Raw genomic sequence first — 130,014 nt, forward strand, 5'->3', positions numbered from 1 at the left:
CCCTTTCACAGAGCTTATACAATTTGACCCCATACCGGGCGCGTTTGCTTGGGATGTATTGTTTGAAGCCAAGGCGCCCGGTAAAATGTATTAGGGACTCGTCTACGCAGATGTTTTGCTCTGGGGTATACAAATCTGCAAATTTCTGGTTGAAATAGTCTATGAGGGGCCGAATTTTGTGGAGCCGGTCAAAAGCTGGGTGGCCTCTGGGACGGGAGGCGGTGTTGTCGCTAAAGTACAGGAAACGCAGGATGGCCTCAAAACGTGCCCTGGACATAGCAGCAGAGAACATGGGCATGTGATGAATTGGGTTCGTGGACCAATATGACCGCAATTCATGCTTTTTAGTTAGACCCATGTTGAGGAGAAGGCCCAGAAAAATTTTAATTTCGGAAACTTGGACTGGTTTCCACCAGAAAGGCTGGGCATAATAGCTTCCCGGGTTGGCGGTTATAAATTGTGTGGCATTCTAGGGGGTCTACGGGCCCGTCTTTGCGGTGGCTGCGACGGGGTCACTACTGCTCGTGCCACCGTACCAGCTTCAACTGCCCTTCTGGTGCTCGCCACTTCACCAGGTTGTACGGCAGTGCTGGTACTAGGTCCAGGGAGGACTGCGCTGCTGGTGTATGCCTCACCACGTAATCCGACAGTGCCAGCCCCACTCTGCTGCCCTTGAAGCGGATCCTGTGCAACCTGTGGTCTAGCGACACGGGGCCGGGTACGCCTGGTGCTATCAGGGACCTCAGCCTCCTCGTCCGAACTTTGGGTCAGAGAGCCACTGCTTTCTACAGGTTCGTATTCTGACCCGCTAGATTCATCAGATGAGGGTTCCCATTCCTCATCCGACTGGGTCAGAAGCCTGTAGGCCTCTTCAGAAGAATACCCCCTGTTTGACATTTGGGCAACTAAATTTAGGGGTATTCCCTGAGATTACCCAAGAAAAAAAAGCAAGCCTGTCTTACAAATGGGAGGCTAACGAAGTACCGGAGGCCACTGCGGTTGATAAAAAAATATCAAAACTGATTTTTTTATCGCCGCAGCGCGTGTAAAGTGAATGTGCAGTGATCAAAAAATATATATTTTTTGTCACTGCGGTGTGGGCAAACACTGCGTTTTGGGTGGAGGGCGAACTAAAGTGACACTAATACTATTATAGATCTGACCGTGATCAGTTTTGATCACTTCCAGATACTATAAAAGTATAAATGCTGATTAGCGATACGCTAATCAGCGAATCAGTGACTGCGGTGCGGTGGGCTGGGCGCTAACCAATCCCTAAACTACCTAACCAAGGGGCCTAAACTATCCCTAAAACCTAACAGTCAATACCAGTGGAAAAAAAAAGTGACAGTTTACACTGATCACTTTTTTCCTTTCACTAGTGATTGACAGGGGCGATCAAAGGGGTGATCAAAGGGTTAATTGGGGTGCAGGGGGTGATCTGGGGCTAAAGTGTGGTGTTGGTGCTACTCACTGTGAAGCCTGCTCCTCTGCTGGATCCAACCGACAAAAAGGACCAGCAGAGGAGCAGGGCAGCCATATAACAAATCATATTTACTAATATGATCTGTTATCTGGCACTTGACGAAATGCCGTCCCGAACTGCGCATGCGCAGGCCGGCAAAGCGCGTCATCTCGCGTCTCGCGAGATGACGCGTATATGCATGACTCTGCGCAGCGCTGCCACCTCCGGACCGCAGATCAGCGTTAGGCGGTCCGGAGGTGGTTAAGCAGAGTGGCCTGTGTATACCTGATTTATAGCAATTTGTGACAAATTAATTCGGAAGAATCCAATTTCTTGGTGAACTTCGGCAGATCAGCCAAATCAAATTTTTGCAAAATTCACACATCTCTGAAGTACACATATAAAAGTTTTGTTTGTTTTTTCCCCTCTACACATGCCGCACATCCTCCCTAAAAACACAGCCTTGTATGAGGAAAAAATAAGAGAATTAAAAGAATTACATTTATTTAGTCTTGAGAAGAGACGCCTCAGGGGGGATATAATTAACCAATACAAATATATAAATAGACCATACAAAAAATATGGTGAAGAGCTATTCCATATAAAATGCCCTCTAAAGACAAGGGGGCGCTGTCTCTAACTCAAGATGAAAAAGTTCAGTCCCCAGAAGCGTCAAAGCTTCTTTAGGCTTCATGCACACGAACGTATTTTCTTTCCGTATCCGTTCCAATTTTTTTTGCAGACCGTATACGGAACCATTCATTTGAATGGGTCCACAAAAAAAAAACCTGAAGTTATTCCGTGTAAATTCTGTTTCCGTATGTCCATATTTCCGTTTTGCAAAAAAATAGAACATGTCCTATTATTATCCGCCTTACGGACAAAGATAGGACTGTTCTATTAGGGGCAAGCTGTTCCGTTCTGCAAAATACGCACACGGACATCATCAGTATTTTTTTCAGATCAGTTTTTTGGCGTACCACAAAATACATATGGTCGTGTGCATGAGGCCTTACTCTAAGGCCTCTTTCACACGGGCGAGTATTCCGCGTGGGTGCAATGCGTGATGTGAACGCATTGCACCCGCACTGAATCCGGACCCATTCATTTCTATGGGGCTGTGCACATGAGCTGTGATTTTCACGCATCACTTGTGCATTGCGTGAAAATCGCAGCATGCTCTATATTATGCGTTTTTCATGCAACACAGGCACCATAGAAGTGAATAGGGCCGCGTGAAAATCGCAAGCATCCGCAAGCAAGTGCGGATGCGATGCGATTTTCACGCACGGTTGGTAAGTGACGATCGGGCTGGGGACCCGATCTGTATTATTTTCCCTTATAACATGGTTATAAGGGAAAATAATAGCATTCTGAATACAGAATGCAAAGTAAAATAGTGATGGAGGGGTTAAAGATAAAAATAAAAACTCACCGAGTCCACTTGATCGCATAGTTGCGGATCTTTGTCTTCTTCTGTAATGTTGAGCTGCCGGCTAAGGACCTGTGGTGACATCACATCACATGGTCCAATCGCATGGTCCAGCACCATGGTGATGAACCATGTGATTGGACCATGTGATGAGCACAGTGACGTCACCACAGGTCTTTTGCCAGGTCCTAAAGAAAGAACAGAGACTGACAGCTATGGAGCAGGTAAGTTAACTTTATTTTTTATTTTTTAACCCCTCCATCCCTAATTTACTTTGCATTCTGTATTAAGAATGCTATTATTTTCCCTTATAACAATGTTATAAGGGAAAATAATAAAATCTACACAACACCGAACCCAAACCTGAACTTCAGTGATGAAGTCCGGGTTTGGGTCTGGGTACCAAACGTGGTGATTTTTCTCATGCGCGTGCAAAACGCATTAAAACGCTTTGCACTCGTGTGGAAAAATTGCGCATTTTACCGCAACGCACCCGCATCTTATCGGGCCCTCACACACCACGCTCACGTGTGAAAGAGGCCTAAGAACTGTGAATCTGTGGAATAGACTTCCTCAGGACATTGTCACAGCAGTGGACAGTTTTAAAAAGGGTTTAGATGAAAGTAAATTACATTAATGCTTATGAAAATGTTTAGAAATCAGAGTCTCAATTCCTTCTGGGATTTGAGTCCCCATCTATCCCTTGACTTAACTTGATGGACTTTTTTTTCAACCGCATTAACTATGTAACTATGTAAGGTTCCAATAGCGATAACTGTTTTATTTTTTTCATTCACATAGCCATATGACGGCTTGTTTTTTTTACGTGACAAAATGCATTTTTAACGGCACCATTTAATTTAACATTTCTGTTATTGGAAAACAGGGGGAAATAAAATTCCACTAGAGTTTTGGGGATTTTGATATCACCGCATTCACGGTACGCTAAAAATGACATGACGTTATTATTCTGCAGCTCAATACAAATCTAGCGATACCAAACTTATGTAAGGTTTTTTTTTTTTACTTTAAAAAAAAAAAAAAAACTTTGGAAAAAAATCTAACTTTGCATGGCATAATGAACTGTAGTTTTTAATGGTACCATATTTGTGGTACATACGAATTTTTGATTACCGTTATTCAATTTTTTTGTGGGGTAAAGGTGACAAAAAAATGGCGATTTGTGTGAATTACCCATGTGGTACTTGTGGTTCGCCGCGGGCATCCTCCACCGTATGCATTTTGCTGGGGATCGCCATTAGCAACGGGCCACAAGTGTAGGATTTGCTCCCCTGTATATATGCACGACTGCATGTGGGTTTGAGCACCTCCTGCTAATGCCACCCTGTCTTTTTAGTTTATTAACCTGAACACCAATATCATATATCTTCCATGTACTTTATCATTTAGCTATAATAACCTGCCTACATTCAATTTGCTGCCTGTGCTGTTCATAGCATTTCATGCACTATTGAATGGCAGGCAAATTCTAAGGCATATTGGTACACCATAGACTTTCTCCAAAGTGCGGGTGCCCACAGAGAAGGCTCTAAGTGCCGCCTCTGGCACCCGTGCCATAGGTTCGCCATCACTGCTATATTTTGTCCAAACACCACCTCTGGTACCAAAATGTATTATGGTGGGATCAGAAGTTTTGGAAAAAATAGACTTAACATGTCTTTCGTGCAAAAAGAGAGCTGTATGGGGGCTCATTCTGATTCATACAGAATTGCTCATTTCTTATGTTGGCCTGCCACCTGCTCATATCTTCAGCAAGACCGAGCATATTGAATTCAATTACCAGCATCCTCATTGGCCGCAGAGCATGCCGGTAAGAAGACCAGAAGAACGTGATCTCACTTGATCATGGCATCTAAAGGCTTTAATGACCACAATCGGCATTTAGAAACGCGTCAACCTGAACCTGTAGTGGCTCAAGTTTCTGTTTCTCTGTATTTTTAATGGATTAAATAAAATATAGATTTTTAACAGCAGTGCTGGATGATCATTCTACTTTACAGCATGTGTCAATGTTATGTTTAAATCATTGTGGTTAAGATGTTGTAAAGAAACAAATCCAATTCTGATTGAGATCCTTACAAGATAAACAGAATATCATCTATATATTGCATCCAAGATAATATCTGACCCCATGTTTTATCCATGGATACATGTACAAGATCTCTTTCCCAAAGGCCAAGGAAAATAGTTGCATAAGATGGGGCACAAGTGGTGCCCATGGCCACACCTCTCAACTTATCTTTAAACAAAAAATAATTGTAGGAAAGTACAAAATCCAGTAAATCCACCATCTCATGTTCCAAATTCCTCATTAGCAAGTAGAATTATCAGCTTTCAACTCCATGATTAATACAAGGGTAGAGGGACTCTTCCATATTGATGCCTTCAATTCGTTTGAGGACCTCGGTAGAATCACATACAAAGGAAGGTAAACTTTCCAAACAAGGTTTGAGACAATAATCCAAAAATCTGCATACTGGTTCACAGAAGCTAACACATCCGGAAACAATAGCCAGGTGGTCTTTGAAGAGATTTGTGTACCTTCGTGAGATTTGTGTAGATTGGGGGATAATGCCAGATGTAAAAGCTTGACTCAAAATTTAATCAAACTATACTTTGAAATGGGGTGTGGGAATATGGTCTATCCTCTTATAACATTTTTAATATTTTAACTGTCAATATGCTTCAGCTTTATTTATATCATTATTCATAGCTCGCACTGACAGAAACTTATCTCAAAAGTTGCCAGGAACTTAGATCAACACTATTGGTGGCACTTGGCAGTGGCATGCCACCCACAATGACATTTAGTTTAACAACATACTAAATGGTAAAACACTCGGTAACACTGACATGGAAAAGGACCTAGGAATTTTAGTGAACAGCAAACTAAGCTGCAAAAACCAGTGTCAGGCAGCTGCTGCCAAGGCCAATAAGTTAATGGGTTGCATCAAAAGGGGCATAGATGCCCGTGATGAGAACATAGTCCTACCACTTTACAAATCATTAGTCAGACCACACATGGAGTACTGTGTACAGTTCTGGGCTCCAGTGAACAAGGCAGACATAGCAGAGTTAGAGAGGATCCAGAGGAGGGCAACTAAAGTAATAACTGGAATGGGGCAACTACAGTACCCTGAAAGATTATCAAAATTAGGGTAATTCACTTTAGAAAAAAGACGACTGAGGGGAGATCTAATTACTATGTCTAAATATATCAGGGGACAATACAGAGATCTCTCCCATCATCTATTTATCCCCAGGACTGTGACTGTGACGAGGGGACATCCTCTGCGTCAGGAGGAAGGAAGGTTTGTACACAAACATAGAAAAGGATTCTTTATGGTAAGAGCAGTGAGACTATAGAACTCTCTGCCTGAGGAGGTGGTGATGGTGAGTTTTTTTTTTTCCTTCCTCTGGATCAACTTGCAGGATGACAGGCCGAACTGGATGGACAAATGTCTTTTTTCGGCCGTATGTACTATGTTACTAACATGCATCACCCAACCGGGAGCAAACTAGTGTCCATATTAGTGTGTCATATCCTCGCCAGCAAACATAAACCACCAATTATATACTAGTGGTTTGAAATTTCATTACATGCAAAAAGGATCTTTTCTTCTGGTTGTCATATGGATCAGAAGTTTGGTGTGAAAATAGACTTTGGGTTAGAAACTCACCACCAAACTGCCTTTGACAATGAATAGTAGTCTCTTCAAAGTATTTCAATTTGTTGCAGATGTAGCTAGCCATTTACAGAAACGTAGTAGTCAAGATGATAGATCAAACGCTTTAAGCAGACATTTTTGGTGAGAACTTCAGATGATCCTATAGATGGAGTAGAGTTAACACTCCTGTTTTCTGAGATTTATGAGTTGTGTTATCTAATCTAAGCAAACACCTTCAATTGCTTTTCAATGGCTTTTGTCTCAGGATAACGCAATGAGTTAAGAAATTTGAGTTAAGAGCTGGAGTGCTAACCCTGCTGCATCTGTATGTGATTTAGACCATTTTCCCCATGCAGTCTACTAGCTTACTAACGTTAAAAACAAATTTACAACTAAACAGTTTTTTTTTTTAAATGGTGGATCATGTGTTATCTATTAATAGGTGATATCTGTCATTATAATTCTGCTTATGATAGTAATGTGATAACTACTGAAAAGTTACCGTTACAGAACAGGAAGTCTCAATTATTACTCCCAGTGGCCGTGTTTCTGATGACTCATTGCCTTTAATGAACTCATCTTAAACATCATAACATGCAGAAACAGAAAATGTACAGCAATTGTATATATAAATGTTTAAATTACAATAAATCTGAAAAAAATGACACTATACTATAATATTTTTTTTCAGATCTATTGTAATTTGTATATATCTAGTTGCTGTACATTTTCTGTTTCTGCATATTTGTATTATTTTGTCACTATTGATTGTAATTTTTTTCCATGACTTTATCTTCAATGTTGTTCATCTGATTATAACCCATTTTAAATCTGCGACCTTTCCACTTGTATTCCTGCCCATTTGATGACACTTCCTGTTCCTGTCTGTATGATTAATTCATGTGTTCATTTGTATCAGACAAAGCCAGTAGATCACTGTTGAAATGTGTCATACAGTATTCTCTCTTTTTTGTTTTAATAAAAGTTTTATTCTACTGGATTGGCAGTGTTTTTGCTGTTCTTCTCAACTTTTCATTGTGTTTAACAAAGCCCAGATTCACGCGGAGGGAGCAGCAGCCTATACTGCATGTGGGATGCTGATGTTGAAAGATATCTACACATATCTTTGATGTGCATGTTTCTTCTTTGATTAATATATACAGGTTACAAAATACAAAATTCACATAGAGCTACAAATACTGTACTTAGGTAAGACCCTAAAGTAAAAAACCCACTCAGTGTACATAAATACACCTATACCGAAAATGAACTGAGACTAAACAGGTTTAACAAAAAGTGGCTACTTGTTGATATGGGGATTTAATTGATAATATGCACTTGCACTTTAGTCCTGCTGGGTGTTACATATGCGTATATATACAAACATATCAACTGTGGACACAGGTGTATGCACAGCATTGGGCCAGATAAACTTTTTTCACTTCTGTTCCCTTTGTTCCCGTCTACATGTATACTTTGTAATACCTCCTCAGGTGTAGTCCACTTTTTTATCTGATGTATCATGTTCTCTTTTTTATCTATGTAATTTGCATTTAATAAAGTACATATATATATATTTTGATGTTAAACCTGTTTAGTCTCAGTTCATTTTCGGTATAGATGTTTTTTCATTGATCTGGTGTGCACTTAGAAATTCCTAGGTAGCATCACCATTTGAGGATGGTTTACACTATGGAGCGCCGGTCTCTTCTTCTCTTATGATCTCTACAGGCAGTTCATTCCCCCTCATGGCTTGGTTTTTGTTCTGATATGCAATATAAACTGTGAGACCTTATATGGACAGTGCTGTGTCTCTCCATTTCATGTCCAATCAACTAAATTTACCAGAAGTGGACTCCAATCAAGGTGTAGAAACATCTCAAAGGTGATCAAAAGAAATGGGAGGCCCACCAGAGCTAAACTTCAGGTGTCATAGCAAAGGGTCTGAATACTTATGTCTATGCAACATTTTAGGATTTTCTTTTTAATAAATTAGCAAAAGTTTCAAAAATTCTACTTTCACTTTCTTATTATAGGACATTGAGTGCAGATTCGTGGAAGAAAACCTTTTTTTTTATTTCAGCACAAGGCTGAAAAATAAAATATGAAAAAAATTTAAGGGTCTAAAGGATTTGGTTAGGCGATAAGAATGAAGTGATTGTCTTAGTTTTTATTTCTTTATTCCGAAAGCCATAACTTTTTTACTTCGATGTTGCTGTAGTCATATGGTTTGTTTTTTGCAGGATGAGTTGTAACTTTTAATGCCATCATTTAGGGGTACATACTGTATCTAGTGTACTAAGGTTTGTTTTTTGTAGGTTGAGCTGTAGATTTATTGGAACCATTTTAGAGTATATTTGACTCGTTGATATCTTTCCATTCCCTTAATTGGGAGGTAGGTGAGCCGAACAAAAAAAAAAAACAATTCTGGTATTACTGTATTTGGTAGTTCTTGAGTTTTTCTTTTTATTACATTGTTTTTTATTTGGGATAAATAACACATGAGTTTATTAGTACATGTTGTTATGGCAATACCAATTATGTGTACTTTTTATTTTTTATACAAAATAAAGCATTTGAAAGATTATTCTTAAAAAAAAATAATATTTTATATATTAAATTTTATTTACATTAGTCCCACTAGGACTTGATTGTGTTATGGATCCACTGATTACAGATCAAGAAGTATCAGTGGTAGTGTGGAACCACTGTGCCTAGTACCCCGTTTGACATTGGGCCAAACCCCAAGGGCATTATTTTGGCGCCTCCCTGGTATTCACCCTTTAACCACTATGCAGGGATGTGGACCTCCTGGGATTGTCCTGGTGTACTTGGCAGCTGACTCTAGGACTCGATTCAAGAACACAGACTGATCAGGAAACACACAAAACCAAAATGTTATTCTTGCAACGATCCAGTTGTTAAACAGTTAGGTCCTACTGTAAGTCCCTGAGGTGTCTGCTACACGTTAAATTCAGTTCTGCAGTCTTGTGAACAACTCGGTATAGTACACTTATACAGTACACTGCAATATTTCTACATTGTAGTGTATTATACCTGTCAGCATAACACCTATCAGGTATCTTATGAGGGCATGATGCATGCAGTAGAAACAGGGACCTTCATTAAACATGACTGCCATGAAAAACCCAGCTGCATCACATGATTGCATTGCACAATGGAAGATGTAGTGTCAGAGGGAGTCCCCTGTCTCTGTCTACATGCTTAGATGTCATGGTTACTATTGACCGCAGCATCTAAGCAGTTAAACAGCTGACAATAATGATAGTGCAGGCCTAGTGCAGTGGGCTCCTGAGGAGCCGGTGCAGAGGATGGGAGTAAGGAGGAAGGCTTTCCCTAACTGGCTCACAGGCCGACAGAAAGCCTGGATGAGCCAATCAGTGCTGCAGCAGGCAGGGAGGTATCCTTGCAGAATGTCATTCTGTGTTGGGCTGGGTCTTGCAGAGTCTGACAGAAAACGATCTCAGAGACAGTGTACAGTCACAATCAAGCTTCTAGTCTACTGTCAGGGGCATCAAAGGGAAGGCTAGAAAGGGAAAGCTGTCAGCCAGGTAGTAAGAAGTGAGGAGCTGAGGCTGGGTGTGTCTGGCAGTACTTTCCAGTTGCAATTACTGCCCTATAACACAGCAGCAGCTGCTGCAGAACATCAAAAGCAACTACCTACAAGGACATTCCTTTTATAAATTTTTTTACATTTTAACAGAAATACAGGGGGTAATTTAGTATGCTGAAATACGCCTCAGTTAGTACCGGCGCTATCTGCGACTTCGCCCCGCTCCCACCAGGTCTAAAATTGTGGTCATGGCGTGGGTGGGGAGGGGCCTACCGGCCCATCTCATTCATCATTTTCTACATCTGTTTTAGGCATAGAAAATGGTCTAAATGTAAGACAGCAAGGAAGCTGTCTTACATTTAGAACTGGCGCTGGATGCGCCGAAGTTATGGAGATGCCTACGACTCTTCATACCTTCAGCGGATCCTCCCCCTTACATTTAGAACTGGCGCTGGATGCGCCGAAGTTATGGAGATGCCTACGCCTCTTCATACCTTCAGCGGATCCTCCCCCAGTGCAGGGCCTTTATTAAGACCGACGTCTAAAACATTGGTCTTAACAAATGTTCACCACAGGGTTTTTTTGTAGAGAGGGGGAATAAGCTCTAAACTGTACAACACGTCTTATATCATCCAGAGGATACATATAGCATTTGATATCTCATTGAAAACACCTGAAATACTAGTCCAAACTCTGTGTCAGGGCGTCTCTACATAAATTATTTATGTGGTTATTTATTTATTTACGTTGGCTTACGTTTAACCACTTAAGGACCCTTAGGCTGGGTCTCACAGGCAGGCTGTCAGCATAAAAGCTGACAGCCAATGCATTACAATACAGGTTGTATTGTAATGCATTAAAAAGGGAATCAGACCCCAGAAGTTGAGGTCCCAGAGTGGGACAAAAATAAAAAAATAGTTTAAAGTAAAAAAAAAATCCCAAAATACAAACCGGATTCCAAAAAAGTTGGGACACTAAACAAATTGTGAATAAAAACTGAATGCAATGATGTGGAGACGGCAAATGTCAATATTTTATTTGTAATAGAACGTAGATGACAGATCAAACGTTTAATCCGAGTAAATGTATCATTTTAAAGGAAAAATACGTTGATTTAAATTTTCACGGTGTCAACAAATCCCCAAAAAGTTGGGACAAGTAGCAATAAGAGGCTGGAAAAAGTAAATTTGAGTATAACGAAGAGCTGGAAGACCAATTAACACTAATTAGGTCAATTGGCAACATGATTGGGCATAAAAAGAGTGGCAGTGTCTCTCAGAAGCCAAGATGGGTAGAGGATCACCAATTCCCACAATGTTGCACAGAAAGATAGTGGAGCAATATCAGAAAGGTGTTACCCAGCGAAAAATTGCAAAGACTTTGCATCTATCATCATCAACTGTGCATAACATCATCCGAAGATTCAGAGAATCTGGAACAATCTCTGTGCGTAAGGGTCAAGGCCGTAAAACCATACTGGATGCCCGTGATCTCCGGGCCCTTAAACGACACTGCACCACAAACAGGAATGCTACTGTAAAGGAAATCACAGAAGGGGATCAGGAATACTTCCAGAAACCATTGTCAGTGAACACAATCCACCGTGCCATCCGCCGTTGCCAGCTGAAACTCTACAGTGCAAAGAAGAAGCCATTTCTAAGCAAGATCCACAAGCTCAGACGTTTTCACTGGGTCAGGGATCATTTAAAATGGAGTGTGGCAAAATGGAAGACTGTTCTGTGGTCAGACGAGTCACGATTCAAAGTTCTTTTTGGAAATCTGGGACGCCATGTCATCCGGACCAAAGAGGACAAGGACAACCCAAGTTGTTATCAACGCTCAGTTCAGAAGCCTGCATCTCTGATGGTATGGGGTTGCATGAGTGCGTGTGGCATGGGCAGCTTGCATGTCTGGAAAGGCACCATCAATGCAGAAAAATATATTCAGGTTCTAGAACAACATATGCTCCCATCCAGACGTCATCTCTTTCAGGGAAGACCCTGCATTTTTCAACAAGATAATGCCAGACCACATTCTGCATCAATCACAACATCATGGCTGCGTAGGAGAAGGATCCGGGTACTGAAATGGCCAGTCTGCAGTCCAGATCTTTCACCTATAGAGAACATTTGGCGCATCATAAAGAGGAAGGTGCAACAAAGAAGGCCCAAGACGATTGAACAGTTAGAGGCCTGTATTAGACAAGAATGGGAGAGCATTCCTATTTCTAAACTTGAGAAACTGGTCTCCTCGGTCCCCAGACGTCTGTTGAGTGTTGTAAGAAGAAGGGGAGATGCCACACAGTGGTGAAAATGGCCTTGTCCCAACTTTTTGGGGATTTGTTGACACCATGAAATTCTGATTCAACATATTTTTCCCTTAAAATGGTACATTTTCTCAGTTTAAACTTTTGTTCCGTGATTTACGTTCTATTCTGAATAAAATATTAGAAGTTGGCACCTCCACATCATTGCATTCAGTTTTTATTCACAATTTGTATAGTGTCCCAACTTTTTTGGAATCCGGTTTGTAAAACACAAAAATTGTAAAAAAAAAAAAAAAAAAAAAGAGAACCAGACATATTGGGTATTGCCAAGTTCATAACGACCGGATCTACAAAAATATCACATGATCTACCCCCTCACCTTAATGGCGTAGAAAAAAATAAAATAAAAACTGTGCTAACACAATCATTTTTTTGTCACCTTACATCACAAAAAGTGCAACACCAAGCGATCAAAAAGGCATATGCCCCCCAAAATAGTACCAATCAAACCATTACCTGATCCTGCAAAAAATTAGCCAATTGGGCAAAAAAAGAAAATATGGCTCTGAGAATATGGAGACACTAAAACATTATTTTTTTTGTTTTAAAAATGCTGTTATTGTGTAAAACTTTAATGAAAAAAAAAGGATACGTATTAAGTATCGCCGCATCCATAAGAACCTGCTGTATAAAAATATCGCATGAACTAACCCCTCAGGTGAACATCGTAAAACAATAAATAAAAACGGTATAAAAAAAGCAATTTTTCATCACCTTACATCACAAAAAGTATAATACCAAGCAATCAAAAAGTCATATGAATCCTATAATAGTACCAATCAAACTGTCCTCTCATACCGAAAAAAAAATGAGCCCCTACATAAGACAGTCACTAAAATACTAAAAAACCTATGGCTTTCAGAATATGGCGACACAAAAAAATAATTTTTTTTTAAAAAATGCTTTATTATGTAAAACTAAAACAAACAACCCGTAACTACCTGCTCTATAAAAATAGCACATGATCTAACCTGTCAGATGAACATTGTAAAAAACAAAAAATAAAAAGTGCCAAAACAGCTTTTTTTGTTAGCTTGCCTCACAAAAAGTTTAATATAGAGCAACCAAAAATCATACATACCCCAAAATAGTACTAAAAAACTGCCACCTTATCCTGTGGTTGCCAAAATAGGGTCACTTTTTTGGATTTTTTACTCTAGGGGTGCATTAGGGGGTCTTCAAAGTGAAATCTGCCTTCCAAAAACCATATGACGTTCCTATCCTTCTACGCCCTGCCGTGTGCCCGTACAGCAGTTTACGACCAAATATGGGATGTTTCTTTAAACTACAGAATCTGGGTAATAAATATTGAGTTTTGTTTGGCTGTTAACCCTTGCTTTGTTATCGTAAAAAAATGGATTAAAATGGAGATTCTGCCAAAAAGTGAAATTTCATCTACTTTTTCCATAAATTTTTGTGAAACACCTAAAGGGTTACCAAAGTTTCTAAAATTAGTTTTGCATACCCTGAGAGGTGTAGTTTTCAAAATAGGGTCAATTTTTTGGAGTTTCTACTCTAGGGGTGCATCAGGGGGTCTTCAAATGTGGTATGGCAACTTAAAATTATCCAAGTGAAATCTGCCTTTCAAAAACCATATGGCGTTGCTTTCCTTCTGCGCCCTGCCGTGTGCCCGTACAGCAGTTTACGACCACATATGGGGTGTTTCTGTAAAATACAGATTCAGGGTTATAAATATTGAGTTTTGTTTGGCCCTTGCTTTGTTACTGGAAAAAATGGATTAAAATGGAAAATCTGCCCAAAAAGTGAAATTCTGAAATTTAATTTACATTTTCCTTAAATTCTTGTGAAACACCTAAAGGGTTAACAAAGTTTGCAAAATCAGTTTTGAATACCTTGAGGGGTGTAGTTTATAAAATGGGGCCATTTATGGGTGGTGTCTATTATGTAAGCCCCGCAAAGTCACTTCAGACCTGAACTCGTCCTTAAAAATTGGGTTTTGGAAATTTTCTGAAAAAATTTAAGATTTGTTTCTAAACTTCTAAGCCTTCTAACGTCCCCAAAAAAGAAAATGTTGTTTACAAAATGACCTAAACATGAAGTAGACATATGGGAAATGTAAAGTAATAACTATTTTAGGAGGTATCACTTTTTTAGGAGGTATCACTATCTGTTTTGAAAGCAAAGAAATTGAAATTTAGAAAATTGCAAATTTTCCCAAATTTTGGGTAAATTTGGTATTTTTATGAATAAAAATGTAATATTTTGACTCAAATTTACCACTGTCATGAGGTACAATATGTGACGAGAAAACAATCTCAGAATGGTTTGGATAAGTAAAAGCGTTTTAAAGTTATCACCACAAAATGAGACAGGTCAGATTTGCAAATGGCCTGGTCTTTAAGGTGAAAAATGGCAAGGTCCTGAAGGGGTTAAGAAAATAGCATACGTGTGTCTTTCAATGCACAGGGTAGCAGACAATTATATGTCTGAATGATAATGTGAAATACTAGGCCAAAATCCATGCAGGTGCATCTCTACACAGTTTAATTTTTATTTTTTTTCAGTTTAGGAAAATGGCATATATGTGTCTTACATTATGCAGGGTAGTGGAAGTTTTTATATCTGAGTGATAATGTGAAATACTAGGTCAAAATCAGTGTCTGTGCGTCTCCACACAGTTCAAATTTTATTTTATTTTATTGAAGTTTGGGAAAATAGTATATACGTGTCTTACAATACACAGGGTAGTAGACAATTTAAATTTCTGAGTGATCACGGGAAAATACTAGGCTGAAATCTCTGTCTGTGCGTCTCCACATAGTTCAAATGTAATTTCTTTTTGTTGATGATTTGGGAAATAGCATATACATATCTTACAATGCACAAGGTAGCGTACGGTTTACATCTCTGAGTGATCAAGTGAAATTCTAGGCTGAAATCTCTGTCTGTGCATCTCCACACAGTTCAAATGTAATTTATTTTTGTTGACGTTTTGGAAAATAGCATATATATGTCTTACAATCCACAGGGTTCCGGACGTTTTACATCTCTGAGTGATCAAGTGAAATACTAGGCTGAAATCTGTGTCTGTGCATCTCCAACACAGTTCAAAATAAAAAATGTTGTTGAAGTTTGAGAAAATTGCTGACTTGTGCCTTACAATACACAGGGAAGTGGACGGTTTACATCTCTGAGTGATAACTTGAAATACTAGGCTAAAATCTGTGTCTGTGCATCTCCACACAGTTCAAATTAAAATTTCCGTGGTTAAAGTTTGGGAAAATAGCATATACATGTCTCAAAATACACAGAACAGCGGCCGATTTACATCTCTAAGTGATAACATGGATTTACTAGGCTGAAATCTCTGTCTCTGCATCTCCACACAGCTCTAATGTAATTTTTTTTGGGTTGAAGTTTGGGAAACAACCATATACATGTCTTACAATACACAGGGTAGTGGACAATTTACATGTACACAGGGTAGTGGATGGTTTACAGCTCTGAGTAATAACATGAAATACTAGACCAAAATCTGTGTCTGTGCATCTCCACACAGTTCAAATTACAATTTATTGGTTGAAGTTTGAGAAAAAAGCAGATATGTGTCTTACGATACACATTTTAGTGAACGGTTTACACCTATAGATGATATCGTAAAATATCACGGAAAATAATGCACTAATATAATAGATGCAAACATTATATATGGACTAAGCCCTCACTCTGATATGATAAAATCTGAGACTCTCAGCCAATATATTTTGATCAAAACACATCTGTGCCCGCCTACCAGCGCCAAAGTGGTCTCAGTCAGGCACGTCCTATTCTAAAACTATCTATGCCTATCTATGGGTATCTACATTCAACAGAGCAGACCCTGCACATATAGTGTGCTGCTCCTAGTTACCTCTGTGTGCATCAAGCAACCAATAAGAGGAGGACCCCGCACAGCTATATGTACCACCTAATCAAGATCGCCTGTGGGATAGGTTGGGCAAAAGTGCACAAAAATGCTACTCCTAAGATAAAATAGAAGGGTATTTTAAAATAGCATATATGTGTCTTACAATACACAGGGTAGTGGACAGTTTACATCTACACAGGGTAGAGGATGATTTACCTCTGCATAGGGTAGTGTACAGTTTACATCTCTGAGTGATAACATGAAATACAAGACCGAAATCTGTGTCTGTGCATCTCCACATAGTTCAAATGAAATTTTGTTTGGTTGAAGTTTGATTTAAAAAATACATATACGTGTCTTACAATACACAGCGTAGTGGACGGTTTACATCTACACAGGGCAGTGGACGGTTTACATCTCTGAGTGATAACGTGAAATACTAGTCTGGAATCTGTGTCTTTGCATCTCCACACAGTTCAAATTAAAATATTTTGGTTGAAGTTTAGGAAAATCATTTTTTCAATTGGTCTTTATTAAAAATATTGAGCCGTTCTGTCACAAATGGTTAAACCAGGTCCAGAATGTAGGTAGTGGCAGGAACAGTTATCTGTCCAGTAGTAGTAGGCCACATTTATCCCTGGCTTCGGAAAGGGCAACATTATCATTAAGGAGAAAGAGGATGAGATTGTGGATTGGATGGCTCACTCGTCCTCTCAGTCGGAGCAGGATGGTGTGGAGGTGACTTCTGAGTCTGACACTGTGCCGTGGAGACAGAGGTCACAGGATTTCTCCTGCTCCTCCTCCTTGCAATCCCAGAGAAGGCTTTCAGTGGAGTTCTCTCTGTCTTCATTGCCCCTTCCTAGTGGGGTGCTTTCCTTTTAGCTAAGAAGTGGCAAGAAAACCCCACCACACCCTACGACAAACAGTCAAGAGTGCCTCCCTGATAACAACTTATGTGAGGGCAGTCACTGTGTGGGCTACCCTGAGGAGGAGGTTCAGGAGGAGGCTGGGGACCCCATGCATAGCTGTGTTGGTAGTGTTAATAGTAGCACCCGTAGCCACGGCATTGGTGTTGGGGGCTCCTTAATATCTCACAGTTTGACAGGGATGGTGAGGATTACGATAACGATTTTGTGCTGGACAGGACCTGGGAGCCAAATAAGGGTGCTAAGGAGGACACAAGATCAGAGGAGGAGGTTGATGGTGGCAGCGGCAGCAATAAAGAGCTGAGGTCACATACTGCACAAAAAACATCCAGGGCAATGTCTGCTTCGGGATCTGGTGATGCCACTGACACTGTGGGTCGGTTAGGCCCGAAATGTGCCAGAGCTAGGACGAGCTCGGCTGCCTGTAGCTGAGTGTGAACAACTCCCATATGGCGTTTCCACAATATGGGCACATAAACCATAGCCATGTGCAAGATGTGCAGGATTAAAAAAAGCCGTGGGCATTCCAATACATTCATGGGTACCAGAACTCTATTGCAGCACATGAAGCGTCATCATCCAGTGCTTTGGGAAAATACAACTGGCATTCCCAATCAAAAGAAGTATGTTCTACTTTTCCTGGTCCTCTTTGTGGCAGCCAACCCACATCCCCAAGCAATACAGTGTCCTTGTCATCATCATCATCACCTTCTTCTCCTGCTAAGACTCCTCCTTGTCTTCCACTCCATCGTGAGACATCTATAACGGACTGTTTGGCAATGAAAAAACTATTCTCCACAAGCAAGTAGCTTGTATACAAGCTGAAACCCTCCTGTGCTTTGTACCCTGTGCGGAGAATGCAGGCCGCTCCTTGCGATTCTCGCTGTGCGGCAAGATGCACTTCACAATGGACACCTGAATCAGCTGTTATGGGCAGAGAGTACTTGTCTTTCACGGCCCAAAAGGTCAATGTTTTTTACAGTAGCGGTGAGGCATCACCCCAGCAAAATGGCGAGCTGTATAGTCACTTGTATGCTACCATGATAGGCATATAATTAATATCAAGCAGTCTGATGATTACTGGGTAGCCATTCTTTTAGACTCTCGTTATCAATGCAAAATGGGGGAATGTTTTCCTCCCTCTAAAAGGGAGGCCAAATTATGTTAGAACCAAGAAACACTGTGTAAGCAGCTTGCCGCAGCTTTCGCCTGCCGCCAGCATGTCTGAAAGGGAGGCCCATCTCTGCCTCCACAGAGTCACCCCCTTTCTTGCCACCACAAGTAGCAGAAGCCGCAGCAGTAGCAGCATCCATTTTAGTCTCCTCAACATAATGGAGCAGTTTATCCACATGCGGCACCAGTTTTTCCACGTGCGGCATTGAGGACAATCAGCAAGCCGAGAGTTCCTGCCTCAATGCCCAGGTTTAGACCTATCTACACTCTGGCCTCTCTGGCGCATACCCTGTTCCCCGACCCCATGGATTTCTGAGCAGGCAGATTGAAACAGTGGCCCAAACTGGCACATAAAGCTTTCTTTCTTGTCCAGCCTCTAGTGTCATCTGGAGGCTGGTGACACCCAAACGGACCAAATTGTCCTCCACTAGTGTCCAAAACATCACTTTTGTCAAAATGAACCAAGCCAAAAATCAGGAGTATTTTCACATTCCTCCAGCTGAGGCCAATGAATAGATCTGGCCTTGCTGATGTTGCCCCATCTTGCTATTGTTGCTGTTTGACTGTAGTCCTGCCTACCATCATGTTCCATTTGGCTGCTGTCTTCATCATACCACCGCTGCAACCAGCCTACCATCATCTTCCGTACGTCTGCTGTTGCTGCCTACATCATGCCACTGCTGCTTTTATGCTACTGCTACTGCCTGACTACCATCATGTTTTTTTTAAGGCTGCTGCTGCCAGCCAACATTTACCATATGGCTGCTGCCACCACCATCTCAGCTGCTGCTCCTCACTTCTAATCCACTACTGCTCCCAGTATTAATGCTATGTATCTGCCAATACTACTCCTACCCATAGACAGCCGACTTACTGCCTTATATGTTCCATGTTATGTTGCATCTGCTACCATAACTATTGTGGCCATGTGCCTCTTATTACTCTACCCTTTCCACATCCACGCTGCACTGCTGCTGCTTCCAATTAAAAGGGAATATTTTTATCGGCTTACTCACAATGAGATGCATTTTCTTATGACAATTAACACTTGTGCGTGTGGGCAGGCATTCTGACTCTGCCAAGGCATAACTTTTGAACTCTTGGTTCCCCGACTAGCCACAGTTTTTTTTGTTTTGTTTTTTAATCCCATAACATAGTGTGTGGTTAAACACCATCTGCCCCATATTAGGGACAATTTTTGGAATCTTCAGAATATGAAAAAGCATAACACATGTGACAGGGCGGTGTGTTTTTGAACATGTTGTTTGTTAACGCCATCAAGCAGGCGTTTACCCGTGGCTACTGTTTGTATGTCAGTGTCCCTCAAACATGATTTGCTATTGCTATAATTTTCTTCAAGAACTTGGGGAGGTTTTCCTAAAAATTTGGAGTCCAAGGAGACTAGAGGGTGTTATATATTAATTTTCATAGCAATTGGAGACAATTTGGTTTGGCCCAAACCGATTTGGGTCTGAACCAAGCTTTTTGAAAAATGTGTTGAACCTAAACCAAACCTCAAATGGCTTGCTCATCTCTTAGATATATAATTACAGACTGCAGCCTTCAGATGGACTCAATTCATGTCCAGGTTCTGGAGGTTCCTCTTTAGCCTGCTAAATGTCAAGTTGAATTTCTCTTCAGCATATCATCCTCAATCTGATGGGCATGATGTATGTATTAACCAAGTCTTGGAAAATTATCTGCCCCATTGTTGCTTCTTTTCACCATGATGTTTGAATAATTTAGGTCTACCAGCAATTTTTCATTCTACATTGTATTTGGATAAAATCTGCCGTTTCCTCTTTCTGTTTCAGTTCCCCGTTAGGTGCTAGCTGCTGATTCTGGCAGGAGACTGAATCTTCCCTGGTACCAGAGACACAGCTCACCTCTGCTCCTGCTCCTCAGTTTTTGGTCCCTTTTCAGATTTTGAAACAGATCTATCCTGCTTGCTATAAGTTATGCCTTCCATGTTCTGTTCACATTCCAAATCATTAGCCATTTCGCAAACTGCTTGTGCTCAACCGCTACTCCAGGTCTACAGTCTCTGCTCCCACTTCAGTTGGTCCTGAAGATGAGTTTGAGGTGAAGAGCATTCTTGATGTCAACATTCTATTTGGTGGAAATGAAGGGATTTCATCTGGAGGAAAGGTTTAAAGAGCCTGCCCGAGAACATCAATGCACCATCTGTTCTCAGAAGATTCCTTCTACTAAGGGTGCCTTCACATGCGGCAGATTTTGTTGCAGAAAATTCTGCGACTGAAAATCAGTTCCATTCACCTTAACGCAGTTTGCAGAAATCCATGTGCTTGCTGCCCTATTCAAATGAATGGAACTGGTTTTCAGTCGTAGAATTTTCTCCCACAAAATCTGCCACGTGTCAAGGAACCCTAATTGTACCAATGAAGAGGTGAGTCTCCCCTCTCCTGGGCACAGCAATTGAGCATTCACCCCTCCCACTGCAACATGCTACTCACAGGCTAATCCGTCCTCAATCCCTAAAGAGTGTGCCTGAGCAAAAGGTTCCTAGTTTGTCTAGTTCCTGCAAAAGTGTACATACTGTGGATTCTGACCTCCCATGTTTGACCTCTGTCTTTTCATCTTATTGACCCTGTGTTGCCCTGGCCTATTGCCTGTTTTCATTGAAGCACAAACGCTGCTTGTCCTGACCTCAGCTTGCCCTCTTACCTCTCTTCTGCCAATGCTTGGAGAAAAGCATCAGATTCTCTTTACCCACGGGGGGTCAGCAGAACAGAACCTAATCCTGTGTTAGAGACCTGGTAGCTCCTGCTGAAAAGTCCAGATCTGTTGTTAATTAGCAACTAACATCTCATATCATATAGCAAAAGGTTCCCAGTGTAATAATCGAATTATTGCCTGCAAAGAAAATAAAAAGCAACAGTCACAAGTTTACAAGGCAGACAGATTCTGTCTCTGCATTTGTTTTGCATGGTAAGACTGCACGTTGTAATCAATAATTAGAAAGCAAGCACTAAATTAGTCTAATAATGTTCATTAGTGGCTAATGAAAGTGAGACTTTATACGGGTATTTAAAAAATCTGTCATCCTCAGCTTCCTCCTGTTATCAGCAAGGCAATCCTATTGTTCAAAGGGTGATGCCTACTCTTCAATTACCAGCAGAAGACACAAGCACGGCTTATCCTCTTGGAAGCAATAGTTAATAGAAAACCAATAATGTCTTTCCTTTCAGGCACTGTTGTTCTTATCGTTTTTTCATATCCTCCTAAGTAAGAACTTTAACAGTATGCAGAAATCATAGCTGTCTTACAAATTCGCTGTAGGACTGACCTCCCTTGACAGTTCTTAAATTATTCAGCTATCAAGGGCCTGCTAAACATTAAATTAAGCATCCTCTCTCCTCTGTCCTAAGCCATTAAGTTATGCAAATGCACAGATAATGGGGCATATGACAGCTGGGGGCATTAATCAAGCAGCTCTGTCTCTGGGCTGTTGTTATGTAGAAACCACATCTGCCAACAGACAGAACAGCCACAATTAGATCTCACTTAGAGAAATGAGAAGGAACTACCTCAGTCTCTACACTTATGTTGCTTTGTATAAATAGGGCACTTGGGAGACGGCTTCACTTACACAAACAACAAGCGTACACAAACACATACTATATACTCCACAACCCTGTCTTAAATCCTGGATATATGCCCTTTCAGAAAGAATGAGGGATTGCCGGTAGCTGTCTTCTACAAGCACTGCAAGTCAAAATGAACAACCTGCTGTTTACAAACTATTAATGCTACCGGTCCCACCAGAGCTCACCTGGGACCGCTACATTTGTTGTTGTAACTGATGAGCAGCTTGCCGATGAAAAACAAACAGGCTACAGATGAGATGATGTAAGCATGCTGGAAATTGCAGGTGCCATGTTCAAGTGTGCAATCTCAAGTCTCCAATTATTTTGCTTCTTTCTAAGTGGCTCATGCTCTGCATTTTTTGCAGATCGGATGTGGACCCAATCATCTCAATGAAGCCGCATAAGATGCAGCCCAACAAAACAATAGAACATGTCCTATTCTTGTCCGTTTTGCAGAAGTAAAAAAAAAATGGTGCTTGGGATTTGCGGAATCACAATTTGCGGACCACATGAGCCCTAAGGCTGTCCTGTGTTTCATATTTAATAGATTTCCCACAGGTCCGGTCCAGTTCATAACTTTGACTATGTGGCAACTCACTATTAAAGGGAATGTCTCATATATTTACCTTTAGCTACATTAAAAGGACTGTCCCATTTCTACAACTCATCCCCTATACACAAGATAAGGGATGAGTGATCAGCAGGGATTCTACAGCTGGGATCCCCCCAATCACGAGAGTGGATGCCTGTGTTCCCCCTGTCTGAATGGAGTGGTGGACACCCATGCGTATTACCACTCCATTCAACTGTATGGGGCTGTCGTACATAGCCGAGCACTTTTACTTGGGTCACTCCAGCAGTCCCATACAACTAAATGGTCCTAACCGTGCAGCGCATGAATCACTCTTACAAGTTCTTCCTCCGGTTTTGACAATACAGACTTGAAACAGGAGCTCTGTTGCTCAGAAAAGCGTTGTCATCCTTCAAAAAAAATAGAAATTTAACCCTACATCCTCGTGGTTGTTTAGTTGCACCGAAGAAGTGTCCTCGTTATGCGTGTGAATTTCCACTAACGCCTCTCCTGTTGTAATTAGTCTACATCCCTCCTGGGGGCTGGCAATCCATTTAGCGAGGATCATATGACACTGGCAGCACTGACCACCTAATTTTACCTGTGTACACTAGGGTTGTGACTATGTTTGCACAACTACACAAAGTGAGCGTAATCATCTTAAACGATTATCTTTTATTCGTACATACTACCCTATGAGCACCTCTCCCTTTCTGTTTGCCCTATTTCGCTAGAGAACTGAATGGAGCCACGGACACACAAGCCCCTATTCTCATGATGAGTAGAGGGGCATCCGTCATTAAATGTTTAGACCGATGTTTGTCCAATGCTTAGACAGTGTAAGAGGTCCTTTAATCTTCACAGGCATGAACCAGGTAAGGGTGGGTTCACACTAACGTTAGGGATTCCGTTACGGCTCCTTTATAACATGGTTCTAACGGAAAATAACAGAATGCCCAGACAGAATGCAAAACGGAAGCCTTTAATAGGCTTAACTTTTGCTTTCTGTCCTAATAGAAGTCTATGGGAAAGCATAACGGATCTATCTGGGTCCCGTTATGCAAGACAGAAAACAAAGTCCTGTCAACAGGACTTTGTTTTCCGTATTGCATAACGGGACCCAGACGGATCCGTTTTAATTCCCATATACTTCTATTAGGACGGAAAGCAAACGGAATGCCTTTTAAAGGCTTCTGTTTTGCATTTCGTCATAATACAAGTCTATGGATTAACTAATCCGTCCTTCCGTCTTATGGATTCCGTTATTTTCCGTTATAACCATGTTATAACGGAAAGCCATAATGGAATCCTTAATGCTAGTGTGAACCCACCCTAAGTTGGAATGGGAAAGAAACATTTTTTAACTTGTGTCACTAATTGTTACACGGTAATTTAAAAGTAAATAAAAAAAACTGTATATATATATATATATATATATATATATAGCCCAGATGATAACTAACAAATTACATCAGCGTGGTCTGTGTGCTAGATGACCGGCAAGTGTACCTGACCACACCACCAGCATCTTGCATAGGAGCATCTAAGCTGGACAAGGGACCAGTGGTCCTCAGTGCTGTTTACTGATGAAAGTCAATTCACTTTGAGCAAAAATTATGACCGCCAACGATGTTGGAGACGTCAAGAAGAGCGCTATGCATGAGCCACTGTTGTCCCCAGATGAGCCTTTGGTGGTGGTGGTGTTACAGTGTGGCCAGGTGTGTCCAGCCAATACAGAACTGCCCTACACTTTGTGAACGGTACAGTGACAAGCCCATACTACTTCAATAACATCATTAATCCAGTCATTGTGCCTCTGCATGAACAACACAGGGCTAATTTCATCTTCATGGATGACAATGCACCAGTTCATCGAGGTCTCATCATTAGGGAAAGGCTGCTGGAGACTGGGATACCTCAAATGGAGTGGCCCATGACCTGAATCCCATTGAAAACCTATGAGATCAGCTGAGTCACTATGTAGAGGCTCGGAACTCTGTAACCCATAACCTCAATGACGCGAGGGCTGCCCTGCCTCAGTAGACAATAAGTCGACTTGTGAGCAGCATGAGATGTCGTTGTCAAACTGTAGTTAATGCTCATGGCCACGTTACAAGTTTTCAAGACTGACATTTTTGAGGGGGTATACCCACCACTGTTGTTGGCTTTTGTTTCAATAAATTGTTTGAGGTGAGGAAATCACCATTGCAAGCTTCTACTTAAATGTCCTACTTTCATGATATAATATCACTGTAGTGAAACTTTTTACATTTTCCATACATTTGACCTGAAATCCAAATATCCCTAACTTTTTGTGAGTAGTGTTTATGCTGACCATCTGGACGCTTATAGTCTATAGGCGTTTGGGAAGTACTGTATTTTTTGCTTTATAAGACGTACCTGATGATAAGACTCGCCTAGGTTTTTTGGGAGGAAATTAGGAAAATAAAATATAGTGTGCTTTTGGTGGGTTTTAAACTAATGGGGGGTCTGTGGATGGCGCACTGTTATGGGGGATCTGTGGATTACACTGCTATGGGGGATCTGTGGATGACACTGTAATGGGGATTTGTGGAGGAGTCTTATAGAGGTATCTGTGGAGGACGCTGTTATGGGTATCTGTGGAGGACACTGTTATGGGGATCTGTGGAGGACACTGTTATGGGGATCTGTGGAGGACACTGTTATGGGGATCTGTGGAGGAATCTTATAGAGGTATCTGTGGAGGACACTGTTATGGGGATCTGTGGAGGAGTCTTATAGAGGTATCTGTGGAGGACACTGTTATGGGGATCTGTGGAGGACACTGTTATGGGGATCTGTGGAGGACACTGTTATGGGGATCTGTGGAGGACACTGTTATGGGGATCTGTGGAGGACACTGTTATGGGGATCTGTAAAGGACAGTGTTATAGGGGGATCTGTGGAAAACACTTATAGGGGGATCTGTGGAGGACAGTGTTTTGGGGATCTGTGGATGACTCTGTTATGGGGGATCTGACCCAATTACATTGGGCCCTTGTCAAAGCAGCCATCACATATAAAGTGTATGCAGCAGCCCTTAGCAGTGCTGCCTTGTTAAACTTGCAGTAATCACTTATCTGTAAGTAGTACTCACCATGCACGCAGCGGGCAGGCAGGAAGCACATGTCATTCACCCAGTCACGCTCTGGCTCTGCTCACTTCATTAATGAAGTGAGCGGGGCTGGAGCGTGACGGCTGGAGCGTGACTGAGTGACATGCGTTGCTGCAGCATGGCCTGCGATGTGCCAGCCATGTAATACTGCTGTATTCGCTTTATAAGACATGTGACCATTTCCCCCCCACTTTTGGGGAAAAAAGTGCGTCCTATAAAGTGGAAAATACGGTAGTTAATGGGGAAGACATCTGAATGGGAATAAAGGATATGCAGCTTCAGGGACATTCTGCAGCCCATTTTCTAGTATGCCATTAGAAGTTCATCTACAAACCGATGGAAATTTTTAGATTTTTTGACATTTCCTAACAAACTAGTTGACACAATTCTATAAGTTTTCCATGCTTCTCTTTCCCTGTCCTTCAACCGGCTCTCAAATTTTCAGCTTCACTTCTTCCCTCTGAAACTTCGAAACAAGAACCAATCTTGCATTTTCATTTTTATGTTCAGCACTAGAGATGAGCGAATTTCATGTTATGGTGGTAAAAGCAAAATTGCGTTATGGATTCCGTTACCACGGACCATAACGCAATTCTATGACGGAATGCATAACTGAATGCCTTTAGAGGCATTCCGTTATTCATTCCATCATAATAGAAGTTTATGCCCTGCATAACGGATCCGTCCCATTTCCGTTATGCAGGAGAGGACTCCATAACACAATTCTGCTTTTACCACCAAATGAAGCGTGAACGAATTTCAAAATATGAAATTCGCAAATCTCTATTCAGCACCATAAAATTATGTAAAATTACTTAATCATGTCTTCGTTACAAAAAAACTCCCAATTTTTGTAGAACAGTATTATCAGGCACAATTATTGGGTTCTCCTTGAGAATACATACTGTAGCTCCAATTTCACTGGGTAGTCTTTTCTATCCTAATTAGAGATGAGCGAATTTCCGCTTATAAAATTAAGTTGCGATTCGTTTACTGGTAAAAGCAGAATTGCGTTATGGATTCCGTTACCACGGACCATAACGCAATTCTATGACGGAATTCATAACGGAATGCCTTAATAGGTATTCTGTTATTCATTCTGTCATAATAGAAGTCTATGGGCTGCATAACGGATCCGTCCCGTGTCCGTTATGCAGGAGAGGACTGCCCTGCATAATGGAGGCGGGGCGGATCTTTTATGCAGCCCATAGACTTCTATTATGATGGAATAAATTACGAAATGCCTCTAAAAGCATAACGTTATGCATTCTGTCATAAAATTGCGTTATGGTCCGTGGTAACGGAATCCATAATGCAATTCTGCTTTTACCAGTAAGCGAATCGCAAACGAATTTCAAAATATGAAATTCGCTCATCTCTAACCCTAATGACTGCTAAATAGTATAATTGCTGTAATTACTCTCGTCCCCTGTAAAGCACAAAGAAAGATGTCAGGGCTTTATAAATCAATAATGAAAAAATCTGATCCCATTTAATGAACAGAAGTTGCTCATTGCACTTTCTTTAGTGTTTGCTTCCCTCTAGTGGATAATGTGTGTATAACCGCCACTCATCTTTATGAGGATCTGACTGTGGATGCAGATTTTAGGTAGATAATAGCTCTGGTTAGTGTTTATTTTTATAGATCCATTATTGATTATATCAAATGTGATATGCATAATTCAGGAAAGACAAGCAGCAGTAAAAGAACTGTCACTCATAGATGAATGTCAGTACTTGCTCTTCTCACCTGTTGTTACCCTCTTTCAAGAATCATTACTTATTTACAGTAAATCTGTGCCCTAACATACGGATTGGTACAGAATTTCCTAAGGCTATCCCACTCTGTGACATTGATGCATACATCAAAGACGTATTAATACATGGATGCTGCTCATTTGATCTCTTGACAATATTGTTCTTTTGGACTACACTATTCTTTGCTCTGAATGCCAGGTTTAGAATAAATTACATTTTACGTGTTTAAAAATGTATTCCTGCTAGACATGTGACTGTCTTATATACATTCCTTAAACATAAAAAGATGAATCTACTGCTGGCATATCATGGCTATAGACACATGAAAGAGAAATGGTCCCAAAAGCCTCACGGTATTTATGAATTGCTTCTACCATGACCTTGGAATGCACATGGTCAGGGATACCGAACCAATCTTTTCTGCCAACCTTGTAACGTGTCAAACTGCGGCACTACGGCCTGGAGTGATACTCAGCATTCTCGATAATGACTGCTTCTCCTTATAGATGTCAATGTCTACATTGTCCTAATTGAAAGGGTCACCCTGGAAATAAATAACTTAACCTGTGATGGATGTGCTCTAATTACTGTCTAAATTATTATATTACTACATTAGTTAAAAATAAATTCCCCCATCCTTGCAGGCACAGTCCATGAACTCGGCACTTGAGGAAACTATAAGTGTCTGTGTTAGCGAGCTAGAGCACATCTAGTGTTCTATTGCTTTTAATTACATGGGCACTTCTAGGCTTTCTGAATCCTTCAAGGGAATATGTAATGAGAAAATGAGCTCTTGTTTGAATCACATTTTTACATTTTTTTATATAATTTTAGGTGTTTTTTCTTTTTTCATTTTTCTAGGTCACTATTACTGTATTTTATTTTAATTATAGAATCCTGCAAATTTCACACTGACCGCTAGGCCTAATAATAGGTCATGATTTCCTCTTCTGTACAGGAAAGTGTTCAGTTGCTATTACCATTATCACCACAAGCTGAGTTACATTGACAAGTAATATCTCTTTCCTTATCGTCTTTCAGGCAGAACACACAAAGGGTTAATGTCTTGCTCCTCCAGTCTAGGACAGATGACAAATCATTAGTAAATCAGACTAATTAACCCCCCTATAAAGAATTGCACATCCACTAGGCAGACATGTTTTCTCGGACTCATATATAATATGTCATGTCACTGTGTATTACCCTTGAGGGGGTCCTGACAATAAAATAATTTAGTCCTCTTCCTGGATGGGCCCCTTCTGATTTTGGGCCCCAAACCAGCCACGTCCCCTATAGCTATGCGCCTGTCAGGACCGCTAGGAGCACTCTAGGGAATCTGACCTCTTCGTTAGAAGCCGTAACATGGGCATTAGTGTACAGTGCAAACCAGCATAGTTTCAGGAAGAAACCAATGTTCCTCAAGTCTGGTTAGTCTTGTGGTAATCAAGCCAGAAACTTGGGAAGACCTGTCTTGATGGCTTCGTCCGAGAAATACTAAACACAGCAGATTATTCTGGCCATTCAATAATTCTGGTTAGGAAGTACACTTCCACGTTCTTTGGGTCCAAGGGAGATGGTCTCCTCAAGAGATGTATCTGTGATCCAATATCAGAGACCTGGGAGCAATACAGGTCCTTCTAAAAAAATTAGCATATTGTGATAAAGTTCATTATTTTCTGTAATGTACTGATAAACATTAGACTTTCATATATTTTAGATTCATTACACACAACTGAAGTAGTTCAAGCCTTTTATTGTTTTAATATTGATGATTTTGGCATACAGCTCATGAAAACCCCAAATTCCTATCTAAAAAAATTAGCATATTTCATCCGACCAATAAAAGAAAAGTGTTTTTAATACAAAAAAAGTCAACCTTCAAATAATTCTGTTCAGTTATGCACTCAATACTTGGTCGGGAATCCTTTTGCAGAAATGACTGCTTCAATGCGGCGTGGCATGGAGGCAATCAGCCTGTGGCACTGCTGAGGTGTTATGGAGGCCCAGGATGCTTCGATAGCGGCCTTAAGCTCATCCAGAGTGTTGGGTCTTGCGTCTCTCAACTTTCTCTTCCCAATATCCCACAGATTCTCTATGGGGTTCAGGTCAGGAGAGTTGGCAGGCCAATTGAGCACAGTAATACCATGGTCAGTAAACCATTTACCAGTGGTTTTGGCACTGTGAGCAGATGCCAGGTCGTGCTGAAAAATGAAATCTTCATCTCCATAAAGCTTTTCAGCAGATGGAAGCATGAAGTGCTCCAAAATCTCCTGATAGCTAGCTGCATTGACCCTGCCCTTGATAAAACACAGTGGACCAACACCAGCAGCTGACATGGCACCCCAGACCATCACTGACTGTGGGTACTTGACACTGGACTTCAGGCATTTTGGCATTTCCCTCTCCCCAGTCTTCCTCCAGACTCTGGCACCTTGATTTCCGAATGACATGCAAAATTTGCTTTCATCCGAAAAAAGTACTTTGGACCACTGAGCAACAGTCCAGTGCTGCTTCTCTGTAGCCCAGGTCAGGCGCTTCTGCCGCTGTTTCTGGTTCAAAAGTGGCTTGACCTGGAGAATGCAGCACCTGTAGCTCATTTCCTGCAAACGCCTGTACACGGTGGCTCTGGATGTTTCTACTCCAGACTCAGTCCACTGCTTCCGCAGGTCCCCCGAGGTCTGGAATCGGTCCTTCTCCACAATCTTCCTCAGAGTCCGGTCACCTCTTCTCGTTGTGTAGCGTTTTCTGCCACACTTTTTCCTTCCAACAGACTTCCCACTGAGGTGCCTTGATTACCCTCTTGCTTGAGGGTGTCAATGATGGCCTTCTGGACAGCAGTCAGGTCGGCAGTCTTACCCATGATTGCGGTTTTGAGTAATGAACCAGGCTGGGAGTTTTTAAAAGCAGGAATCTTTTGCAGGTGTTTAGAGTTAATTAGTTGATTCAGATGATTAGGTTAATAGCTCGTTTAGAGAACCTTTTCATGATATGCTAATTTTTTTAGATAGGAATTTTGGGTTTTCATGAGCTGTATGCCAAAATCATCAATATTAAAATAATAAAAGGCTTGAACTACTTCAGTTGGTGTGTAATGAATCTAAAATATATGAAAGTCTAATGTTTATCAGTACATTACAGAAAATAATGAACTTTATCACAATATGCTAATTTTTTTAGAAGGACCTGTATATCTAGCTCTTCATTTAGGGCAGGCTCAAGAACTAGTCAGTGGTGGAGCACTTTAAAGGTCTGTGCATGCGCAGATCGGGAAACCAAATCCGGTTTTCCAGAACACTTGGTACCGGATTCGGCATTAATACATTTCAATGGAAATTAATGCCGGATCCAGAATTCCGGCAAGTGTTCCGGAATTTTGTCCGGAGAAATGCTGCGGTATTTTCTCCGGCCAAATACCGTAAGGGTACATGCACACGTTCAGGATTCATGTGCGGCGCATCCGCACTGAAATCCGCAGGTGTTCGCAGGCAAATCTGTGCGGTCAATCCGCATCAATTCGTGCAGATTTGCATGTTGATTTGCGTGCGGATTTGGTGAGGTTTCTGTGCGGATTTTTCGCATGCGGATTTTACTAAGTGAATGAAGAAAATCCGGTCAGGAAAAATAAAATAAATTGACATGCTGCAGATTTTAAAATCCACACCGCAGGTCAAAATACTATATTGATCCATAGAATGCCTGCAAAAAATTTTTGAATGAGAGGCTTCCTAAAAAGGTAAAAACTCTACAATATGAGAAAGGGAGACCAGATCAAAATAGATATCCCCTGATGTATCCTGACTTATATTTACACTCTAATCATTTTTCCAGTGCAAGCAATGTCATAATTAAAAATGAAGCCACATGGAAACATAGTGGTGGATGGGGCCAATCATTAGAAGGACCCATGGAAACCTGCACAACATTTATATTTATATTTTTAATAATTTTTTAGAATATTATTATATATATAATTGTGATCCCACATGATTATGTGGAGATCATGTATTTTAGTATTAAGGACAAAATACAAAAGTGAAACCTGAATAGTATCCGTTTATAAAATGTTTTGATGTAAAGATTTAGACAATGTGTGATATCCTGCTGTCCTACATACACAAAATTGTGGATATAAAATGAAAAAATTCATTTAAAAAATCACATTACAATCGCAAATGAAACCTACAATGGAAGTGAAGAATATGTAATTTTGGAGATCCAGACCAGATTTTGTATATAACTGGGATCCAGAACGGATTTTCAAAAGCACCGATGATAACTATAAAATGCATAAACAATGAAATTGGGGTAATGCCACTGAGGAAGGGGACAGCGTCTCCCCGAAACGCGTTTGGTGAGGTTCCTGGTAACAATCCTGGACTAGATACCCCGAACCCTAATTGGAGAAAAAGTTCACTTTTTTATAAAGAGAAGGACTTCCTTGTTACCTATTGAAAGGATCGGATACGTAATTCCGCCAGCGCTCGGAAGTAAGCTGCCGCATACCTCACACAGGAACATCACGTGAGAAGTAGCGGTGAAGTAACACGAGGGACGCTGATACCGCAGCTGGGACGCCGGCACATAGAGCGGAGTAAAGTAAGAGCGCAGGCGGAGGTAAGCCCACACTTGTGGGGAAGTACATAGGAGAGATATTGACCTACTTTCAGCAGTGAAAGTGACTATAACAAATACCGCTGTGGTTACATGAGAAATGAACTGAGCTACCAAATTCACTCGATGGTAGCATACCCGTGTGCAACATCAAACCGTGACTCACTTGTTACTCCTCTATCAAAGATTTTGTCCGCAACATTGTCTAAATACAGTCCTATGGGAAAGTGATTGTAGAGGAAACATTGATCTTTTCAAAGCGCTGATTGTTTGCAACAGTGACAATCTACTGGGGACAGGGATATATTGCCTTATTAAAAACATTGGCATATCCAAAACACTGAACATTGGGATATTCGAGGAATCTGTGGATCCGGGACATATTTAATATACGGGACCCCAATTAGCGATTGTTGGAGTGATACCTGGAAATTGTTTAAAGGGAACACTATTCAGGGTTGCCGAAACCGACGGCACTATTGTCTATTCATACTACAACTAGGACCCTATAGGTCCAGAGACATCAAGTGCCACCGGTTCCTGCAACATTGGATAATATTGATTTTTAGGTTTTTAACGCATTGATTTAGTTTGATTGTATTGTAATTGTATGTACATTGTATTTTATTGAAAGTATATGTGTGACAGGTGATTACCTTCTTATTTTTAACTATTAAACCGTGTTCCTATTCCATATATGAGGGCCAGTCCAATATATTATAGCAAACCAGCATCGTTTCAGGAAGAAACCAATGTTCCTCAAGTCTGGTTAGTCTTGTGGTAATCAAGCCAGAAACTTGGGAAGACCTGTCTTGATGGCTTCGTCCGAGAAATACTAAACACAGCAGATTATTCTGGCCATTCAATAACTCTGGTTAGGAAGTACACTTCCACGTTCTTTGGGTTCAAGGGAGATGCTCTCCTCAAGAGATGTATCTGTGATCCAATATCAGAGACCTGGGAGCAATATATCTAGCTCTTCATTTAGGGCAGGCTCAAGAACTAGTCAGTGGTGGAGCACTTTAAAGGTCTGTGCATGCGCAGATCGGGAAACCAAATCCGGTTTTCCAGAACACTTGGTACCGGATTCGGCATTAATACATTTTAATGGAAATTAATGCCGGATCCAGAATTCCGGCAAGTGTTCCGGAATTCTGTCCGGAGAAATGCTGCAGTATTTTCTCCGGCCAAATACCGTAAGGGTACATGCACACGTTCAGGATTCATGTGCGGAGCATCCGCACTGAAATCCGCAGGTGTTCGCAGGCAAATCTGTGCGGTCAATCCGCATCAATTCGTGCAGATTTGCATGCGGATTTGCGTGCAGATTTGGTGAGGTTTCTGTGCGGATTTTCCGCATGCGGATTTTACTAAGTGAATGAAGAAAATCCGGTCAGGAAAAATAAAATAAATTGACATGCTGCAGATTTAAAAATCCACACCGCAGGTCAAAATCCGCGCTGAAAAAATCCACATTGTGTGCACTGAGAATTTCAAATTCTCATAGAATAAAATGTACATGAACTACAGTGCGGATTTTCCGCACGCAATCCTGATCGTGTGCATTTAGCCTAAGAGTGACTGAACTAAAGACATCCTGATGCATACTGAATGGATTGCTTTCCATTCAGAATGCATTAGGATAAAACTAAAGCGTCTTTTTCCGGTATTGAGCCCCTGTGACGGAACTCAATACCGGAAAACTTTAACGCAAGTTTGAAAGTACCCTTAGTGTGTTAGACTAGCTTTGTTATGTGTAAATATCTGGGGTCATTAATTGAACTGTTGTAAAGTAGAACTGGCTTAGTTGCCCGTAGCAAACATTCATATCAAACCTTTCAGTTTGGACAGCATCTTTTGAAAAAGAAAGGTGTAATCTGGTTCTTTGCTCTGGGCGACTTTACACCAGTATGATTAGTGACCTCAGTAGTGTCTGGTTAAGGCTACTTACACACTTGCGGCAGGACGGATCCGACAGGCTGTTCACCATGTCGGATCCGTCCTGCGGCTATTTCGCCGTGCCACCGCTCCGTCCCCATTGACTATAAAGGGGACGGGGCGGAGCTCCGGCGCAGCACGGCGGTGCACGGCAAAAGCCGCCGGACTAAAAAGCCTGACATGCAGTAATTTTAGTCCGGCGGCCTTTCACCGTGCACCGCCGTGTAGCCTAATATTTAATATTTCATTTTTTGTTTATTTTCCACAGGTTTCTGGCGACTGGTAATTCATTTGCTTCACTGCATTTTGAGTTCCTGCTGGGAGTCTCAACTATTTCTCGGATTGTTCGTCAAACATGTGAAGTGATTTCGCAGCGACTCCGGGAAGTGGTGATGCACGAGCCCAAAGCAGAGGATTGGATCAGACTTGCTGAGGGCTTTCATCTTGATGCACAGTTTCCGAACTGCATTGGGGCACTGGATGGCAAACACATTCGTGTTAAGAAGCCGCCTCACTCAGGATCCCGGTACTACAATTATAAGCAATACTTTTCCATTGTGCTGTAGGCTTTAGCTGACACTACATATAAGTTTATAATTGTGGATGTCGGGGCCTATGGGAGCACTGCAGATGCACGCATTTTCAGTACTTCCAGATTGAGTAAGACACTTCAAGCCAACCAACTAGCCCTCCCAGAGCCCAGAATGCTGCCAGGTTCTGTGGGTCCCCCGGCTCCATTTGTAATAGTGGCTGATGAAGGGTTTGCTTTGGCCCCACATGTCATGCGACCCTTCCCCAGACGCAATTTGGATGACAGGTGCCGTATATTTAACTATCGGCTGACTAGAGCCCGCCAGTATGTTGAGTGTGCGTTTGGAATACTTACCAACAAGTGGAGATTATTCCTGTCATCCTTAAAGATGGCGCCGGACAATGCCACCCTGGTTATTAAAGCATGTGTGATCCTGCACAACTTCCTCAGGATTTATGATGCTCCCTTAGATGCTGGTTTAGATGAGTCTGGTACCTATTCTTCATCCACAGGATTGGACCAGACTTGACATGGACAGCCTGGATCTGCAGGACTTACATTTTGAGACCTCTATGCCAATTACTTTACCAGCCCTGAGGGTGCATTACCGTGGCAGATGGATGTAGTTCTTGGCAGACAATGATGTGATCTGGACTCTGGCCAATTTAGTATTTTGTTATTTTGGAGTCATTTTTTTTTTTTTCTCCGTAATGTACATAGTGTAGGGACTCGCAAGACAAAGAGGACCCTTGACATGGGCTTGCGGGCTGGGGTGAATTGTAGTCAAAACTATTAGACCAAATGTTCTCAATATTTTTTGTATAATGAAAATGTAAATGAGTATGTTACCAGCCAAAGTGTCTGATTTTTGGACTACATAATCCTTCTAATACCTCTTTCACCATAAATTGGATAATTTTTAGGGATTTCAGTTCTTAAATGTTTATATGTGTCATGGAAAATGTTTTGATTAATTTTCCCATTATATGCCCTTGTCTTCTCTTTTACTGGATGAGAAGTCAAGATGGTGCAGAAGTTTTCTGGTTGGGATGTTGATACAATAATGAAAATGTCACCTATCTATTGATGTTTGAATATGGATTTTGCACTACATACAATCCCTTTTTAAAATAATGTGGTTTTAAATAAAATCTCACTATGTATTTTCATTTACACATGTTTGCATTAACTAATCAAATAAAATGTCATGTCATATCAAGATGTTGACAATATTTAAGAAAGAGGTCCACAACAAGATTTGATTTTATAATGTATATTTCCTAAAAATAAAACATTATTTGGGCTTAATATTCAGCCATAACATAAATTTTAAAACATCAAAATTCTAAATATCAAACAGCTCACGGGTGAATGGTCAATGCGTTTGGCCTGGATCAACACCCACATCACCAGGTGGATGGTGCTGTGGGGGAACCGAGCTTTGTCCGGGGTATTGCGGGCACCAAGCCGATTGCCGATCCTGTGAATAGAGGGGCATGGAAAATGTGGTTAGGTGGATCTGAGTTGGGGGCCATACTAGGTCTCTAGCGCACAATATAAAGGGGTGTTTTTGTACTGACGCACTATCTGTGTAGTACCAGTATTTTCAGGGGGACTGTTTCTGCAGGAAAGTATTGGGGAGCACAGTGGGCACAGTATTCGGGGTGGCAGGGTGGGGTGTTGAGAAGGTGAGGAGGAGGATGGAAAAGTAGGAAAGTAAGATGTTTGTTTGTTAAATTCTGCAGAGACGAGGCGCGGTTGAAAAAAGTCACCATGGCGGTCTGGTCTGACAGGAGAAGAAGAGGAAAGAGAATATCTACATGAGAGAAGAGAAGTCACTGGATGTAAGAGGTACATATGTGGAGCTGTATTACCCTGTATGTTCTGTAGAACTGTATGTAATGTTTTCCAAGTATGCCTTTAAAGGAGTTGTCCACTTATTATTTTTTTTTGTATGAGCACTGCCTTCTCTGCTCTGTTTACCTGCTCATCACTGCAATGGCTACAGCAAGCAGGTGAACAGAACAGAGAAAGCAGCTCTCATATGAGCGCAGACCTATCTTAAAATAATTGATCATCGGGGGTGCCAGAGGACCCCAGCTGATCTGAAATTGATGACCTATCCTGAGGATAGGTCATCAGTAGTAAAAAGAGGACAACCCCCTTAACAGTAGGACTGAAGGGAAGGTGTGCACCATTTCAATATTTGCCTTTGGCAGCAGAAAAGCTAGGTGCACCAGCGCTGAGTGAACTCTTCTAGCAGGGCCCATGAGCCTTTAGCTATGCCCCTGGGCCCTAGCCTCCCTTCTCCGCTGTCGCTGCCTTGACTGTGGTTCAGGACTGGAAGCAGGTCCTCCTCCTGCTTCAACAGCAGAAGATTTCTCCTGGCATTGGTGTGGAGTCGGCAGCTCCTGGGTGCTGAATAGCAGGTTGCTCCTCCTCAGTGGAGCTGCTGTAATTTGGGACTTCATCCTCCAAATTGTCAATGGTGCTGAGATGGAAATAAACGGAGGATGACAAAATTATTAATATTTAGGAAGCATCACACATTATCTCTTAATAAAGAAACAGTGGAATATATAATTACTTGTTAACAACAGGGCAGACTCTATAATAAGGCAGACCAAACGGCTGCTTGAGGGCGCAGAGAAGGGGGGGCGGAAATTATATATATTTTTTTATTTATTTATTTTTAAATACATAACGTGCTGACTTGCCCCGCCGGGCCCAGCCTGCAGGTGTGCCGTGCAGCCCCGACCCTCACCTCCTCACAGGGCGGCACGCAGGCTCAGCAGCAGCAGCACGGCATCGGCAACACAGACAGTCAGGGGGCCGTGACTGCCGAGTGGCATTGTGGCAGCGAGCGGCAGGCAGCAGCAACTGGTGTAGACTGGGGAGCGGAGGTCTGGAGACTTGAGGCGGAGCTGTTGGTGGTAATTGTGTGGACAAATGTCTCTGAGTAGTCTGTCTGTGGGTCCCGCAGGGAGAAATGTATGTGGCATGGGGGGGGTGAAATGGACATGATGGAGGGGGAGAAATGTGTCCACATGTATGGATGAAGGGGGTAAAAATGTGACAACATGGATGGAGGGGGAGAAATGAAATGTGGCAACATGGATGGAGGGGGAGAAATGAAATGTGGCAACATGGATGGAGGGGGAGAAATGTGACAACATGGATAGAGGGGGAAAAATGTGGCAACATGGATGGAGGGGGAGAAATGTGGCAACATGGATGGAGGGGGGAGAAATGTGACAACACAGATGGAGGGGGAGAAATGTGACAACATGGATGGAGGGGGAGAAATACGGAAACGGAATGCACACAGAGTACCTTTTTTTGCGGACCCATTGAAATGAATGGTTTTGCATATGGTCTGCAAAAAAAAATGGAACGGACACAGAAATAAATTACGTTCATGTGCATGAGCCCTAAGCCTGCTTCTAAATTTCAAGTACTTCAGTTACCATGTGCAGTTACAGCACACTCAACTTGGTCCACTTATTCGCTTGGGCAGAGAAAAGGCATTGGATCAAACATGCAGGTCCGCTACATGGTCTTCTCCGTGCATCTTTACATAACAATATAAGTTGGATGTACGTATCTGCTGTTTGTGATTCAGCCTTTGACAGACAAGTGCTCAATAAGGCTGCGATTTCGACCCCCCCCCCCCCCCTCTTTTAATACTTAACCCCTTTTTGTGTGCTGCCTCAAGGACTATAAGGAAAGTGTAAATTTGCTTAACGAAATGTATCTTTACTTTAATCCAAAGGCAGCACAGATATCCCTCCCTGGAAAAGACATTGCTTGGGTGGGAAAAAAAAACACGTCTGCCTAGTGGGTGTGCACTCCTTCTAATTTACTAATGATTTGTCTTCTATCCTAGACAGGAGGAGCAAGACATTAACCCTTTGTGTTGTGCCTCTAATGTCACCAGATGTAAGGCAGGTATCCTATAAGTCAATGTTCAGCTCTTAAAATAAGCCTTGAGACATGACTTGGATATTAAATAGGCCAGCACCTCATCTGAGCTGAACATTGACTTATAGGATAGCTGCCTTACATCTGGTGGCATTAGAGGCACAGCTTGTTAAGAGCTCATTTGCATCCCTTCCCTCCCAGAATTCCCGAGGAGCATGTATGGCCTATAAGTCTTACTGATTAAGGTGCTCTCTCCCTAAGGAGAGTTAGTTCCCCCCTTACCTGGACACAGGCCTCTCACCCAGTTAAGCCAGTACTCTCTGCTCTGCACTGAAGAGGGACAATCACACTGAAACAGCTGTCTGCAGATGAGGTGCTGGCTTATTTAATATCCAAGTTATGTCTCAAGGCTTATTTTAAGAGATGAACATTGACTTATAGGATAGTTGCCTTACATCTGGTGGCATTAGAGGCACAGCATGTTCAGAGCTCATTTGCATCCCTACCCTTTTATTATAATGTAGTTTTTATATTATTGTCTATATTGAAAAATAAGCTTGAAATCTTGCGGTTTTCACATGGACTATTGAACCTCATACCTTACTATCATCATTTTACAAGGACAAGTAACACCTCTATTATAGAGCGAGAGGCATATAACACAGAATCCAGCACTGAGAATAGATATGGCTGGTCATTAACTCTCCCTGACATCTGCACAGGTCACAGAGCATGTCTGCTACACTACTCCCATTGAAGTTGATGGAGTCAATTCCAGACACTAGTTTACAATGTCCATGTGGCTAGTGTAAAGCGTATCTCTGTACCGCCATTCACAGGTCAGAACAGCATCTCAGGCAAGATGAGAAGACTGCACCTTTATCCAGACCAGATTTCTCATAATGAATTTCAGTCTTATCATAAACTATGCATAATGGGACCATCCCTCTAGAAATTAATTTTTTTTTTCTCCAAGAGGTTTCACTTGTAAAACTAAAAATCTCTGATCAGAAAATCAAATTAGAATATGTTTCAATGTTTCAGTAGTTGGTTTTAGTTAATAAGAAAAATACTTAATGTAAACCCCACCCGTAAGTGGGCAGCCCTATGTGGGCATTACTCAGGGTGGGGCTTACATGTCCCAAATTTACCAGCTACGATGTTGGTAAGTATGGGTTTCTTCTAATAAAGAAAAAGCACAGATTCTATAACAAGGCCCTATTCACATAATGAAGAAAAATATATGCTTAACCCTGAAAATATGCTGTGTCTGTCCATTCTCTATACATTATATTGTATACACTGCTGATGAGTGCTTGCTTGTAGTTGTAAACATACAAGATAACATTTTGTCGTCTTGACTTTATGTAGGCTCAACATTTACATCACATCGTACAATTAGGCCTGCCTATCACTATACTGTATGAAAGGAATCATTCATTCTGATGGGTTTGTGTATCTGCAGTATCAATTTTGTGATAAAACCGATCATGTAATAAAGACATCTATTTTTCGCAGATAATTCACAGGGCTATAGAAAAAAAAATACTGTCAATCATCATAGGCCACCAGCAAAAAGTGGTTATGGGCTGTGTTGGATATAGATGAAATGATATGGTGTATGTCATTGATAATGATCCTATTCCATCCAGTCAAGCACACCAATAATCTGAGCACACTCATTAAATCAGCTTTATTTATTTGTAAAGTAGACAGTGTTTTCAATGATTGTCGGTTTTGCCTACGCTGGCTAATGACTCATACACTCTCATAAATAAACTTTACAGCCTGTGAACTAAATGACTTTCCCAACCGCTTCTCCAGGATGCTCGTTCAGTGTTTTTCTGACCTTATTAAGATCAAAACAGCATTTTGTTGTTTAAATGATTCAATTAGCAATTGCTTTTGTCTCGGTAAATTGGCTGTAAATTATTCAGGGTGCTCTCATTTATATGGATTTAATCTTCTACTGTAAAATGCAACTTCTAGATGAGGCACATATGTCACAACAGAAAACGGTGTTCTTCACTGCTTTATTGCTTGCTTTCATATATTATTGATATAATGCAAGTGGTTTAATTACTGTTACTCAGTTGAAAAGGGGTATAGAACCCACCATTAGCAGCAACTGGTTCCAGTCAGTCTAGAGGTGGTCATATGAGACAAAGGCCTATGTTCTGCATGTGCCGCAAACGTATCCATTGATATTAATGCGCTTTTTCATACATCCTTCTTTTTAAAAACAATAGACACATACACTACTTTGGTCAGTGGTATGGACCAAACACCCATTGTTGTAGAGAAATGGAAATCCCTTTTCAGCCTAGCAGTACGTGTACATTTCAGCTGCAACTGGCGGCAAAAAAAAGGATAGTGTTGTGCGAACTTGTGGTTTCAAGTTTGGCATACAAGGTTTGGGTTATCTAAGAATTTTGTTGAGGATTCTGTCACCACGGACCATAAGTTATGGTTCGTGGTAACGGAATCCATAACGAAATTCTTAGATAACCTGAATCCGAACCTTGTATGCCGAACTTGAAACCACAAGTTCGCTCAACACTAAAAATGAATAAACGGACATCACAGACGTTATGACAGACATGCGAATGAGGCCTAAAGTACTAATGTAGGACTCAATGGCCGACCATCATTTGAAAACAAGCATGAAAGATCGTTTACAATAGTTGACAGCACTTTCTTCGACCATGTTGGAAATGTTTGCCCACTGTTAGCCAAAACTGCATCTCAATAGCATGATCAACTGAAAAACTGACTCCCAGGTTGGCCAATTTAGTCTGGCATGTTGATGGTGGGATAATGCACGACCTACATCAAGTTACAATGACATATAAACAACACAATGTTTCTTGTCATCTTTTTCTCAGATGATCAGATACATGTTGCAAGTGGAAAAAGTTCATCGCTTTGTCAGAGATGCGCTGGATTATGTTATCTGTACAAACAGCAGATAAGGCCATTTATATTTATGGTGGACAATCCTGACTTATCTGCAAAGGGAATTTTGTACTGTAGAACAAATCTACAAAAGGAAACATTTTCTGCTTTAACCTTCACAAGTTTATGTTCAAGTAAGAATAGCACAAATCACAAAATATTGCAATGAATAAAAATGTATCTGGTATTTCAATTAGGCTCTGTTCACATGGCATCAGTACTACAGTTTTTACAGACTACAAGATGGATAATAATGGGTCTCTAAAGTTACTGGTAGATTTTGTTGACCAACAAAAAGAATGAAAGCTCTATCACAATTTATTTAAAAAAATACATGTATTGGATATTGTTATAAAATAGAACAAAACAAAATATATACTGCTGAAAAAGAAGGGGGGGGGAGCAAAACCCTATACAGAAAGCACCCTGGGGCCACCAGCACCAATAAGTACGTAATAAATAAGATGGGAAGATACCAGTTCCATACCAAAGTAGCTGAAAAAAACAACGGTATCAATGTAAAGAGTTGTTCCATTTTGACATTAATTTTTTCAGGTCACCCAAAGAAAATTATGTTACAGGCAAGGAAGCTACTAGGTGTAAGTGTTCCATTTCCCTGCATCTCCATCACAGTGAAAATAAAATATAACTGTACCTCTTTGGTGCAGTGTAAGTATATGTAGTGGGCTTAAACCCTTGAGGACAAGGGCTCATTTTCACCTTAAGGACCAGGCCATTTTTTGCAAATCTGACCAGTGTCACTTTATGTGTGAATAACTTTAACCACCTCAGCCCCCCTAGCTGAAACACCCTTAATGACCAGGCCACTTTTTACACTTCTGAACTGCACTACTTTCACCGTTTATTGCTCGGTCATGCAACTTACCACCCAAATGAATTTTACCTCCTTTTCTTCTCACTAATAGAGCTTTCATTTGGTGGTATTTCATTGCTGCTGACATTTTTACTTTTTTTGTTATTAATCGAAATTTAACGATTTTTTTGCAAAAAAATGACATTTTTCACTTTCAGTTGTAAAATTTTGCAAAAAAAAAAAAACGACATCCATATATAAATTTTGGGCTAAATTTATTGTTCTACATGTCTTTGATAAAAAAAAATGTTTAGGCAAAAAAATAAATGGTTTGGGTAAAAGTTATAGCGTTTACAAACTATGGTACAAAAATGTGAATTTCCGCTTTTTGAAGCAGCTCTGACTTTCTGAGCACCTGTCATGTTTCCTGAGGTTCTACAATGCCCAGACAGTACGAAAATCCCACAAATGACCCCATTTTGGAAAGTAGACACCCTAAGGTATTCGCTGATGGGCATAGTGAGCTCATATAACTTTTTATTTTTTGTCACAAGTTAGCGGAAAATTATGATTTTTTTTTTTTTCTTACAAAGTCTCATATTCCACTAACTTGTGACAAAAAATAAAAACTTCCATGAACTCACTATGCCCATCACAAAATACCTTGGGGTGTCTTCTTTCCAAAATGGGGTCACTTGTGAGGTAGTTATACTGCCCTGGCATTTTAGGGGCCCAGATGCGTGAGAAGAAGTTTGAAATCAAAATCTGTAAAAAATGACCGGTGAAATCCGAAAGGTGCTCTTTGGAATGTGTGCCCCCTTGCCCACCTAGGCTGCAAAAAAATGTCACACATCTGGTATCGCCGTACTCAGAAGAAGTTGGGGAATGTGTTTTGGGGTGTCATTTTACATATACCCATGTTGGGTGAGAGAAATATCTTGGCAAAAGACAACATTTCCCTTTTTTTATGCAAAGTTGGCATTTGACCAAGATATTTCTCTCACCCAGCATGGGTATATGTAAAATGACACCCCAAAACACATTCCCCAACTTCTCTTGAGTACGGCGATACCACATGTGTGACACTTTTTTGCAGCCTAGGGGCGCAAAGGGGCCCAAATTCCTTTTAGGAGGGCATTTTTAGACATTTGGATCCCAGACTTCTTCTCACGCTTTAGAGCCCCTAAAAAGCCAGGGCAGTATAAATACCCCACATGTGACCCCATTTTGGAAAGAAGACACCCCAAGGTATTCAATGAGGGGCATGCCGAGTTCATAGAAAAAAAAACATTTGGCACAAGTTAGCGGAAATTGATTATTTTTAGTTTTTTCTCACAAAATCTCCCTTTCCGCTAACTTGAGACAAAAATGTCAATCTTTCATGGACTCAATATGCCCCTCTGCGAATACCTTGGGGTGTCTTCTTTCCAAAATGGTGTTATTTGTGGGGTGTTTGTACTGCCCTGGCATTTGAGGGTCTCTGCAATCATTACATGTATGGCCAGCATTAGGAGTTTCTGCTATTCTCCTTAGGCCTCATGCACACAACAGTATTTTTTCACGGTCCGCAAAAACGGGGTCCGTAGGTCCGTGATCCTTGACCGTTTTTTCGTCCGTGGGTCTTCCTTGATTTTTGGAGGATCCACGGACATGAAAAAAAAGTCGTTTTGGTGTCCGCCTGGCCGTGCGCAGCCAAACGGATCCGTCCTGAATTACAATGCAAGTCAATGGGGACGGATCCGTTTGACGTTGACACAATATGGTGCCATTTCAAACGGATCCGTCCCCATTGACTTTCAATGTAAAGTCTGGAGTCCCTTTTATACCATCTGATCGGAGTTTTCTCCAATCCGATGGTATATTTTAACTTGAAGCGTCCCCATCACCATGGGAACGCCTCTATGTTAGAATATACTGTTGGATATGAGTTACATCGTGAAAACTCATTTCCAACAGTATATTCTAACACAGAGGCGTTCCCATGGTGATGGGGATGCTTCTAGTTAGAATATACTACAAACTGTGTACATGACTGCCCCCTGCTGCCTGGCAGCACCCGATATCTTACAGGGGGCCGTGATCAGCACAATTAACCCCTCAGGTGCCGCACCTGAAGGGGTTAATTGTACTATCATATCCCCCTGTAAGAGATCAGGGCTGCCAGGCAGCAGGGGGCAGACCCTCCCCCTCCCCAGTTTGAATATCATTGGTGGCCAGTGCGGCCCCCCTCCCTCCCTCTATTGTAATAATTTGTTGGTGGCACAGTGTGCGCCCCCCCGGCCCCCCCCTTCCTCCCTGTATTGTAATAATTATTCGTTGGTGGCACAGTGTGCGCCCCCTCATCGGCCCCCCCTTCCTCCCTGTATTGTAATAATTATTCGTTGGTGGCACAGTGTGCGCCCACCATCGCCCCCCCCTTCCTCCCTGTATTGTAATAATTATTAGTTGGTGGCACAGTGTGCGCCCCCCTTCCTCCCTGTATTGTAATAATTATTCGTTGGTGGCACAGTGTGCGCCCCCCCCCTTCCTCCCTGTATTGTAATAATTATTCGTTGGTGGCACAGTGTGCACCCCCCATCGCCCCCCCTTCCTCCCTGTATTGTAATAATTATTCGTTGGTGGCACAGTGTGTGCCCCCCATCGGCCCCCCCACCCCTTCCTCCCTGTATTGTAATAATTATTCGTTGGTGGCACAGTGTGCGCCCCCCATCGGCCCCCCCTCCCTCTACAGCATTAACAACATTGGTGGCCAGTGTGCGGCCTCCCATCTCATCCCCCCCATCATTGGTGGCAGCGGAGTTCCGATTGGAGTCCCAGTTTAATCGCTGGGGCTCCGATCGGTAACCATGGCAACCAGGACGCTACTGCAGCCCTGGTTGCCATGGTTACTTAGCAATAGTACAATAGTAAAAGATTCATACTTACCTGGGAGCTGCGATGTCTGTGTCCGGCCGGGAGCTCCTCCTACTGGTAAGTGACAGGTCTGTGCGGAGCATTGCTGTCACCTACCAGTAGGTGGAGCTCCCGGCCGGACACAGACATCGCAGCTCCCAGGTAAGTATAAATCTTTTACCTTTGTACTATTGCTAAGTAACCATGGCAACCAGGGCTGCAGTAGCGTCCTGGTTGCCATGGTTACCGATCGGAGCCCCAGCGATTAAACTGAGACTCCGATCAAAACTCCGCTGCCACCAATGATCGGGGGGGCGATGGGGGACGCACACTGTGCCACCAACGAATAATTATTACAATACAGGGAGGAAGGGGGGGTGATGGGGGGCACACACTGTGCCACCAACGAATTATTACAATACAGGGAGGAAGGGGGGGCGGGGGGGGGCGCACACTGTGCCACCAACGAATTATTACAATAGAGGGAGGGAGGGGGGGGCCACACTGGCCACCAATGATAGTCAAACTGGGGAGGGGGGAGGGGTCTGCCCCCTGCTGCCTGGCAGCCCTGATCTCTTACAGGGGGATATGATAGTACAATTAACCCCTTCAGGTGCCGCACCTGAAGGGGTTAATTGTGCTAATCACGGCCCCCTGTAAGAGATCGGGTGCTGCCAGGCAGCAGGGGGCAGTCTTGTACACAGTTTGTAGTGTATTCTAACTAGAAGCGTCCCCATCACCATGGGAACGCCTCTGTGTTAGAATATACTGTCGGAAATGAGTTTTCACGAAGTTAAAACTTAGATCTGAAAAAGCTTTTATGCAGACGGATTTTCGGATCCGTCTGTATGAAAGTAACCTACGGACACGGATCACGGACACGGATGCCAATCTTGTGTGCATCGGTGTTCTTTCACGGACCCATTGACTTGAATGGGTCCGTGAACCGTTGTCCGTCAAAAAAATAGGACAGGTCGCCACTTCACCATGTTGTACGGCAGTGCTGGTACTAGGTCCAGGATGGGCTGCGCTGCTGGTGTATGCCTCACCACATAATCAGACAGCGCCAGCCCCACTTTGCTGCCCTTGAAGCGGATCCTGCGCAACCTGTGGTCTAGCGACACGGGGCCGGGTACGCCTGGTGGTATCAGGGACCTCAACCTCCTCGTCCGAACTTTGGGTCAGACTGCAGGTTCATATTCTGACCCGCTGGATTCGTCAGATGAGGGTTCCCATTCCTCATCCGACTGGGTCAGAAGCCTGTAGGCCTCTTCAGAAGAATACCCCTTGTTTGCCATTTGGTCAACTAAATTTAGGGGGTATTCCCTGAGACTACCCAAGAAAAAAAGCAAGCCTGTATTACAAATGGGAGGCTAGCGAAGTACTGGAGGCCGCTGCGATTGATAAAAAATATCAAAACTGATTATTTTGTCACTGCGGCGGGGCGGGCGTGGGTGAACGCACGTGTGGGCGACCGATCAGGCCTGATCGGGTAAACACTGCGTTTTGGGTGGAGGGCGAACTAAGGTGACACTAATACTATTATAGATCTGACTGTGATCAGTTCTGATCACTTACAGATACTATAAAAGTACAAATGCTGATTAGCGATACGCTAATCAGCAAATCAGTGACTGCGGTGCGGTGGACTGGGCGCTAAACGATCGCTAAACTACCTAACCAAGGGGCCTAAACTATCCTAAAACTATCAGTCAATACCAGTGGGAAAAAAAAATGACAGTTTAACCCCTAAAGGACACATGACGTACCGGTACGGCATGTTTCCCGAGTCCTTAAGGACACATGACGTACCGGTACGTCATGGCTTTAAATAGCGATGCCGGCGCCGCGGGGGTTAATCGGAACGGGATGCCGGCTGAAATCATTCAGCCGGCATCCTGTAACAATGCAGGGGGGGGTCATTTGACCCCCCCGCATCGACGATCGCAGAAAACCGCAGGTCAATTCAGACCTGCGGTTTTCTGCGTTTCCGGTCCATTCGGGTGTCCTGTGACCCGATGAACCGGAAAAAGACTGCGATCGGTGGCGTAATTTTACACCACCAATCGCAGTCCGAGGATTTGCAGAGGCGGAGCTGGCCCTGGTGCTGAACGCCGCTGTCCAGGGTGCTGATTGGTGCAGGGGAGAGAGGCGCGAGATTCAAACTTCCTGCGCTCCTCTCTCCCCTCCTCTTCCTGTTCTGCACGAGCACCCGGCAGCATCGTCCAGCACCAGCTCCTGTGTCCCCCTAATCGCCATCCATCACCCTCCTGCACCCATCGCCACCCAGGTAGGTTAGGGTCAGTGAGGGAGAGGCACCTTTAGGCAGGGATAGAAGGGAAAAGTTAGAAAAAAAAAAAAAAAAAAAAAAATCACATTTATTCCAAACTTTTTTTTTTCAGCTACCAGACCCCAGACCCCCCTGCCACTTGCCCCCCCCGCATCCCCCCCACCACCAGCCCCCCCCTCACCACCAGCCCCCCCCCCCCCCCCCACCAGACCCCCCCCACCACCACTTTTTTTTTTCTGCGTGCGCTGACTGGCCGGCACTTTTTAGCGTCCGTCCACTGTTAGCGCATCGCCCGCCCCACCGCCCCACCCCCACCGACCGCTGATCAGCAAGTTTGAACTTTTTTTTTTTTTTTTTCTAACACTTGCCCATTTTTTTTGCCTGGACTTTTAGTACGTGAACACCCGTGCCCCCACACACACGCACATAGAATAAAGGTTTACACGCACGCACATACACACGCACACACACACACCCATGGCCCGCCGGGTGTTCTCGGCCGAGGAGGCATATGCCCAGATTGCCTCCGACTCTGAGAGCCCCAGTGAGGATGAGGATGACCCCACGTTCCTTTTGTCATCCGCATCCTCCTCATCATCATCGGATGACGATGAGCCACCAAGGCAGCGGAGACGCCGCCAGGCGGAGCCAGGGGCCACACATGCTAGGGATCCTGTGGCCCACCCTAGTACGAGCCGCCCTGGGGTTCGTACTGGTTTCCCGGCCCACCAAATAAGTTCACCGGAGCCCCCTGCCGATGAACTTAGCTGGTGTCCCCCAGTGGACTTTGAGCCTGAGATTCCGGATTTCGCTGGCAATCCTGGAATCCAGATTCCCACAGTGGGGTTTACTGAAATAGACTTTTTTAGTTTTTTTTTCAGTAACCCACTGGTGAATCTGATGGTGGAGCAGACGAATCTGTACGCCCAACAGTTCGTCGCTCAAAACCCGGGCTCATTTTTGGCTAGACCCGGTGGCTGGACGCCGGTCAGTGCAGCCGAGATGAGGACATTTTGGGGCCTCGTGCTGCATATGGGTCTAGTGCAAAAACCCAGTGTCAGGCTGTACTGGAGTGGGGACGTCCTATACCAGACCCCACTGTACAGTACGGCCATGACACGCTCCCGGTTTGAGGCCATCCGGAAATGTCTGCATTATTCCGATAATGCAGCATGTCCCCCCCGAAGTGATCCTGCCTATGACCGGCTGTACAAGATACGGCCGGTCATCGATCACTTTGGGGCCACATTTCAGCAGGCCTACGTACCTGGAAGGGAGGTCGCGGTTGATGAGTCTCTCGTTGCGTTCAAGGGGAGACTCAGTTTCCGCCAATACATTCCCACAAAGCGGGCGAGGTATGGCGTGAAGCTATACAAAATTTGTGAGAGTACCTCAGGGTACACTTACAAATTTCGTGTGTACGAGGGGCGAGATTCCCGGATTCAACCACCAGAATGTCCCCCCACTCTGGGTGTTACCGGGAAACTCGTGTGGGACCTTATGTACCCACTGCTGGATAAGGGTTACCACTTGTACGTGGACAACTTTTATACCAGCATTCCCTTGTTCAGGTCCCTTGCCGCCAGATCCACGTTCGCTTGTGGGACCGTGCGGAAAAATCAACGCGGCCTCCCTGCCCACCCCCTCCAGGTACCTATCCCCAGGGGTGAGACCCGTGCACTTACCAGTGGAAACCTGTTGCTGGTCAGGTATAAGGACAAGAGGGATGTCCTTATGCTGTCCACAATCCACGGTAACAGCACCACCCCAGTCTCTGTGCGAGGTACCACGGCAACGGTCCTCAAGCCCGATTGTATCGTCGCCTACAATCGGTATATGGGAGGAGTTGATCTCTCTGATCAAGTCCTCAAGCCATATAATGCCATGCGCAAAACCCGGGCATGGTACAAAAAAGTTGCGGTCTACATGGTGCAGGTTGCCATGTACAACTCTTTTGTACTATCCCGAAGCGCTGGCAGCACAGGGACATTCCTCCAATTCTATGAGGCAGTCCTCAAAGACCTGATCTTTTCGGACCGGGAAAGAGCAGGCCGGAGTACCTCGGGAACTGGAGGCGCCCGGATCGTCCCTGGCCAACACTTTCCAGGTGTGGTCCCCCATACTGGAAAGAAGGGACGAACCCAAAAAAGATGCAGAGTGTGTCACAAGAGGGGGATACGGAAGGACACCACTACTCAGTGTGACACTTGCCCCGATCATCCGGGCCTCTGCATTATCGATTGCTTCAGGGAGTATCACACTTCCATGGAGTACTAAATTTTTATAATCTCCAACAGTCCCCTAGAGAACATAAAACACTATGGCTCTCAGACTTTGGAGACACAGAAACAATTTTTTTTCCCCAAAAAAATATTAGTTTTAGTGCAGGCATCCTCAAACTGCGGCCCTCCAGATGTTGTAAAACTATAACTCCCAGCATGCCCAGACAACCTACAGCCATCAGCAGGGCATGGTGGGAATTGTAGTTTTACAACATCTGGAGGGCCGCAGTTTTAGGATGCCTGCTTAGTGTCTCCAAAGTCTGAGAGCCATACATATTGGGCATCGTCGCGTGCGTAAAAGTCGTCGCTATAAAAATAACATTTGACCAAACCCCTCGGATGAACGGTGTTAAAAATATAAAATAAAAACGGTGCCAAAACACCCATTTTTGGGCAAAATTTCCATTTGAATCCTTTTTTTCCAGTAATAAAGCAAGGGTTAACAGCCAAAAAAAACTCAATATTTATGGCCCTGATTCTGTAGTTTGCAGAAACACCCCATATGTGGTCGTAAATGGCTATATAGCCGCACGGCAGGGCATAGAACGAAGGGAACTCCATATGGTTTCTGGAAGGCAGATTTTGATGGACAGTTTTTTTTTTTGACACCACGTCCCATTAGAAGCCCCCCCTGATGTAGCCTAGACTAGAAACTCCAAAAAAGTGACCCCATCTAAGAAACTACACCCCTCAAGGTATTCAAAAGTTACTTTATAAACTTTGTTAACCCTTTAGGTGTTCCACAAAACTAAATAGCAAATGTAGAAAAATTTTAGAATTTAATTTTTTTGTTACCTTGCCTCAAAAAAGTGTAATATAGAGCAACCAAAAATCATATTTACCCCTAAAATAGTACCAAATCAACAACCACCTTATCCCGTAGTTTCCTAGATGGGGTCACTTTTATGGAGTTTCTACTCTAGGGGTGCATCAGGGGGCTTGAAAGGGTACATGGTGTAAATAAACCAGTCCAGCAAAATCTGCCTTCCAAAAACCGTATGGCGTTCCCCTTCTTCTATGTCCTGCCGTTTAGCCAAATAGTAGTTTACGACCACATTTGGGGTGTTTCTGCAAACTACAGAATCAGGGCAACCCATTTTGAGTTTTGTTTGGCTGTTAACCCATTTTTTTCAGTAATAAAGTAAGGGTTAAAATGGAAAATTTTCCAAAAAATAGAAATTTCTAAATTGTTTCTCCATCTGCCATTAACTCTTGTGGAACACCTAAAGGGTTAACAAAGTTTGTAAACCCAGTTTTGAATACCTTGAGGGGTGTACTTTCTTAGATGGAGTCACTTTTTTGAAATTTCTATTCTAGGGGTGCAACAGGGGGCTTCAAATGGGACATGGTATAAACAAAACCAGTCCTGCAAAATCTGCCTTCCAAAACCCATATGGCGTTCCCCTCTTTCTACGTGCTCCCGTTTGGCCAAACAGTAGTTTACGACCACATATGGGGTGTTTTTGCAAACTACAGAATCAGGGCAACCCATATTGAGTTTTGTTTGGCTGTTAACCCTTACTTTATTGCTGGAAAAAATGGGTTAAAATGGAAAATTTTCCAAAAAATAGAAATTTCTAAATTGTTTCTCCATCTGCCATTAACTCTTGTGGAACACCTAAAGGGTTAACAAAGTTTGTAAACCCAGTTTTGAATACCTTGAGGGGTGTACTTTCTTAGATGGAGTCACTTTTTTTGAAATTTTTATTCTAGGGGTACAACAGGGGGCTTCAAATGGGACATGGTATAAACAAAACCAGTCCTGCAAAATCTGCCTTCCAAAACCCATATGGTGTTCCCCTCCTTCTATGTCCTCCCGTTCGGCCAAACAGTAGTTTACGACCACATATGGGGTGTTTTTGCAAACTACAGAATCAGGGCAACCCATTTTGAGTTTTGTTTGGCAGTTAACCCTTGTTTTACTCCTGGAAAAAATTTATTATATTGGAAAATTTTCCAAAAAATAGAAATTTCTAAATTGTTTCTCCATCTGCCAATAACTCTTGTGGAACACCTAAAGGGTTAACAAAGTTTGTAAACCCAGTTTTGAATACCTTGAGGGGTGTACTTTCTTAGATGGAGTCACTTTTTTGAAATTTCTATTCTAGGGGTGCAACAGGGGGCTTCAAATGGGACATGGTATAAACAAAACCAGTCCTGCCAAATCTGCCTTCCAAAACCCATATGGTGTTCCCCTCCTTCTATGTCCTCCCGTTCGGCCAAACAGTAGTTTACGACCACATATGGGGTGTTTTTGCAAACTACAGAATCAGGGCAACCCATTTTGAGTTTTGTTTGGCAGTTAACCCTTGTTTTACTCCTGGAAAAAATTGATTATATTGGAAAATTTTCCAAAAAATAGAAATTTCTAAATTGTTTCTCCATCTGCCAATAACTCTTGTGGAACACCTAAAGGGTTAACAAAGTTTGTAAACCCAGTTTTGAATACCTTGAGGGGTGTACTTTCTTAGATGGAGTCACTTTTTTGAAATTTCTATTCTAGGGGTGCAACAGGGGGCTTCAAATGGGACATGGTATAAACAAAACCAGTCCTGCCAAATCTGCCTTCCAAAACCCATATGGTGTTCCCCTCCTTCTATGTCCTCCCGTTCGGCCAAACAGTAGTTTACGACCACATATGGGGTGTTTCTGCAAACTACAGAATCAGGGCAACCCATTTTGAGTTTTGTTTGGCAGTTAACCCTTGTTTTTTTCCAGGAAAAAATTGATTATATTGGAAAATTTTCCAAAAAATCTAAATTCTAAAAATGTATGTCCATTTGCCATGAAGTGTTGTGGAAGACCTAAAGGGTTAACAAAGTTTGTAAAAACAGTTTTGAATACCTTGAGGGGTGTAGTTTCTAGAATGGGGTCATTTTTGGGTGGTTTCTATTATGTAAGCCTCACAAAGTGACTTCAAACCTGAACTGGTCCATAAAAAGTGGGATTTTGAAGATTTCCGAAAATTTCAAAATTTGCTTCTAAACTTCTAAGCCTTGTAACATCCCCAAAAAATAAAATATCATTCCCAAAATGCTACAAACATGAAGTAGACATATGGGGAATGTAAAGTCATCACAATTTTTGGGGGTATTACTATGTATTGCAGAAGTAGAGAAACTGAAACTTTGAAATTTGCAAATTTTTCAAAATTTTTGGTAAATATGGTATTTTTTTATGCAAAAAAATTAACTTTTTTGACCCAATTTTAGCAGTGTCATGAAGTACAATATGCGACGAAAAAACAATCTCAGAACAGCCTGGGTAAGTCAAAGCGTTTTAAAGTTATCAGCACTTAAAGTGACAGTGGTCAGATTTGCAAAAAATGGCCTGGTCCTTAAGGTGAAATAGGGCTGTGTCCTTAAGGGGTTACACTGATCACTTTTTTCCCTTTCACTAGGTGATTGACAGGGGCGATCAAGGGGTTAATTGGGGTGATGGAGGGTGATCTAGGGGCTAAGTGTGGTGTTTGGTGTACTCACTGTGAACTGTGCTCCTCTGCTGGAACCAACCGACGAAAAGGACCAGCAGAGGAGAAGAGAAGCCATTTAACACCTTATATTTATAAATATAAAGTGTTAACTGGCTTCTGATTCGATTTTTAGAAAATCATCAGCCTGCCAGCAACAATCATTGGCTGGCAGGCTGATGATGAAATTGTGCTTTAACTTTTGCCGACCCGCGATGCGCATGCGCGAGCCGGCTTTGCCCGAAATCTCGCGTCTCGCAAGATGATGCACCGGCACGTCCACCCGGAATAACAGGGCCGCCGCAAAGACGCAATCCTGCGTACGGCGGTCCTGTAGTGGTTAAATATACCGGGTTCACACGGTGTGGCAGTCATCCCTGCAAAACTTGCGGCTATGTTGTGCCCACCAAAATCTTTGAGGATTCAGAACATATTTTGACTTTCCCCATTAAATCTTATATAAACTGCAATACCACTGGGGTAATTTATATTATTAGATGTACTCAGTGTGACCTCCTTTATATGGGAAGCACCACAAGAAAGTTGAAGAATAGAATCCTGAAACATTTAAATGATGTTACTAATTCTTCCTATGTCAATATTTCGAATGCTGCTAGGCACTTTGTTTCGATGCATGGTAGGAGCTTAAGAGCTTTTTCTGCCTTTGGAATCGAGCGAGTTTTTCCCTCTATTCGAGGGGGCGATTTCCAAAGGCAATTAATACAAAGGGAAGCCTTTTGGATTCTACGTTTAAAAACAAGATATCCGAATGGTTTGAACCTAAAAAAGGAACTCATGTATCTCTATTAGGATTTGGTCCATTCCTGGTGTGCCTTATACAGTTGCAAGAAAAAGTATATGAACCCTTTGGAATTATATGGATTTCTGCACAAATTGGTCATAAAATGTGATCTGATCTTCATCTAAGTCACAACAAGAGACAATCACAGTCTGCTTAAACTAATAACACACAAAGAACTAAATGTTACCATGTTTTTATTGAACACACCATGTAAACATTCACAGTGTAGGTGGAAAAAGTATGTGAACCCCTAGACTAATGACATCTCCAAGAGCTAATTGGAGTGAGGTGTCAGCCAACTGGAGTCCAGTCAATGAGATGAGATTGGAGGTGTTCGTTGCAGCTGCTCTGCCCTATAAAAAACACACACCAGTTCTGGATTTGCTTTTCACAAGAAGCATTGCCTGACGTGAATGATGCCTCACACAAAAGAGCTCTCAGAAGACCTACGATTAAGAATTGTTGACTTGCATAAAGCTGGAAAGGGTTATAAAAGTATCTCCAAAAGCCTTGCTGTTCATCAGTCCACGGTAAGACAAATTGTCTATAAATGGAGAAAGTTCAGCACTGCTGCTACCCTCCCTAGGAGAGGCCGTCCTGTAAAGATGACTGCAAGAGCTCAGCGCAGACTGCTCAGTGAGGTGAAGAAGAATCCTAGAGTGTCAGCTAAAGATTTACAAAAGTCTCTGGCATATGCTAACATCCCTGTTAGAGAATCTACGATACGTAAAACACTAAACAAGAATGGATTTCATGGGAGGACACCACAGAGGAAGCCACTGCTGTCCAAAAAAACATTGCTGCACGTTTACAGTTTGCACAAGTGCACCTTGATGTTCCACAGCAGTACTGGCAAAATATTCTGTGGACAGATGAAACCAAAGTATAGAAGTAAATCAACAACAGAATGGCTTAAACAGAAGAAAATCTGCCTTCTGGAGTGGCCCAGTCAGAGTCCTGACCTCAACCCGATTGAGAGGCTGTGGCATGACCTCAAGAAAGCGATTCACACCAGACATCCCAAGAATATTGCAGAACTGAAACAGTTCTGTAAAGAGGAATGGTCAAGAATTTCTCCTGACTGTTGTGCACGTCTGATCTGCAACTACAGGAAATGTTTGGTTGAAGGTATTGCTGCCAAAGGAGGTTCAACCAGTTATTAAATCCAAGGGTTCACATACTTTTTCCACCTGCACTGTGAATGTTTACATGGTGTGTTCAATAAAAACATGGTAACATTTAATTATTTGTGTGTTATTAGTTTAAGCAGACTGTGATTGTCTATTGTTGTGACTTAGATGAAGATCAGATCACATTTTATGACCAATTTGTGCAGAAATCCATATCATTCCAAAGGGTTCACATACTTTTTCTTGCAACTGTATATATTCTCATCGTGTTGTTTCATCCAGATTAGCAGCAATAATGATACTGTCGCCATGTTTGATTTGCATTTTTCTGTTTTTAACATTGTAAACTACTATTCCGACAATGCGTTTTTTTCAGGAATTCATATATATATATATATATATATATATAATTCACCAATGTCTCGCTTATCACTACATTTTTCGGGGACTGGCTTATTTTGCTATTCCTGACTTAGACACAGGAGACTGAATAGTACACATTTTATGTGCACTTATTTGGTTTTTATAGATGTTAAATTTGAACCAATGTTAATTTCAGTTGTTCCTATTGGCTGTGCCTTGGGCGTGCTGCAATCAGCTTCTTCTAGTTATTACCTGGAGGTGGGAGGAGAGGTTGCAAATAGCCTATATAGACATGGCCAATTGGATTTCTGATCGGTCACGACTAAGAACATGTTTGTTTGAAACGCGTAGACGTTCATTTGGAACACTGAAGTGATGCTTGTCACTGTATGGATCTGTACTACACCGAATAAAGGAACCCACAATATTTTCTAACTTCGATGCTGGATTCATCGCTTTATTTCTACTATTTACGGTCTTACCAAGGTCTCCATGCATCAGGGAAGTTGATACAAGGGATAGAGGCAGCAGGTGAGCTGGATATTGTTTACAACAAAAACCTAGTATATTTACTTGTTTTATTTATTTTGGTTTTACAAAATAAAATTTTTGCAAAAAAAATATAAATTTTTAGTGTCTCCAATGGCACATGGCGTTATATGGCTTGAGGACTTAATCAGAGAGATCAACTCCTCTTATATACCGATTGCAGTCGGCGATACAATCGAGCTTGAGGACCGTTGCCGCGGTACCTCGCACAGGGACAGGGGTGATGCCGTTACCGTGAATTGTGGACAGTACAAGGACATCCCTCTTGTCCTTATATCTGACCAGCAACAGGTTTCCACTGGTAAGAGCACGGGTCTCACCCCTGGGGATAGATACCTGGAGGGGGTAGGTAGAGAGGCCGAGTTGATTTTTCCACACGGTCCCACAAGCGGACGTGGATCTGGCAGCAAGGGACTGGAACAAGCGGATACTATAAGTTATCTACATTTATCTAGCAGTGGGTGCATAAGGTCCGACACAATTTTCCCACTAACACCCAGAGTGGGGGGACATTCTGGGGGTTCAATACAGGAATCTCCCCCCTCGTACACATGAAACTTGTAAGTGTACCCTGAGGTACTCTCACAAAGTTTGTACAGCTTCACGCCATACCTCGCCCGCTTAGAGGGAACATACTAGCGGAAAATGAGTCTCCCCTTGAAAGCAATGGGAGACTCATCAACAGCGACCTCCCTTCCAGGTACATAGGCCTCCAAACATTTTGGGATGCAGGCATCTCTGAATGGCCTCAAAACGGGAACGTGTCATGGCCATACAGTAGAGTGAGGTCTGGTAGAGGACGTCCCAACTCCAGTACTGCCTGACACTGTTTTTTTTTACTAGGCCCATGTGCAGCACGAGGCCCCAAAAAAGTGGGGGGGGGCAGAGGGGCAAGCTTCAGCACCCCTGGGGGGTCTAGGGTCACACAGCTTTCCTAAACTCTCCCTAATCTCCCTGCCTAATCTAAGCTGTCCCTAAACCTGTCCCTAGGTACCTGTGGTGGCTCAGATGGGGGGTGCTGGGCACAGATGAGGGGTGATGGGCACAGAGATCGACGAGGCTCCTCTCTCCACAGTTCCAGGACGCAGAATGGAGGAGGAGAGCAGAGCTGGGGGAAGTCAACCCCCCCACCCACCCATGCAGCCAATAGAAAGCGATCCTAGAGGTGATGTCACAATCACCTCTCAGGATCTAAGGATGGTGATTGGTGGTGTATTATCACACCACCGATCACCATCCTATTCCGGGTTATCGGGTCAAGAGACCCCAATAACCCGGAAACGCAGCAATCAGCAGGTCTGAATTGACCTGCGGTTTGCTGCGATCGCCGATACGGGGGGTCACAGGACCCCCCTCGGCATTGTCACAGAGTGCCTGCTGAATGATTTCAGCAGGCACTCTGTTCCGTTCACCGCCCGCCGCACAGCAGTGATCTGAAATACACAGGGCGTACCTGTACGCCCTGTGTCCTTAAGTACCGGGACATCAGGGCGTACCTGTACGCCATGTGTCCCCAAGAGGTTAAGCACGCAGCCCACTCCAGTCATTAAATTCCTCAGATGCTACAGTGAATAGTGGCCATAGCATCTGAGGGGTTAGACAGAGGGGGATGGGTTTGTCTCTGTCCTTCAATCGTAGCACAGGCTCCGATCAGTTGCTATGACAGCCTGGAGCCTAGTAAATGTTCAAAGCGCTGTCAAAGCAATCTGTTTGAAAAGCCTTGTCTAATGCGTGCCTGATGGAAAGCCTGTCAGAACCCCGTAGACTGCAATAGCATTCCACTGCAGTCTATGACATAAGTGATGAGAATATCGTATGTACAAGCCCCTAAGAATTATTAGGAACACCTGTTCTATTTCTCATTAATGCGATTATCTAGTCAACCAATCACATGGCAGTTGCTTCAATGCATGTAGGGTTGTGGTCCTGGTCAAGACAATCTCCTTAACTCCAAACTGAATGTCAAAATGGGAAAGAAAGGTGATTTAAGCAATTTTGAGCGTGGCATGGTTGTTGGTGCCAGACGGGCCGGTCTGAGTATTTCACAATCTGCTCAGTTACTGGGATTTTCACGCACAACCATTTCTAGGGTTTACAAAGAATGGTGTGAAAAGGGAAAAACATCCAGTGTGCGGCAGTCCTGTGGGCGAAAATGCCTTGTTGATGCTAGAGGTCAGAGGAGAATGGGCCGACTGATTCAAGCTGATAGAAGAGCAACGTTGACTGAAATAACCACTCTATACAACCAAGGTATGCAGCAAAGCATTTGTGAAGCCATAACACGCACAACCTTGAGGCGGATGGGCTACAACAGCAGAAGACCCCACCGGGTACCACTCATCTCCACTACAAATAGAAAAAAGAGGCTACAATTTGCATGAGCTCTTCAAAATTGGACTGTTGAAGACTGGAAAAATGTTGCCTGGTCTGATGAGTCTCCATTTCGGTTGAGACATTCAAATGGTAGAGTCCGAATTTGGCGTAAACAGAATGAGAACATGTATCCATCATGCCTTGTTACCACTGTGCAGGCTGGTGGTGGTGGTGGTGTAATGGTGTAGGGTATGTTTTCTGGGCACACTTTAGGTCCCTTAGTGCCAATTGGCCATCGTTTAAATGCCACGGGCTACCTGAGCATTGTTTCTGACCATGTCCATCCCTTCATGACCACCATGTACCCATCCTCTGATGGCTACTTCCAGCAGGATAATGCACCATGTCACAAAGCTTGAATCATTTCAAATTGGTTTCTTGAACATGACAATGAGTTCACTGTACTAAAATGGCCCCCACAGTCACCAGATAGAGCATCTTTGGGATGTGGTGGAACGGGAGCTTCGTGCCCTGGATGTGCATCCCTCAAATCTCCATCAACTACATCAACTCCATCAACTCCATCAACTACAAGATGCTATCCTATCTATATGGGTCAACATTTCCAAAGAATGCTATCAGCACCTTGTTGAATCAATGCCACGTAGAATTAAGGCAGTTCTGAAGGCAAAAGGGGGTCCAACACCGTATTAGTATGGTGTTCCTAATAATTCTTTAGGTGAGTGTAAATTACAGTTTAAAAAAAGGGTAAAAAAAAACAAACTACTAAATTAAAAATTAAAATCATCCCACTTTCCCAATTTCACATATAAAAAATCAACCATTAAAAAAATAAACTTAATTGTTATCACTGCAATAGGAAATGTCCAAAATATTAAAATGTTAAAAATATTTTACTACACAATGAATGCCGTAATTGAAAAAACAATAAAAAAATTGACAATTTGCTGATATTAGTTACCCAAAAATTGAATAAAAAGTGGTCCTGCTATAAGACAAAGCCCACACATAGCTCTGTAGACAGAAATATTTAAAAAAAAGTTTTGGGTGTCAGAATATGGCAATGCAAAGAAAACGTTTTCAATGTTTATTTTGTGAACCGAGAGCAAGGCTCCGCAACCAGAAAAGAGTGCACACGCAGTTGTTAGGTTCAAGAAAATAGTATTTACTATAGATTATTAAAGGCAAGTTAATGGTGAGATAACAGGGGCAAATACAATCGAAATACTCAGAATAATGCAAACAATTCAAGTAAAATGGTATAACAATTTTCACAGTTTCTATGTCCGTACTTGCAGTGCGAATACTCAATTAAGCAATAGTCCCACAAACTGTCCCTAACTGACCCTAATCTTCACAATTTGGTGCATACCCCCCCTTATCTCAATGGTCCAACTGGACCTCTTACAGTTTGTAGAAGTGCACGGGGGCCCGATGTCCTCGGTGGGACCCTTTTCTTCCAGTGAACGCAGGATCTGTAACAATGAAATCCTCCTCAGCAGGCTGGGAAACCAGTTGGATGCAATGGAGTTCAACAGCAGATGTCCTTTAGCACTCTGATCGTCCTGCAGAATGTATATACTGGGGTGTCATGCAATCTGGGATTTTACAGTTACTGTCCGGTACATCAACAGCACTGGGAGTCTCTTACTGTTGGTGGCAATTCACACTAAATGCACTTTTTTTTGTACTTTTTTGGTATCTCCTTACACCTTTTATACAGCACACAATCTGTTCTATCTCCAGCTAGTATGGCTGCAGTTAGGGTGCATTCACGCGTCCATTTTTGTATTCCGCCTCCGTTCTGCAAAAAAGCGGAACGTTATGCAGATCCATTCATTTTCAATGGCTTCCGCAAATATGCAGACAGCACTCATGGTCCTCTCCGCATCCGTGATTCCGTTCCGTGGGTTCTGTGCATGCGGATCCTGGAAAAAAATATACCTTGTCCTACTATTTATCCGAATTTCCGTTCCGTCATCCCATTGTAGTCAATGGATCTGCAAAAAATGCGGAAGACATGATAAAAGCATCCTCATGTCACCCAGATTTGCGGATCCGTTGACAGTAAATACAAAAAAAAGTCCAGCCCCCTGTGCCATGTGCTTTCAGTACCAAGGAAAGCTGTATCCTGTCTGCTCTGCTGGTCAAAAAAATGGCATATGAAGTGGAAAGGTTGATCATCATGATCCAGGAGCGCCCATCCTTGTGGGATACAAGAAAGGAACAATATCAAGACCGTGCTTTGAAGGACCGCTGTTGGGAGGAGATCGCAACAGAATTGATGATCTCGGCCTGGGAGTCCGCTAATATCGCCAAACGTGATAAAATTTGTGAGTATTATATATAATAATATGTAATGTGTAATTTTTATGTACAATTTCGATATTAGGTCCGTTTTTTTGTGTCCTATCTGTCCTGGAACAGCAGAGAAAGTGTACATTTGAGTGTCAAGTATATTTGGGGGCTCATTAGAACATTTTCTATGCTGCTTCTGGACATGGACAATCACAGCGATTTGTAGATCAGAGATGTTCAACCTGCGGACCTCCAGCAGTTGTAAAACTACTACTCCCACCATGCCCTTCTGTAGGCTGATAGCTGTAGGGTATCCGGCAATGATGATAGTAGTAGTTTTGCAAAAGCTGGAGGAACACAGTTGAGCATCCCTGGTTTAGATTTTATTATACAAGGCCTAGTCTTTATTGCTTGGCAAACATTGGTTTTTCCTTTTGTGCAATGCATTAAAACCTGAAGTTGCATTTTTTGTGAGCCAAAACCTGGAGTGGAGGCTACTCAGAGATTAGGAATAATAAAAATAACTGCACCTATTCTGAGTTTTTGACCCACAACTGGTTTTGGCTCAATATAGAAATAAGTGATCAAAAAACTGATATGTGAACAGGGCCACACAAGTTCAATAGCAGGGTGTCAGCAGTATATAAAAAAGCCCCTATAGCAGTCATGTCCAACCTGCGCCACTCCAACTGCAGCAAAACTACAACTCCAAGCATGCCCTAGTAGCTGTAAGCTATCTATGAAAGCTGGGAGTTGTAGTTTTACTGTAGCAGGAGGGCTGCAGGTTGGACATGACTGCCCTATAGGAAGATAACTGCTGCAGAGAGGCTGACATTTTTTCAGAATAGAGCATCACTGTTATTTACATAATTTTAAAATTTTAAATTTTAAAATTTTAAGTTTGGCTTTTTTTTTTTCAGGTTTCTTAAATTTGTTCAGATTATTTCATTGTGATTGCGCTATGCACTGTCCAGTCAAGTAGCGGTTCTACTACTGTTCAATTTTATCACGTTATTTGAAATGATTTATATGTATATTTATATAGAAATAAAAATAAAAAAATCTTTATAGAACTGTTGATAATCTTTCATTGGATTCCACTCAAAATCCGGAGGCCACAGGAAATCTTTCACAAGAGGCCTCTCAAGCACCACTAGAAGAAACCAGAGATTACAGAAAATACTAGTGAACCGATGATAACAACATCTCCTGAAATTTCGGCAAATGTGCTTACTACTCCGGTTAAAGAGCAACCTGTTCGCTCTTCTTCAAGCAGACGACGGCGCAGACACGCGGCCGATTCTGATTTAGAGGTTAGGAACTTGAATGCTGCTCGGGTTCTACAATTTCTAAATCAGAATTGGTCGGACAGTATAGAAAAGAGAACAATAAGAAGTCTGGCATCAAGTCTCGCTCGTGTGCCTGAAGAACGGCAAACACGTTGTCTCTCATGACTTTGCTTACTAATGGATCTTTATAGACACAGTGAACCTTTTGACATAGTACATCGAATGGAGCTTTTAAGAGATCAGCATCCCAATATCGAAACGCCTATATACAGGTTGAATAGGTCAGAACCCCCCGTTGATGCATACACCGGGCCCTTTTACCAGGGAACTATTTGATATATAAAAAAAAAATTTTTTTAAATCCTTTATATTTCCAGTTAATATTTTTATATTAAAATAATATATTGTTAACGTTAAATGTTAATAAAAAAAAAATTCTGATGATATTGAACGTCTTTAAAAAAAAAAATATATATATATATATATATATATATACAGTACAGACCAAAAGTTTGGACACACCTTCTCATTCAAAGAGTTTTCTTTATTTTCATGACTATGAAAATTGTAGATTCACACTGAAGGCATCAAAACTATGAAATAACACGTGGAATTATATACATAACAAAAAAGTGTGAAACAACTGGAAATATGTCATATTCTAGGTTCTTCAAAGTAGCCACCTTTTGCTTTGATTACTGCTTTGCACACTCGTGGCATTCTCTTGATGAGCTTCAAGAGGTAGTCACCTGAAATGGTTTTCACTTCACAGGTGTGCCCTGTCAGGTTTAATAAGTGGGATTTTTGCCTTATATATGGGGTTGGGACCATCAGTTGCGTTGTGGAGAAGTCAGGTGGATACACAGCTGATAGTCCTACTGAATAGACTGTTAGAATTTGTATTATGGCAAGAAAAAAGCAGCTAAGTAAAGAAAAAACGAGTGGCCATCATTACTTTAAGAAATGAAGGTCAGTCAGTCCGAAAAATTGGGAAAACTTTGAAAGTGTCCCAAGTGCAGTCACAAAAACCATCAAGCGCTACAAAGAAACTGGCTCACATGCGGACCGCCCCATGAAAGGAAGACCAAGAGTCACCTCTGCTGCGGAGGATAAGTTCATCCGAGTCACCAGCCTCAGAAATCGCAGATTAACAGCAGCTCAGATTAGAGACCAGGTCAATGCCACACAGCGTTCTAGCAGCAGACACATCTCTAGAACAACTGTTAAGAGGAGACTGTGTGAATCAGGCCTTCATGGTAGAATATCTGCTAGGAAACCACTGCTAAGGACAGGCAACAAGCAGAAGAGACTTGTTTGGGCTAAAGAACACAAGGAATGGACATTAGACCAGTGGAAATCTATGCTTTGGTCTGATGAATCCAAATTTGAGATCTTTGGTTCCAACCACCGTGTCTTTGTGCGACGCAGAAAAGGTGAACGGATGGACTCTACATGCCTGGTTCCCACCGTAAAGCATGGAGGAGAAGGTGTGATGGTGTGGGGGAGCTTTGCTGGTGACACTGTTGGGGATTTATTCAAAATTGAAGGCATACTGAACCAGCATGGCTACCACAGCATCTTGCAGCTGCATGCTATTCCATCCGGTTTGCGTTTAGTTGGACTATCATTTATTTTTCAACAGGACAATGACCCCAAACACACCTCCAGGCTGTGTAAGGGCTATTCGACCATGAAGGAGAGTGATGAGGTGCTGCGCCAGATGACCTGGCCTCCACAGTCACTGGACCTGAACCCAATTGAGATGGTTTGGGGTGAGCTGGACCGCAGAGTGAAGGCAAAAGGGCCAACAAGTTCTAAGCATCTCTGGGAACTCCTTCAAGACTGTTGGAAGACCATTTCAGATGACTACCTCTTGAAGCTCATCAAGAGAATGCCAAGAGTGTGCAAAGCAGTAATCAAAGCAAAAGGTGGCTACTTTGAAGAACCTAGAATATGACATATTTTCAGTTGTTTCACACGTTTCTGTTATGTATATAATTCCACATGTGTTAATTCATAGTTTTGATGCCTTCAGCGTGAATCTACAATTTTCATAGTCATGAAAATAAAGAAAACTCTTTGAATGAGAAGGTGTGTCCAAACTTTTGGTCTGTACTGTATATATATATATATATATATATATATATATATATACGTAATTAGAAATTAGATATTCAAAAGGTATTTCACCAAAAATTTGGATTTTACTAAATACCTCTGCCCGCAAGCCCACGTCAAGGGTCCACATTCTCTTGCGAGTCCCTAATCTAAACTAACAACAGGGGATCTAACTAAACAAAGAAAAAAAAAAAAATATAAAAAATTTAAACCAGATTCCAGCTGAAATCGTCTACCACGGATGGCATCCAACTGCCACGACAATGCCCCCTCAGGGCTGCTGAAGTAGTTGGCATAGAGTTCCCGAACAGCTAGTCCAGCTATTCCAGGTCGTCCAGGCCGGCTCAGGTCTAAACTGACAGGAGATGTCATATTTAGGCCCAATTCTGCATCTGTGAAGGCATTGTGTATCCTGGTGAAGTTGTGTAGTAGTACACAAGCCTGTATCACCAGGGTGGCATTCTCCGGATTCATCTGTATAGATGACAAGAATACTCTCCACTTAGTGGACAGTATTCCGAAAGCGCACTCCACATACTGACGGGCGTGAGTCAATCGATAGTTGAAGATGCGCTTCCTGTCATCCAGATCACGTCGAGGGAAGGGCTGCATCATGTGGGGTGACAATGCGAATCCTTCGTCTGCCACGATCACAAATGGAGCCGGCGGAACTGCAGATCCGGGTAGTCTACTGGGCTATGGCAGGGCAAGCTTGTTTGTCTGAAGCCGTTCACCCATTCTGGAAGCACTAAAGTTGCGGGCGTCTGAAGTGCTCCCATAGGCCCAATATCCACAATTACAAACCTGTAGTACATGTCAGGCAAGTACTGCAGGTCCTACGGACGAATAAATTATATGCGAAAATTGAAAAATGTGTCTTCGCCGTTCAGGAAATACAGTTCCTGGGATATCTATTATCTGCTTCAGGTTTCCGTATGGATCATAGGAAGGTCCAGGCAATTTTAGATTGGGATCTTCCTGAGAACCTTAAAGCTCTACAACGGTTTTTGGGTTTCGCAAATTTCTATAGAAAGTTCATTAAAAATTATTCAGTGATCGTTAAACCCCTTACTGACATGACTAGGAAGGGGACTGATTTTTCTAAATGGTCTGACGCCGCTAAAATTGCATTTTCCTCTCTAAAAGAGAGATTTACCTCGGCACCTGTTCTAATTCAACCTGATGTCTCCCAGCCTTTTATTGTTGAAGTAGATGCGTCAGAGGTGGGAGTGGGGGCTGTATTGTCTCAGGGTCCGTCTCCTGGCAAATGGCGTCCTTGCGCTTTCTTTTCCAAAAAGTTATCTACTGCAGAAAAGAACTATGATATTGGAAATAGGGAACTGTTGGCGATTAAACTGGCGTTTGAAGAGTGGCGTCACTTCTTAGAGGGAGCAATCCACCCCGTCACGGTGATTACGGATCACAAAAACCTTCTGTACCTAGAATCGGCTAAGCGTCTCACCCCTAGACAAGCTAGGTGGTCGCTATTCTTTACCAGATTTAACTTTGTAATCACCTATCGTCCTGGGGCAAAAAATACCAAGGCAGACGCATTATCTCGTAGTTTCCCTGGAGGGGGTAATGTTAGTGATCCGGTACCTATTGTACAAAGAGGAGTGGTTGTCTCTGCTGTACACTCTGTTCTAGAGGGAAAGGTGTTAGAGGCCCAGGGGGACGCCCCGGCCTCTTGCCCCTCAGAGAAATTGTTTGTACCGTTAAACCTGCGTCTTGAATTATTAAAGGAACATCATAATTCGGCACTTGCTGGACACCCCGGTAGTAAAGCAACCTTGGAGCTATTGTCTCGTCGTTTTTGGTGGCCAAGGTTGCGTCAGGATGTAATGGATTTCGTGTCTACTTGTTCTACTTGTGCACGCGCGAAAGTCTCTCATACACGTCCAGCAGGGTCTTTATTGCCACTTTTCATCCCCAATAGGCCATGGACACATCTGTCAATGGATTTCATCACTGACTTACCGTTGTCTGCGGGTAAAACAGTTATCTTGGTAGTAGTAGACAGGTTTAGCAAAATGGTACACTTTATTGCGCTACCCGCACTTCTTAATGCTAAGACTCTTGCTCAGGTGTTTATCAGTGAAATCGTGAAGCTTCACGGGGTCCCTTCCGATGTGGTTTCGGATCGGGGAACCCAGTTTATTTCTAAGTTTTGGAAAGCTTTTTGTTCCCGTTTGGGGGTACACTTGTCCTTTTCCTCAGCTTTCCATCCTCAGTCGAATGGACAGACTGAGCGTACCAACCAAAACCTAGAAACATATTTAAGGTGTTTTGTGTCTGAAAACCAAGAGGTGTGGTCATCATATTTACCGTTAGCCGGGTTTGCCATAAATTATCGCTGTCAGGAATCCACTGGCAAGTCACCATTTCTTGGTGCATACGGTTTTCATCCCCAATTTTGTACTTTCAAAGAGGGGGGTCTTCTGGGGTTCCCGAAGAGGAACGGTTTTCTTCATCTCTTTCATCGGTATGGCAGAAGGTGCAAGCCAACTTGAAAAATATGAGTGGTAAATATAAATGCATGGCCGATAAGAAACGGTCGCCAGGTCCGGACCTAGGAGTGAATGACTATGTGTGGTTGTCTACTAGGAATATTAAGTTGAAGGTTCCCTCTTGGAAACTGGGCCCTAGGTTCATTGGTCCTTATAAAATAGTAGCCGTCATTAACCCTGTGGCTTTTCGCCTGGAGCTACCTCAGACTTTTAAGATCCATAACGTCTTCCATAAGTCGTTACTCAAGAAGTATGTTCCACCTATAGAACCATCACCGCTGCCACCTCCTCCTGTTATTGTGGATGGTAATCTGGAGTTTCAAATATCCAGAATTGTTGATTCTCGTCGGGTCCGCCGCTCTCTTCAGTATCTGGTGCATTGGAGGGGTTACGGTCCCGAGGAAAGAATGTGGGTTCCAGCGTCAGAGGTAAACGCCAACAGGTTAATTCAGGCTTTCCATGCCTCTCATCCTGAGAGACCTGGTCCTGAGTGTCCGGAGGCCCCTCGTGAAAGGGGGGGTACTGTCACGAGGGTGTCAAGAGCCACGTCTGACTCCGTTATACCCGGGGTCAGGAAGTCGCAGCGGGTGGCTGCGCGCTCTATGTCTAAAGATCACGTTGTTTCTTAGTGATTGTTTTCTGTGTTTGCCTTGCAATCCTTTTTGTCTCACTCAGGGATCCGTAGCTTCTCCTCCTCAGCTGTTTCTTGTCTGCCACTCCCAACCTCCTTATATTCTCCTCTCACACTTCTCTAGTTGCCAGTTATAGAGCTTCCTGCCTGGACTTCTATACTGACCCACTGGAGCTGTGAATCCTGGTTGTTGTTCCAGAGTGCTACCCTCCGGATCCCTGTTGGGCTTTTTGTTGTCTCCTGTTGTCGTCCACCTGGGATTATATGTTGAGTCTGTATTGTCTGTCCTCCCCTTGGTGTTTTCCTTTAGAGCTAGTGGTGCGGACTAGTGTTCCCACCGCTCTGTTCACTATCTAGGGCTCATCTTAGGGAAAGCCAGGGTTTTAGGCACGTGATCGGCATACGGATGAGGAACCCGTCTAGGGACGTCAGGGCAGCCAGGTGCCAGCCGCAAGGTGAGTCAGGGGTCACCACCTTCCCTCTCACTTGGGCAGGGCCTTCCTCTTTCCCTCCCTCTGTGTCACGTATGTGATAGTCACGCCGATCGTGATACTTACATAGTGGAAACCCCCATAAATGACCCCATTGTATAAACTACACACCTCAAGTTACTCAAAACTGATTTTGCTAACACTTTAAAGAATTAAAGGAAAATGGACATGAAATTTCTACATTTCACTTTTTTTGGCAGATTTTGCATTTTAATCAATTTTTTGCTTTAACACATTGAGGGTTAACAGTCAAACAAAATTCAATATTTGTGGGGGGTTCAGCCCGCACAACCTTGTATGCAGGTGCACATTGCTATGGCGAAATACAGATACAAACGCAAAAACACAAATGCAAACGCACTCTGCAAACCAGCACTCTGTCCTGCCTTTATGCGGGATGTTGAATAAGGCATTGGTGTACATTTTGGCCAAAGCGTAATAAGCCACTCACCACGTCAAGGTCGCCTTCATGAGTGGTCCCTAACACTAGTTCCTACCTGTTATGGGCCACACAAAGTCCAGGGAGCGCAGGTACAGCATGCACGCCAAGCACACTCTGCTTTTAAAATTCAATATTTATTACCCTGATTCTGTGGTTTACAGAAACACCCCACATGTGGTCGTAAACTGGTCAAACACCTTGGATTATGACTAAGAACACTACTGTTCGAAATGCGTAAATCTACTGGGAGTAAGTGGGAACCAGTGCCACTGTATGCTGTATCTACCTTGAATATTTTGGTGAATAAAGACCGGGATTGCTAAAACGTCTACCTCTGGTGCTGGAGCCTCTTTTCTTTTTATGTGGTCGTAAACTGATGTAAGGGCACATGGCAGGACACAGAAGAAAAGGAGCGCCGAATGGTTTTTGGAAGGCAGATTTTGCTTGACTGGTTTTTAGATGCCATGTCCCATTTGAAGCCCCCCTGATGCACCCTTACAGTAGAAACTCCCCAAAAGTTACCCCTATTTTGGAAACTACGGGATTAGCTGACAGTTTTATTGGTATTATTTTGGGGTACATATGATTTTTAATTGCTCTATATTACGTTTTTTATGAGGCAAGGTAACTGTCTTGGCACAGTTTTAATTTTTTATAACATTCATCTTAAAGGGTAGATCATGTGCTATTTTTATAGAGCAGGTTGTTACGGACGCAATAATATCAAATATGTCTACTTTCTTTGTTTTACAAAGAAAAATGCTCACACGGATATTAAAATGAGACTTTGACCAATATATTCTTATCTCGAGAACATACCGGAGCCCGCGCACCCTGTCAAGGTATCTCAAAGTGGCACTGGACCTAATGCTAACGTACCTGTGCCGTATGGGCAATTACAGGGGCCGTATGGGCTATTACAGGGGCATAAGGTCAGACACACAGAGAACAACTCCCAGCTACCTCCAGTGTGAAATCACATACAATGGGAGGAGGCTGTGAGTGCCTGGATTTTGATTTAATGGTAACATTCAGGTGCACCTGTGTGGCCTGCGTCACATGAGTCAGTGATAGGTGCGACTCACAGCCTCCTCCCATTGTATGTGTGATTTCACACTGGAGGTAACTGGCAGTTTGTTTGCTGTGTGTCGGACCTCATGTCCCTGTAATAGCCCATACAGCCCCTGTAATTACCCATACAGCACAGGTACGTTAGCGTTACGTCACGTTCCACTTTGAGTTACCTTGACGGGGTGCACGGGCTCCGGTATGTTCTTGATATAAGAATATATTGGCGAAAGTCTCATTTTAATATCAGTGTGAGGGATTAGCCATATATTGTCAATTGCATTTTCCATTGTAGTGCACCATTTTTTCTTTGCAAATGTTTGCTTTCTATAGCCAATTACATCCACACATTTGGCTCCTCTGTGTAGGGTGTTTCTGTGGTACATGTGGTCCGCTGCCGGCATCCTCCATTGTATGCATTATTGCTGGGGATTGCTGTTAGCATGTGATCACGTGTAGGATTTGTTCCCCCAATTATATATGCGCAAAAGCATATGGGGTTTTGAGCATCTTTCTGCCTTTTATGACCACGTTATTGTGTTATTTTTTCTTTCTTTCTTTGCTTCAATTTTACATAATAAAGTATTTTTGAAAAAAAGATTATGCTTTTGTGTCTCCATTTTCTGGAAGCCATATTGTTTTATTTTTCTGCCGATCATCTTGTGCAGGGGCTCATTTTTTACAGGAAGAGTTTACGTTTTTATTGGTACCATTTTTGGTTGTAAATTTTTGTTTTATTGAGAAATATAACAAAGGCATTACAAGCTTTATACAGTGCAAATTAGGGTATCCGTCACCATTATATTTGCCTAAGTACATAAGCGATATTGATCAATGACAAAATTATCTGAATATGATGTATTCGTCAAAAACATATGATTAGTATATCCAATGTAATTATTCGAATATTCAAATTAAAAATATAGCATGTAGAGATAGGCATTCTATATTTATGATTACAATTTAAGGAACCTGATATATAGCATTTGAAATAGGTTTGTCGAATGGTGAGAGGAGGGGTAAGGGAGGGGAAGGAAAAGGGAATGGGAGGGGAGACGTAGAAAAGAGGGTCATAATGTAATCAAAAGGAGAAAATCATATCTAAAAAAAAATGCTTTAATCAAAAAGCATTTGGATATCATGTTCGTAGATACATAGTCGTTCCATTTGGTCCAGATCCCGAAATACTTCTTGAGATTCCCTGCAATTGTCCACTTTAATTTTTCAAATCTACTAATTAACGTAACTTCCTTTAGCCATTCTTGTATGGATGGGGGCTCTACATTTGACCAGTGTCTTGGTATGATGGTCTTAAGTGCAGCAATTAGAAAGGGAAATAAACGATCTCTAAGGCAAGTGTGTTTCTTATTATAAAGTCCTAACAGAACTAGATCTTTATCCACCTCCACTTTAGTTTCATATATCTCAGAGAGTATCTGATTGAATTTAGACCATAGTGGAGTAATTTTATTGCAATCAAACCAGATGTGTGTATAAGAGCCGACTCCCCCACCGCATCTCCAGCAGTGAACTGGAATTTCTGGATTAATCTTGTTTTGGTACCATTTTTGGGTACATATTTTTTGATTATTACACTTTCTAGGGCAAGGTGACCCAAAAAATTTGTTGTTTTGGCACCGTTTTTATTTATTTATTTTTACAGCGTTATTCTGAGGGGTTAGGTCATCTGAAATTTTTATATAGCAGATTGTTATGGACGTGGCAATACCCAATATGTATACTTTTTCTTATTTATTTAAGTTTAACACAATAATAGCATTTTGGAAACATTATGTTTTGGTATCTCTATAGTCTGAGAGCCATAGCTTTTTTTTTTTTTTTTTGACCGATTGTCTTAGTTAAGATCTAATTTTTTGCGAGATGAGGTGATAGTATAATTGGTACTATTTTGGGGGGCATGCGCCTTTTTGATCGCTTGGCGTTGCACTTTATGTGATGTTAGGTGACAAAAAATAGCTTTTTTTGGCACTGTATTTTTATTTTACTGTGTTCAGCTGAGAGGTTAGGTAATGTGATATTTTTATAGAGCTGGTTGTTACGGACGGGGCGATACCTAATATGTATACTTTTTTTTTTTTTTCACTTTAACACAATAATAGCATTTTTGAAACAAAAAAATATATGTTTTAATGTCTCCATGTTTTGAGACAATTGACCAATTGAGACAATTTGACCAATTGTCTTAGGTAGGTTCTCATTTTTTGCGGGATGAGTTGACGGTTTTATCGGTAATATTTAGTGGGGTATACGCCTTTTTGTGATGTAACGTAACAAAAATGGCAAATTTTTTTATGTTTATCGGACAGGGTGGATCATGTGATAAATTTATAGAGCCGGTCGTTACAGACACTGATACCTAATATGTTTGTTTTTCCTTTTTTTTCTATTTTTTTATTTTAAAATCAGGGGAAAGGGGTGTTTTTTTTCATTTTTTTACTTGAAACTTTATTTTTTATTAAAAGCACTTTTATTTTATTTTTTTTAAAGGCAGGTCCCGATGCCGTGCAAGGCATTGGTCTGCCTGTGCATGGCATCGGGCTGCCTTGTCACCCATCGGGTCGCCGCCACAGCAGCGCGGGGACCCAATGGACTCCCTCACCCGCCGCATGCACCTTCTATACCGCGGTCTACTATGGAGGGGGCACAGAGGGCATTACAAGCACAGTGGGCATTACTACTATTAAGGGGGCACAATGGGCATTATTACTGTGAAGGGGGCACAATGGGCATTATTACTGTGAAGGGGGCACAATGGGCATTATTACTATGAAGGGGGCACAATGGGGATCATTACTATGAAGGGGCACAATGGGGATTATTACTGTGAAGGGGGACACAATGGGGATTATTACTGTGAAGGGGGACACAATGGGGATTATTACTGTGAAGGGAGCATGACTACTGTTAAGGGGGGAACAATGTGGGCATAAATACTGTGAGGGGGCACACATCTGTACAAAACTACAGTGAAGGTTGTACAATGAGGGCAATACTACTGTGAGGGGGTACAATTTTTTAAAGTATTGGGGTGGTGGGTTCCAAACACGCTAGGCACGCCACTGCCACACAGGCCTAATTTCATGTTCATGGATAACGATGCGCCAGCTCTTTGAGGTCACATCATTAGGGAACATCTGCTGGAGACTGGTGTACCTCAAATGGAGTGGTCTGCACTTCAACAGGGGCAGAATGACTACAGACCTTACAGGGAAATTTCCTGGTGGGCTAATGCCCAGGGGACCGCCAGAACCCTCCTCACGACTGTAGTATGAGGCATCTACTGGGGGCCCTAAATACTGGCACACATTATGGAGGACACTATGGAGAAGTGGAGGGAAAGGGTCACTATGGGGGCATCTACTACGGCCCTATATACTGGCACCAACTATGGGGGGCACTATGGAGAAGTGGGAGGACACTATGGAGGGCATCTACTCGGGCCCTATATACTGGCACTCATTATGGTGGGGCACAAATTATAGGGGCACTATGGGCACCTAAGCTAAACTGGGGCACTAAAAATGTGTTTTTTGTAGTGGCACACAGTACGGGTCTTTGGAACACATGAGAGCACTCTGGGTACATTGGCTCTACTGGGGGCACACAATGGGGTATTTTTTTTGTACTGGTGCACATTATAAGGGGGAGTTTTTCTAAATATACACATTATAAAGAAAAGTATTACTACCAGGGGCATTATGGTAGGCTTTATTACAACAGGGGGACTATGGAAGCATTATTACGTCTGGTAGACAATTACTGTTGGGGGGACTATTACTAAATGCACCCTGGCACAGAATTATTACTATTGTTAGGATTTTGGGGAGCACCATTACTGTGGGGGCACCCTGGCACAGTATCAGATTAGCACAGCACGGTATGTGGCGCTGTATTAGGCTACCTTCACATTTGCGTTATTGATTCTGGCAGGCTGTTCCAGCAGAGAACAGCCTGCCAGAATTCACTGGATCCGGCACTGCTGGATGCAGACAGAATGCCCGCCAGCCTCATTAACTAAAATGGGGACTGGCAGAGATCCGGCCACAATCTGGAAAAAATGCACATCAGAGGGACACAAACCGCTGCATGATGTAGTTTCTGTCCTAGCCGATTCCTTGCATTTTCAGCCAGATCAGATGGCCAGGTCGTACTGCCACAGGTGTGAAAGTAGCCTTACCCTGTATGTTTTGTATTGCTGTATGAAATGTTAGGATGAAATAGGTTAGGTTGAGAATTTGGCATGGGGTGGGAGGGACCAGGCATATTCTTTGCACAGGGGCCCCTCTGCTGTCCGTGTCCGCCCCTGACACACACCCCACATAGATACACATACATACACCACTTAGATGACACCCTATTCATAAAAGTTTAGTACCTGTGCTCTGCTTGGCTGGAGAAATGATCACAGAAGGTCCTGCCACTTCTGCTTGATGTTCATCCCGACTTGTGACTAGAATGTACAAGCATCGCCCACACTCATCTTCTGCTGGATAGCGGAGTGCCGGGAATAGCTTAGTGGATGTGTAGGAGATGGGAGCTGTATAAGTAGCTTAGGGCAAGAGGAAGGACGCTACAGGAAAATGAAGTCCCCTTAGCTTCCAGGACTTCAATATGCTGTGAACTGTGCATGCCCAAGAGCATGTGCAGCTCACATGAAAAGTTTTATAATCTAAACCTATTGGGTCAGCAGACGGTCTGCACAGTATGGCATCTGTGTGTGTCATGCTGTAACACATTACACAAATGCTTTTTACATATGGCAGCTCCCAGAAGGAGTCATTTTTCCTTTTTTTAATTAAGCAACTGGAGCGTTTTTTCTTTTTATTAAAGAGGTTTTGTTTTGTTAGTTACACATATAAAAACATAATTTCTTTAATGGATTGTTTTCCACTCATATCTCTTCTAAAGCAGAACTTGGCAGATGATAGAAGCAGATACTGGAACAAGGCTGGATGCCAAGACCAGTGCTGGCATCCATTGAGATCACACTGGGCAGAAGACATGCTGGGTAGTGACCATAATGCAGGGCTCGACAAATCCCAGGCGCCAGGTCGCCATGGCGACCAGGAATTTTGTCCTGGCGTATTTGCCCTTGCTTGGGCCCAGAACACCAGCAGCCGGGCGCAGCCACTGGAAGGTTAAGACCGCAAGCAAAATGAAACTGTTTTTTTTATCACTTGCGCCCAGGCTCGGACCAGTCAGCTTTCGGCTCCATCGTGGTTTGCCCACTCTCGCTCGCCGTCTATCGGTCGCAGCGCGTCATCTCCAGGACAGTTGAAAATGGCGAAGCCTTTACCAGAGCCCGGCCGGTACTTATGTGCTAACTGTCCGGCAGACAGACATCAGAGCAAGTGTCCCGGTGAGAGAGCCTCGGCGGGGGGAGAGGAGTTAGTGCAGGGGAGGCAGAGCGGGAGCACAGGTAGCGGCGCTGCACTTGCTTACAAGTGGAGGGAGGACAATCAGCCCATCATCCTCCTGCTGTACACAGCTGGGGACATGATGGGGCTGCGGGCAGCGTAACATCCCGGGGTACCAAGTGCTGCCAGGTCCCTGCACGGCCGGCTCTGCGGCGGTAAATGATGCGCTCTGCAAAGTTTGTAATGTCTGCCTGCTGCAGCCAAGTTGGATTATACACACAGTGACGTCACAGCGCAGGGATTATATACACACAGTGACGTCACAGCGCAGGGATTATACACACAGTGACGTCACAGCGCAGGGATTATATACACACAGTGACGTCACAGCGCAGGGATTATATACACACAGTGACGTCACAGCGCAGGGATTATATACACACAGTGACGTCACAGCGCAGGGATTATATACACACAGTGACGTCACAGCGCAGGGATTATATACACACAGTGACGTCACAGCGCAGGGATTATATACACACAGTGACGTCACAGCGCAGGGATTATACACACAGTGACGTCACAGCGCAGGGATTATACACACAGTGACGTCACAGCGCAGGGATTATACACACAGTGACGTCACAGCGCAGGGATTATACACACAGTGACGTCACAGCGCAGGGATTATACACAGTGACGTCACAGCGCAGGGATTATATACAGTGACGTCACAGCGCAGGGATAATACACACAGTGACGTCACAGCGCAGGGATTATACACACAGTGACGTCACAGCGCAGGGATTATACACACAGTGACGTCACAGCGCAGGGATTATACACACAGTGACGTCACAGCGCAGGGATTATACACACAGTGACGTCACAGCGCAGGGATTATACACACAGTGACGTCACAGCGCAGGGATTATACACACAGTGACGTCACAGCGCAGGGATTATACACACAGTGACGTCACAGCGCAGGGATTATACACACAGTGACGTCACAGCGCAGGGATTATACACACAGTGACGTCACAGCGCAGGGATTATACACACAGTGACGTCACAGCGCAGGGATTATACACACAGTGACGTCACAGCGCAGGGATTATACACACAGTGACGTCACAGCGCAGGGATTATACACACAGTGACGTCACAGCGCAGGGATTATACACACAGTGACGTCACAGCGCAGGGATTATACACACAGTGACGTCACAGCGCAGGGATTATACACACAGTGACGTCACAGCGCAGGGATTATACACACAGTGACGTCACAGCGCAGGGATTATACACACAGTGACGTCACAGCGCAGGGATTATACACACAGTGACGTCACAGCGCAGGGATTATACACACAGTGACGTCACAGCGCAGGGATTATACACACAGTGACGTCACAGCGCAGGGATTATACACACAGTGACGTCACAGCGCAGGGATTATACACACAGTGACGTCACAGCGCAGGGATTATACACACAGTGACGTCACAGCGCAGGGATTATACACACAGTGACGTCACAGCGCAGGGATTATACACACAGTGACGTCACAGCGCAGGGATTATACACACAGTGACGTCACAGCGCAGGGATTATACACACAGTGACGTCACAGCGCAGGGATTATACACACAGTGACGTCACAGCGCAGGGATTATACACACAGTGACGTCACAGCGCAGGGATTATACACACAGTGACGTCACAGCGCAGGGATTATACACACAGTGACGTCACAGCGCAGGGATTATACACACAGTGACGTCACAGCGCAGGGATTATACACACAGTGACGTCACAGCGCAGGGATTATACACACAGTGACGTCACAGTGTCACGTGTTATTTTTGTAGCTGAAAATAAGGCTTTATAAAGTAAAAAAAACGGCTCCTAACTTTTTTAGCTGGCTCCTAGATTCCAAGGAAATTTGTCAAGCCCTGCCATAATGATATGTGATAAGAAGAAGTGCTGAGGGTAGAGATGGGTAATGGTTATGTTTGGGGATTGTGGAGCCACTCCCATAATGACACATGATAATTATCTCATAATAATGTATGGGTCTGGCTAGCTGACATGCATTACAATACCAGAGAGAGGAGAACACAATAATAGGTGGCCACCTCTAGGCAGAGAATAAACCAGAGCAGATGGATACAAGAATACAGTTCTCCCGCCTATAGGTACTTTATGTGGTGGGTCCACAAAGAAGATTCATCAACTATTCACAAAATACGTGATAAATGCTTGATCGCCGAAACCCCCACAGATGTCAAGAGGAGGGGGTCTCAGAGTCCCCCATGTGACTGGTACGGTAGCGCACACGGTGACCACCACTCAATTCACTTCTACGGGACTGCTTGAAATGGCTGAGTACTGTACACAGAGTCAGACCGTGAAAGAATAGAGTGGTGGTCATGTATGCACACTACCACTCCACTACCCCACTTATCCATGAACCAACCTCTTCCTGCTCTATAATATTTTTCATAATGATGTTTGCTTTTTACATGATGAGTTTGTGTCCACAGTAGGCCAAAAAGAAAACTGTACATACCACAAACATTTTATTCTCTTTGCATAAAAATATGCAGGCACATAAATTGTCTCAGGACAATACACTGACCTCTATTTACAGACAAGATAAAATAAAGTAAGAGCAACGAGACCCAAAATATGGGATTTGTGATACTAAACTAATACTGGAAACCTCAATAACGGATGCAAGTGTTGTGGAATTCTGTGACAACCTCATCACCGAGAGCAATGAAGGGAGAGAGGGCAAATACTATTGGGTTGTCCTCTTCGTACAAAAGAAAGGGACTACCGTAGTTTACAAATCTTCTATACACTATGAAAATAGCTTATTTGTTGGGTGCCATATTTTATACAGACGTAATGAGGATGTAAAGACGTTTTGCTGCCCTGTTCCTCACTGGTGAGTCTCCTTGAAGTGTCTCATGAAATCTGCTAGTTTTTCAACATCATCCACAGTGACGGCATTGTAGAGAGAAGCTCGGATTCCTCCTACAGATCTGAACAGAACAACACAGAAGCTTAGAATATGTAAGTCACAATTTCTGTATAATATGAGTTCACATATAGGGTTTTCTGGTGATACATGGAAGCCTATGTGGAATCTAAAAAGCAGGACAAACAGGAGATGTTTTTCTAAATTGTAGTAGGCTCTGGGTCTTTTTCCCCTCATTGCCTAGGGTTTTTTCACTCACAGACCTCTTTTGTTTGCTTTTTCAGCTTAAAAAAAGAAAAAATGCATGTGCAATGTTTTTTGCCTTTTTTTTTTTTTTTACTGGTGTTTTTGCATGAATTCTTTTTAGACTTTTCCTCCACATACAGTTTTGAGGCCTTTGCGCACGACCGTATGCCCTCTGAGACATACAGTCCGTGAGCGGGCCATATGTCCCGAAGAAGCATTGATCATGCACACGGGAGCACACAGCATCATAGATTATAATGATGCCGTGCACGTCGGCCCGCCTGCGGGACTATTGTCCCACAGTCATAAGATCATACGATTACAGGACAATAGCCACACAGGCAGCCTGACGTGCACAACATCATTGTAATCTATGATGCGGTGTGCTCGATCAATGCTGCTCACGGATCGTATGTCTCAGAGGGCATCTCCCTCGGTCATGCGCCGCCTGCCTGCTTATCTCACTTTATGAATGAACAGGCAGGCGGCGCATGACAGAGGGAGCTGGGGCAGGCGGCGCATGATCGAGGGAGATGCCGGTCTGCGCCGTCTTAATGCTATACCTACAGTAAGTACCGTACAGAGCATATACAATTAGATATAGATCAGATTGAATGTTTAACAGTTGCGGGGCCCGGTGTATTAGAATAGAGTCACTGCACTGGGCCCCCGCCATGAGTGTCTCCGCCTCCTCCCTCCACACTGATGCATCTGATGGGGGATCTGTAGATGACACTTATGAAGATCTATGGATGACATACCGTAAGTGTAATGCACAGATCCCCCCATCAGTGTAATGCACAGACCCCCCCCCATCAGTGTAATGCACAGACCCCCCCCATCAGTGTCATCCACAGATCCCCCATCACAATGTCATCCACAGACCCCCCCATCACAATGTCATCCACAGATCCCCCCATAACAGTGCGTCATCCACAGATCCCCCCATAACAGTGCGTCATCCACAGATCCCCCCATAACAGTGCGTCATCCACAGATCCCCCCATAACAGTGCGTCATCCACAGATCCCCCCATAACAGTGCGTCATCCACAGATCCCCCATAACAGTGCGTCATCCACAGATCCCCCCATAACAGTGAGTCATCCACAGATCCCCCCATAACAGTGCGTCATCCACAGATCCCCCCATAACAGTGCGTCATCCACAGATCCCCATTAGTTCAAACCCTACCAAAAGCACACCTTTTGGTTCAATACGACCTTGTGGCTGCTGCCCCCATACTGTAATGTCTCCTTGTGGCTGTTGCCCCGGCAAACACTGCCATACAGTGTGACAATTAATGTCTCCTTGTGGCCCCCATTATCCTCAAAGTATAACGTCACCCTGTGGCTGCCCCCATACAGTAGAACGTCTCCCTGTGGCTGCCCCCATACAGTAGAACGTCTCCCTGTGGCTGCCCCCATACAGTAGAACGTCTCCCTGTGGCTGCCCCCATACAGTAGAACGTCTCCCTGTGGCTGCCCCCATACAGTAGAACGTCTCCCTGTGGCTGCCCCCATACAGCAGAACGTCTCCCTGTGGCTGCCCCCATACAGTAGAACGTCCCCCTGTGCCTCTCCCCATACAGTAGAACGTCCCCCTGTGGCTGCCCCCATACAGTAGAACGTCCCCCTGTGCCTCTCCCCATACAGTAGAACATCCCCCTGTGCCTCTCCCCATACAGTACAACGTCCCCTTGTGGCTGCCCCCATACAGTATAACGTCTCCTTGTGCCCCCCCCCCCCCATACAGTATAACGTCCCCTTGTGGCCCCCCCATACAGTATATAAATTTCTTAATATCGTTATCGTCTGAATATTTTTGATATCGCCCAACCCTAGGACTCTCACCTCCTTATTTCAGTCCTCATTGCACGGCGGTGGTACCTCTGCTGTGACTGATGGAGCAGGCATGAGGCGCTGAGATAATATAATCCCGCCCCTTGACTACACGTGCACACTCGTGAGGCTGCTAGACTATCTGAAACACTAGCAGTCTCAGTGGAGCAGACCCTGTAAAGATCGTGACAACCTATGGTAAGTGGTTGCCGCGAATTGGATCTTACAGGAGAATGACAGTGAGGTGGACGGGAACGGGAGCTGCTGCGCATGTGTGCGGCCCTGTGCGCGCTCACTCCATCAATTCCCGGCCACCAGAAAGGCAGTTTTTTTTTCTAGCCATTTCTGCTAATTCATCTACATTAGTAAGTTACTTATATCAATGTCATGCATATAATAAATATAACTTGATGAGTTGAGAACCCCTTTAATGCTGGAGAAGAGTAGATAAATATGTATTTATTTTATACCACTGGGGCTCAGGTTAGCAGAAGCACACGATTTTTCCTGTTGTCCCTATATACAGACCACTGAGAATTGGTTAACTGCTTCCCGACCGCCTAACGCAGGGATGTCGATTCATTCCTCCTGGATGCATCGGCGCGTCATCTCGCGAGACGCGAGATTTCCTGTGAACGCGCGCACACATGTCGATTCATTCCTCCTGGATGCATCGGCGCGTCATCTCGCTAGACGCGAGATTTCCTGTGAACGCGCGCACACATTCACAGGATCGGCCGGTAAGCGAGTGGATCTACAGCCTGCCAGCGGCGATCGTTCGCTGGCACGCTGTAGATGCGATTTTTTTAACCCCTAACAGGTATATTAGACGCTGTTTTGATAACTGCGTCTAATATAACTGCTACCTGGTCTTCTGGTGGTCCCTTTTGCTTGGATCGACCACCAGAGGACACAGGCAGCTCTGTAATAAGTAGCACCAAGCACCACACTACACCCCCCCGGTCACTTATTAACCCCTGATCACCCCATATAGACTCCCTGATCACCCCCCTGTCATTGATCACCCCCCTATCATTGATCATCCCCCTGTAAGGCTCCATTCAGAAGTCCGTATGTGTTTTACGGATCCACGGATCGGATCCGCAAAACGCATACGGACGTCTGAATGGAGCCTTACAGGGGGGTGATCAGGGAGTGTATATGGGATGATCACCCCCCTGTAAGGCTCCATTCAGACGTCCGTATGTGTTTTACGGATCCACGGATCGGATCCGCAAAACACATACGGACGTCTGAATGGAGCCTTACAGAGGGATGATCAATGACAGGGGGGTGATCACCCCATATACACTCCCTGATCACCCCCTGTCATGCTCCATTTAGACGTCCGTATGTGTTTTGCGGATCCGCAGATGAAAGCTCTATTAGTGAGAAGAAAAGGAGGTAAAATTCATTTGGGTGGTAAGTTGCATGACCGAGCAATAAACGGTGAAAGTAGTGTAGTGCAGAAGTGTAAAAAGTGGTCTGGTCATTAAGGGGGTTTAAGCTAGGGGAGCTGAAGTGGTTAAAGCACCAGCCCTGCTCTAAATGATCTAATGTATATACCTCCATTCACAGATCTGTAAACCACCAAATCATATGGTACTGCTGTCCACTGAAGATATCCCAGCAGATATTAATAAGAGGTGACAAAATAATCTTTCATTAGACAGACACTGTCAGTCGTAACGTTTACCTGTGTCCTTTCAGAGACATCATGCCAAGTGCTGCAGCTTTGTCAAGAAATTCTCTCTCTAAGGCGCTGTCACCCTTAATACTTCCGATACGGAAAGGGATATTCATTCTGCTCCTGCTTTCTTTCTCTACAGGACACCTGTAAGAAAATGGGTTTCATTTGTTAGCTAAGGCTACTTTCACACTCACGTTTTGGCTTTCCGTATGTGTGATCAGTTTAGGACCCTCACAAGCGGTCCAAAACTGATCCGTTTACAAAAGGATCCGCTCAGAATGCATCAGTTCAGTCTCCATTCTGCTTTGAAGACGGACACCAAAACACAATCTGGCACACTGAAGCAAACTGAGCCACTGACACACTAACACAATCTGGCACAATAGAAAACAGATCTTTCCTGGCACACAAAGTAAGTCAATAGGGACAGATCCATTTTCACTGACACAATAGAAAACGGATCAGTCCTCTATTGACTTTCAATGGTATTCAAGACGGATCCTTCTTGGCTATGTTAAAAATAATACAAACGGATCAGCTCTCAAAGGATGCAGAGGGTTGTATTATCTGAACGGATCCGTCCAGCTTCAACATGCAACAAGAAGAAATGGGAGTGAGACAAAACATTTTTTGAGCATTCAATTTAATGAAAACAACGAATAAACTGAAACAGGCTGTTTTTCAGCTGATCAAACGTTTAGGACCACACCTCCAAAAAAAAAACTAAACCCCCCAAAACAGAAATCCAACTTCCAAACATGAACTCCGTAATGAGTAGCTCCGCCGTTATTGTTCATCACTTCAAAAATTCATTTCGGCATGCTTGATGCAAGCGTTTCCATGAGGTGAGTGGGAACATTTCTCCAAGTGGTGAAGACTGCCGCACGAAGGCCATCTACTGTCTGGAACTGTTGTCCATTTTTGTAAACTTCCCTTGCCATCCATCCCCAAAGGTTCTCAATTGGATTTAGATCAGGGGGACACGCAGAATGGGCCAAAAGAGTGATGTTTTTCTCCTGGAAGAAGTCCCTTGTCCTGCGGGCATTGTGTACTGTTAGGTTGTCATGTTAAATAACCCAGTCGTTACCACACAGACGAGGGCCCTCAGTCATGAGGAATGCTCTCTGCAACATCTGGACATAGCCAGCGGCCGTTTGACGCCCCTGCAGTTCCTGAAGCTCCATTGTTCCACTGAAGGAAAAAGCACCCCAGACCATTATGGCGCCCCCTTCACTGTGGCGTGTAGAAAACATCTCAGGTGGGATCTGCTTGTCATGCCAGTAACGTTGGAAACCATCAAGGTAAAAAAAAATCTCAGAGAATAAAACTTTCTTCCACCTTTGAATGTCCCATGTTTGGTGCTCTCTTGCAAAGTCCAAACGAGCAGTTCTGTGGCGTTCAAGGAGACGAGGTCTTTGAAGACGTTTTTTGTTTTTGAAGCCCTTCAGTCTCAGATGCCGTCTGATGGTTATGGGGCTGCAGTCAGCACCAGTAAGGGCCTTAATTTGGGTCGAGGATCGTCCAGTGTCTTGACGGACAGCCAATTTGATCCTCCGGGTTATTGCTGATGATTTTTTTTGGGGTCTTCCACTTAACTTTTTTGTCCCATAACCCTCGGGTTCATTTGAGAAATTCCAAATAACTGTCTTACTGCATCCCACCTCAGCAGCGATGGCGCGCTGTGAGAGGCCCTGGTTATGCAGTTCAACAACCCGAACACGTTCAGAAAGGGAGAGTTTTTTTGCCTTTGCCATAACAACGTGTGACTACCTGACAGAAAATGACAATGAATCCACATCTTTGCACAGATTTGGCCTTTTAAAGGCATGTGGTCCTAAAATTAGCATCAGCTGAAAAACAGCCTGTTTCAGTTTATTCGTTGTTTTCATTAAATTGAATGCTCAAAAAGGAGATTTTTGTATAACTTACCAGTTAAATCTCTTTCTCGCTCTTCCTTGGGGGACACAGACCTTGGGTATAGCTCAGCTCCCTAGGAGGCGTGACACTAAGTAAAACTGTTAAGCCCCTCCTCCATCAGCTATACCCTCAGCCTGGAGATAGAGGCTACCAGTTGCGTGTCCAAGTAGTGAAAGGATAACAACCAATAACGGAAACAACCAGCCAGCAACCCAACGGGGCGCCAGACCATAACCCTGTAACCAAACACAGAAGGGTGGGTGCTGTGTCCCCCAAGGAAGAGCGAGAAAGAGATTTAACTGGTAAGTTATACAAAAATCTCCTTTTCTCGCCCATTTTCCTTGGGGGACACAGACCTTGGGACGTTCAAGAGCAGTCCAAGAAGGGAGGGACCACAAACCCAAGGCGGAACACCACCAGAGCATCAGGAAACCGCTGCCTGCAAAACCAGGCGGCCCAAAGCAGCATCCGCTGATGCATGCGTATGCACCCTATAGAACTTTGTGAAAGTGTGCAGAGAGGACCAAGTGGCTGCTTTGCACAACTGTTCAGCCGAGGCCCGATGCCTCTGCGCCCAGGAAGCTCCGACTGCTCTGGTGGAATGAGCAGTGACGCCGAAAGGCGGAGGTCTGCCCTTGGCTCGATAAGCCTCAGACACCGCCAGTTTAATGAAACGGGCAATAGCCACCTTGGAGACCGCCAACCCTTTGCGCGAACCCTCCGGAACCACAAACAGGGAGTCCGTGCGCCGAAAGGACCCGGTGACCTCCAAGTAAATCCTCAACGCCCTGACCACATCCAGACGGTGCAGTTCCCGTTCTCTGGGGTGGGAAGGAGAGGGACAGAGCGACGGAAGGACGATGTCCTCATTGATGTGAAAGGCGGAGACCACCTTTGGCAGGAAAGTCGGGACAGGCCGAAGCACAACCTTATCCTGGTGGAAGATCAGGAAAGGTTCGGAGCAAGAAAGAGCCGCTAACTCCGACACCCGTCGGAGAGACGTGACGGCCACAAGAAAGATGACCTTGCAGGACAGAAGGCGAAGGGAGACCTCCCGTAAAGGCTCGAAGGGGGCTGATTGGAGCGCCGAGAGCACCACATTCAGGTCCCAGGAAGGAACTGGAGGGCGGTACGGCGGAACAGAGTGAGCCACCCCTTGTAAAAAGGTCTTAATTGGCCCTAGAGGGGCCAGGGGACGCTGGAGAAGAATAGACAGCGCCGAAATCTGACCCTTCAGAGAACTGAGGCACAGCCCCAGGTCCAGACCCGACTGGAGGAAGGACAGGATTGTGGGAAGAGAAAACCGGAGAGGTAGGATGCTCCGGGACTCACAGAACCCCAGATAGGACCTCCAAACCCGATAGTAGATCCTAGAGGATACGGGCTTACGAGCCCGGATCATGGTGCGGACTACGTCCGCGGAGAAACCCTGTCGCGTTAAGACGGCGGTCTCAATAGCCACGCCGTCAAACGTAGCGAGCCTAAATGCTCGTGGAAGATCGGTCCCTGAGAGAGAAGGTCTTCCCTGGAGGGCAGTGGCCACGGTGCGTCTGCCAACAGCATCATTAGGTCGGCGTACCAAGACCGGCGGGGCCAATCCGGGGCGATTAGAATCGCGGGGACGCCCTCTGCCGCGATCCTCCGAAGAACCCGTGGCAGGAGGGGAAAAGGAGGAAAGACGTACAGAAGGGAGAATTCGCGCCACGGAAGGACGAGCGCGTCGGCGCCGTATGCCTTCGGGTCCCGTGCCCTGGCCAGGTATAGGGGGACCTTGTGGTTGAATTTGGAGGCCATGAGGTCCACGTCGGGGCGACCCCAGCGAAGACAAAGGGCTTCGAACACCTCTGGGTGCAGGGACCATTCTCCCGGGTCGATGGTGGACCGGCTGAGGAAATCCGCCGCCCAGTTGTCCACCCCCGGGATGTAAATCGCAGATAAGGCCGGCACGTGCGTCTCCGCCCAGAGGAGAATGAGGGTCACCTCTTGCATCGCTGCGAGTGCCTCCCTGATGGTTTATGTATGCCACAGCCGTGGCATTGTCCGATTGGATCCGAACAGGGTGGCCCCTCAGCAGATGGGTCCAGTGTCTGAGGGACAGAAGAATCGCCCTCAGTTCCAGAATATTGATTGGAAGTCTGGACTCCGATAGAGACCAAACGCCCTGGACGGACCGGGGAGGGAAAACCCCCCCCCACCCCCGTAAGCTGGCATCTGTGGTAATCACCAGCCAGTTCAGTGGACGGAAGGACTTCCCCCTTAGAGGGATATGCAACCACCAGCCGAGGGAAGCCCGAGCCAGGGGAGGCAGAAGAAAGGTCCTGTCCAGACTCCTCGGTGATTTGTCCCAGGCCGACAGAATTGCCCTCTGAAAGGTGCAGGATCGGAATTGTGCGAACGGCACCGCTTCGAAACAGGCAACCATCTTTCCCAACAACCGCATGCTGGATCTGAGGGAAGGGCGGTGATGACGGAGGAGACTGCGAACCGACCCGCGAAGGGCCAGACGCTTGTCCGACGGAAGGCGGACCTCCGCCAACTCTGTATCCAGGAGCATCCCCAGGAAGATCAGCCGTCTGGAGGGGGTAAGGGAAGATTTGGGGTGGTTGATAATCCAACCGAACCGCGTCAGGGTCTCCAGAGTGAGTTCCACACTGCGGGATGTCTGAGAGAAGGAGGGTGCCTTGACCAGGATGTCGTCCAAGTATGGGAGAAGAAAAACACTTCTTGAACGTAGAAGGGCCAAGACAGGGGCCAGGACCTTGGTGAACACTCGAGGAGCCGTCGCCAGACCAAAGGGAAGGGCGACGAATTGGAAGTGATCGTCCCCCACCGCGAAGCGCAGGAAGCGGTGATGACATGGAGCAACCGGAACGTGGAGGTATGCATCCTGAATGTCAATTGAGGCCATGAAATCCCCTCTTTCCAGGGAGGCCACTGCGGACCTGAGAGACTCCATCCGGAATCTCTGCAGTCGGAGAAAACGGTTCAGGCGTTTTAGGTCCAAGATCGGACGCACTGAGCCTTCCTTCTTGGGAACCACAAAGAGGTTCGAGTAGAACCCCCTGAACCTTTCCGTCGGAGGCACGGGGGCGACGACACCCTTGTCCATTAGAGAGTGAATGGCCGCGAGAGTGAATCCCGTACGGGATCTCGCGGAGGACGGGATCGGAAGAAACGGTCTGGCGGAATGGACGCAAATTCGATTTTGTATCCGCAAGATACAATCTCGAGCGCCCATGCGTCTGAGATGTGGGCCCGCCATACGTTCCTGAATAGGAGAAGGTGGGGGCGCACCTTCAGGCAGAGGGCTGCTGGCCTGTGGGAGCCCGTGCAGGCTGGGACTTGCGCCAGGTAGGTTGCGTCCGAAAAAACGGCTTCTTGCGTCTATCCTGGGCTGGGCCAGAGGAAGAAGAACTGGCCGCGGGTCTAGACCCGGTGGGCTTGCGAAAGGACCAAAAATGGGACGAACCAGCGCGACCACGGGGGGCGCCCATTGGCCTGGACTGGGGGAGGTGAGTACTCTTCCCACCCGTGGCCTCTGATATAAGTTCGTCCAGACGGGTTCCGAACAGGCGGGAACCCGTGAATGGTAGGCCGGCCAAAGAGCGTTTGGAAGCGGCGTCCGCCACCCAAACCTTCAGCCAGAGTTCCCTCCTGACAGAAACTGCCAGGGCAGAGGAACGGGCAATGAGGGCACCCGCATCAAGGGAGGCCTCACAGACGAATTTTCCGGCCTGAACAATTAGTTGGGCTAAGGAACGGAGGTCCTGAACAGGGACGTCCGACCCTAACTCCCGTTCCAGTTGCAAACCCCATTCAGAGACCGCTTTGCCAACCCAGGCGGAGGCAAAGACCGGTCTAAGGGCCGAACCAGAGGCAGTAAATATGGCCTTGGAGAGGGATTCCGTACGACGGTCCTCAACAGACTGGAGGGAAGATCCGTCCTGTACAGGAATAGTAGTGCTTTTGGACAGGCGAGCCACGGGAGGATCAACCTTAGGCGGGGATGTCCACGTGGTCACAGAATCCGCTGGAAAGGGATAACAAATGTCCAGCTTTTTGGGTGTAATAAAGCGGACGTTAGGCCGAGTCCAAGCCTTGGATACCACAGAAGAAAAATCAGCGTGTATGGGAAAAACCTTGGAGGCCTGTTTGGGGCGGAGAAAGGACACGCCGGCCTGTTCAGAGCTGGGGGGGTCATCGTGTAGCTGAAAGGTATCACGGATGCTAGTGACAAGATGCCCCACCGCGGACGCCAATTTGGACGGAAGCTCTGAGTCCATGTCCACGTCCGAATCCGCCAGTCCTCCCTCAGAAAGCGTATCCCTTTGAGAGGATAGACTTGACTGAGCTCGCACGCATGGCGGAGAGAGCGAAGCATCTGGAGAAGATGTGCGCTCAACCCTTGAACGTTTCTGAGTATGCCGGGCCCTGGAAGATTCGCTGGGAGGCAGGGAACCAGTGGGGGCGGCAGAAACGGTAGTCCCAGCGGGTGCGACAGGGATTGTGGCAGCCTGCGGGAGAGGCGGTCTATCCACGAGACGGCCCACTACGTGTGTAAGGCTTTCCACCGCCTGAGACAGAGACCTAGCCCAGTCAGGGGGTTCAGAGGCACCGGGGGGCGCAGCGGGAAGCGGGCCCTGCACCGGGGCCTGACATGCAAGGCAATGCGGCTCAGATTGCCCCCGCGGAAAAAGTTCCTTACAGGCGGTACAGGCATGGTACCAGGGTTTGGGGGCACCTGTGGGATCTGACATGCTGAAGTGTGGTTGTACTCTAATATAGAGACCACAAAGGGTTATAGCAGCTATGACCAGGAGGGTTAGGAGAGGGTTAACTGTCCTACCAGTGCCTCAGAAGAACGTCAGGAGATGGCCCAGATCAGCAGCAGCAGAGAAGCAGTGAACAGCAGTGAGCAGCAGAGAGCGCCCACAGAAGCCGAGCGATGTACACAGGAGGTTAGAGTCCCCCACCGTGTCCCAGCTTCCTGTCAGGAGTGAGGAAGCGCGGGAAACCTCAGCAGAAAGCGCGGGGAACAAGCTCCGCCCCCTCCAGCGCTTGAAATGTCTCCTGTGAAGGAGAACGTAGCTCCGCCCCCAAAATGACGCTCGCATAAGCCCCGCCCCCTGCCGGGACCGCTAAGCCCCGCCCCCCGTTCTCGGCGGGAAGGGGGAGAGAGAGAAGAGAAAAATGGAGTCAGCCCCGAATGAGGGGGAGGGGGGGGGGAGAAAGATAGCAGCGTGGGGGGGAACGGCGTGGGGGTGCTGAGGATGCTGCTGTGCTGCATTGTCCTGCAGATGAGCGCTCAGAATGAGCGACCACGGGTGCCCCCCTTACCCAGAGGGGTAGATGCTGCAGATAGGGACGGGGTATGGGCTGGAATAGCCATCTCACCGTCCGACGTCTTCACCCTCAGTCCTTTCCAGCAGGGTCGCCCCTTCAGCCACTGGCACCGCAGTGGCAGGAAGCTGGAAGAGGGGCTTGGCGTGCGGGCGACCCCCTAGCTGGCGGGATGTAGGGGAGCCATTGCTGCCCAGATCCTCCTATTGCTTCTGTGGGGGAGGCAGCAGTGCAGATAAGTTGGCACTGGCGCAGCTCAACCCCGGGAGAGCAGAGAGGTCAATGCGTCTCTGGTATCCCTAGGAAAAAATAAAATAACAAAATTAGAAGAAAAAGTAAAAATAACAAGGAGAAAACAGCCCTGCAGTAGCAGGGAGTGTCTTGCCTCCTTGGACACTAAGCTAAAACTGGTAGCCTCTATCTCCAGGCTGAGGGTATAGCTGTGGAGGAGGGGCTTAACAGTTTTACTTAGTGTCACGCCTCCTAGGGAGCTGAGCTATACCCAAGGTCTGTGTCCCCCAAGGAAAATGGGCGAGAAAAATGTTTTGTCTCACTCCCATTTCTTCTTGTTGCATGTTGAAGCTCTACTTGGAACCTTGTTAAGATCCAGCCATGCTAAATATGATTTTTTGCATTTTTCAAGTGGTCTTAAACTTTTGATCAGGACTGTATAAAATGCCTTTTCTTGTCCGCAATTGCGGACAAGAATAGGACATGTTCTATTTTTTTTTTTTGCAGATCCGCAAATGCAGACAGCACATTCCTGCCCCATTGAAAATTAATGGGTCCGCACCTGTTCCGCTAAAAATTGCGGAACGGATGCGGACCCATCTTGCAGACGTGTGAATGGACCCTAAGGCCTCTTTCAGACGGGCGTTGCGGGAAAAGGTGCGGGTGCGTTGCGGGAACATGTGCGATTTTTCCGCGCGAGTGCAAAACATTGTAATGTGTTTTGCACGCATGTGAGAAACAAACATCGGCATGTTTGGTACCCAAACCCGCTTGGGATCGGTGTTCTGTAGATTGTATTATTTTCCCTTATAACATGGTTATAAGGGAAAATAATAGCATTCTGAATACAGAATGCATAGTACAATAGGGCTGGAGGGGTTAAAAATTTTTTATTTTTTTTATTTAATTCACCTTAATCCACTTGCTCGCGCAGCCCAGCATCTCTTCTGTCTGTCTTCTGTGCTGTGTGCAGCAGGAACGGGACCTGTGGGGACGTCACTCCGGTCATCACATGATCTTTTACCATGGTGATGGATCATATGATGACCGGAGAGATGTCACCACAGGTCCTTTTCCTGCACACAGCACAGAAGACAGACAGAAGAGATGCCGGGCTGGATTAAGGCGAGTTAAATTATTATTATTATTTTTTAACCCCTCCAGCGCTATTGTACTATGCATTCTGTATTCAGAATGCTATTATTTTCCCTTATAACCATGTTATAAGGGAAAATAATAATGATCGGGTCTCCATCCCGATCGTCTCCTAGCAACCGTGCGTGAAAAATCGCACCGCATTCACTTCTATGGGGCCTTTGTTGTGTGGAAAACACACAATATAGAGGATGCTGCGATTTTCACGCAACGCACAAGTGATGCGTGAAAATCACCGCTCATGTGCACAGCCCCATAGAAATGAATGGGTCCTGATTCAGTGCGGGTGCAATGCGTTCAACTCACGCATCGCATCCGCGCGGAATACTCGCCCGTGTGAAAGGGGCCTAACACTGCTCCCCCAAACCAGCAGCAAAATGCACTGAGAAGACTCCTGAGGGGATTCAAGGAGGAGTTCTCCCAATGCATTTTACATCTCTTTTTTTGGGGAGCTCAGTGTCGAAATGCAAGTGAGTATGAAGATAAAAATGACATCATCGAACTGTGCATAAAAAAGGACATAATCAGGGGTTGTTTGGAGCCGACACATTTCCTTATAGGAACACTGTTTGGGCAGGTGGGTTTTGCCAGATCTCATTTTAGACAGCATTTTGTACTTTATAAAATTTCAACTACATGTATTTAGCAATGCACAGAATGGTTCATACAGGCAGTGTGTGGAATCCACAAGATATCAATTTTTGGAGAAGTGCCAAATTATAAATTGAAGTGATACATTCTATGTCATTTTAATTTTACTTGTAGACTATGGTAAATATGATTCTTAGGTTATTTCCAGTTTTTAGAACAGATAAATTAAGTAAAATAACGTAGTGAGCATTAAGGCAGATACTTCTTTGGACTTCTCGTCAGTGACCCTATTACAGTTAGTTTATTTTTATTCTCCCCCCCCCCCCCCCCCCCCAAGGAAATTACTTTAAAAAAAAAAAAAAGCTGAGAAAGGTGTAAAGCAGTAAATAATAAAGCAAGCAATACTCGGCAACTCGACAAGTCTCTAATTCCTGTTCCCTTTTGACACATAAGAAACAACCACTCAGATAATCACCAAGTCATGTCTGTGGCCAATGAGGAGCTGAGAGGTAATTTCCTGTGTCAAAAGACTAGGAAGCATCAAAACTGGAGAAGTGGAGGATTGGTAGTTACTTATTTTACACTGTTCTGAGCATTTAAAAAAAAAAAAAAGTCATTGGCTGGACAACCCCTTTGACTGCACAATAAACGAAGAGGAGAAACATTTTAGGTTCTGTAGAATGAAGTTTCACCAGCATGTAATCTATAAAACATCCTTCAAAAACAAGACTTACAACTTACACAAACAATCCATTGGATTGATCTATAACATTGTAAATAATTTCTGATTTGATGATGCTCAGCTTCTCCATACACGCTGCGCCTCCGTTATTCTTAATCCATTCCAGCACCAATCCCATTATGTAGATGCTGAAACAGAAGACCACCTCATGTTAAAACTACAATAAGATGCATAAAAGAAAGGATACAAAAGGAGCAGGGAACAGCAGAAATGTACACAAAAATAGTGAAACTAGTCTAAACCTCAAAACTAGACTTGACCTCAAAGGATCCCCACAGCCATTTTGTCAGTTAGAGCACTTTCAGCATAAACTGCAGGACCCGCAAGCTTGTCAACTACATTTTAGCAACCCAAATGAACTGTATTATGGCTATAAAACGGTTGGTACGTTACTCATGTTTTTTTTTTTTTTGCACAAATTTTGATAGTAGTTAAAGCTATAAAAATTTCCAACTGGTTGAAATATAGCCGATAGTTAATTTGACTATTAGGGCTGTCCTCCCTTAGTGTTCTATTGACTGACGTGTAGAAAATCATGTTGTGTTGCTACCGGGAAACCATCAACAGGTGCTTTCAAACAGACCTATTATATATATCTGTTTGGAACGGTCATTGTATGTATAATTGTATCCAGCAATGGATGGCCATATATTAACCACCTCAGCCCCCCTAGCTGAAACCCCCTTAATGACCAGACCACTTTTTACAATTCTGCACTACACTACTTTCACCGTATTTTGCTCGGTCATGCAACTTACCACCCAAATGAATTTTACCTTCTTTTCTTCTCACTAATAGAGCTTTCATTTGGTGGTATTTCATTGCTGCTGACATTTTTTTGTTATTAATCGAAATTTACCGAAGTTTTTGCAAAAAAATTACATTTTTCACTTTCAGTTGTAAAATTTAGCAAAAAAACGACATCCATATATACATTTTTCTCTAAATTTATTGTTCTACATGTCTTTGATAAAAAAAAAAAAAAAAATGTTTGGGTAAAAGTTATAGTGTTTACAAACTATGGTACAAAAATGTGAATTTCCGCTTTTTGAAGCAGCTCTGACTTTCTGAGCACCTGTCATGTTTGCTGAGGTTCTACAATGGCCAGACAGTACAAACACCCCACAAAGGACCCCATTTCGGAAAGTAGACACCCTAAGGTATTCACTGATGGGCATAGTGAGTTCATAGAACTTTTTATTTTTTGTCACAAGTTAGCGGAAAATGATGATTTATTTTTTATTTTATTTTTTTCTTACAAAGTCTTATATTCCACTAACGTGTGACAAAAAATAAAAACTTCCATGAACTCACTATGCCCATCACGAAATACCTTGGGGTGTCTTCTTTCCAAAATGGGGTCACTTGTGGGGTAGTTATACTGCCCTGGCATTTTAGGGGCCCAAATGCGTGAGAAGTAGTTTGAAATCAAAATCTGTAAAAAATGCCTGGTGAAATCCGAAAGGTGCTCTTTGGAATGTGGGCCCCTTTGCCCACCTAGGCTGCAAAAAAGTGTCACACATGTGGTATCGCCATACTCAGGAGAAGTTGGGGAATGTGTTTTGGGGTGTCTTTTTACATATACCCATGCTGGGTGAGAGAAATATCTCGGCAAAAGACAACTTTTCCCATTTTTTTATACAAAGTTGGCATTTGACCAAGATATTTATCTCACCCAGCATGGGTATATGTAAAATGACACCCCAAAACACATTGCCCAACTTCTCCTGAGTACGGCGATACCACATGTGTGACACTTTTGCAGCCTAGGTGGGCAAAGGGGCCCAAATTCCTTTTATGAGGGCATTTTTAGACATTTGGATCCCAGACTTCTTCTCACGCTTTCGGGCCCCTAAAATGCCAGGGCAGTATAAATACCCTACATGTGACCCCATTTTGGAAAGAAGACACCCCAAGGTATTCAATGAGGGGCATGGCGAGTTCATAGAATTTTTTTATTTTTTTTGGCACAAGTTAGCGGAAATTGATTTTTTTTTGTATTTTCTCACAAAGTCTCCCTTTCCGCTAACTTGGGACAAAAAAAATGTCTAAATGGAGCCTTACAGGGGGGTGATCAATGACAGGGGGGTGATCACCTATATAGACTCCCTGATCACCCCCCTGTCATTGATCACCCCCCTGCAAGGCTCCATTCAGACGTCCGCATGATTTTTACGGATCCACGGATCGGATCCGCAAAACACATACGGACGTCTGAATGGAGCCTTACAGGGGGGTGATCAATGACAGGGGGGTGATCAGGGAGTCTATATGGGGTGATCACCCCCTTGTCATTGATCACCCCCCTGTAAGGCTTCATTCAGACGTCCGTATGTGTTATGCGGATCCGATCCATGTATCCGTGGATCCGTAAAAATCATACGGATGTCTGAATGGAGCCTTACAGGGGGGTGATCAGGGAGTCTATATGGGTGATCACCCCCCTGTAAGGCTCCATTCAGACGTCCGTATGTGTTTTGCGGATCCGATCCAAGTATCCGTGGATCCGTAAAAATCATACGGATGTCTGAATGGAGCCTTACAGGGGGGTGATCAATGACAGGGGGGTGATCAGGGAGTCTATATGGGGTGATCAGGGGTTCATAAGGGGTTAATAAGTGACAGGGGGGGTGTAGTGTAGTGTAGTGGTGTTTGGTGCTACTTTACACAGCTACCTGTGTCCTCTGGTGGTCGATCCAAACAAAAGGGACCACCAGAGGACCAGGTATATTAGACGCTGTTATCAAAACAGCGTCTAATATATCTGTTAGGGGTTAAAAAAAAAAATTGCATCTCCAGCGAACGATCGCCGCTGGCAGGCTGGAGATCCACTCGCTTACCTTCCGATCCTGCGAACGCGCGCGCCTGCGTGCGCGCGTTCACAGGAAATCTCGCGTGACTGTGCGCAGAGCTGCCGCCTCCGGACCGCGATCCTGCGTTAGGCTACTTTCACACTTGCGGCAGTGTGATCCGGCGGGCAGTTCCGTCGTCGGAACTGGCCGCCGGATCCGCCGATCTGCCGCTGACTGAAAGCATTTGTGAGACGGATCCGTCTCACAAATGCATTGCAAGGACGGATCCGTCTCTCCGCTTGTCATGCGGACAGACGGATCCGTCTTGTACATTTTTTCAAATTTTTGCCGATCTGTGCATGCCGGAACGACGGATCCGGCATTCCGGTATTCTGAATGCCGGATCCGGCGCTAATACATTCCTATGGGAAAAAATGCCGGATCCGGCGTTCAGGCATGTATTTAGTTTTTTGGGCCGGAGAGAAAACCGTAGCATGCTGCGGTTTTCTCTTTTGCCTGATCAGTCAAAACGACTGAACTGAAGACATCCTGATGCAAACTGAACGGATTACTCTCCATTCAGAATGCATGGGGATAAAACTGATCAGTTGTTTTCCGGTATAGAGCCCCTGTGACGGAACTCTATGCCGGAAAAGAAAAAAGTGTGAAAGTACCCTTAGGCGGTCCAGAGGCGGTTAATAGGGGTACATCATGTAAAAGTCTGAGTCTGTCTGGCATGGAGCCACCCTTCGAAATATGTCCTAAAACTCAGAGGGGCCTGAATTAGGAAATCCTCTCTATTATAAATGTGCCTACATTCAGATGTAGGCACAATGAGAGTCAGTTGATTTTGTTTTTCTACACAACAAGAAGTCATTGAATATTGTGATAATTTTAACTAAAAGGTGGATCTTCTATTTGAGGCCAAGTTCACACGATCATAGTTCTAATGCTGTTTTTAGCCTAAAAGGAATAGAACGCATAAGTGGCCAGGGCCTAACAAAAAATAGAAATGCAGCCACGAGGCCACATGTAACAAGACTGGTAAGTTGCGTTTTTCTTTTTTGTATAGCACAAAAAGTAGTGTAGATTCTCTACTGGAATTAGTATGTAACCACTGTCACAGTGCAGCTCTCGCCTAAGTGAATAAGAATTTACATACCTGAAACATGGAGGGGTGTTATACAGAGAAGCATTTCCTGCCTGGATTTTGAAATCAAGGATAGTAGGGCATTCTTTCAATGAAAAACCCAATAAATCTTCTCTCACGATTACCACTGTCACCCCGGCACAGCCAACATTCTTTTGAGCTCCGGCAAAAATAAGTCCAAACTAGAAAGCAAAAAGAAAAAAAAAATTTTTTTTTTTTCCTTCAATGCAAATACCAGAGTGTCAAGAGATTTTCAGTTTCAAACAGAACTATACTAATAATAAGTTTGTTTTTCGATATAGGAAAAATGTAAGAGTCGTTTTTAATTCATGAAAAACCCATGAAATCATGACACAATGAGAAGCTGACACTGGCAGAACTGGTTGGTAACTGTCAGACTGCCCAACCCAACTGGTAACACCCACCTGGACCATCATTACAAAAACTTAGTAATTCATTGATAATTTCTAGAATTTACAAATAAACAATTGGCAAATTTCAGAGTCATAGGACTAGAGGCTCCAGAATTATCACATAGGGAATGCAAGTAGTTACTAAAGCAGGCATGTCTAGAGAGGTGACAGGTCAGGTTGTCTGACATGCTCAAAGTCCAAACAAAGATAATAAAGAGCATGGAAGGAAGTAGGATGTATGGGATGACTTCAAAATATTATATCCATAATACAAAAACAAAAACACATAGAATATTCACATATAGGCTGTTAAAGGGCTTTTAATATTGATAACAGGTACCAATAAGGCTGTGTTCACATGGGCATTATTTCAGTTTTTCATGTAATCTCATTAAAGGGACCCACTGGGTTGCTTTAAAGGGGTTGTCTCATCTCACCGTTACTAAGGTTAGTTAAGACAAAGTCCCGACCACCTACTGGATGGGAAACAGCAGGACGCGCCGCTGTTTCAGCAGCTCATGTATGGCAATGAGCTCTCTGCTGTTTCCTTGCCGGGAAGTGGTCGGGACTGAGAGACAGCCCCTTTAAATCTATAATGTGCCCGTCAAGTTTTTGTTATGCTTATGCTACATGCTCCACTATTCTAGCTTGGAACATAACAAAAGTACACACAAAGCCCAAAGAGATTAAAGAGTACAACAAACAGCTAAGGCTACTTTCACACTGGCGTTTTGGTTTCAGTTTGTGAGATCCGTCATGGGCTCACAAGCGGATCAGTTTTGCCCTTAAAGCATTCTGAATGGAAAAGGATCTGCTCAGAATGCATCAGTTTGGCTCCGTTCCGCTTTGTAGGCAGACACCAAAACGCTGCCAAACGCTGACGAAACTGAGCCAAACGGATCCGTCCTGATAGATAATGTAAGTCAATGGGGACGGATCCGTTTTCACTGAAACAAAAAAAAAAAAAACTGATCCGTCCTCCATTGGCTTTCAATGGTGTTCAAGACGGATCCGTTTTGTCCATAAACAGATCCGTTCTGAATGGATGCATGCGATTGTAATATGTGAACGGATACGTTTGTGCAGATCCATGACAGAGCCGCAACAAACGAGAGTGTGAAAGTAGCCTTACTGAGCAATTCATTTGGTACCAGTAAGGCCTCTTTCCGAAGAGTGATATGGAACTCGTCCAAGCCCCGATAGTGAAAAACTGATGATTATCCCTGTTTGTTTCAGAGTTATATGTGAATGCGTTCAGTTCTTGTGTTTTTTTCCCCATGATGGTGTCATCAGTATTCATGCGTTTCTCACGTGTGTGGGAAAAAAATAAAAAATAAAATAATAATTTAAAAAGGGGTTGGAATTAAGCTGAAAGGGGAGGGGACGCCGACGACGCATATAGCAGCCCCTTTGGCCATGGGCGAGATAGGGCATCTAGAATCTCTGGCTGGTCCTGTGGGGACAGAACATCATTTCTGTACCTTCCTGATCCCCCGGTTTGCAAACAAGTCCAGCATTGGAACGTCCCATTTTGCTGTGATCTGTTGGAATACATCGAGACTCAAGGCCCAATCCCCTTCCTTTATTGTCTGCCTGCTGAAGAAATCGGCCACAAGATTTTTGTTTCCTTTTAAATGGACCGCTGATAAGGAAGTCAGATGTTTTTCTGCCCATAGAAAAATCCTCTTTGTGGTTGTGGCCAGAACTCTGTTCCGAGTGCCTGCATGTCTGTTTATGTATGCAACTGTGGTTGTGTTGTCAGATAGGATTTTTACCTGGCGTAGAGGTATCTTTGAATGGAGTGCCAGAAGAACCTTGAAAACTGCCTTAAGTTTCTTTTGGTTTGACGAGGCCATGGAGTTGTTCCAAACTCCTTGAGCCATCAGGTCTGCCGCATGACGACCCCAGCCTCTGTTGCTGGCGTCTGTAGTGACTACTAGCATATCTTCCCGATGCCAGTAGACTTCTGTCTGCAAATTTCTCATTTTCCACCAGGCTAGAGACTGTAATACCCTTGATGGAAGGCCTACCCTTTTTCTAAGGAGGCTCAAGTACCGTTCCAGGAATCTAGAAGAAAGGACTGTAGAACCCTTTTATGGCTCTAAGCCCATATGACTGCGGGTATAGAGGATGTTAGGTGACCTAAAACCGTCATGATGCTTCTGATAGTGGAAGTTTTTAATTTGCAAAATTGAAAGATCTTTTGATATATAGTCAACAGATTTTTTTTCTGGGAGGGAGGACATCAGAAAGCGTGAATCCTGGAGAACAACTAAGAAGACTTTTTGTTGACTTGGGATGAAATCTGATTTTTTTGTGATTTATAATCCATCCTAAAGTAAGAAACATTTCCTTTACTTGGTCTAGATGAAATAGCAGCTCGCCTTCTGTTTTGGCTGCAATCAGGAAGTCGTCTAGATAGGGTATTATGAGAATCCCCTGTAGATGGAGGTAACTTGTCATCTCGGATATTACCTTTGAGAAGATTCTCGGAGCAGAGGATAGCCCAAAGGGAAGGGGCCTGGAACTGAAAATGACAAAGGCGGGTTCCTATGTAAACAGCAATTCTCTGGTATTTCTGGTGTTTTCTGAGGATTGACACGTGATCTGTGAATAGGCATCTTGTAAACCCAGAATTACCATATAGCAACTCTGGGGAAGGAGGTTTATGGTCGACTTGATGGTCTCCATTTTGAATTTTTTGTAAGTTAAATATTTGTTCAATTTCCTTAGATTACAGTCTGAATGAACCCTCTGGTTTCTTGTTCTGAAATAATGGAGAATAGAATACTAGTTTTTTGTTGGGTGATCTGGAATCAATACTTGCTTCTGGAGAAGAATGGATATTTCTAACTCTAGGCATAGTTGTTTCTCCTTCTGAGGCAGTGGTTTGTTGATTACGTAGGTATCGAACTCTAGGCTGAACCCTCTTGGGATGGAATTTAGAATCCAAGGGGAGGTTATTTTCTCCCACTGTGGGAATTATATATTTTTTTTTATCTTGCTCCAACCGGGCATCTGGCGTCATTGAGTGGATTTTGCTGGATTAAAGCGGAATCCTTTTTCCTCTCCCTCTTGAGGGCTTCCATTTCTCGGAGAAATTATTTTTCTTCTGGTCCGTCTTCTGTCTGTTTCTCTGGTTCCGAAAGAACCGCCACTGATGAAAAAATAATAATAATCTACTCTCTGTAGGGAATCCTTTCTTTCTATCAGAGGCCTTCACTAGGATATTATCAAGGGCTGACCCAAAGAGGAGGTCTCCTTCACAGGGGATAGATAGCACATAGGCGATTTTTAGATGCCATATCTTGTTGCACTGGAGATGGCGGCTAATCTGGCTGACAATCTCACCTAATCAGCTGAAGCATCGGCTAAAAAGTTTGTTGCTCGTTTCAATGTCGGTAGAGATGCTAAGATCTCCTCTCTAGGAGTTCCAGCTGCCAAGTTATCTTCTAATTGACTTAGCCATAGCAATAAGGACCTAGTGGTGCAGGTGGAAGAAATACTGGGTCTAAACATTGCAGCATTTGTCTCCCATGGTTTTTTAAGCAAGCTTTCACATTTTTTGTCCATGGGGTCACGTAGCAAGCCCATATCCTCAAACAGAAGGGAGGTTTTCTTTGATATTCAGACTACCGGTGCGTCAATCTTAGGAGTTTTATTCCAAAAAGTCACATCAGAATCATTAGTTGTAAACCATTAATCAACATTAAATTAAATAACCACTTGAAATAGAGCACCCTGTTTGTAATGAATCTATAGAATATGAGTTTCACTTTTTGAATTGAATTACTGAAATAAACAAACTGACAATATTCTAATATATTGAGATGCACCTGTTGTTGCAAAAGCCATTTACTCATTGATATTCTATTTATTTCTATTTAACAGAGCATCAAAACAGATACCTTGGAAATGTCAATTGGTCTGGACAGGAAGTTTGAAGACATATCACAAACTAGTAGTGCTCCCTTCACATCAGGAATTTCCTGAAACTCCACACCGTGTACGGTTTCATTGGCACAGTAGTAAACATAGGACGCTTCTGGGTTAAGATTCCAGCTGCTTGAATCTGGGATTCCTGAAAAAAAATTAAAAAAAAATATAAAATATTATATATATATCTATCGCTCGATTTTTACCAGTAATAATGACTTCTACTGCCATTTACATAAAAACATGGGAATTTTTTAAATGGTGTGATTTGGATGTGCAGTTCATAAGGTATTTGGAAACAAAAAATTATATATATATTTTTTTATGAAAACTCCTACATGTAGTAATTATTCCATTATTCTGCTCCTTTCCCTTGATCATATTGCAATTAAAACTAAGAAAGACAAAGAAATCTCCTCTGTGCCTCATGACATATGTCCTTATCCTCCTTCTCCTCAGTCCTACGTCTGACAGTAAGGCCCATTGCAGGCGAGTGTGTCCGGATTAGATCCGGATGCGTTCAGTGAAAACTGCATGATTTTGCAAGCAAGTTTATTAAATTTTTTTACAATCGCGTTCAGTTTTTATCGCACAGGTGCAATGTGATTTAATGCGTTTTGCACGCGCGTGATAAAAAAAAAACTGAATGTTTACAAACATCTCCTTGCAACCATCCGTGAAAAACATGTAGAAGTGAATGGAGCTGCGTGAAAAAAAAGGAGATTTTTGTATAACTTACCAGTTAAATCTCTTTCTCGCTCTTCCTTGGGGGACACAGACCTTGGGTATAGCTCAGCTCCCTAGGAGGCGTGACACTAAGTAAAACTGTTAAGCCCCTCCTCCATCAGCTATACCCTCAGCCTGGAGATAGAGGCTACCAGTTGCGTGTCCAAGTAGTGAAAGGATAACAAACAATAACGGAAACAACCAGCCAGCAACCCAACGGGGCGCCAGACCATAACCCTGTAACCAAACACAGAAGGGTGGGTGCTGTGTCCCCCAAGGAAGAGCGAGAAAGAGATTTAACTGGTAAGTTATACAAAAATCTCCTTTTCTCGCCCATTTTCCTTGGGGGACACAGACCTTGGGACGTTCAAGAGCAGTCCAAGAAGGGAGGGACCACAAACCCAAGGCGGAACACCACCAGAGCATCAGGAAACCGCTGCCTGCAAAACCAGGCGGCCCAAAGCAGCATCCGCTGATGCATGCGTATGCACCCTATAGAACTTTGTGAAAGTGTGCAGAGAGGACCAAGTGGCTGCTTTGCACAACTGTTCAGCCGAGGCCCGATGCCTCTGCGCCCAGGAAGCTCCGACTGCTCTGGTGGAATGAGCAGTGACGCCGAAAGGCGGAGGTCTGCCCTTGGCTCGATAAGCCTCAGACACCGCCAGTTTAATGAAACGGGCAATAGCCACCTTGGAGACCGCCAACCCTTTGCGCGAACCCTCCGGAACCACAAACAGGGAGTCCGTGCGCCGAAAGGACCCGGTGACCTCCAAGTAAATCCTCAACGCCCTGACCACATCCAGACGGTGCAGTTCCCGTTCTCTGGGGTGGGAAGGAGAGGGACAGAGCGACGGAAGGACGATGTCCTCATTGATGTGAAAGGCGGAGACCACCTTTGGCAGGAAAGTCGGGACAGGCCGAAGCACAACCTTATCCTGGTGGAAGATCAGGAAAGGTTCGGAGCAAGAAAGAGCCGCTAACTCCGACACCCGTCGGAGAGACGTGACGGCCACAAGAAAGATGACCTTGCAGGACAGAAGGCGAAGGGAGACCTCCCGTAAAGGCTCGAAGGGGGCTGATTGGAGCGACGAGAGCACCACATTCAGGTCCCAGGAAGGAACTGGAGGGCGGTACGGCGGAACAGAGTGAGCCACCCCTTGTAAAAAGGTCTTAATTGGCCCTAGAGGGGCCAGGGGACGCTGGAGAAGAATAGACAGCGCCGAAATCTGACCCTTCAGAGAACTGAGGCACAGCCCCAGGTCCAGACCCGACTGGAGGAAGGACAGGATTGTGGGAAGAGAAAACCGGAGAGGTGGGATGCTCCGGGACTCACAGAACCCCAGATAGGACCTCCAAACCCGATAGTAGATCCTAGAGGATACGGGCTTACGAGCCCGGATCATGGTGCGGACTACGTCCGCGGAGAAACCCCGTCGCGTTAAGACGGCGGTCTCAATAGCCACGCCGTCAAACGTAGCGAGCCTAAATGCTCGTGGAAGATCGGTCCCTGAGAGAGAAGGTCTTCCCTGGAGGGCAGTGGCCACGGTGCGTCTGCCAACAGCAACATTAGGTCGGCGTACCAAGACCGGCGGGGCCAATCCGGGGCGATTAGAATCGCGGGGACGCCCTCTGCCGCGATCCTCCGAAGAACCCGTGGCAGGAGGGGAAAAGGAGGAAAGACGTACAGAAGGGAGAATTCGCGCCACGGAAGGACGAGCGCGTCGGCGCCGTATGCCTTCGGGTCCCGTGCCCTGGCCAGGTATAGGGGGACCTTGTGGTTGAATTTGGAGGCCATGAGGTCCACGTCGGGGCGACCCCAGCGAAGACAAAGGGCTTCGAACACCTCTGGGTGCAGGGACCATTCTCCCGGGTCGATGGTGGACCGGCTGAGGAAATCCGCCGCCCAGTTGTCCACCCCCGGGATGTAAATCGCAGATAAGGCCGGCACGTGCGTCTCCGCCCAGAGGAGAATGAGGGTCACCTCTTGCATCGCTGCAGCGCTGCGAGTGCCTCCCTGATGGTTTATGTATGCCACAGCCGTGGCATTGTCCGATTGGATCCGAACAGGGTGGCCCCTCAGCAGATGGGTCCAGTGTCTGAGGGACAGAAGAATCGCCCTCAGTTCCAGAATATTGATTGGAAGTCTGGACTCCGATAGAGACCAAACGCCCTGGACGGACCGGGGAGGGAAAACCCCCCCCCCACCCCCGTAAGCTGGCATCTGTGGTAATCACCAGCCAGTTCAGTGGAAGGAAGGACTTCCCCCTTAGAGGGATATGCAACCACCAGCCGAGGGAAGCCCGAGCCAGGGGAGGCAGAAGAAAGGTCCTGTCCAGACTCCTCGGTGATTTGTCCCAGGCCGACAGAATTGCCCTCTGAAAGGTGCGGGATCGGAATTGTGCGAACGGCACCGCTTCGAAACAGGCAACCATCTTTCCCAACAACCGCATGCTGGATCTGAGGGAAGGGCGGTGATGACGGAGGAGACTGCGAACCGACCCGCGAAGGGCCAGACGCTTGTCCGACGGAAGGCGGACCTCCGCCAACTCTGTATCCAGGAGCATCCCCAGGAAGATCAGCCGTCTGGAGGGGGTAAGGGAAGATTTGGGGTGGTTGATAATCCAACCGAACCGCGTCAGGGTCTCCAGAGTGAGTTCCACACTGCGGGATGTCTGAGAGAAGGAGGGTGCCTTGACCAGGATGTCGTCCAAGTATGGGAGAAGAAAAACACTTCTTGAACGTAGAAGGGCCAAGACAGGGGCCAGGACCTTGGTGAACACTCGAGGAGCCGTCGCCAGACCAAAGGGAAGGGCGACGAATTGGAAGTGATCGTCCCCCACCGCGAAGCGCAGGAAGCGGTGATGACATGGAGCAACCGGAACGTGGAGGTATGCATCCTGAATGTCGATTGAGGCCATGAAATCCCCTCTTTCCAGGGAGGCCACTGCGGACCTGAGAGACTCCATCCGGAATCTCTGCAGTCGGAGAAAACGGTTCAGGCGTTTTAGGTCCAAGATCGGACGCACTGAGCCTTCCTTCTTGGGAACCACAAAGAGGTTCGAGTAGAACCCCCTGAACCTTTCCGTCGGAGGCACGGGGGCGACGACACCCTTGTCCATTAGAGAGTGAATGGCCGCGAAGAAGGCAGCCACTCGTACGGGATCTCGCGGAGGACGGGATCGGAAGAAACGGTCTGGCGGAATGGACGCAAATTCGATTTTGTATCCGCAAGATACAATCTCGAGCGCCTATGCGTCTGAGATGTGGGCCCGCCATACGTTCCTGAATAGGAGAAGGCGGCCCCCCACCCGGGTAGGTGGGGGCGCACCTTCAGGCAGAGGGCTGCTGGCCTGTGGGAGCCCGTGCAGGCTGGGACTTGCGCCAGGTAGGTTGCGTCCGAAAAAACGGCTTCTTGCGTCTATCCTGGGCTGGGCCAGAGGAAGAAGAACTGGCCGCGGGTCTAGACCCGGTGGGCTTGCGAAAGGACCGAAAACGGGACGAACCAGCGCGACCACGGGGGGCGCCCATTGGCCTGGACTGGGGGAGGTGAGTACTCTTCCCACCCGTGGCCTCTGATATAAGTTCGTCCAGACGGGTTCCGAACAGGCGGGAACCCGTGAATGGTAGGCCGGCCAAAGAGCGTTTGGAAGCGGCGTCCGCCGCCCAAACCTTCAGCCAGAGTTCCCTCCTGACAGAAACTGCCAGGGCAGAGGAACGGGCAATGAGGGCACCCGCATCAAGGGAGGCCTCACAGACGAATTTTCCGGCCTGAACAATTAGTTGGGCTAAGGAACGGAGGTCCTGAACAGGGACGTCCGACCCTAACTCCCGTTCCAGTTGCAAACCCCATTCAGAGACCGCTTTGCCAACCCAGGCGGAGGCAAAGACCGGTCTAAGGGCCGAACCAGAGGCAGTAAATATGGCCTTGGAGAGGGATTCCGTACGACGGTCCTCAACAGACTGGAGGGAAGATCCGTCCTGTACAGGAATAGTAGTGCTTTTGGACAGGCGAGCCACGGGAGGATCAACCTTAGGCGGGGATGTCCACGTGGTCACAGAATCCGCTGGAAAGGGATAACAAATGTCCAGCTTTTTGGGTGTAATAAAGCGGACGTTAGGCCGAGTCCAAGCCTTGGATACCACAGAAGAAAAATCAGCGTGTATGGGAAAAACCTTGGAGGCCTGTTTGGGGCGGAGAAAGGACACGCCAGCCTGTTCAGAGCTGGGGGGGTCATCGTGCAGCTGAAAGGTATCACGGATGCTAGTGACAAGATGCCCCACCGCGGACGCCAATTTGGACGGAAGCTCTGAGTCCATGTCCACGTCCGAATCCGCCAGTTCTCCCTCAGAAAGCGTATCCCTTTGAGAGGATAGACTTGACTGAGCTCGCACGCATGGCGGAGAGAGCGAAGCATCTGGAGAAGATGTGCGCTCAACCCTTGAACGTTTCTGAGTATGCCGGGCCCTGGAAGATTCGCTGGGAGGCAGGGAACCAGTGGGGGCGGCAGAAACGGTAGTCCCAGCGGGTGCGACAGGGATTGTGGCAGCCTGCGGGAGAGGCGGTCTATCCACGAGACGGCCCACTACGTGTGTAAGGCTTTCCACCGCCTGAGACAGAGACCTAGCCCAGTCAGGGGGTTCAGAGGCACCGGGGGGCGCAGCGGGAAGCGGGCCCTGCACCGGGGCCTGACATGCAAGGCAATGCGGCTCAGATTGCCCACGCGGAAAAAGTTCCTTACAGGCGGTACAGGCATGGTACCAGGGTTTGGGGGCACCTGTGAGATCTGTCATGCTGAAGTGTGGTTGTACTCTAATATAGAGACCACAAAGGGTTATAGCAGCTATTACCAGGAGGGTTAGGAGAGGGTTAACTGTCCTACCAGTGCCTCAGAAGAACGTCAGGAGATGGCCCAGATCAGCAGCAGCAGAGAAGCAGTGAACAGCAGTGAGCAGCAGAGAGCGCCCACAGAAGCCGAGCGATGTACACAGGAGGTTAGAGTCCCCCACCGTGTCCCAGCTTCCTGTCAGGAGTGAGGAAGCGCGGGAAACCTCAGCAGAAAGCACGGGGAACAAGCTCCGCCCCCTCCAGCGCTTGAAATGTCTCCTGTGAAGGAGAACGTAGCTCCGCCCCCAAAATGACACGCGCGTAAGCCCCGCCCCCTGTCGGGACCGCTAAGCCCCGCCCCCCGTTCTCGGCGGGAAGGGGGAGAGAGAGAAGAGAAAAATGGAGTCAGCCCCGAATGAGGGGGAGGGGGGGAGGGGGGGAGGGAGAAAGATAGCAGCGTGGGGGGGAACGGCGTGGGGGTGCTGAGGATGCTGCTGTGCTGCATTGTCCTGCAGATGAGCGCTCAGAATGAGCGACCACGGGTGCCCCCCTTACCCAGAGGGGTAGATGCTGCAGATAGAGACGGGGTATGGGCTGGAATAGCCATCTCACCGTCCGACGTCTTCACCCTCAGTCCTTTCCAGCAGGGTCGCCCCTTCAGCCACTGGCACCGCAGTGGCAGGAAGCTGGAAGAGGGGCTTGGCGTGCGGGCGACCCCCTAGCTGGCGGGATGTAGAGGAGCCATTGCTGCCCAGATCCTCCTATTGCTTCTGTGGGGGAGGCAGCAGTGCAGATAAGTTGGCACTGGCGCAGCTCAACCCCGGGAGAGCAGAGAGGTCAAATGAGTCTCTGGTATCCCTAGGAAAAAATAAAATAACAAAATTAGAAGAAAAAGTAAAAATAACAAGGAGAAAACAGCCCTGCAGTAGCAGGGAGTGTCTTGCCTCCTTGGACACTAAGCTAAAAACTGGTAGCCTCTATCTCCAGGCTGAGGGTATAGCTGATGGAGGAGGGGCTTAACAGTTTTACTTAGTGTCACGCCTCCTAGGGAGCTGAGCTATACCCAAGGTCTGTGTCCCCCAAGGAAAATGGGCGAGAAATAAAAATAAATACATAAAAATCACATCTGCAAGAAAGTGCGGATACGATGCGATTTTGACGCAGCTCCATTCACTTCTATGGGGCCAGCGTTGCACATGTACACAGCCCCAATTGAAATGAATGGGTCCGGATTCCGTGTGGGCGCAAAAGCATTCGCATCACGCATCGCACCCGCGCGGAATACTCGCTTGTGTGAAGCGGCCTAAGAGAACTGGCTGCTGTAGTTACCTCCCCCCTCTGCCCTGTCTGTATTAGGGCACAAAAATTGTTAAGCTTTGCCCTCTCAGGCCAAAAATGGAACAGATCAGCAGATTAACCCTATGTAGTATTTCTACATGGACTTTCGGAAACACACAGAAAATTCTGCAGACCAATAAAAAGGAAAGTTTAGGCCTTATTTATTAAAACAGTATGAGTCTTGTTGTGCACCGCGCTTGTGTGGCCACTGCTTCCATTCACTTCTATGGGGCTGGTGGAAATAGCCGAGCCAGCGCTCGGCTATTCTCAGTGACCTCATATAAATGAATGGAGGGCAGCCACGCAATGGTCGCCAATGCGACTTAGATTTGCAAAGTGGCGACAAGACTTTGTAGTCTTGTCGCCATTTGCGCCTAGACCCTCCGCTGCTCTGCCGCTTTCACATTAAACTGACATGGCATGCGGCACCTGACAGGTTAATAGCGGCGAATTGCAGCGCGCAGTCATAGAGGCTGGGTGCCGGGTATGGTATATGGCCGGCACTCGCAGCCTGCGTTTGTATTCAAGCATAAACTATATTCATTGTTTATAAACCCCAGTATTCTAAAGTACCATATAATCATTGGTGGTGCAGTGCGCCCCCAAACCCCCCCTAGTAGTATAACTATTCTAATCATTGGTGGCAGTGGCCACAGGGTCCCCCCCTCCCCTCCTTTATTGGAGGTGCAGTGGCAGCTTCTGATCGGAGCCCCAGCAGTGTAATCCTGGGGGCTCCGATCGGTTACCATGGAAGCCAGGACGCTACTGAAGCAGCAGAGCAGCAGGGAGAGAGTGTAAAGTCCTATTCACCCTGATAGAGCTTTATTAGGGTGAATAGGACAAGGGATGAAAAGACCCCAGGTTCTAGCCCCTAAGGGAAATAGTTAAGAAAAAAAATAAATTAAAAAAACCATACACAACCCAAAATATTGTTTAAATAAGTTTAAATCACCCCCTTTCCCAATTTTACATATAAAAAATATATAAACAATAAATAAATATTACATATCGCCACACCCCAAAAAAGTGCAAACGATTAAAATATTCAAAAATATCTCCTATGTGGTTAACGCCGTAACAGAAAAAAAATAAAAATAAAACTTGCAATTTGCCATTTTTTAGTTACCTTGTCCCGACAAAAATTAGGATCGGACTGTTCTATTATGGTCCAGACATTCCATAAAATGTGGAATGCACGCAGCTTTTTTTGGTGTTTTTATTTTTTCACATGGTATCGAGTATCGCAATACTTTTTATGGTATCGAAATGGAGTAAAAATTTTGGTATCGTGACAACTCTAGGTAAGACGTTTTTTTTTTATTATACCGTAATTATATGCATTTTAAATTTGGCTCCTAAATTTTTCAGGTTAGGAGCCAATGGCCACTTGATATTTTTTTTTGTCTGGAGCCCTGCCTCCTTCACTGGGTTTACGAGATACTCTGGCACCCGCATATCTATGTGATATGCCCCCATTGTCTGAAATTGAAAAACCCCTTTAACCCCAGGCCTGTTTGAGCCTAAAAGGGGTTTTCCGAGACTTATATACTGGATAGGTAATAAGCATCTTGGTGGGGGTCTGACAACCAGGACCCCTGCAGATCAGCTGTTCGAAAAGGCAGTGGTACTCGCAGTAGCCCCGTGGCCTTCTCGCTGATTTCCCTAGGCCAAGTGACAACACATTAATCGGTCATGTGGCCGAGGCGTAGCTCAGCCCCACAAAAGTGAATAGGGGCTGAGCTGCGATACCAAGTATAGCCACTATATAAAGTATGGCGCTGTCCTTGGCGAGCAGCAAGAAGGCCGCAGCGCTCACAGCAACGTCAGTGCATTCTCAAACAACTGATCAGTGGGGGTTCCGGGTGTCGGACCCCCACCCATCAGATACTGATGATCTAAATAGAGGATAGATAATCAGTATTCAAGTCTCTGAAAACCTTTTTAACAATTGGCTTAATGTTTTTCGTTTCTGAATCTCTAAATTTAAAGAGGACCTTTCACCTGGAAAAACATTGTGAACCAAGTATCCTGCCATATACAGCGGCGCCCAGGGACTATTATCCCTGGTCGCCGCTCCGTTCTCCAATTATGTCCTCCGGTATGTTCGGGGATTTGGTTATAGTAGGCGGAGTCTGCCCTTGTTCTGCTGGGCGTCTCCTCCTCCTAGGCTGTAGCACTGGCCAATCGCAGCGCAGAGCTCACAGCCTGGGAGAAAAAAAAACTCCCAGGCTGTGAGCTCTGCGCTGCGATTGGACAGCGCTACAGCCTAGGAGAAGGAGACGCCTAGCAGAACAAGGGCAGTCTCCACCTACCATAACTTACTGAGCGAAGATACCGGAGGACATAACGGAAGAACGGAGCGGCGCCCAGGGATAATAGTAAGTGCAGTGAGATCCCTGGGCGCCGCTGTATGTGTCAGGATACTTAGTTCACAATGTTTTTCCAGGTGAAAGGTCCTCTTTAAGCAGTCACAACTTTTGTCAATGACACAGAAGATTTATGAAAACGTATAAAAAAATAAATAAAAACTTATTGCCCACAGCAACCAATCACAGCACAGCTTTCATTATGAACAGCAGAATAAGAAATGAAAGCTGTGCTGTGACTGGCTGCTATAGGCAACAGAGGCCATTTTTGTTTTAGACAATTACATAACCCACCCCAATTGTTTCATACAGAAGAAATGGCATTCAGCACTGTTTGGAGGTGCATACAAATTATTTTTCGGCATTGTTTTTTATACCAATAAGGTTTCTCACTAAATAACAAGTTAAATGAGTTATTCAGGTTATTACGGTCATGACCTAATTGTCCAAGAGGGATGACTGCTTAACATGCGACCTTCGACCACCCGATTGAAGAGACTGGCACTCATTTATCAAAACTGTCTAATACTGGCTTTGTTGTCCACCGCAACCAATCATTGTGGAGCTTTCATTTCATTCAAGAAATGAATGCTGAGCTCTCAGTGGTGGCTATGGGCCCCAAGACCAGTTTTGCCAAATGTGCCCCTGTGTGCTGTTAGGCAGTGTATTCCTAACAACCAGTAGAGGCTTTTGTCTAACGGACGTACACAAAGAAGTTTCCTGGGTGATCAATGCAAGCCGAAGCAAAATAAAAAATGATGTTCCCTTTTAAGTCACTGAAGAACAGAACACAAGGATAGCATTGGGAGCTGAGGTTGTACCTGTGTAACTTGCAAGCTTTGGGTGGACAACGTTGACTTTTCCATATTTCTCGGCTTCCTTTGCAGCTTTTGCTGACCAGGCACCTGTAACTATGTAGTCTGCACACCTGGCTTCTTTCAGACCAATAAGATTAAGAGCCACGCCACTAAACTGTCCACTTCCACCTCCTTGAAGGAAAAGCACCTTATAATTGTCTGGAATATTTCTGTTAAAAAAAAAAGCATAAACTTTTAATTAACTATTAATTAATTATTTCCTTCAGCAGCACAGTAATTGTAAGCTGGTTGGAGGGTGTATACAAGTTAGGGCTCGTTCACACGACCGTATGTCTTTTTCCATTATTTTTTTTCAGTAGTGTTTCCTGTTCCGTTTTTCCATATGGCATATACAGTAATTACATAGAAAAAAAATTGGGCTGGGCATAACATTTTCAATAGATGGTTCCGCAAAAACGGAACGGATACGGAAGACATACGGAGTACATTCCGTATCCGAACAGTTTTTTTTTTTTTTGGGCGGACCCATTGACTTGAATGGAACGTGATTTGCAGGCAATAATAGGACAAGATCTATCTTTCAACAGAACAGAAAAACGGCAACAGAATGCATACGGAGAACATTCAGTTTTTTGGGGCAGAACCATTGAAATGAATGGTTCCGTATACGGAACACAGAAAACGTCCCATATACGGAACGCAGAAATGTTCGTGTGAACGAGCCCTTAAAGGGAACCTGTCATATTGAACATGGTGTATGAGCTGGAGGCAGCACAATATAGAGCAGGAGGAGCTGAGCAGACATATGCAAGTTTATGGGAAAAGATTCAGTAAAACATGTATTTTTATTCATTTAAATCTGGGCTTTGACGTCATGGAGGAGGTCCTATAAGTGACTGACAGCCTTCTCTCTATGATTTACAGCCATCTGTGCACAATCACTGATAGGGCTGCCTCCAAGACCAGAATGATCAGAAATTTTAATGATAAATTCTGTTATATGAGCAGAAGAACGAAAATAATGGGAGTGCCGGATTAAGCACTTAAAAAGCAAACAGAGCCTACGGACCCGACTGACTATAATGGGATTCGTTAGGTTTCCATTAAGGCTACATGCACACTACTGTTGTGTGTTTTGAGGTCCGCAAAACACGGATGGCGTCATTGTGCGTTCCACAATTTGCAGAACGGCACGGACAGCCATTCAAAACAGACAAGAATAGGACAGGTTATATTTTTTGGGGCGGGGCTACGAAACGGAGCAACGGATGCGGACAGCACATGGAGTGCTGTCCGCATTTTTGCGGGCCCATTGCAGTGAATGGGTCCGGATCCGAGCTGCAGATGTGGACCAAAACAACGGCCGTGTGCATGGGGCCTAAGGAGAAGGTTTTTGAAGCAAAGGCAGAAGTGTGGAATCCGGCACTTACGTTATTTTCGTGCTCCTATAACGGAGCAGAAGAATGAAAATGTAAGGCTGCTTTCACATCTGCGCTTTACAAGTTATACTGCATCTTTTCCCGTAGAACTATATATCAATCTGCTCAGCTTCTCCTGCTCTATAACCTTCTGCCACGTTTCCTTTAAGCAACCAATCATAGTGTGTGTGTGTGTGTGTGGGGGGGGGGGGGGGGGGGAGGACACCCACAGGACTCACTACCACCTAGTAGAGAGTTTGGATCTTAATCAAATAAGGGCGCATTCACACGACCGTATAAATGGATCCGTATCCATTCCACAATTTTGCGGAACAGGTGCGGACCCATTAATTTCAATGGGGTCGAAGATGCAGACAGCACACCTTGTGCTGTTCGCATCCGTTGTTCTGTTCCACGGCCCCGCAAAAAAATATAGAGCACATGCTTTCTTGTCCGCAACCAAGAATAGGCATTCTTTATATAGCGCTGGCCATGTGCGGGTCCGCAAAATGCGGAACGCACACAGCCGGTATCTGTGTTTTGCGGACTGCAAGACACTTACTGTTGTGTGAATGCCTCCTAGTTGACAGCTTTACCCACACTATTTGCAATTAATGGGAACCACTTATCAAGATTCATGACCTTCTATCTTTTAGCTTATTCTGCATAATGAAGAAAAATAACTTTGGCTGATGCATTCAGACAGCGGTAAAAAGTCAGGATTGTTGGAGCATCTATCCCTAGCAGTCCTGCTCCTGGCTTAGAAGGGCTGTCTCACTTCAGCTGTGTAGAGGAAGATAATACAAGGCACTTACTAATGTATTGTTATTATCCATATTGCTTCCTTTGCTGGCTAGATTCATTTTGCCATCACATTAAAGGGGTTGTTTGAGTTATTTTTTTGTTCTTTCTATGTTCCTAACTGGGCAAATATAACAGCTTTCCAATTCACTCACTTTATCTCCAGTGGCTGGTTTCTCAAATTTCACTGAGGGTCACATGACCTGTGATGTCAGCTTCTCTCCCTGCTCTGATAAAGGTTGTTTACAAGCCTGTAAACAAGAGGTCACTGTGCTGACCACGCCCCCCCCCCTTCACTGCAGGTCTGCTCTATCCTAGGACTCTTAACCCCTTCAGCTGCACATACTGGCTAGCTGCAGCAGGCAGTGAGCAGACAATTCTGGGCACAGGAGCTGACATACTAGAGAGAGCATTGCACAAGAAGGTAGGGGGAAGATCCTGTATGTATCAGCAGTGTCATTATACAGCTGGGACATGTAGTCCTACACATGCAACATGCTGCAGAGTCTCCCAGCAGGCAGACATGTCACTCAGGGCAGCTCTTGTATCCACGCCCTTAGCAGAGCAGGGGGAGGGGCAGAGATTGTTTACTTGCAATAAAAACAAAGGGCCAGAAAAGAACCAGGGAAATGAGGAAATATATTTTTTTTTTTGCATAAAACTTGCTTAGCTTAGATATATATTGCTGCCCATCAGATTTTCAGTGCTATATATATTTTTTTCATAACTCGGACAACCCCTTTAAACACTGGTTACGACCCCCCTGCAATCCATCAGTGGTGGTCGTGCTTGCACACTATAGCAAAAGCAAAAAGCACCGGTCTCTCTAGTGGCCCCCGAGGGAAAGGACATGCCCCCCAAGCTGTCAGTCTGAAATAAACCTAGCAGAGCAATTGGTGCAATGAATGGGGAGATATCTGGTTTCACGTGAGGTACAGGGCTGGTTCTAGCTTTATGTCATGTATTATAGGCTGTCCGATTTCCATTTTTAATTATGTGATAACCCCATTTAACTGCTCCGCTAAATGCTATTGGGCAGGTAAACATTACTTGGTACAGAATAATCAGAAAGGTTCCAAGGACTTACAGTAATTCTCTCATGCAAATTTCTGTACTATTTAAAATCTTTGTAAAATCGGATGATCTGTGGCTCATTTCTGTAGAAAAGAAATACAAGGAAGCAAGTTATTTTGAAAACAATTCATGTTACAAATCATGTATTTTTTAGGACAGGGTTGTCCACATTAACTCAAGTGATGGCACATTTTGGAACATCTAGATTTTGAGAAATCCTCTGTGCCTAGGTCACCAAGGAGGCCTGAATTAGTGGGAAAGCTCCATGACCTACAATGCAACATTTTGTGACAAAATTGTGCCACAATTCTGGTGTACAAATCTAAACCAGCCAATAGCTGGTATAGTCAGAGAGAAGCGTCTACCCCTGCCCCACATTTATCATCCAGCCCGAGCCCCGGTGATGAGTCTGGTGCAGGTCTAAGGCTACACCAGGTATGCAGCATGTCCTATCCCTTTCATTGTTTGCACAGAATTTTTTTCATTTTCATGTGGAGCAGTTGTGCAAATTTCAGCTGTTTATTAAAAGGATGGTTTATGCAGCCACAAGTTTAGTGTATTAGAGGCACTACAGACAAAGCTTATTTCCATGCCTTTTTGTGCTTAGCTTTTGTTTGTTTTTTGTTTCTTTACAATAGGCAGCAAGCTCCATATAGGCTATAATTCTGGCATTTACAGGCATGTCTATTGAAGTTTGGTCCACGTGTCCGTTTTTTTGGCAGAGTCTGTGTGGTTCCTAAGGACAGGCCATCACTTGTAAAATCCTGGACATCCCGTTTAACCCATCCCCAACATCTGCCGTATATGTACAGTGGATATTGGATCTTAAAGATGCCAAGCGGAGCACCATAGCTGACAGGTTTCAGCTGTTTCAAACAGAAGACACCCGGGCCTAATATCTGCGATCGGCAGTAAAGGCAATTGCAGACCTTCACCCCCTCAGAGCCCATGGTCATTTATGACCACTGCATCTGAGGCAGCTTTCTCCCAGGCCCTGAACATCTCCCCCATACGCCAATCAGGGCAGCCGTTTGATCCTTGTCGTAGCCTTGGGCTCTGAGCGATCCGAGCCTACTACAGCAGTAGTTCCTAAGAAGGTCAGAAGAGGGCAGAGCTCTGTAGGAACACGGCACAACTCCCACAGGCTGCAATGGTAATTCATGGCAGTTTATGGGGGATGCAAAAATAGCTGGTTAAAGCCACATAAGTAGATATGTGTAGAAAAAAATATATATATATAAAAAAAAATTGTAAATCATTTGCACCACTGTATCCCAAAACACCCATACTAATTAAACCTATTTATCCTGTATGGTGAATGCCGCAAAAACTAAAAATAAATACATTTTTTTTTTAAATGGCCAATTTGCAGTATTTCTGTCGCTTCACCTGCCCCAAAAATGGAATAAAAGTGATTAAAAAAAAAAAGGCATACACACTACAAAATTGTATTGCTGAAAACTACAGAATGCTCCACAAAAAATGAGCCTTTACATAGCTTAGTAGGCAAAAAATGGTTATGGGGGACGGAATATGACGAAGCAGGAAAAAAATTAAAGTGTGGCAGAATTTAGTCTTTCAGATTACCCTGATTTAGAATTTTTTTTCCATACAAACTCCGTGCAGATGTTATCCTTGGTCGGATTCAAACTCAGGACCCAGCTGTAAGGCACCAGTTCTAAGCCCTGAGCCACCATGCTGCCCATATTTACCATGTATAAAATGCCTTGGCTGAATATCCAAATTCAGGACTCTCCTGGTTTCCTTTTACTATAAGGCCTCATGCACACGACCGTTGTGTGCATCCGTGGCCGTTGTGCCGTTTTCCGTTTTTTTTCGCGGACCCATTGACTTTCAATGGGTCCGTGGAAAAATCGGAAAATGCACCGTTTTGCAGCCGAGGCCGTGATCCGTGTATCCTGTCCGTCAAAAAAATATGACCTGTCCTATTTTTTTGACGGACAACGGTTCACGGACCCATTCAAGTCAATGGGTCCGTGAAAGAACACGGATGCACACAAGATTGGCATCCGTGTCCGTGATCCGTGGCCGTAGGTTGCTTTCATACAGACGGATCCGAAGATCCGTCTGCATAAAAGCTTTTTCAGAGGTGAGTTTTCACTTTGCGAAAACTCAGATCCGACAGTATATTCTAACACAGAGGCGTTCCCATGGTGATGGGGACGCTTCAGGTTAGAATATACTGAAAAACTGTGTACATGACTGCCCCCTGCTGCCTGGCAGGTGCTGCCAGGCAGCAGGGGGCAGACCCCCCCCCCCCCCTGTTTCCGTCCGCTATAGATAACTCATTGGTGGCCAGTGGGCCCTCTCCCCTCCCACCCCCTCCTAATTAAAATCGCCCCCCTATCATTGGTGGCAGTGGTGAGTACCGATCGGAGTCCCAGTGTAATCGCTGGGGCTCCGATCGGTAACCATGGCAACCGGGACGCTACTGCAGTCCCGGTTGCCATGGTAGCTTAGCAATTTGTAGAAGCTTTATACTTACCTGAAGAGCAGCGATGTCTGTGACCGGCCGGGAGCTCCTCCTACTGGTAAGTGACAGGTCTGTGCTATAAGCAATGCGCCGCACAGACCTTTCACTTACCAGTAGGAGGAGCTCCCGGCCGGTCACAGACATCGCAGCTCTTCAGGTAAGTATGAAGCTTCTACAAATTGCTAAGCTACCATGGCAACCGGGACTGCAGTAGCGTCCAGGTTGCCATGGTTACCGATCGGAGCCCCAGCGATTACACTGGGACTCCGATCGGTACTCACCACTGCCACCAATGATAGGGGGGCGATTTTAATTAGGAGGGGGAGGGAGGGGAGAGGGCCCACTGGCCACCAACGAGTTATCTACAGCGGAGGGAGGGGGGGCCCACTGGACACCAACGAGTTTACTACAGGGGAGGGAGGGGGGGGGGGCGGCCGCACAGGGGAGGGAGGGGGGGCGGGCGGCCGCACTGGCCACCAATGAGTTAACTACAGGGGAGGGAGGGGGGGGCGGCCGCACTGGCCACCAATGAGTTAAAAACAGGGGGGGGGGGGGGGGCAGGGGGCAGTCATGTACACAGTTTTTCAGTATATTCTAACCTGAAGCGTTATGGATCCCTCACGCACATTATAGTCTATGGGTCCATGAAAACCACAGACACAACATGGATGCCTTCGCTAGGAGATGCTCTGAAAAATTAATTTGACATAGAGGGTAAAAAACGGACACGCGGATCAAACAGACTCTTCATGGATGAACTACTGACCATCTTGTCACAAAGGTCAGAGACGTGTAAAAGAGTCCTTACTCCATTTACTTCACCGAGTACTTACCAAGGACACTTATGCCAAGTCCTTTATAGTCAACCAGTTCTTTCTGAGCTTCAAGCAAAACCTGCAGTAAGAGAAAAAAGAAATAAAAAAATCACTTAAACTGTGATGTTCAGTGAGTATGTAAGCGTGCAAGCGACAATACACACCAAGGACGCAGAAAGCACTGTGGCAGCCATTAGCATTCCATCATCTCAGCACAAGCACCACACACAAAAGGAACATGTTCTCACATGAAGGGGCCTCCATGTAGCCGGGGAATGAACGCTGACTGAGCACAAGCATTGGGAGCCCGGGAGATATATTGTGGAGAAAGCCCCGCCCCCGCCGTGCTCCTCCTCTGATTGGTCAGAAGGTGACAGCTGATGCAATAGCTCCCTGCACTCTCATCTGTACCAGTAGAACAAGCCACCATTGTCTAGCCTGGCACCACCAACATTAGAACAGGCTTTCCTGGATTATCAGTACCTGCGCTGCACTCTCATGCCATGTACTCCCAGAAGGTGAGAAGTAACTCCTCCTTTTCTGCAATATCCTTCTCTTTCTAATGAAATGGCATTGCTGGTGCACGGTCACCCATAATGCAGGATTAATACTCAAGTTATTGCAGCCCAATAGGAGTAATCCTCAAGGCAGTGCAGCCCTATCAGATTAATACTCATGGTGATGCAGCCCTATCGGATTAATACTCATGGTAAGGCGGCCCTATCGGAATAATACTCATGGTGATGCGACCCTATCGGATTAAGGGCTCGTTCTTACCGTTGCCCCTCCGTTGCCGTATTCAGGCCCTTATACGGTGGATCCGCAAATCCGGAGATGGGGTGCGGAACGGAACCCCACAGAAGCACTATGGAGTGCTTCCTCGGGTTCCGTTCCTCCGCACTGTAAAAAGGATAGAACTTGCTCTATCTTTTTACGGAACGGACAGACCGCGGACCCATTCAAGTGAATGGGTCAGCGATCCGCATGCGGCTGGCCCATGGTCGGTGCCCGTGCATTGTGGACCGCAATTTTCAGTCCACAGCACGGGCACGGAGGGGCAACGGTCGTGTGAACGAGCCCTAATACTCATGGTGATGCAGCCCTATCGGATGAATACTCATGGTGATGCAGCCCTATAGGATTAATACTCATGGTGATGCAGCCCTATAGGATTAATACTCATGGTGATGCAGCCCTATAGGATTAATACTCATGGTGATGCAGCCCTATAGGATGAATACTCATGGTGATGCAGCCCTATAGGATTAATACTCATGGTGATGCAGCCCTATAAGGATGAATACTCATGGTGATGCAGCCCCCCTATAGGATGAATACTCATGGTGATGCAGCCCTATAGGATGAATACTCATGGTGATGCAGCCCTATAGGATTATTACTCATGGTGATGCAGCCCCCCTATAGGATGAATACTCATGGTGATGCAGCCCAATAGGATGAATACTCATGGTGATGCAGCCCAATAGGATGAATACTCATGGTGATGCAGCCCTATAGGATGAATACTCATGGTGATGCAGCCCCCTATAGGATGAATACTCATGGTGATGCAGCCCCCCTATAGGATGAATACGCATGGTGATGCAGCCCAATAGGATGAATACTCATGGTGATGCAGCCCTATAGGATGAATACTCATGGTGATGCAGCCCTATAGGATGAATACTCATGGTGATGCAGCCCTATAGGATGAATACTCATGGTGATGCAGCCCTATAGGATGAATACTCATGGTGATGCAGCCCTATAGGATGAATACTCATGGTGATGCAGCCCTATAGGATTAATACTCAGGGTGATGCAGCCCTATAGGATGAATACTCAGGGTGATGCAGCCCTATAGGATTAATACTCAGGGTGATGCAGCCCTATAGGATTAATACTCAGGGTAATGCAGCCTGTGATGACAATCCCATTACATTCTGACATAACCCCATTCCTATGTCCATTCTCTGCGCTGCACTCACCTCCCTGCAGATGCCATGGACCGGTACAGGGTACATGAGAATCTATGGTGATGGAGTCTGCAGGGGTTTACCAGGAGATGCGCTGCAGCAGAGCACGGTGCACCCCTTCTTCTAGGTGCCATTCTGACCCCCCCCCCCCCCCCCCCCCACAGAGTGCCATAAAAACTAGAGGGGTACTTACAGACGGCGGCAGCTTGGCCGGTCCTGCACCAAAATTGAGAACCTGTGAGATGATGTCCATGGCTGTAGTGGAGTGGGGCTGGTAGTCTGGAAATGTCGGGGTGCCGGGCGGCTGCAGGACTGGAGCGGTACTGGCGCAGACTTCACAGCTCAGCATCTCAGCCTCAGTAAATATCAGGCAGGAGCTCCTGCTCTCATTGGCCACTTTCACATGGTGATTTTTGCTCCCGAATGATGGTTGGACAAACGTTGCAGCCGGAGCTTCTGATTGGCTGACTGTCCACGACTTCAGCGCGTGATCACTCTGTAGCGATGCAAGGCTTAAATGAGATTGCACCATCCAGCAACAAACCAACATGTGCAGGGGGCGGGGACCTGCGTGCGGAGGGAGGGGCCTAAGACTGACACATGAACATAGCAGGAATATACATTATATATACAGTCTGCGTGTGGAGGGAGGGGCCTGACACCTGAACATAGCGGGGAATATACATTATATATACATCCAGCAGTAACCTGCGTGTAGACGGAGGGGTCTGAGTCTGACACATGAACATAGCAGGGATATACATTATATATACAACCTGCGTGTGGAGGGAGGGGTCTGACACCTGAACATAGCGGGGAATATACATTATATATACATCCTGCGTGTGGAGAGAGGGGCCTGACACCTGAACATAGCGGGGAATATACATTATATATACATCCAGCAGTAACCTGCGTGTAGACGGAGGGGTCTGAGTCTGACACATGAACATAGCGGGGAGTATACATTATATATACAGTCTGCGTGTGGAGGGAGGGGCCTGACAACTGAACATAGCGGGGAATATATATTATATATACAGTCTGCGTGCGGAGGGAGGGGTCTGACACCTGAACATAGCGGGGAATATACATTATATATACATCCAGCAGTAACCTGCGTGTAGACGGAGGGGTCTGAGTCTGACACATGAACATAGCAGGGATATACATTATATATACATCCTGCGTGTGGAGGGAGGGGCCTGACAACTGAACATAGCGGGGAATATACATTATATATACAGTCTGCGTGCGGAGGGAGGGGTCTGATACCTGAACATAGCGGGGAATATACATTATATATACATCCAGCGTGTAAAGGGAGGGGTCTGACACCTGAACATAGCAGGAATATACATTATATATACATCCTGAGTGTGGAGGGAGGGGTCTGACACCTGAACATAGCGGGGAATATACATTATATATACAGTCTGCGTGCGGAGGGAGGGGCCTAAGACTGACACATGAACATAGCAGGAATATACATTATATATACAGTCTGCGTGTGGAGGGAGGGGCCTGATTCTGACACCTGAACATAGCGGGGAATATACAATATATATACATCCTGCGTGTGGAGGGAGGGGCCTGACAACTGAACATAGCGGGGAATATATATTATATATACATCCTGTGTGTGGAGGGAGGGGCCTGACACCTGAACATAGAGGGGAATATACATTATATATACAGTCTGCGTGTGGAGGGAGGGGCCTGACACCTGAACATAGAGGGGAATATACATTATATATACAGTCTGCGTGTGGAGGGAGGGGCCTGAGTCTGACACCTGAACATAGCGGGGAATATACAATATATATACATCCAGCAGTAACCTGCGTGTAGACGGAGGGGTCTGAGTCTGACACATGAACATAGCAGGAATATACATTATATATACAGTCTGCGTGTGGAGGGAGGGGTCTGACACATGAACATAGCGGGGAATATACATTATATATACATCCAGCAGTAACCTGCGTGTAGACGGAGGGGTCTGAGTCTGACACATGAACATAGCGGGGATATACATTATATATACATCCTGCGTGTGGAGGGAGGGGCCTGACAACTGAACATAGCGGGGAATATATATTATATATACATCCTGTGTGTGGAGAGAGGGGCCTGACAACTGAACATAGAGGGGAATATACATTATATATACATCCAGCAGTAACCTGCGTATAGACGGAGGGGTCTGAGTCTGACACATGAACACAGCGGGGAGTATACATTATATATACAGTCTGCGTGTGGAGGGAGGGGGCTGACAACTGAACATAGCGGGGAATATACATTATATATACATCCTGTGTGTGGAGAGAGGGGCCTGACACCTGAACATAGCAGGGATATACATTATATATACATCCTGCGTGTGGAGGGAGGGGTCTGACACCTGAACATAGCGGGGAATATACATTATATATACATCCAGCAGTAACCTGCGTGTAGACGGAGGGGTCTGAGTCTGACACCTGAACATAGCAGGGATATACATTATATATACATCCTGCGTGTGGAGGGAGGGGTCTGACACCTGAACACAGCAAGGATATACATTATATATACATCCTGCAATAACCTGCGTGTAGAGGGAGGGGTCTGACACCTGAACACATATACAGGTCCTTCTAAAAAAAATTGCATATTGTGATAAAGTTTATTATTTTCTGTAATGTACTGATAAACATTAGACTTTCATATATTTTAGATTCATTACACACCAACTGAAGTAGTTCAAGCCTTTTATTGTTTTAATATTGATGATTTTGGCATACAGCTCATGAAAACCCAAAATTCCCATCTCAAAAAATTAGCATATCATGAAAAGGTTCTCTAAACGAGCTATTAACCTAATCATCTGAATCAACTAATTAACTCTAAACACCTGCAAAAGATTCCTGAGGCTTTTAAAAACTCCCAGCCTGGTTCATTACTCAAAACCGCAATCATGGGTAAGACTGCCGACCTGACTGCTGTCCAGAAGGCCATCATCGACAGCCTCAAGCAAGAGGGTAAGACACAGAAAGAAATTTCTGAACAAATAGGCTGTTCCCAGAGTTCTGTATCAAGGCACCTCAGTGGGAAGTCTGTGGGAAGGAAAAAGTGTGGCAGAAAACGCTGCACAACGAGAAGAGGTGACCGGACCCTGAGGAAGATTGTGGAGAAGGACCGATTCCAGACCTTGGGGGACCTGCGGAAGCAGTGGACTGAGTCTGGAGTAGAAACATCCAGAGCCACCGTGTACAGGCGTGTGCAGGAAATGGGCTACAGGTGCCGCATTCCCCAGAAACAGCGGCAGAAGCGCCTGACCTGGGCTACAGAGAAGCAGCACTGGACTGTTGCATGTCATTCGGAAATCAAGGTGCCAGAGTCTGGAGGAAGACTGGGGAGAGGGAAATGCCAAAATGCCTGAAGTCCAGTGTCAAGTACCCACAGTCAGTGATGGTCTGGGGTGCCATGTCAGCTGCTGGTGTTGGTCCACTGTGTTTTATCAAGGGCAGGGTCAATGCAGCTAGCTATCAGGAGATTTTGGAGCACTTCATGCTTCCATCTGCTGAAAAGCTTTATGGAGATGAAGATTTCATTTTTCAGCACGACCTGGCACCTGCTCACAGTGCCAAAACCACTGGTAAATGGTTTACTGACCATGGTATTACTGTGCTCAATTGGCCTGCCAACTCTCCTGACCTGAACCCCATAGAGAATCTGTGGGATATTGGGAAGAGAAAGTTGAGAGACGCAAGACCCAACACTCTGGATGAGCTTAAGGCCGCTATCGAAGCATCCTGGGCCTCCATAACACCTCAGCAGTGCCACAGGCTGATTGCCTCCATGCCACGCCGCAGTGAAGCAGTCATTTCTGCAAAAGGATTCCCGACCAAGTATTGAGTGCATAACTGAACAGAATTATTTGAGGGTTGACTTTTTTTGTATTAAAAACACTTTTCTTTTATTGGTCGGATGAAATATGCTAATTTTTTGAGATAGGAATTTGGGTTTTCATGAGCTGTATGCCAAAATCATCAATATTAAAACAATAAAAGGCTTGAACTACTTCAGTTGGTGTGTAATGAATCTAAAATATATGAAAGTCTAATGTTTATCAGTACATTACAGAAAATAATGAACTTTATCACAATATGCTAATTTTTTTAGAAGGACCTGTATATATAGTGGATATAAAAAGTCTACACACCCCTGTTAAAATGTCAGGTTTCTGTGCTGTAAAAAAATGGACAAAGATAAATATTTTCAGAACTTTTTCCACCTTTTAATGTGACCTATAAACTGAAATTGAAAAACAAACTAAAATCTTTTAGGTGGAGGGAAGAAAAAAAAAAACTAAACTAAAATAATGTAATTTCGTAAGTGTGCACACCCTCTTATAACTGGGGATGTAGCTGTGTTCAGAATTAAGCAATAACATTCAAAATCATGTTAAATAGGAGTCAGCATACACCTGCTATCATTTAAAGTGCCTCTGATTAACCCCAAATAAAATTAAGCTGCTCTTGTTGGTCTTTCCTGAAATTTTCTTAGTCGCATCCCACAGGAAAAGCCATGGTCCACAGAGAGCTTCCAAAGCATCAGAGAGATCTCATTGTTAAAAGGTATCAGTCAGGAGAAGGGTACAAAAGAATTTCCAAGGCATTAGATATACCATGGAACACAGTGAAGACAGTCATCATCAAGTGGAGAAAATATGGCACAACAGTAACATTACCAAGAACTGGACGTCCCTCCAAAATTGCCGAAAAGACGAGAAGAAAACTGGTCTGGGAGGCGACCAAGAGGCCTACAGCAACATTAAAGAAGCTGCAGGAATATCTGGCAAGTACTGGCTGTGTGGTACATGTGACAACAATCTCCCATATTCTTCATATGTCTAGGCTATGGGGTAGAGTGGCAAGACGAAATCCTTTTCTTACTAAGGAAAACATCCAAGCCAGGCTACATTCTGCAAAAACACACCTGAAGTCTCCCAAAAGCATGTGGGAAAAGGTGTTATGGTCTGATGAAATCAAGATTGAACTTTTTGGACATAATTCCAAAAGATATGTTTGGCGCAAAAACAACACTCGACATCACCAAAAGAACACCATACCCACAGTGTAGCATGGTGGTGGCAGTATCATGCTTTGGGGCCGTTTTTCTTCAGCTGGAAATGGGGCATTAGTTAAGCTAGAGGGAATTATGAACAGTTCCAAATATCAGTCAATATTGGCACAAAACCTTCAGGCTTCTGCTAGAAAGCTGAACATAAAGAGGAACTTCATCTTTCAGCATGACAACAACCCAAAGCATACATCCAAATCAACAAAGGAATGGCTTCACCAGAAGAAGATTAAAGTTTTGGAATGGCCCAGCCAGAGCCCAGACCTGAATCCGATTGAAAATCTGTGGGGTGATCTAAAGAGGGCTGTGCACAGGAGATGCCATTGCAATCTGACAGATTTGGAGTGTTTTTGCAAAGAAGAGTGGGTAAATCTTGCCAAGTCAAAATGTGCCATGCTGATAGACTCATACCCAAAAAGACTGAGTGCTGTAATAAAATCAAAAGGTGCTAATGATTTATCTTTGTCTAATTTTTTTTACAGCACAGAAACCTGACATTTTAACAGGGGTGTGTAGACTTTTTATATCCACTGTACATCCAGCAGTAACCTGCATATGGAGGGAGGAGTCCATGTCTGACACCTGAACACAGCCGGGAATATACATTATATATACATCCTGCAATAACCTGCATGTGGAGGGAGGGACCTGACACCTGAACAGAGCGGGGATATACAGGTCCTTCAAAAAAAAAAAAAATAGCATATTGTGATAAAGTTCATTATTTTCTGTAATGTACTGATAAACATTAGACTTTCATATATTTTAGATTCATTACACACAACTGAAGTCCACATGCGGTCGGGCTGCTCCCCCAATAAAAGACACGCCACAGTGTCAAGGGTTTGGCAGCTCCTCCAGAATTGCCACTATATATTTTATTTTTTTGTTTTTTGGTTTCTGCCTTGTTAGATTTGAGTGCGTTTGCCTTTACCTGGCATTCAAACACTCTTTTGCACCTGGTAACCTCCATCACATGGTCTGGTGTGGGTGTGGCTCGCGGCCTGGCTTCATTCACATTGTACAACCGCAGTATTCATGCTGGGCGTTTGTGGGAAGCTTGGCTGCGAGCTGAACCATATCACCTTTAGACCGTGTTCACACCATAGTTAGAGCAGCGGTTAGGACCCCTTGCCATGCTGAGAACCGTGACGTGGTGCATGAGGGGCTCCAATATCTCCATGACTGGAATATATTGGCAAAAGTCTCAGCTTTTAATACCTTCATTCATGTCTTGCCAGCATAGTCAGTGTTATATCTGTTTGGTGCATTCTCTCTCTGTGTTTCATATGATTGCTACATTTTGTGTAGTTTGCTCTTGTGGTGCATGTGGACCGCGCCGATATCCTCCATTGTATGCATATTTTTCTGGGGTTAGTCGATTACTGCGGTCCACATGCGGTCGGGCTGCTCCCCCAATTGAAGACACGCCACAGTGTCAGGGGTTTGGCAGCTCCTCCAGAATTGCCACTATATATTTTATTTTTTTGTTTTCTACACAACTGAAGTAGTTCAAGCCTTTTATTGTTTTAATATTGATGATTTTGGCATACAGCTCATGAAAACCCAAAATCTAAAAAAAAATTAGCATATTTCATCCGACCAATAAAAGAAAAGTGTTTTTAATACAAAAAAAGTCAACCTTCAAATAATGATGTTCAGTTATGCATTCAATACTTGGTCGGGAATCCTTTAGCAGAAATGACTGCTTCAATGCGGCGTGGCATGGAGGCAATCAGCCTGTGGCACTGCTGAGGTGTTATGGAGGCCCAGGATGCTTCGATAGCGGCCTTAAGCTCATCCAGAGTGTTGGGTCTTGCGTTTCTCAACTTTCTCTTCCCAATATCCCACAGATTCTCTATGGGGTTCAGGTCAGGAGAGTTGGCAGGCCAATTGAGCACAGTAATACCATGGTCAGTAAACCATTTACCAGTGGTTTTGGCACTGTGAGCAGGTGCCAAGTCGTGCTGAAAAATGAAATCTTCATCTCCATAAAGCTTTTCAGCAGATGGAAGCATAAAGTGCTCCAAAATCTCCTGATAGCTAGCTGCATTGACCCTGCCCTTGATAAAACACAGTGGACCAACACCAGCAGCTGACATGGCAGCTCTGGCACCTTGATTTCCGAATGACATGCAAAATTTGCTTTCATCCGAAAAAAGTACTTTGGACCACTGAGCAACAGTCCAGTGCTGCTTCTCTGTAGCCCAGGTCAGGCGCTTCTGCCGCTGTTTCTGGTTCAAAAGTGGCTTGACCTGGGGAATGCGGCACCTGTAGCCCATTTCCTGCACACGCCTGTACACGGTGGCTCTGGATGTTTCTACTCCAGACTCAGTCCACTGCTTCCACAGGTCCCCCAAGGTCTGGAATCGGTCCTTCTCCACAATCTTCCTCAGGGTCCAGTCACCTCTTCTCGTTGTGCAGCGTTTTCTGCCACACTTTTTCCTTCCCACAGACTTCCCACTGAGGTGCCTTGATACAGAACTCCGGGAACAGCCTATTCGTTCAGAAATTTCTTTCTGTGTCTTACCCTCTTGCTTGAGGGTGTCAATGATGGCCTTCTGGACAGCAGTCAGGTCGGCAGTCTTACCCATGATTGCGGTTTTGAGTAATGAACCAGGCTGGGAGTTTTTAAAAGCCTCAAGAATCTTTTGCAGGTGTTTAGAGTTAATTAGTTGATTCAGATGATTAGGTTAATAGCTCGTTTAGAGAACCTTTTCATGATATGCTAATTTTTTTAGATAGGAATTTTGGGTTTTCATGAGCTGTATGCCAAAATCATCAATATTAAAACAATAAAAGGCTTGAACTACTTCAGTTGTGTGTAATGAATCTAAAATATATGAAAGTCTAATGTTTATCAGTACATTACAGAAAATAATGAACTTTATCACAATATGCTAATTATTTGAGAAGGACCTGTACATTATATATACATCCTGCAATAACCTACGTGTGGAGGGAGGGGTCTGACACCTGAACATAGCCGGGAATATACATTATATATACATCCTGCAATAACCTGCATGTGGAGGGAGGGGTCTGACACCTGAACACAGCCGAGAATATACATTATATATAGATCCAGCAATAATCTGCATGTGGAGGGAGGGGGCTGACACCCAGGCCCGTCGCTAAGGGACAGGCAAAACAAGCAATTGCTTGGGGCCCCGAGCTGGACGGGGCCAAACAGAGTAACTCAGAAGATTCGATGGTATATTCTAACCCCTTGCCTGGGGGTTAGAATATACCATCGGATCTGAGTTTTACGAGCTCAGTGAGATCGCAAAAACTCAAATCCAATGGTATATTCTAACCCCCAGGCGTTCCCATGGTGACGGGGACGCTTGCCTGGGGGTTAGAATATACAGACAGGGCCACGCCGCTTACAGCAGTATATTTTAAACCAATCAGTAACTACTTTAACTTTATTCATTGCTCATTGCTGAGCTCTTAACTTGGATTATTTGGATATCTCTTACTTTGTCTTCGCTCCGGTAACTAACAGCAGGCAGCGAAGGGCGGCGCTCACTCACTGTCACTGACGTCAGGCGCCTGCTCCTCCCACTAGGCGGCGCAGGCGTGTGACGTCAGTGAGTGAGCGCCGCCTGCACTGCCTGCTGTTAGTTACCGGAGCGAAGACAAAGTAAGAGATATCCAAATAATCCAAGTTAAGAGCTCAGCAATGAGCAATGAATAAAGTTAAAGTAGTTACTGATTAGTTTATAAATATACTGCTGTGAGCGTCGGGGAGGGGGATCTGTGGATGGCACTGTAGGGGGACCTGCCATCCACAGATCCCCCTACAGTGCCATCCACAGATCCCCCCTCCCCTAAACAGTGCCATCCACAGATCCCCCTACAGTGCCATCCACAAATCCCCCTACAGTGCCATCCACAGATCCCCCCCTCCTCTAAACAGTGCCATCCACAGATCCCCCTACAGTGCCATCCACAGATCCCCCCCTCCCCTAAACAGTGCCATCCACAGATCCCCCTACAGTGCCATCCACAAATCCCCCTACAGTGCAATCCACAGACCCCCCCCCTCCCCTAAACAGTGCCATCCACAGATCCCCCTACAGTGCCATCCACAGATCCCCCCCTCCCCTAAACAGTGCCATCCACAGATCCCCCTACAGTGCCATCCACAGATCCCCCTACAGTGCCATCCACCGATCCCCCCGTCCCCTAAACAGTGCCATCCACAGATCCCCCCCTCCCCTAAACAGTGCCATCCACAGATCCCCCCCCCCCTAAACAGTGCCATCCACAGATCCCCCTACAGTGCCATCCACAAATCCCCCTACAGTGCAATCCACAGACCCCCCCTCCCCTAAACAGTGCCATCCACAGATCCCCCTACAGTGCCATCCACAGATCCCCCTACAGTGCCATCCACAGATCCCCCTACAGTGCCATCCACAGATCCCCCCCTCCCCTAAACAGTGCCATCCACAGATCCCCCTACAGTGCCATCCACAGATCCCCCCCTCCCCTAAACAGTGCCATCCACAGATCCCCCTACAGTGCCATCCACAGATCCCCCTCCCCTAAACAGTGCCATCCATAGATCTCCCCCCTAAACAGTGCCACCCACAGATCTCCCCCCTAAACAGTGCCATCCACAGATTCCCCCCTAAACAGTGCCATCCACAGATCCCCCCTAAACAGTGCCATCCACAGATCCCTAAACAGTGCCATCCACAGATCCCCCCCTCCCCTAAACAGTGCCATCCACAGATCCCCCTACAGTGCCATCCACAGATCCCCCTACAGTGCCATCCACAGATCTCCCCCCTAAACAGTGCCATCCACAGATCCCCCGTAAACAGTGCCATCCACAGATCCCCCCTAAACAGTGCCATCCACAGATCCCCCCTAAACAGTGCCATCCACAGATCCCCCCTCCCCTAAACAGTGCCATCCACAGATCCCCCCTCCCCTAAACAGTGCCATCCACAGATCCCCCCTCCCCTAAACAGTGCCATCCACAGATCCCCCCTCCCCTAAACAGTGCCATCCACAGATCTCCCCTCCCCTAAACAGTGCCATCCACAGATCTCCCCTCCCCTAAACAGTGCCATCCACAGATCCCCCTACAGTGCCATCCACAGATCCCCCTAAACAGTGCCATCCACAGATCTCCCCTAAACAGTGCCATCCACAGATCCCCCCTAAACAGTGCCATCCACAGATCCCCCCTAAACAGTGCCATCCACAGATCCCCCCTCCCCTAAACAGTGCCATCCACAGATCCCCCCTCCCCTAAACAGTGCCATCCACAGATCTCCCCTCCCCTAAACAGTGCCATCCACAGATCTCCCCTCCCCTAAACAGTGCCATCCACAGATCTCCCCTCCCCTAAACAGTGCCATCCACAGATCCCTCTACAGTGCCATCCACAGACCTCCCCTAAACAGTGCCATCCACAGATCTCCCCCCTAAACAGTGCCATCCACAGATCCCCCCTAAACAGTGCCATCCACAGTATTTGCACTGTGGATGGGGGGGGGGGGGGGGCCTCCATGTCTATTTTGCTTGGGGCCCCCAAATTCCTTCAAACGGCCCTGCTGACACCTACATTATATATACATCCAGCCAGTGTCGGACTGGGGTACTTGGGGCCCACCAGTGTAACTGATCCTGGGGGCGCACCTTAGGGCTCCTGCACACTAACTTTTTTTTTTTTTTTTTTTTTTCATGTCTGTACCGTTCCCTTCACTTCAGTGGGGCCGGGAGAAAAAATAAATCTGTCTGTATGTCCGCATGGCCGTTCTGCATGTCCTATTATTGTCCACATTACAGACAAGGATAGGACTGTTCTATTAGAGGCAGGCGGTTCTGTTCCTCACAATGTGGAGTGCACACACCCGGTATCCATGTTTTGCGGATTCGCAATTTGCAGACTGCAAAACATCCAACGGTCTTGTACATGAGCCAGGGACGTGCACAGACATTTTGAAGGGCAGGGGCTTAAGTAAAAAAATAAAATAAAATAAAAAGGGCACTTGTATAATTTCTAAAAATGTTTGTACCACGAAGGTAACTTTTCTATAAGTCCTACCTTGTTCTCCATGAATTTTTTAAAACGGTAATTGTAAACACAACAGAATCCCCAAATATGACTTTTTGGGTTTCACCGTGCATATTATGGTAAAATGAGTGATGTCATTACAAGACTCTAATATGCAAAGAGACAAAGCACTACAACCCCCAGTATGCAAAGGGACAAAGCACTACAACTATTGTTCCTTTGCATACTTGTTTTGTTCCTGGACTTTAAATTATATACAATATATTACCAGGGCGGGCACTGAGGGCAGACAGGTACTAAAGGAACTTAGGCAGCAGATGGAGTCACACAGGCCAGCGCTCGCTCCCCTGCATTAATCCCGCTGGGGGGGTCACATGACGTAGCAGACGTGCGTCACGCATGTCCACTATCCAGGCAGCCCTGCGCTAGCCTAAAGGACCCTGTCACCCTGACCCTGCACTGGTGAGAGGGGCGGACTGGTGAATAAATTAAATCGTGAATAAATTGCGCTGCCGCCGGCGGGATGGAGGGGGG

General features: G+C 44.9%; 1 protein-coding gene across 1 annotated transcript; it reads right to left on the reverse strand.

Annotated features, from left to right (window-relative positions):
- Nucleotides 1–77,166: 77,166 nt before the first annotated feature.
- On the reverse strand, nt 77,167–118,668 carry PSAT1 (phosphoserine aminotransferase 1). The gene is made up of 9 exons (XM_044287769.1): nt 118,507–118,668; nt 116,356–116,416; nt 113,042–113,111; nt 109,739–109,944; nt 99,635–99,807; nt 95,326–95,495; nt 91,371–91,499; nt 81,402–81,539; nt 77,167–77,683 (listed from the first exon to the last, which is right to left on the reverse strand). Exons 1-9 carry the CDS (start codon nt 118,660–118,662, stop codon nt 77,581–77,583), a joined length of 1,206 nt encoding a protein of 401 aa, XP_044143704.1. The 5' UTR covers nt 118,663–118,668; the 3' UTR covers nt 77,167–77,580.
- Nucleotides 118,669–130,014: the final 11,346 nt, after the last annotated feature.

The sequence above is a fragment of the Bufo gargarizans genome, chromosome 1 (genome assembly GCF_014858855.1).
Source record: "Bufo gargarizans isolate SCDJY-AF-19 chromosome 1, ASM1485885v1, whole genome shotgun sequence".
In the NCBI taxonomy this organism is placed as follows: domain Eukaryota; kingdom Metazoa; phylum Chordata; class Amphibia; order Anura; family Bufonidae; genus Bufo; species Bufo gargarizans.

Coding starts and splice junctions, on each gene's coding strand:
- PSAT1 (XM_044287769.1), bottom strand. CDS start 118,662: ATGCTGAGCTGTGAAGTCTGCGCCAGTACCGCTCCAGTCCTGCAGCCG. Junction 116,417..118,506: donor CGGCCAAGCTGCCGCCGTCT/GTAAGTACCCCT, acceptor CTCTTACTGCAG/GTTTTGCTTGAAGCTCAGAA. Junction 113,112..116,355: donor ACTTGGCATAAGTGTCCTTG/GTAAGTACTCGG, acceptor TCTTTTCTACAG/AAATGAGCCACAGATCATCC.